We start from the raw sequence: 144,179 nt of genomic DNA, 5'->3' as shown, positions 1-144,179 counted from the left end.
GGTTATGAAAAGGTTAAATGGGATGGGTTAAAGGGGGAGAAAGATCTCTCTGATCTTTCTTCGAAAACTGGTTTCTCTTGGTCTAACAATCAAAAAGGCTCTTGTCTCACAGAGCTGCCAGATTGGATAAACTGTATGCCTCGGGGAGTTTGATTGATATGTTCCTAAAAACCAAAGTTACTACGGACCCCTCCCTAACCATCTCAGATCACATCCCTTTGATCTGCAACCTGTCCTTAGGCCAGGCCAAAGGTAGGGCTGGATGGCCCCATCTTGACCCCTCCCTCTTCCGTCTCCCTTGCATCCAACAGATGATCAAAGCCTCCATTGCTGATGCTTTCAATCAGTTCATTTCCCCATCCAAGGGATGGGAAAGTCTGGTGAATAAGGTTCATTCTATCTGCAAGGAGTATAAGCTGCAAGTTTCTACGATCCGTCTGAATCGTAGAGTTCAAATCAGGAACCAGATTCAAGACATTTATCTGTCTAAAAATGGTGTTGTTAACCACTCCTTGATTGAGCTAAAGAACCAGATCTGACTCGAGGAGTTGTTAGCGGCTAAGGCCACTAGATTGTGGTTCAGGGAGGTTTGGGCTGGGAAATTTGATACTCCTCACCCTAATATGTTTGCGCTCCTTAAAAGGAAAAAAGGTAGAGATCTCATCCCTATGGTTAAGAAGCCCAATGGTCACCTTGCTTTAGATGATGTGGAAAACTTGCAGGTTATTAAGGACCACTTTTTTAACTTGTTCTCCACAGCCCTCCCTCCCTCTCACGAAGTTTTTGCTGCTAGGGCCAAAATTGCCAGCATTAGGAGGAAGGTTGTTAACCCCGCTTTAGCCCTTAAGCTTGACTCCCCCTTCACTGAAAAGGAGGTCAAGGAGGCTATCTCTCATCTCAAAAAATGCAAATCTCCGGGGGAAGATGGGATTCCCAACGAATTCTTTCTTGTTTTCAAAGATGAACTGTCCCCTCACATCCTTGACATCTGGAGGGAAGCCATGAGGAAGGGAGGTTTAGCTGAAAAGACAAATATGGGAGTTATCAAGCTGATTCACAAAAAGGATGAGAAAGAAGATCTTGGTAATTGGAGACCCATAACATGTCTCTCGTCCCTTTACAAAGTTTTTGCTCATATCCTGACTAGCAGAATCAACCCCTATATGGATGAGTGGATCCTCAAGGAGCAAAAGGGCTTTATAAAGGGAAGGTATATTCTTGATGCTATCATTAGTTTTTGGGAGGGTATGGAGCATGCTGAAAACTCTGGTCAGAACTACATCTTCCTCAAAATAGACTTTGATAAAACCTATGATAGAATAGACTGGTCATTCCTCTTCCAATCCCTTCAAGATATTGGTCTCAATAGGAAATTCATAAAGTATGTCCAAACCTTGCTTGGAAATGCTTCTTCCAAGGTGGCCGTCAATGGGTCTCTCACTGGTGCCTTTCCTCTGAGGAAATCTATAAGGCAAGGCTGTCCCCTGTCCCCTCTTCTTTTTGCTATTGTGGCGGATTCTCTGGGATGGCTTGTTAACAAGGATATAACTGATAATAATATCAAGGGTATTGAGATCCCCAACAGGACTGATCCTTTATGTCTGCAGCTTTTTGCTGATGACACGAATGTGCTACTCCGGAACGATGTACAGACTGCTGCCCACTTTATGTCCTGCCTGGAGACCTTCTGCCTTGCCAGTGGCTCGCAGGTTAACCACTCCAAGACCAGCTTCAGAGTCTTTGAAGGGGTGCCCCCCCTCGATCCTGTCCGCTGGTTGTAAGAGTATCCAGGATGGTGTTGTGTTCAGGCTTGTAGGAATCCCCATGGGCTTTAACATCTCTTCCAAACAAAGGTGGGACTATGTGCTTGATAAACTCAAGAATCAGGTCAAGAAATGGAGTCACATCAACACAGGGGTGGCTTCAAGAGCCTTTGTCCTCAATCACTTCATTATCCCCTCTGTTGTTTACTTCCTGGCCTGCTGGAGACCCTCTGAGACCCAACTCCAATCCCTTAACTCGATCATGGGGAATTATTTGTTGGGGGGATCTCTGGAAAGTAAGAGGATCAGCAAAGTAGCTTTTCAGACATGTTGCTTGGAAAAAGAGCAAGGGGGTCTTGGCATCATCAACATTGGTTTGCTTGCTGAGAAGCTTGCAGCTAAATGGGTGCATAGAGCCATCTTGTCTAATGATGTCTGGGCAGACTTACTCAAAAGGGATATTAATAAATTTTGGCTCAAAGGTAAAAGATCTTGGAAGGGTTTCTCTCTCAATGATGTTTTGTTCTCAAAGGCCTATCTCTCCCCTATAGGTAGCAAACTGTGCTGTAGGATGTGGGAGTCTTGGATGAATTACAAAAAGCTCTTCTGCTTCCAAACCTTTACTAAGAGAGGTAGGTATGCCTATGCTGTTGACTCTATGTGGTTTGGGCATCTCGTATCTCCGATCTCCAATGAACAGGTCCAGACCAGTCTTTCTTGTTTCAAAGCTGGTATAAAGGTTTGGGGTGACTTATGTGACTCAACTGGCATATTAAACAGGGAACAACTCTGCAATAAATTCATCTTATCCCGTGGTGGAGTTGAGTTGGTCATTCAGAGGTGTAATGCTCTTAAGGTCTCCATTCCCCCGGGGCTGATTTGTGACTGTATTACCTTTTCTAAAGCCATCCGGTGGGGCGACTCCAGTAATCTTGTCAAGTTACCTAACACCTTTCATGCAAAGAATCTGATTCTTAAGCTCAATAAGAGATGGTCCTTGGCCTGGAACAAACATCAATGGGCCTTCCGATTTAAGCTTATTTGGGCCTTCGCTCATGAAAGGAAACACGCCATTTTGGCCTGGCTGGTCATGCACAAAGCGACCTGGACCCTTGAGAAGGCCCTGAAGTTTGGACATGGGAACGGCCTTTGTCCCCGCTGTAATACCAAGCTAGAAACTGTCCCCCATCTCTTCTTCTCTTGCCCAGACACTCGTCAATTCTTGGATGTTCTGAACAAGGCCTTTAAGAAAATTAGGAAAATCCCTTTGAGTTGGAAACAAATCCTCCTAGGAGAATGCCACTCTATGGACCCCTTAACGTGGCAGTCCGTCAGAATTTTGTTTCTTTGGCATGTATGGAAGCAACGTAATGAAGCGCTATATGAAATTAAAACTAATCACCACTTTTATCTTTTTCTTGACAGTGTACTCAAGCTTATCCATCAACTCCAACCGAGTGGTGTTTCCATGGAGGTGGACCGGTGGCAAGACCTACCTTGGAGGAAATGGAAGAGATTCCATGTCTCCTCGCATTGCCAATCAAAGGAAGTTATGTTACAAGGGCTCCATCTGGAATGTCAAAGAAGGCTGCAGAATTCCGAGTTCTACGTTCAGGCTTCAGAGAGCTTCTGTGGGGTTCTTTAAGCCCTCATGGCCTCAATTTTTTGCTCATGATATTCTACCATCCTCTCAGTCTAGCTCCATTGGGGCTGGCTGGCCACTGCCTAGTGCCTCAGTCTATGATTCAGGATTTGTCTGTCAAACTGGTGCATCAGAATTGTTACGCTCATTATGTTTCATCATCCTCTCTCACGGATTAGAAGAGGGACTGGCCGCCGAGAACTGATACATCAGGATTTTCTGCTGTAGTGTCTCTGTTGTTCCTTTTCTGAAGATCTTTACCTTTACTGGTGCTGGCTGGCCGAACAGTTCATGATATTATTTAGTTCAGTTTCTGTTTTTGTTTAAGGGTTTTTACCCTCTTTTGCTGAAGGTTTCATCAGGTCGTAGTGTCTCCCCATGGACCTTCCACATGGGATCTTGTAACCATATTTTTTTCTAATATATTCCACCGTTTTAACTAATTAAAATAATAATAATAATAAAAGGGGCCTTTTACTGACCCCTTATTTGTGCATGCAGGAGATTGTTCGCATAGTGTGGCCTCTTGTTTGCCTTGGAGATCGTTTCCCCTTAATGTGTTTTCAGCCTTATTCTTGATGATCTAACCCACACAAAATCTATTTATGCACACTTAATTCACTGATTATCATACACATATAGAGGGTTTTGCACATAAGGAGGTAGTGTTTGGTTTGGCTCATGCCCATATACCTATTGATGTAGTGGATCATGTCTTTCACATTTTGAGTGATGCTACCTGGGATGACAACATTGGTTCACTCTTATCCTCGCATGATGTTGACCTTGAGATATGTTCTTTTGGCTCCTATGGATGTCGACACGAGCTTATGTTCTTTGGAGCTAGGACATTTTCCTTTGGATGCATTCTTTGCCACTTGAGGAGCATAGTTTCTGGATATGTGGCTCGACATTCAGATGCACCTACGACATATCTTAGTCTTGGCTTACACGGTGGCTCTTTTATGCTAGGACCATTTGACATTCTGGCGAGGAGTTTCGAGCTTTTCAATGGATACCTTTCATGCTACATTTACACTGCGGTCGTGATGAGGATGGGCTTACGAGTTTTCCTTTCAACCCTGGAGCTACTATTTCTTTGGAGTCAAGCTTTAATTTTTATCCAGGAGCTACTACCATCTTAGCTTCGATAGTTCGAGGATGTATACGATACATGTCCTTTTGATCCTGGAGGATACTTGACTAGCTTTGTCATATCGATAGTGGTTCCTTATTCTTTCTACTTGCACTAGATAATCATGGGACCATTGCCTTGGATTTTGCATGCCTCGGATTTACTTTCGATCAAGGGGGTTGCATAGATACCCTCATCATTGATGGGAGCCCTTTATGCTTTCCATTTGACCCTAGGGGTCATATGATTCATATATTGGTCTTCCCCTACATCAACATGCAATCATGGATGTGATTTTTGACTTTTATACACAGCCACTTGTATATATCTTTTCTTTTGGAATGACCACCCTTCGATTTCGAGGATGAAATCATTGTAGGAGGGGATAGTTTATAATGAAGTAGATCTCATTATACATGCACATGGGGAATGGGGAATGGGGCCTAGGCACTTAGGCTTAGGGACATTTACATGTGTACTTTTGGGGGGCCGTAAGCTATAAATTAGGCATAGGGATCATGGAGATTGTACCCTTTTTGATCATTATACTTTCATGAGTACTCTTACTCTTTGGAGCTCTAAGCTTCCATGGTGAACTTCTCCCTCTTGAGAAGCTATGTGTGTACTCCATTATGAGTGCAATAGGTGCTATTCCCTATGATGAGTGGGACATGTGTGTACTCCATGCTAATGAGTGAAATCCCTAGATTCCCTTCATTTCAGTTTGCATCTTGCTTGGAGGAAGATGGAGAGAGTGTAACCATCATTTCTTGGTTTCCTTTCATGTGAAATGGTGAGATCACTCTTTGTGTGAGTGAGCCCTTAACCTGATCCTTGGGATTGTGTGTGGTGTTGGAAAGAGGGTTGTGTATAGTTATGTCTAAGATTTGATTCCTATGTTTGCTTTCCTATTAATTTGTTCATTTCATTGATTATGGTGTGAGAGGTAGTGTAGGTTTTCTCTAGTCCTCACTTTCTCTTCTCTCTCTAGAAGCTTGTGTGAGAGTCAAGAACATGGTTAGTTGAGTCCAAACCATGTAGGAGTATCATACACATGCAAATCATGTATGACAGGGATGGGCAAGTTTTTTGGGTGTCAACCCCCTAACGTTTGAAGTAAGGATTGTGAGTGTATGAAGGGTGCTCGAGGGGTGAACATAACCTTGGTTTGGGATAAGATCAAGAACGGTGGTGGGACACAATGTATTGTACCTTTACAATAGAAAATGAAAAGTTCTATATTTGTAAAAGGTCCAAAAGGCAGTCGAGTACCCTAAAAAGCGGGTTTTTTAATGTGAACATACACATATGAGCTTGGAATAGGTTGGCCTCTTATGTGAACATACACATATGAGCTTGGAATAGGTTGGCCTCTTATGTGAGGGTAAAGAACCCTATACCACACATAATAATAAAGTTAATTAATTGTGTAGGCCATGGAAATGTTGGTCGGGGGAACCTTGAAATTACATCTCAAAAGGGTTTTAATAGTGTGAACACAACCATATACTTTTGGAATGACTAGAACTTTGAATAGGAAATAGAAAATCATGTGTTGGACATAGGATCCCATCAATATATTGCTTTTTTCGGAGGGAGGGATGACAATTTCCACCTTATAGAGACTCGGGTAAAAGATTTATAGGTTTTTATTAACCAATGAACAAAAGAATGCTTTTCCTTGAAACCATAGTCCCTCTATGCTTGCAATTGAAAATTTACCTTTGGCTAGGCTTCTTTCACCTCTTCATCACTTTTAATTGTTTTAATCACTCTTAGCTCCATGGAAGGTTGATATGGACCCAAATGATTGGTTGCAACAATATTAAATACCAAGCATTGATCAAGATATAATACTGGGTCCAATTCGCCCCCACATAAGAGTGAGTCCATGCTTCCTCTTTGTTTACTTAAATATATTCCTTGAGGTAGGTTTTGGGGCTCAAAATAGTGTGCTTTACAAACATGTCAACTTCTTTAAGAATATCTTCCTTCAAATGTAGATTGCTTTAGAAATAGCTTGCTTGAGCGTGCAAGCTAAACTTTTCAAAAATAGGTGTGAATCTAAAACCGTATAAAACTGTACATATTGTGAAAAATTAAATGTGCACAATGGAGCTTTGACATGTCTCAAAGATTTGGTAATCTAGGGTTTGTTGATCTTGAAGAAATTAGGGCTTACAAGATTGATATTTGAAACTGTGTGCTCTCTAATCAAGATAATGCAAAAAAATCTTTCAAAATTGGTTACTAAAATCTTTGCAAACCCTAATTTCAAAATCAAGAAAATCAAGATCAAGAAGATAAAGAAATTAAACAGTAAAGTGGATTAGGGTTCTAAAAACAGTGATTAATACAAATTCAAAAATGATTAACACAAATTTCATTACTAATCTTGTCAAAACAAGAAATTAGATAATATAAAAATTGTGTAAAAATCAATTCCAAACACGTTTAACACTAATCATGATCAAGATAACGCATTTTTGAAAAATTTAATTCATAGTAATCCGAAATGATTATCATTAATCAAGATCAAGAAAATGCATTATAAAAATTAGACTAAGCATAATCTAAAAATGATATCACTAATCATTGGTTAAGCAAGGATCTAAGTCAAGAGCTCTAATACCAATGCAATGAAGGAAATGTAAGGATTGCACTCATTATCATGGAGTACACACATGTCCCACTCATTATAGGGAGTAGCACCTATTGCACTCATAATGTGGAGTACACACATAGCTTCTCAAGAGGGACAAGTTCACCATGGAAGCCTTTACATGTTTCTTACAAAAATCGACATGAAAAAAAAGACTTTTTTTTGCTTACTTTTTGAGATTATAATTGAAAATCTAACAATAAGTTTTTAAAAAAATGCCAAAATAGAGACACTATTTATCATTACCATCTTCAATCTAGAAAATATTTGATACAACTATAAAAAGAATCTATTCTCTAGATATATAGCTTATGGCATAGTTATGGTTCCTCATAATCATTGCTATCTATACCATCACCATCACTAGTTAATGTGCCTTTCCGTGAAAAGGTAGACGAGGCATCCTCTTCTTTACTATCAACAAATACATTTTTTTCTTCTATGTCATCTACCATATCAGCATGATTGAAGATGTGCTATAGAGTGCAACTATATAAAACAATCTATTTATATAAATATATCACAAAAGTGTTATCTTGATATAGCTATTATCTTAATTATAAAACCCTATTTTGGTTTTTGATGAGAGTAGTATTAAAATCCATTTTGAAGCTCTTGAGTATCACAATCTATTAAGTGATAATATATACTTTTTTTAGGAGAGTTTGTTACGTATAGAATAATTTTAAAATATCATGAATAAGCTTATATTTGAAAGTTGTTTAAATGTTTAAAAAAATGCACACTCATTTTTAAAGAAGATTTGTCCTTGATGTGAGAAAAAGAGGTTAAAATGGTAATTTTAGTTATTGAGTTTAGAAAACATTAAAAAGCTCACTTTTTTTAAGAAAAAAAGTTTATACTTTTCAAAATCAATTTTTTGTAAAATATCAAGCAAGGATTTGGGCTTGATCCTATTGGTTACTACACATGGTGAGGATCTTTTAGCTATAACATTTGGGGCCAAATTAATGCAAAATAACAACTTCTCAACTAAGAGTTGATGCTTTTCATCAACTTGATAAAAAACATAGAATTTTAAAAAAGTTGATGTTTTGCATCAAGTTGATCAAAACATTACCTTTCTATGCAAAACATCAATAGAAAGCTTATGAAAAACTTGTGCTTCTCTAGACATGATTACATTTGTTTGCATCTTGGAGTGAAACAAGAAAAACAAATTCCTAGAGTTTTTCTAGAATTTACATGCTCAACTTCATCTTGCTCCAACGGTGCCTCGAGGTCGCTGCCTGGAATTGGCCTCCCTTGTTCACTTCCCCCCCTGTTGTTATCACATGCTATTATCGAGGCCCGAACATCTCCTCTTGCAGACTTTCAAAATCTGCATCCGAAATATCATATTCGGGAGCATCTACTTCAATTGATTCTTGGGCTTGGATGAGGGATGATACATCATCTAAGCTACTACCATCATAGCGATCGACTTCATTAACAATAGGTGGAGCATCCTGTATGTTGAAGTCAATGAAGTCGTCTCTAGCATCTTGAAGAAGTGTACAATACAACTCATTTCCCCTCATATCTAGGAGCTCCAAGAGATCTTGCATTAGCAGGTACTCTTCACCCTCTATGATGATGGGTCTCTGGGATTCAAGGGGTGGGCCTTTAAATTATGTATGTTTAGGCTCTTGGATGCCTATGCGTGATAATTCTCTCAGGCTCTACTTGAGGATCAAGAGTCGTCTCTACTAGCTCTTAATCAAAGAATTTAAAGCATGGGAGGTCAATGGTGGCAGGGCCATCATCTTGACATTTCGCCTGAATATGTGTTAATAGAATGTAAAGTGCAAGAGCAATATCCCATTCAACCACATTGATTGGAATATCCTCTTCAAAGGAGGTAGAAATAGAGGTTGTAAGTAGGTTCATTTCCCATTCAACCATATTGATTGGAATATGCTCCTCGAAGGAGGTAGGAACAAAGGTTGTTAGGAGGTCCACGGAGACATGTATTAAGGCTCTCTTAAAGAGAATGTGGGGGAGATAGAGAGCTTGAATTCTTTGCAAGCAAACACACACACACACACACACACACACACACACAAGAGAGTGTAGGAAACAAGAGAGAGATGAATGGCTGAATTTCCTTCTATCTTTTTCTCTTATATACACACTACAATATAAAGCAAGCATAGATGCGCTGCATAGACACGCAAGTTATGGGGGCGTCTATACTAGCGTCTATGCCCGCGCCTATAAGGGTGTCTACTTCTTTGAAACTAGACGCTCTTATAGACGCATAAGTTACGTTTGCGTCTATGCTCGCGTCTATAAGCACGTCTCATTCCTTTGAAATTAGACGCTCTTATAGACGTGAGCATAGATGCGATTATAGATGCACTTATAGACGCAGTTTGCATCAATTTCCTATGCAGTTGCAATTGTGGACCTTGCAAAGAAAAACAAAATCTTCAATCCCCAAAAATATCATTTGCTGAACTATGTGCACAAGATTTTGATAATATGCATGATTTTTTGGTGCATTTACATACAAATGAATCTCTAGAAAGCATATTTGCAAGGAAAAATATGCATGATTTTTTGGTGCATTTACATACATGATGAATCTCTAGAAAGCATATTTGCAAGGAAAAATACGCTAAGGAAAGAGAAGAAATAGGTATAAACCAAGTAATGTGGTTAAAGGGATGGATACATGCAAAGGCTTAGGTATATCAAGTAATGCCATGAAAAACAATCCAAAGGACAATGATTCAATCCCCACATCTGTTTATCAAAGTAAAGCCTTAAAAAAAATCTTGAACCTCCCATGAAAAGTAGTCCAAAGGTGAATGATGAAGTAATGCCACGAAAAGCAACATATCACAATAAATCTATACATGTAATCTCAAAAAGGCATGAATCTATACCAAAAGGAAGACCAATATAGCCATAATAAAAGTACAATGAAAGAACTAGAGTTCAATCTCATCTTCAATGAGGTCAACCCTTGCTAAAGTATCTATCTCAATGTCCATGCCTATATCCAAATCTACAAAGAGATCCATCCCACTACTAAAATCATCACTATGAGAGGCAATATCATCATCTCCAATAGCACGATCATCATCTCTAATGGCACAATCATCATTGATGTTTTCCAAGCTATCTCCCTCCATAGTTGAGTTGACATGCTCCTCCATATGCCCAATGTGGGTGAATGTACTATAAATGGCTCTTGAACATGGTGAGATTGGGATTATATGCCTCATCTCTTATTATCAATTATTGGTTGATACACCACCTATTTAAGGACAAAGGTACATCATACAAAAAAATTACATCTCTACTATCTGTAAATGTATATATTGTAATTACCAATAATTATATGTACTTGTTCACAATGTTGTGTGGTATTAGTAGAGTCCCATCCTTTCCTTGTTGCCAAAACTGTGTAGAGTCAATGGTCACAAATCCACTTGCATGATGCTTGATTATTTCATTATTAAGACCTCTTTCCACCACATCCTTAAACCACTTGACATCCAAAATATATACAAAGAAGCTTCTAAAGTCAAGCTTAATGATATTTTGGATCAATCTACAATAATCATACATGGCTCCATTGGCTCCCTTAAAGCTTGCAATTACCCCACAATCTTGGGTGTTCCTCTTCTCATCAATCCTTTGTGTGCAAAAATGTTTACCCTGTGACCCACAAAGCGTTAAACATTGTGCACTATACCAAGACAAAAAAATTTATAAATACCTCAAAATAAAATTTTGCAAATTTAACATACTAAAATATGATTGAGAACACAAGTTTTTTTACCTTTTTAAAGCATCCTCGGGCATACTCCCGCTCCTCCAATGTGATATGCATGTTTTCATCTTGCACCACTCTCTCCATCTCCTCATGTAGCCAATCTACATCAAGATCCTTGGGAAGTGATTGTAGGTGCTCGAGGTATGGCACACTACGTCCATGGCACTTTTACGGAATGCCGACTTTCACTTTGTCTTGTTGCCTTTTCATCCTCATACTTTGCCACCCATCTTCTCATCACATCACTATTAAGCACACAAAAGGTATTAAGCTTACTATGCATCTCTGTATCCATCACTTTGGTCTTTCCCTTTCCGTGAAGAACATGAGAGGCCATCCTCAAGTCTTCTTTATTGCTCCATAGGCGAGGGAGAGAGGGATCCACTTCAGCAAGGTATTTTGAGATATAAACAAGTGATTCTTGTACCAACCAACCCTCAGCCATACTACCTTCTGGCTTTGCAATTTTGCCTTACAAAATCCTTCAAGGTCTTCATGAAACGCTCAAGAAAGAACATCCATCGAGCATGCTTAGTGCCACATATGGCAATCTAATCAATTAAATTAACCATAAGATGTAGTTGGCTTGCGAGAATTGATCGTGGTAATGTCTCCTCCACCAAACAAACCACCTCCACTACCATGACCCTTGCATAGTCAAGTGTACATGGATTGATTTCCTTTGAGCTCACATATCTACAATGCAAAACATGTATAGAAAATTGGCTATGAGGGTTTGGGGTACAAACCTCATAAGCTCCCCCATCTTATAAATCGTCTCTCGCACTTTGTGGGATATAAAATTGGAAATTCTTGTAGGAAGAATTAACTATAAACATTTATACACCATGATTAGATACATCATGATTAAACAAGTTAAATACAAACAACTTCAATGTTTCACTTACTTGAAGCATCTTGTGCCAATCGTGGGACTTCAAGCCATATAATTGCTCAACATCTCTCTTCTTTGTCTTTGTGAAGGCACCTTTTAACCACCTCATGCACCCCGTTAGAGTACATAATGTAGTAATGGCATCTTTCACCAGCTTCTCCTCCTCCTTTGTTAATATCCAAGGTGCTCAAGGTAGAATTGTCTTCCCATTTGGTCCCTCTTGTGGCCAAGCGCTTTGCATCCTCTCTATGCTTTGTAGATCCTCCCTTATAAGCAACGAGTCCTGTCTTTCTCTCAAGTTCTCCCAAATGTTAGAGGTGACATTCTTGAAGATGTGCATTGGATCAAGAAGATGGTTGATTTTGAGGCTCGTCCAATATGGTAGGCACGAAAGAGGATAAAGTACCTTATCAAATAACAACAAATATTAAGAGGATTATCTTTTCATCCAAAGCTTGTATTGGAATTCTATGTCAAAGATATATTACCTATTCATGCCGAGGGGAGGAGGACTTTCCACTCCATATTCCATAATACCTTCCAATCTCCCATGCTTAGTGGGGATGTGGAGAGACTCCCATCCAAGAACGAACAAATTTGGGATGATGATGAGGGAGAAATTGATGATGATTCTCATATATCAGTTTCTTCAAGCTCTCTAGCCTAGATGCCACCACCTAGATGCCACCAATGATGGACCACAAATAGGACATGCATGGTATCTAGATGTGGAGATACCTAAACAACATAGACATTCAAGCATGTCAAAAAATAATACAATGATAATAAAGAATCATCATGAATAGAAACCCATTTGACTCACCTAAATACTCGCCATAACCAGGAAAGTTGTGTATCGTCCACATCATGGCCTTCAAGAGAAAGTATCGTAGGCCGACATATGTCATGCACATGGATACCTCTCCATAGTATCTCAAGTTCATAAATCAAGGGCTCAAGATATATATCCATATTCTTTATCTTATGTTTCCCACGATTGAGAAGGGATAACATGACATGTCCTTTCTTTATTGCCATGGATGGAGGAATGTTGTAATTCACCACTACCACTAGCCATATACTATATGTGGTGCTCTTGATTCCAAAAGGATTAACACCATCCATACCCAATCCAAGTCTCAGATGTCTAGGCTCTTCCTTGAAGCTTGGCCACATTTCCTCGATGTGCTTCCATGTAGGAGTGTCTGTAGGAATTCTCATCTTTCCATCATTGGATCGATGAGAGGAATGCCGTGACATGAGCTTTGCAATAGATTTGCACTTGAACACGTGTTGGATGTTAGGAATGATGTAAAAATGTCGCAACACCGTACGCGGCACATGTAGACCTTTAAGGTCCTCTCGATATCTTGACTCCCCACCCAAAAATAGGACACTCTTGAGCCGCTGCATGTATCCCATGGAAGAGAACACAATCATTGATACATGCATGGATGCAAGTATAATCCAAGCCTCCAAGAGATGTCCCAAAGCGCCTTGATTGGTCTCGAGGTTGGCAATTTATTCTCCTTTGAAAGCATCTTCGGCAAAAGCCTATCGACAAAACAATCAAATACATTAACATAAAAAATAATTTCTTCTTATATATCTATAATGGAAGTAGACAATTTATAAAAGTAGAAAACTCACTTGAGAAGTGCATTCAAACTTGCATTGCTCCATCCATAGATTGTTTGCAAGTTGAGCAACTCGAGAGCAGTGTGTAGAATGGAATATATGCATCCCTCAAAAAGTGGGGTCAAAGCCGCATTATAAAGGTGACCATTTTCCATGGCTTTTTCATTCTCATTATGCTCATTAGCAAATAGAGCATATACCATATCTTCTAAAACCTCTTCCTCCACCATCTCATGAGGAAAGGGTGGTGGGCTTGTATCTCCATCATTCCAATCCTCCACCATCTCATGAGGAAAGGGTGGTGGGCTTGTATCTCCATCATTCCAATCCTCCACCACTTCTACGTTTTGTGAAGCCTCTACCATTTCTCTACGACGCTTGGCCTCTTGACGCCGCCTCTATGAGTTAACATAGAAGGGTGCGGCACATTATCCTACACACGAGTATTTCATTGAATACTAATTCTTAATTAAATTCTTACAATATAAGAAAAGTATACTTACCATTGACCCCGTCTATTTCCATTTTCCATACATTGAAATGTGATTCATCGTAATTCTACGTTGTTGATGCATACATCCTCGACAACGATCACACATACATTTTATTTTTTGTTGCAACCAACAATCTCAATTTTGAACACATGAAGGGACTCATCATCACTAGAAGAACTGATTGATGAAGACATCCTGCATATTCAAAAAAAGAATAAATAATTTTCATCTTTCTATGTGTGTTTAAAAACTTTTCTGTTTCGCATCTGTACAGGCATCTAAAAACGCATCTACAAGGGCGTCTAAAAATGCGTCTACTTTTCTATTTTGCAGATGCATCTAAAAATGCATCTACAAGGGCATCTATAAACGTGTCTACTTTTCTATTTTGCATCTATACACGCATCTAAAAACGCATCTACAAGGGCATCTATAAATGCGTCTACTTTGCAGAATAGACGTGTTTTTAGACGCACTTGTAGATGCATTTATAGATGCAAAAATAGATGCACACTATGGCAAAAAAGATTAAAAATTAAACCCGAGAATGTTTTGCCAGTAGTTTGACAAAACGCAGTTCTTCCAAAAAGCATCCCGCACTATTTCTAATCCTCTCTCACCCTCTCAAGCTTCTAACCCTCTCTCACCCTCTCAAGCCTCTGTCACCCTCTCAAGCTTCATCACTAGGCTGCAAATTTGCTTTACAAAGGACTGTGGAGTAAGAGTTTACCTTGGTACATACCTTAAGGTTGTGGTGAGTCTCTTTCTTTTCTTCTTCTTCTTGCTCCTTTTCTTCTTGTTCTTTTTGCTGATCTTGCTCTTACTTCTTGCTCTTGCTCTTGCTCTTGCTCTTGCTCTTACTCTTGAACCCTATTTTTCTTTTGTGCTTAAGCTAATCAATTGTTTATATAGCTCACTTTTTTTTGGAATATTTTATAGATTTTTACCTCAAAAATCACAAATAACCAAGGTAGGCCTCTTAGTTTGTTTATTATATTTTCTTAATATTTGATTAACTAATCTTTTGTATGTATGCATTACTAATCTTCTTAACATTTTCTTGGTTTGTATGTATGCATTACTAATCTTTTGCTCACCCTTTTGTTGGTTTTGTAGGTCCTCTAATCCTCTCTTTCAACATCACGAAAAAGAGGTAAGTGCTTTCATATCTTTTCTCTCTTTCCTCTATTATTGTTGCACCCTTGGGTACTGGGGTTTTTCTTTGTAGGTTTACCCACCATAAGGTTTATGCATAATGTTGGTGCATGCTTTATGCATAATGTTGGTGCATGCTTTATGCATAATGCCTTATGCTTAAGGCTTTGTGCTTAAGCGTTATGCTTTATGCATAATGCTCATGCATGCTTTATGCATAAGGCCTTATGGTTAAGCTTTATGCTTTATGCATAAGCCTTATGCCTTATGCATATGCTTTAAGCCTTATTCATATGTTTTAAGCCTTATGCTTTAAGCCCATACATAAGCCTTATGCATATGCTTTAAGTCCATGCAGAAGCCTTATGCTTTAAGCCCATGCATAAGCCTTATGCATATGCTTTAAGCCCATACATAATCCTTATGCATATGCTTTAAGCCTTATGCTTTATGTCCATGCATAAGCCTTGTGCATATGCTTTAAGCCTTATGCATATACTTTAAGCTTTATGATTCATGCTTTAAGCCTTATGCATATGCTTTAAGCTTTATGATTCATGCTTTAAGCCTTACGCTTTATGCTTTAAGCCTTATGCTTTAAGCCCATGCATAAGCCTTATGCATCAGTTTTATGCATAAGCCTTATGCTTTAAGTTTTATGCATAAGCTTAATGCTTTATGCTTAAGGCCTTATGCTTTATGCTTAAGGCCTTATGCTTAAGCTTTATGCCTTATGCAGAAGCCTTATGCAAAAGCCTTATGCTTTAAGCTTTATGCATATTCTTTAAGCGCCTTATGCTTTAAGCTTTATGCCTTATGCTTTAATCTTTATGCATAAGCTTTATGCTTTATGCTTAAGGCCTTATGCCTTATGCATAAGCTTATATTTTTTTAATATTTGATTACTAATCTTTTGTATGTATGCATTACTAATCTTCTTAATATTTTCTTGGTTTGTATGTATGCATTACTTATCTTTTGCTCATCCTTTTGTTGGTTTTGTAGGTCCTCTAATCCTCTCTTTCAACAACACGAAAAATAGGTAAGTGCTTTCATATCTTTCTTCTCTTTCCTGTATTATTATTACACCCTTGGGTGCTGGGGATTTGTTTTGTAGGTTTACCTATAAGCTTTATGCATAATGCTCATGCATAAGCTTTACGCTTTATGCTTAAGGCCTTATGCTTAAGCTTTATGCCTAATGCTTTAAGCTTTATGCATAAGCCTTATTCTAAGCTTTATGCTTTATTCTTAAGGCCTTATGCTTAAGCTTTATGCTTTATGCATAAGCCTTATGCATACGCTTTATGCTTTATTCTTAAGGCCTTATGCTTAAGCTTTATGCTTTATGCATAAGCCTTATGCATACTCTTTATGCCTTATGCATAAGCCTCATGTTAAGCTTTAAGGCCTCATGCAAAAGCTTTATGCATAAGGCCTCATGGATAGCTTTATGCATAAGGCCTCATGGATAGCTTTATGCATAAGCCTTATGTGCATAAAGCTTTATGCATAAGGCCTCATACATAAAACTATGCATAAGGCCTCATGCTTTATGCTTTATGCTTTATGCTTTATGCTTTATAATTTATGCATAAAGCCTCATGGTTAAGGTCTTATGCATAGTGATTTATGCATAAGGCCTTATGCAATACTTTATGCATAAGGCCTAATGCATAACACTTTATGCAAGGCTTGCATAACGACTTGCATAAGGCTTGCGTAATGGCTTGCATAAGGCTTGCATAATGCATAGTGCCGGGAATGAGATGATTCCCAACTTGCATAACGGCTTACATGTTTTCTTAATGAGATGATTCTCGAGCTCAATTGACTTAAAGAGCCGAGAAGTCTTCATTTCATAATATTTTTTAAATATTTTTGTTTGTTTATATAGATGTGGGCTGGGTCCTCGTCCTCTTGTCCCACAGACCCACAGGTTGAGGATCTCATCAAGTCTCAACAATGACGGTTTGCTAGGGAGGTAGAGGGCATCTTTGGCTAGACTCCCATCCCCGAGTAGTTGGCAACCTATGTAACAGGCACCCCTTTACCATCAGGTCCGCCGCCCATAGCCCACCAATAGAGTCCCTTACCATGCACTTTACCCTTGCTAGGCACTTCACCTGCCTTTACATTCACCCCTTATCTGTCATCCCCAGTTAGTGCTACAGCATCTCCTACACCTGCACCTTTAGGAGATGTGACACCTCACAGTCATCGTGGCTCTCATGAGAGTGGCAGCCGTCGTAGGGAGGCTAGTCGTGGAGATAGTTGGCGCGGTAGTACCTCACGCCGCACTAGCACTGAGAGTGGAGGTAGGGGAGATAGAGGATGCCTAAGGCAGTGCTTTGGGGGTGGGGATAGTTCTTTAGAGCCACCACCACATCATGGTGATATATCATATTATGATATCACAAATGTGGGCCGCATAGTTGATGACTCTCGTGGGGGAAGGAGGTGGTAAACTACTTGTGCCAAGTAGTTTTTGCACACTATAAAGACTGCTTTATACATTTTAAGCAGCAAGGGAAGAGCCTAGTGGATGATTGCATTAAAGCTATCCACCACAAGAAGTATCCTAATCCTCACAACCAAAGCTTTAACAGTAGATGGGTGCAACACAAAATCAAAGACATACATAAGAATAGGAGGTCTCTAGTAAGGAGACATGCAAAGGAGGAGAAAGCCTGAATAGACGCTGGTCAAACTAGACATAGCAAGCCATCTACTACTGCTCATAAGGGCGAGTGGAAAAAAGCCAAGAAGGAGGTCCTTGAAGGAGTAGTGAACCCGCAACAAAGAGAAGCGCGGCGAATACAAATGGAGCGATATGGATTGTCTCACTTCGGATCTAGAGATCGTGCATCATGGGAGGCCGAGGTTGTATGTATAGTGTAGCTTCATGTCTTTTCTTTGTATTCTCTCTATTTGAGTTGTGTTATAATGCTTATCTTGTGATGTAGCGTGACATTGTGGGTAAAGATCCTACCCTAAGTGTGGCCTCTTGTTTGCCTTGGAGATGGTTTCCCCTTAATGTGTTTTCAGCCTTATTCTTGATGATCTAAGCCACACAAAATCTATTTATGCACAATTAATTGACCGGGACGTTACAAACCAATTACCTTGGGCACTCTTGCACCACATCATTCGTGATGTACTCCCAACCTCTCTATCCAAGGTAAAAAATAATGAGTAATACCAATGGTCAAAGTAGAGATAGGTTAGAAAATCTTTCTAAGGTAGATTCTATAGGAAACCTTGTCAAATGTTTGAAAATTTTCACGATATATGTTCAATTTTAGTGTAAATTTGGTGAATTTTTCTCAAAAATTTAACCAAAAAATGCTTCCTTGGGCTAATATATTAAAAACGTCACCATTTTGTTGGTCTAAAATAGCGAATGACTTTTGAAAATTAGCTTTTGGGTAAAATTTCACTCCTAATTATTTTTTTCTATCAGTCTACATGTCATTTCCATTCAAGTATGCTGGTCTGATGGTCCTAAAAGAAAGGGGGACCCTAACCATACAAGCTAGCCTATCCACTTCCATGAACATTCGAGCATTTACAATCAACTCCACTTTCTCTCACCTTCTCACAAAAGAGGGGAATTAACCCTCTATGGTGAGATCTCTTATTTTGTATCTTTTTTTGTTTCACTATAATAGAATGAGGGTTTAGCAGTGAAAATAGTAACGCTTTTATAACTAAAAGGGTACGGGGATGTTGGGCATATGTCACTGCTAAACACACTATGACTTTTGTTGCAACAGGTTTGTTTTGCTGAGTAGTGAAAGTACTGCATAATTAAAAAAAGCTCGGGTAGACTGGGAAGTTTGCACATGACTCGCTAGTCTAATGTAGACATAGTAAAACTAACACAACTTCACATCATCATGGACAAGTGTAATGTAAAACTTGACAAATACAAAAAAAAAAGATAATTACAATTCATGGTTTTAGGAATGTCAAAATTCAATTACAATACTTAGCGGAATTACATAAGTGAATGGTTCCAAAAAACTCATATACAAGATAAAGCGTAATGAAAATCTATGGAGCTAGGGGCTATCTAGATCTCATGCTGTGTAATTATTATTGTTCCTTTCAGCTCCACTCTCTTCGCTTCTCACATTTGCATTGCTACCAGCATGGACATTTGCACTACCTTTTCTAGTTACACGATCCTAAAACACGATAAAATTAACACAAGTGAAAATCAGTTTTGTAAAAACAGAGGTTTAGGATTTAGGAATGTACTTACTTGCCATGCTTGCCAAGCACATAAGTTAGAATTAGTTATAATCTATTTTCCTCCTTCTTACATAGCACACACATTCTATTATTTAAGTTAGCTTGGTGGTGATGCCTCTGCTAGACCTTGCATGATGACCTTGATCACCATGCATACCTCGTCTATCATCTTCACACCCCCTTTAAAATTGCTTCCTTGGGCTAAATTTTGGGGACGAAATCAGGGCGTCGTGTTGCCATTAGCTATTACTAAGTATATTGGAAGCAACATCGAATTCGAGTGTTGCTCTAGAATGATGACCATTGGTTACTACAATAGGTTCATCTTGCTAGTCTTGGTAGTAAGAGAATCTACCCATCTCATCTTGATAGTTTGATTGTGGTAAGGTATAACGTGTAGGCCAACAAAGCACTGGGGGTGGTCCACTGCTTCAAGCCATAGACATACAAATAAATGAACATTTTAGAAAATTGTTATTTAAGATAACCTTTTTTAATTAAAATATAAGATACAATTGGATGCTAATATATACTTACAAATATTGTTGGGATATCGACTCCTCCTTCACATGTGTAACATTGCACCTCAAGCTGGAGCATAGGAAAATAAACAAACCCTATTCTTAAAATCCTAAACTTACAAACCCTATAACATGTAAAAGCATAAAAGAAGAAACATACAAGAAAGAGATCTGTTACCTTGTGAGGCTTATATGTGTTGAAAACTTACAAAATCAAACCAAAATAAGGAAAAAAATGTATCAATACCAAACCCTAATCTTAAAAGCCCTAAAACTTACAAACCCTATGAACATGTAAAAGCATGAAAGAAGAAACATATAAGAAATAGATTTTTTTTAAGGCTTGTATGTGTTGAAAATCTACAAAATTAAACCAAGTAAATAAAAAAAGTATAAAGAAAAATCAAGATCTCTTACCATATGAAGCTTTAATGGAGAGCTCTTAATTAGGGAAAAAAAAAAAAGAAAAGAAAAACTTAAAAAAGAGAGGAAAGAGAAAAAATACTCAAAAGATAACTTTCATGGAAAGCTTGTTTGCATAGAAGATAAATGAAAACAGTAGACATACCTTACTTGAGCTTGAGGAGGATAGGGTAGGAGAGGTAGAAGTGATAGACAAGGCATAAACGTGCAAAAAAAAACTCAGAGTACAAGTTTATTGTATTCAAAAGATAAAACTACACGACGGTAAAAAAAGTTGCATAAAGCGGGATATTTTTACAGTATAGCAGTGTTTTTTCACTGCTGGGGGCAGTGATATTTAGCTTCTAAAAGCGCTGCTTGGCAGCAAAAAAGCGGTGCGGAGTAGTGATAGATTGCTGTTCAGCTTCGTGAAAACCCTTGATATTTATCTTCCGAAAACATTACTAAAAAATACTGTTGTGCTCCCCACGTGTTCTAGTGTTTCTTTGTTTCTTGCAATGCACAATCACCTACACCAACACTAGCTTTACCATCCTAGTTCCACCTATCCTTATGCATCCCTAGATGGACACAAAACTTAGCCAAGCGCACCCACACACCAAAAGTAAGTTGTGCAACCAGATTGCATTCTTTGATACTAGTATCTCTTGGTTTTATAGGTTCTCACCAAAAACCCATTTGGTTCTTGCTAGTTTATGGTCCTTCATCGACCACCTTACCTTCTTCTTTGATATTACCTTTCATCACTAGTGAACTCTAAAGAGCCACACCCAAGAGCCAACCGGACGAGTAATGCTCGCGCTTTGTACACAATGTGTTTGGTGTTCTGTTCCTCCACTTACAACAAGTGGGGGGAATATGAAGAATCTTCGGTATTTCTTCATCGATTTAATCATGCTTCCACAAGCATCATCACATGCCAACAACACTTGCACCTATGTGTGAAGAAGATGTTATTGTTGGTAGCTTCTCCAACAACCATTCCATTCACCTTGCATGAATTAGATGCCCCTTTTGATCCAGGCAAACGTTATACTACATCATACATACATGTAAATATTATAGCATTCTCACTTTTAACTCCCTCACAAAACCATTGTTTGATTTTAGATGGGGGAGTGTTAAAGTATAGTTTAAACTACCATGCACATGTATCCACACATCCAACATGCCCTTGCATGTAACTCTTGTCCGTTTGTAACTTCCCAACAGCCCTAAGGCTCCACTTTTTGTAATCTAACATAATTGTACATATCCTAAGTTAATACAACCTTGGTATTACAACATCTTGATAGTTCGTCTTCTTTTTGCAAGCACTCTTTAGTTCCTCTAGCTAGTGGTCACTTTCTGCCGCAAAGTCTAACAATTCACTCAAGAAATTTCCGACCCCACTCAATGGGTAAACATTTTTGTTGCTAAAACCTCTTCCAACAAACCGATAGCAAAAATATGAAGAGCATGACAAGTATTATACGCCGTGAGTAATTGACATGATGACACTATTTATTAGTCGAGAAGGCAGGCGAAGCAAGAGCGATAAAATCACCGAAACAGCACAAGCTAGTCATGGAGGGATCAATGCAACCACAGAAGCTAGCGACAAAGAGACCAGAGCCTGCGGGAGAGACATCTTTGAAGTTGCCCGAGAGAAGGGTAAAACTACAATGTGATCTGATCTTCACAAAGGTCCTCACGTTGCCGCCCTTGCAGATTGTTTCACAGGTGCGTCTCGTTTGTAAGTCATGGGACGCTGAGGTGGGTGGATCACCATTCTTTTTCACTCGACGCCCACGAGTGATCAACAAGCCAAAAACGTTGGCAAAGAGATATTTGCCTACAGCACAACAGGCTGTTAGGCGTGCTTCTTAGCAACGTGGCATCCACCCCCAGCACGCAACCAGTTTTTGAAAAAGAATGGTGATCCACCCGCCTCAGCGTCCCATGACTTACTGAAACAATACCTTTGTGAAGATCAGATCACATTGTAGTTTTACCCTCCTCTCGCGCGACTTCAAAGACGTCTCTCCCGCAGGCTCTGGTCTCTTTGTCGCTAGCTTCTGCGTCTTCTGTGGTTGCATTGATCCCTCCATGACCAGCTTCTTCTGCTTCTGTGATTTTATTGTTCTGGCTTCGCCTGCCTTCTCGACTTTGAGGTAGAAAGTGAGCACTAGCTAGAGGAACTAAACAGTGCTTCCCAAAAGAAGACGAACGACACAACTATCAAGATTGTAGAAGGCTAAGGGTTGTTCGGAAGTTACAACCGGGCAGGAGGTGTCCGTTACAAACGGGCAGGAGGTGTCTGTCTGGTGACATGAGTTACATGCAGGTGCATGTTGGATGTTTGGATACATGTGCATGGTAATGTAAAGTATACTTTTAACACTCCCCGGTCTAAAACTTAACAATGGTTTTATGAGGGAGTTGAAAGTCAGAATGCTATAATCTTTACATATATGCGTGGTGCACTACAACGTTTGCCTGGATCAAAAGGGGCGTGTAATTCATGCAAGGTGAATGGAATGGTTGTGTGAGAAGCTACCAACAACTTCAGACGTAATTGCAAGTGTCATTGCATGTTGATGACGCTTGTGGAAGCAAGATCAAATTGATGAAGACATACCAAAGATTCTTGATATTCCCCCCACTTGTTGTAAGTGGAGGAACGGAACACCGAAGATATTGTGTACAAAGCGCGAGCATTGCTTGTCCGACCGGCTTTTGGGTGTGGCTCTTGAGAGTTCACTGCTGATGAAAGGTGATATCGAAGAAGAAGGCAAGGCGGCTAATGAAGGACCATAAACTAGCTAGAACCAAACGGGTTCTAGTGAGAACCCATAATTAAACCAAGAAATACTAGCATCAAAGAATGCAATCTGGTTGCACAACTTACTTTAGGTGTGTGGGTGCGGTTGGCTAAGAGTTGCGTGTCCATATGGGGATGCATAAGGCTAGGTGGAACTAGGATGGTGAAGCGAGTGTTGGTGCAGGTGATTGTGCATTGCAAGAAACAATTGCAAGAAACAAGGAAACCTAATAGAGAGGTAAACCAAAAAAAAAAAAAGGAAACAAAATAAGAGATCTCACCATAGAGGGTTAATTCCCCCCTTCTGCAAGAAAGTGAGAGCAAGTGGAGCTGATGCAAATTCTTGAATGTTGATGGAAGTGGATGGGCTAGCTTGTATGGTTAGGGTCCCCCTTACTTGGGACCATAATACCAGCATACTGGAATGGAAGTGACATGCAGATTGATAGAGAAAAGGAAAACATTAGGGGAGAAACTTGGCCCAAAGGCTAATTATCAAGGGTCTTTCAAATGTCATGGACAATTTTAGACCAACAAAATGGTGACCTTTTTAATATATTAGCCAGCGAGGTAAAGGGTCCCTAGGTGGTTGTCAGGAGGAGGAAGCCTCCTCAAGAGGTGAAGTTGTAGGTGACTGATTTTGCCATAGCTTCACTCTGCTATTACTAATAACTTTCAATTTTTTTCTAAAAAGAATAAGACATTGCAATACAATTATGATAGAAGATCTATTCTTAAACTTAAATTCAAATTATGGAATTAAATCATAATTTTAGTCATAATCATAAACTTAATTATGATTATTCTACTAGATTATGCTATTTCTATTTTTCCTCTTTTTCCAAAATGATAGGATTATCTCTTTCACATTTAGAATCACTTAAAGTAGTTTTTTAACTACTTATAAATAACTTAAAAGAATTTACTATTATTTTGTTATCATAAAAGCATAAAAATACCATTTTCTTATCCTCTAGATTTACAAGCTTAGAGTTTGGTTTTGAATTAAGAATTTATCAATCAGAAGTATTCTTTTTCTAAAGAATTAGCCATAGGAATGACTATTAATTTGGGAGAGAGAGATATACATAAAACGCATTCTAAATAAGCATAAAGAATAACTTTTTTCTTAATTACTCATTAAAATTTTTAGGGAAAGCTTGATTTGCATTTAAAACAATTAACTAGAAACTTCTCAAGCTTGAGAGGGGTTGAGAAGAGAAATCATTTGAGAATATTAACAAAAACCATAAAATTTCTTCTTACCTCAAGGTCTGGCTTGCTTCTTTTTCTAGAAGTGAAGCCCCCAACCAATCAATTGGTTTTGTAAGTTGAGAAGAAAGCTCCAAGAGTTGTTGAAGAGAGATAGAAGCTCCAAGCACTCCAAAAGTAGAGGATTTTTAAGGGATAATAAAAAATATCATTATTTTAATGTAATACTGGCATGGTATAGCTCACAGATTTTTTTTCAAAAGACTAAGGGTCTATTTATAGGTGAGGGAGGTCATTAACAAAGTCCAACTAGGTTCTAGAATTTTCTAGGTTCAGTTTGACTCAATTTGGACAAGATTTGGACCAGTTTGGCTCCCTTTTTTATTTGGTTTGATCCAGGAGAGAGGAGAGATAAAAATATCACAATGTTTTTGAATTAAAAACCCTTCCACATGTATGAAATAGGCACCTACCTCAAGAGTCCCCCTCTCCTTACCAAGGTGTCAAAAATGCATCATTATTCTAAAATATCTCATTTTTTTGGTAGTCTATCTCATAGTTTTAAACTAATAAACCTTGTACTCAGTCAACTCTTCATCTTATGTGAGCATTTACTCATTTCTCGGTATTTTCTTTTATTATTTTGGATTTATCTCATCCCAACACTTGGATTAATCCAATTGGCCCATTGGAACCTAATAGCGGATGGCACCACACACCATCCCACCCATGGTGGTGAAAATTTGCAAGTGGTCGGGTAGCAACCCCGTGGACCTGCTTGCAAAGTCTCACCACCATCGGACATTGGATGAAAATGGTGCCCCACCCAAACCTGCTATTTTCTGCATAGGGCCTTTGGGCACTATGTCCACAATAAACGGATGGCCACACACCGTCCAGCCCATCCGACATTCAATGGTTGTGAAACTTTGTGAGTGGGGGGTAGCAGCCCCATATACTCGCTCACAAAGTTTCACCACTATATCGGACATCGTATGTCAATGATACCCCACCCAAACTCGCTATTTTTGACATAGGGGACCCTTTGGTTGGGCACTGTGCAAAATAGCAGAGAGCAACACACCCTCCCGCCCATCCGACATTCGATGGTGATAGAACTTTGTGAGTGGTGGAGTAGCAGTCCCAGAGACTTGCTCGCAAATTTTAACCACCATCCCACGCCATATAATAATGATGCCCTACCCAAACCCGCTATTTTTTACATACGGGACTCTTTCGGCACTATGTCCAAAAATAGCGGATGGCAACACACCATCCCGCCCATCCGACGTCCGATGGTGATGAAACTTTGCGAGTGGTAGGGTAGCAGCCCTAGGGACCCTCTCGCAAAGTTTCACCACCATCAGACATCGGTTGATAATGATGCCCCATCCAAACCCGCTATATTTCACATCGGGGACCCCTTGGGTGCTATGTGAAAAATAGCGGATGGTAATACACACCGTCTCACCTATCTGGCATCTGATGGTGATGAAACTTTACAAGCTGTTGATAGAGTAGCAGCCCCATAGACCCGCTCATAAATTTTGACCACCATCGGACGCTTTATGATAATGATGCCCCACCCAAACCCACTATTTTTCACATAGGGGACCCTTTGGTTGGTGGGCACTATGTGAAAAATAGCGGATGGCAACACACCGCTCTGCCCATCGAGAATCCGATGGTGATGAAACTTTGCAAGTGGTGGGGTAGCAACCCCACGGACCCACTCGCAAAGTTTCACCACCATCGGACACCGTATGATGATAATGCCCTAAACAAACCCACTATTTTTCAAATAGGGGACCCTTTGGACACTATGTGAAAAATAGCAGATGGCAACACACCATCCCGTCCATCTGGCATCTGATGGTGGTGAATCTTTGCAAGTGGTGGGGTGGCGGTCCCATGGACCTGCTTACAAAGTCTCACCACCATCGAACATCAGATGAAAATGATGCCCCACCCAAACCCACTATTTTTCACATAGGGGACCCTTTGGGCACTATGTCCAAAATAAGCGGATGGCCACACACCGTTCGGCCCATACGGCATCCGATGGTTATGAAAATTTGCGAGTGGTGGGGTAGCAACTCCAAAGACCCACTCGTAAAGTTTTACCACCATCCAACGTCGTATAATAATGATGCCCCACCCAAACCCACTATTTGTCACATAGGGGACCCTTTGGTTGGGCACTATGTGTAAAATAACGGAGAGCAACACACCGTCCCACCCATCCAGCATCCGATGGTGATGAAACTTTGTGAGTAGTGGGGTAGTAATCCCACAAATCTGCTCGCAAAGTTTCACCACCATCGCATGCCGTATGATAATGATGCCCCACCCAAACCCGCTATTGTTTACATATGGAACCCTTTGGAGACTATGTCCAAAAATAGCGGATGGAAACACACCATCCTGCCCATCTGGCATCCGAAACTTTGTGAGTGGTAGGGTAGCAGCCCTAAGAACCTCTCATAAAGTTTCACCATAATGATGCCCCATCCAAACTCACTATTTTTCACATAGGGGACCCTTTGGGCACTACGTGAAAAATAGCGGATGGCAACACACCGTCTTGCCCATCCGGAGTCTGATGGTGATGCAACTTTGCAAGTGGTGGGGTAACAGGCCGATAGACCCACTCACAAAGTTTGACAACCATCGGATGCTGTATAATAATGATGTGCCACCCAAACCCGCTATTTTTCACATAGGGGACCCTTTGGTTGGGCTCTATGTGAAAAATAGTGGATAGCAACACACCGTCCTGCCCATCCGGCATCCGATGTGGTGATGAAACTTTGCAAGTGGAAGGGTAGCAATCCCACAGACTTGCTCGCAACATTTCACCACTTGGACGTCGTATGATAATGATGCCCCACCCAAACCTGCTATTTTTTTACCTAGGGGACCCTTTGGGCACTATGTGAAAAATAGTGGATGGCAACACAACATCCTAGCCCCAAGCGGCATCTGATGGTGGTGATACTTTACGAGTGGTGGGGTAGTAGCCCGATGGACGTGCTTGCAAAGTTTCATCACTATCGGACATCATATGATAATGATGCCACACCGAAACCCGCTATTTTTCACATAAGGGACCCTTTGGGCACTATGTCCAAAAATAGCGGATGGCAACAGACCGTCCCGCCCATCTGGCATCTGACGGGTGAAACTTTTCGAGTGGTGGGGTAGCAGCCCCATAGATTCTCTCGCAATGTTTCACCACTATCGAACACCGTATGATAATGATGCCCCACCCAAACCCGCTTTTTTTCACATAGGGGACCCTTTGGTTGTGGGCACTTTGTGAAAGATAGCGGATGGCAACACACCGTCCTGACCATCTGGTGTCCGATGGTGATGAAACTTTGCGAGTGGTGGAGTAGCAACCGTAGAGACCCACTTGCAAAGTTTCACCACCATCGAATGCTGTATGATGATGATGCCCCACCCAAACCTGCTACTTTTCTTGTAGGGGACCCTTTGGGCACTATGTGAAAAATAGCGGATGGCAACACACCATCCCGCCTACCCAACCGGCATTTGATGGTTGTGAAACTTTATAAGTGGTGGGGTGGCAGCCCCATGAACATGCTTGCAAAGTTTCACCACTATCGAACATCGAATGATAATGATACCCCACCCAAACCTACTATTTTTTACATAAGGGACCCTTTGGGCACTATAAGATTCTTCCCCAGCCTCTCAGGATGTCCAGTATCTTCCCATGTAATCAAATCCCTCTTCAGAAATATAAAAGATCTTGTTTCTACCAGTTTTGGCCTAGAGAGAGAAAATCTTCTAGAGAGTGGTAATTCAGTTTTTAAATATTTTTGGATGGAAAAATATCTCATCTTATTAAAATAAGTTCCCCTGAAACAGAAGTTCAAAAAGATTTTCAGAAGGTGCATTAGAAATTAAGTATAATCTGCTCAAGAGGCATTATCCTAGGGGTCAAGATTTTTTCGAAATTTTAAATTAAGGTTCCTATGGACCAATAAGATTCATCCAAATGTAGGGAGGAGATAAATGGAAAAATAAAAGAAAAATCCCCCAAAAATGAGTAAATACTCACATAAGATGAAGAGTTGACTACTAAGGACAAGGTTAATAGTTAAAAAAGAGAGATATTTAGAAGAAATGATGCATTTTTGACACCTCAGTATGGGGGAATTCCCCTCATGAAGGAGGCACCTATTTCTCATGTGTGGGAGAGTTTTAAACTCCCAAATAATGAGATATTTTTATCTCTCCTCTCTCCTGTTTCAACTAGATCCAAAAAGTGAGCTAAACTGACCTAAAAATGGTCAAAAATTGACCAAACTGATGTGGAAAATTCTAGAATCAGTTTGCTTGGTTAGAGGCTCACTTTTTCCTATAAATAGAAGCCTCCAACACCATATTAGTGAATTTGGGAATTTCCCAATTCCCATTTTTGAATACTTAAAAAAGGGGGACATGGATAACATGTTTGTAAGTTTCTCAAAACCCTATCATATGACCTATCGTTGGAAAGCGCTTGAAAAATGGAATCTAAAGAGCTATAAAGTGCTCATTTTGGATTAGTGGTGTTCAAGTTATGGTTAATCCAAACTTTTGACCACGTGTCCCAAACTTGTGGAAAATTCCCATATTCTCCAATATGGTGTTCTCCTCCTTTGTTGAAGCTTAATAGTGTTTTTTGCACTGTTACCCTGCTTCTCCCAAGAGCCAAAAACTATGAATTTACTCATAATTCATTAGTTTTTGACCTTCCCTTTTCTAAAGATTGGTGGCCACTCTTGTTTCAAATAAGAGTAGATCCCTCAAACCATCAAGCCAAAGGAAAGCTCTCAAATTATCCTTGTAAGTTGAAGATTCTTCTCTTTTCTATTTCATTTTATGGTTTTTTTTATGATTTTTGTCTTCTCTAAAATGATTATGATGTTATGCCTCATTGAAAAAAAGGCATTCCCCTCTTCTTTAGTAAATCCAACCATTCTTTATCCTAGATGAATGATTAATGGATAAAATCAAGTTTTTTATAACGTTTCTCTTTGATAAAGTAGAAAGTGTTTACATTAGAATGATTTAATTACTCTTGGTGAACTTCTAATTAATTTTAGAGAGTTAAAAATTGAAAAATGGTCAGCCATACAAAGGAGGTTATGGCAAGTTTTTTTCTAAAATTGTGAACAAAAAGTTTTACTTTTTTACTCAAAAAGAGTAATTCCCATCGTATATGTATTCTTAAAGTGTTATTTTTCATCCTAGGTATAAGAAAATGCATACTAAAAATATTTTATTCAAAAAGTATTACTTTCTTTAGAATTAAATTCTATGCATAGAAGGAAGCATATTGAAATTGTTATTTTGATTATAAAAGTGTTTTTTCATCATAAATGATTTGTATGCATAAACACATGCATAAAAGATATTTTTTTATATTAAAAGTATGATTTTTATCATAAATGATTTTTATGCATAAATGGATGCATAAAAGAAATTCTTTTCTATTAAAAGAGTGATTTTCATCATAAATGATTTGTATGCATAAACATATGCATAAAAGACTTTTTTTATATTAAAAGTGTGATTTTCATCATAAATGGATTTTATGCATAAATTAGATGCATAAGAGAAATTATTTTATTCTAAAAGTGTAGTTCCTACTAAATTGGATTTATGCATGGAAAGATGCATAAAGAATTTATTTTAATCCAAAAGTGTTATTCTCATCAATTTTGTCCTTCCCATCCGGCATCTGACGGTGGTCAAACTTTGCAAGTGGTGGGGTAGCAGCCCCATAGACCACTCGCAATGTTTCACCAGCATTCAGACACCATATGATAATGATGCAGCACCCAAACTCACTATTTTCCACATAGGGGACCCTTTGGTTGGCACTATGTGAAAGATAGTGGATGGCAACACACCGTCCCACCCATCCGGCGTTCGATGGTAATGAAACTTTTCAAGTGGTGGGATAGCAATGCCACAGACCCGCTTGCAAAGTTTCACCACCATCGAACGTCGTATGATAATGATGCCCCACCTAAACTCGCTATTTTTCACATAGGGGACCCTTTGGGCACTATGTGAAAAATAGCGAATGGCAACACACCATCCCGCCCAATTGGCATCTGATGGTAGTGAAACTTTGCAAGTGGTGGGGTAGAAGCCTTGGAGACCTGCTTGCAAAGTTTCACCACTATCAGACATCGGATAATAATGATGCCTCACCAAAACCCGCTATTTTTCACATAAGGGACCCTTTGGGCACTATGTCCAAAAATAGCGAATGGCAACACACTATCCCGCCCATCCTATGTCTGACGGTGGTGAAACTTTATGACACTGGTGGGGTAGCATCCCCCAATATACCCATAGGCAATGTTTCACCACCATCAGATACCGTACGATAATGATGCCCCACCCAAATCCACTATTTTTCAGATAGGGGACCCTTTGGTTGGGCACTATGTGAAAGATAGCGGATGGCAACACACCGTCCTACCTATCAAGCATCGGATGGTGATGAAATTTTGCGAGTGGTGGGGTAGCAGGCCCACGGACCCGCTTGCAAAGTTTCACCGCCATGAGCCGCCGTATGATAATGATGCCCCACCCAAAATTGCTATTTTTCACATAGGGGACCCTTTGGGCACTATGTGAAAAATAGCAGATGGCAACACACCATCCCGCCCATATGGAATTTGATGGTGGTGAAACTTTACAAGTGGTGGGGTAGCAGCCCCGTGGACCTGTTTTCAAAGTTTCACCACCATCAGACATCGTATGATAATGATGCCCCACCCAAACCCACTTTTTTTCACATAAGGCACTATGTGAAAAATATCAGATGGCAACACACCATCCCGCCCATCCGGCATCCGATGGTGGTGCAACTATGCAAGTGGTGGGATAGAAGCCCCGTGGACCTACTTGCAAAGTTTCACCACCATAAGATGATAATGATGCCCCATCCAAACCCGCTATTTTTCACATAGGGGGGAACCTTTGGGCACTATGTGAAAAATAGCGGATGGAAACACACCATCCCGCCCATCCGTCATCTGATGGTAGTGAAACTTTGGAACTGGTGGGGTAGAATCCTTGTGGACCCACTTGCAAAGTTTCATCACCATCGAACATCGTTTGATAATGATGCCTCATTCAAACCCGCTTTTTTTGCATAGGGGACCCTTTGGGCATGATGTCCACCCACCAACAATAGCGGGTGGCAACACACCATCCCACACATCTGATGGTTGGGGGTGTAACTTTGCAAGTGGTGGGGTAGCATCCCCACAAACCCTCTTGCAAAGTTTCACCACCATCGGACACCACTCGTCCTCACAAAGTTTCATCACTAAACCAGGAACAAAAGGACACAAAATATATGGGCACAACTGAAAAGCCAACTCATAATATATATGGGTAGAAGATACAAACTAAGAGAAAGATATTAAATCAAGTGCATTAGGTACAAAAACTAAGAGAGAGGAGGCTACAATATTAATCAATAGACTCTCTAGCTCTGAGGGTCTCCAAGATGCTCACATGCTCGTGCTAGGGTAAGGTCCATCGTGGGGGCTTGCCTTCTTGCTGTTAACTTGCCGAAGCATGAATTTCACAGAGCAAGAACTAGATGAGAATACATGATCGCCTCCTTGCCCCACTCATACTACACAAACGCAATGTGTCCTCGTGCATCTAACCTAGCACATAGTAGTGACCTACCACTATCATGTTGTGGGCATTAAATGTGTATTCATAATCATCAGTCACATCACACTCAAGGGTGCACTTGGACCTAGTGCACCTGAGAATGTAGTAGTTCACCTCCTCCTCATTTCCCTCCTAGGCAATAACTGTAAAAACATCACCCACTGTCAAAATATGTGTCAAATAATCATGATCTGTCCTCTTAGGTAGTTTGAGAGGATCAAAAGTGGTGGGGGGACCAACTCCTCTCTCTAGCCTCAACACCTGCTACAACCAAGGATCAGCCCACTCTCACATCTCACACACACGCTGAGTAGTCTCCATCGATGCATGGCCCGCAAAAGCATGAATGGCACCGTGTGAAGATGGTGGGATCATCATAGGATGTGCTCCTAATGGAGTGTAGCCTGTGTGTGCCTATAATTGTCGCACAATCTGAAGAAGCAAAATCAAGGACAATACTCAACACACCAAAAGAACCTTCCAACAATCCTAGCATCTCGCTAAGGGAAGGAAGAGGAAGCACTAGTGGTCAAATGCACAATGCACCAATCCACTACATGCTGTGCATCTCTAAAGTGCTCAGTGTCACGGTGGAGCTAGTGACGTCTGAGGGTGCATTTGACACATGCACCCACAACATTGTGCTCCCCCTTTCCATGCCCTGTCTCGAAGAAGCTCCAAATCACCTCGAACCCTGTCACGCAATGCCAATAATATAGAAAATAAAACTGATGAGCGCTCTTTAATTGTGCCCCACATCCATCAGACCATATCCATTGCCCTGTCCATGTGACTCCATGCTCTCTCAAAAAGTCATCATGACAATGGGAGCAATGCTGCACAAATTGGGCGCTGTGAGAGAGATCATCACTAATGTAAAAGTGATACTCTCTAATGAGGACTCACTCCTCTAGGATGCTCGATATGCCATCTACTCCCGCCTCTACATGCCGATAACTAATATGCACCATGATGGCCACCTAGTCAAACACACAAGAATATAATATAGAAAATAAAACTGACGAGCGCTCTTGAACTGTGCCCCACATCCATCAAACCATATCCACTGCCCTGTCCATGTGACTCCATGCTCTTTCAAAAAGTCATCATGACAATTGAAGCAATGGTGCACAAACTCAGTGCTGTGAGAGAGATCATCACTAATGTAAAAGTGATACTCTCTAATGATGACTCACTCCTCTAGGGTGCTCGATATGCCATCTACTGTCGCCTCTACATGCCAATAACTAATATGCACCATGATGGCCACCGTGATGGGTATTGTTAGATTCATAAACAACATTAATATAAAATATCTTGAAGAACTTAAATTTAAAATAAGGCAATGTCTCATGCAATACCTGCTCATAAATGTAGTACTCTACCTAGATCTCCTGTTGTGGAGCAAATGTGTAATTCTCTGTGAAGTCAACCAAAACTACTGTAGGCTAGCACAAAACTTACAATCCTACCACTTGGCACCGTGAGCATGATGTATGTAGGCATAGACTGAATCTTTAAATGTGCTCATGAACTCACCATGTGCCAAATGGTGCTCCACTAGTTGTAATCTACTAGACTTCCCATGTGTGACATACTCATACTGGCTCCATGTCACTACCTTAGCAACCAAGGAGTTCTCCTTGCACAAGTGAAGCATGGCCAAGCTGCCGCACGAGGTACAAGTCCCCATGACACAAGCCATAGGACGGTAGACGGCATCCTCCACCCCGCATGCATAATAGGGAGTGAAAAAAGTCCCTCGGGCTATAAGGCACCACCCCCCCGATGGCCAGACAAGCCACGAAACACATCATACAAAAGCTAAAATCCAACATGGTACCTACAAAGACATATGTCATGCTACCTTGATGAGCGCACAAACCAAGGCTTTCAAGCCTCAAAGGAACGCTGGCTGATGGTGATCTCAGGGTGTGCAGATTTGAACTCAAAGTACAACTCTATTTGTGTCATCTCAAGAAAGCAAGCCCCATGCTCTATGTACTCCCCACAATGAACCCTATGTTGCAATGCTTTCTTGTACTTTGGTGATGCACGACAATGCTCCTCCCAAAACCTCTCTATCATCACCCTCATCTCAGGGTCCAATAAACGACTACATTTAGGTGCACTGCCACTACTAGCCCATAGAACACCCTCAATCCCACTGTCCAAGCTCTGTCTCCTCACAAACTGTACATGAAGTGCTCGGCGATGAATCTGAAGTATGTGAGAAGAAGTATGTGAGAAGTGGCACGATGCGTACCTGGCAAGACACTGCTGGAAACAAATGCTGTAAGGGCACGTCTTTAGCCAATCCATCTGGATGCATCTTACGCTTCACTCTGCTATAGGACTGCCTCAAGCTCTATAGCACACCAGCACCGGCCCCCCTCGAATGTGGGCTGCAAATCGTGGAAGCAACGGTACATTGTGCCATGCGTGAGTGCCATAGCAACACATCTAGCACACTAGACTATGATGCCACATTGAGGTCAACAAAGTACTTGTCAAAGATAGCATTGGCACAGTTTTGTGCACCAAACCTAGAAAGGGATCTCCCATGAGAAGATGCCTCATGAGCAACACTGGAGGAGTGGCAAAACACATGATCAACAGTGTCATCGACATCACCAAAGTGAGGACTGCCTAGAGCGGTAGGAAGGGCACGTGCACCACATTGAGGAGAGGCATCAAGGTCATGGGCTACACTAGATGGAGGAGTGCCGAGCTCATAGGTGTCGCCCAAGGGAGATGATGCCAACTCATAGGCTGCACCCGAGGCTAGTAGAGGAGTAGAAATGTGAGATCCCATTGCCCCCTCTGCGCACCGGATTCCTGGATGGTACCAGAGTGGAAGTAGGTCCCTCATGTGTGGGGCAGGGTTTCTCACTCGGGGCCTCGCCCTCGAATGTCCGGGCATAAGACTAAGCTGGTGGTCATTCCGAAAACCGAAACCGGGAAAATTTCCCATGCTCGAAAAATGGGGACGATTCCACCATTTTGAATTTCTTAATGAATTTTTCTAACGAGGTCAAGATACTGAACTAACCTTCATCTGATTAAACTAGATAGAAGGAAAACTATTACAGACTTATCTTGAAGGAATTAACGCTTTTTTCCTAATTGAATCAAGCACAGTTGTTGATCTATTCATTGAGAAGTCTTCAGGTTATTATTTAACTATTCGAGTTCTAAGCGTATTCTTATTTATTATCAATTTTATTATTGAAACTCTACTGATTCCAGCCTAGCCCCATCCGGCCCATGGGTTGGCCACCGCCCAACCACCGGAATTGGTAGAACTAGACAAGTACTCACCCACCCATAATTGAATGCCTTTCTTAACTTTTGCTTTAGAATACAGATATACACACACTCCTCTTTAAACTAAAACAATCCATTGATAAACAATTATTGGTTACAGATGTCATAACTCAAAATTTTCGTTCAATCCTTGTTTCTCACAAAACAGTATCACTCTAGACTCTTTGTTGAGACTAGCAGGTCAGCCAAAGAGATCCAATAACAGATTACAATAATTTTCTCGTCATCATACATATATATATCTTCCACGACATACACCTGGGTATCCTAAGCACTGCGAGCCCATGCATCACCTGGTCAGAACCCTCCAGGATCCTCCTTAGGTGTCCTGGCACTTCACTCAGGGGACGGCTTCGTCGGCCCTCGCCCATCGTACCGAAAGCACACCATTTTTCACCATACCCAGGTTGGTCAAGACTTGGGCAGGTTTTTGCCGCGTGAGCCATCCTTTGAACACTCCCCCGCTAGCTGTTGCAACTGTACTTCCCTTAGAAAAACACATACCAATCCTCCCTCCCCAGCATTCTGGCGTAAGACAGTCCTTTAAGAAAATAGGGTTTCTATGCAAGTTTTCAGTTTTGATTACAATGGGTATATCTTAAATCCATATCCCAAGACTTTCTGATCGCAGGTCTGAATTCCAAACAGAATTCCTCAAATTATGTAACCTTGATCCTCAAATCAAAATCAAAGGGTCTCAACTTAGTTTCAGATTCGGTGGGTGATTTGAGTGAATTTTTCTGAACTGGTCACATCGTCTTTTCTTGAAACTGACGAAGGAGTTATGTCTTGGTCATAGTCTGATTCAGGATTTGAGTCTAGAAAGGTTCTCCTGAACTATCTTTCTCGAAGGGTAATATTTCAATTACTACTTTACTGAATTTCATTCATTGAGTATTCGCTTAACTGAATTCAAAACTAATCACGAATTCCTATGAGGAATAAATTAAACATTTATCTAAAATTCTAACTTCGATAGTTTTTCTGAGTTTTCTCATTACCATCCTAGAGAATATGAAATGGTAGAATTTTCTCTCACAGAGTATTTACTTATTCATTTACCAATATTCATGGGATTTAAACATAGGATTAAAGAAAACTCTTATTTTGATATAAAAATTCTGTATGCATCTATTTATGCATAAAATCCAACTTCTATGGAAATAACACTTTATATAAAAGAAGATCCTTTTATGCATCTATTTATGCATAAAAATCAATTTTGATGAAAGTAACACTTTTATAATAAGAGAAGATCCTTTTATGCATCTATTTATGCATAAAAATCAATTTTGATGAAATAACACTTTTATATAAAAGAAGATCCTTTTATGCATCTATTTATGCATAAAAATCAATTTTGATGAAAGTAACACTTTTATAATAAAAAAATTCTTTTATGCATCTATTTATGCATAAAAATCAATTTTGATCAAAGTAACACTTTAATAATTAAAAAAAATTCTTTTATGCATCTATTTATGCATAAAAATCAATTTTGATCAAAGTATTACTTTTATAATAAAAAAATTCTTTTATGCATAAAAATCAATTTTGATCAAAGTAACACTTTTAGAATTAAAAAAATTATTTTATGCATCTATTTATGCATAAAAATCAATTTTGATGAAAGTAACACTTTTATAATAAAAAAATTCTTTTATGCATCTATTTATGCATAAAAATCAATTTTGATGAAAGTAACACTTTTAGAATTTAAAAAAAATCTCTTATGCATCTATTTATGCATAAAAATCAACTTTGATGAAAGTAACACTTTTATAATAAAAAAATTCTTTTATGCATAAAAATCAATTTTGATGAAAGTAACACTTTTATAATTTAAAAAAAATCTTTTATGCATCTATTTATGCAAATCAATTTGATGAAAGTAACACTTTTAGAAATAAAAAAAATTCTCCAATATGCATCTTTCTATGCATAGAAATTAATTCTAATGGAAATAACACTTTTATAATAAAAATATTTCTAATATGCATTTTTCTATGCTTAGAATGAAAATAACACTTTTAGAATACACAAACGGTGGGGATTACTCTTTTTGCATAATAAAAGATAAAACTTTTATAATAAAAATATTTCTAATATGCATTTTTCTATGCTTAGAATGGAAATAACACTTTTAGAATACACAAACGGTGGGGATTACTCTTTTTGAATAATAAAAGATAAAAATTATTTCAAAAAAATTAAGAAAACTTTGCCATTACCTCCTTTATATAGCTGACCATTTTTTAATTTTTTCTATCCTCAAGTTACTTAAAAATTATCCCAAATGGTTTAAAGCATTCTAAACTAATCAAATTCCACTTTTAAAAGAGAAACAATATGAAAAGTTTAATTCTAACAATTTGATTACTTATCTAGGATAAAGAAAGGCTGAATTTAAGAATGAAGAGAGGGGGAAAGCCTTTCCAAGGCATAACATCATTTTTTCATTTTAAAGAAAACAAAAATTAGAAAACCATTAAAAGGAATAAAGAAAAAGTAGGATCTCTAGCTTACTTGAATTTCTGTGAGTTTTCCTTTGGCTTGATGGTTTGAGGGATCTACTCTTGTTTGCAACAAGAGTGGCCACTAATTCTTTTGAAGAGGGAAAGGTCAAAAACTAATGAATTATCAATAAATTCACTGTTTTTAGCTCTGGGGTGGAGTAGAGTAACAGTGCATAAAATACTATTAAGATTCTACAAAGGGGGAGGCTTATATTTATAGGAAAGAGTGAGCTTCTAACCAAGCAAACCGATTCTAGAATTTTCCAGATCAGTTTGGTCAATTTTTGACCATTTTTGGGTCAGTTTAGCTTACTTTTTGGAACTAGACTTGAATTAGGAGAGAGGAGAGATGAAATATCTCAATATTTGAGAATTAAAACTCCACCACACATGTGAAATAGGCACCTCCTTCATAAGGGGGAATCCCCACTCTTGAGGTGTCAAAAATTCATTTTTTTTGTATTTCCTTTGGTCCTTAGTCCACTCTTCATCTTATGTGAGTATTTACTCATTTTTGAGGGGATTTTCTTTATTTCTTTAATTTATCTCCTCCATACATTTGATGAATCTGATTGGCCCCTCAGAACCTTAATTTAAAATTTTTAAAAAATATGGACCCTTAGGATAAGGCCTTTTGAACAGATTATAATTTATTTCTAATGCACCTTCTGAAAATCTTTTTGAACTTCTGTTTTGGGAGAATTTATTTTAATAAGAAGAGATATTTTTCCATCCAAAAATATCTAAAATCTGAATAACCTTTCTCTAGAATATTTTCTCTCTCTAAGCCACCAAAATAGGTAGAAACAAGATCTTTTATTATTCTGAAGAGAGAATTGATTACAAGGGGAAGATACTGGACATCTTGAGGGGCTCGGGAGGAATCTTACACTCTCCCACTTGAAAAAATGCGAGATGTCCTCATCTCGCAAATTGGGGGTAATCCCACAACAGTTCAGCTTCTTTCTCCCAGCAGGTGGCATCTTCAAAAGGATAAAACTTCCATTTAACCAATAATTCTCTCAAAATTCTATTCTTGAGAACCTTTTCTCGAATATCAAGGATTTCTTCAGGTTGGAATTCCATCTACCCTTGAGTTGAAGAAGTTAAGATTTCATCATCAAGCACATGATTCAGGCTTGGTATATACTTTTTAAGAAGGCTGACATGAAATACATTATGTACTTTGGGATGAGGAGACAGAAGAAGCTCGTAGGCTAAGTCACCTACTTTCTTTGTAATTAGATATGGCCCACAATATCTGGCGGATAACTTCTTGTACTTCCCAAGAGATAGAGAACATCTTTTGGGGCGTACTCAAATGAAGATCATATCTGTTTCTTTGAATTTTCTGTCTGACCTCTTCTTATCTGCATACTGCTTTTGTCTATCCTGGTGGGCAGCTTTTATATCCTTGCAAATTGATCGCATCTGCTGCTCCATGTTGTCAAGCATCTGTCTGGACATCTCGACCCTAATCAATGGGTCGGACCAAGTTAATGGAGTTAAACAATCTTGTCCATATAGAGCTTTGAAAGGGCTCATCCCAATACTTCGGTGATATTAAGAAGCATTGTAGGTGAACTCGACTAGATGCAGATAACTTAGCCACTTCTTGGGTTCCCTGCCACCACAGCATGACCGAAGTATATCTTCAATTACTTGGTTTACCCTTTTTGATTGACCATCGGTCTCGGGGTGGTAAGCTGTGCTGAGATTCAAGAAAGTTCCTACTGCTTCAAAAAATGTAGTCCAGAATCTTGACGTGAACTTGGGATCTCAATCACTTACTATTCTCTTGGGTAGGCCATGCAATCTGAATATTTCCTTGAGGAACACTCTGGCCACATCCACTGTAGTAGTGTAGGTTTCTTTTACTGGAATCAGATGGGCAACTTTGGTTAGTCTATCAACTACCACGAAGATGGAGTTGTAACCTGATTGCACTGAAGGTAATCCAGTAATAAAATCTATACTGATACATTCCCACTTCATTTAGGGGATGTCCAATGGATGTAACTTCCCAGGCATTTTTACTCTCTCGACCTTGACTTTTTGACGGGTTAGACATTGATGTACATGATTAAGCACATCCTTTTTTAGAGGGGGATTTTTTTTTAGCTTTTTTTGCCGAGCTTTTTGGAGCGATGAACAAGTAGTCCGAGCTTTGCAAAGGACCAAGAACTTACTATGAGCTTTGTAAAGGACCAAGAACTTACTTACATATAAATAACAAGCTTTGAAAGATCAACAATATAAATTTCAGTCTTTTAAAGATCTAGTCCATAAAAATATTAATTACAAAGTCTTTTGATCCACATCATACTTATTGATATAATTACATATATACATATACCTATCTAAATTCATGCGCCTCATACATATACACATACAAAATATACATATACATACATACATGCAAGAGCTACCAACATACTAACATATATACATACATACCAACATACTAACATATATACATACATACCAACATACATACATATATACATACTTTCTTACTTACTTAAATATAAAAAACAATCCTTTAAAGATAAAAAATGTATATACCGATCTTTAGAGTTCCAAACCATGAAAATCTCGATTGCAAAGTCTTTTGATTCACATCATAGTTATTGATATAATTATATATATACATATATCTACCTAAATTCATACACCTCGTACATATACATATACATACATACATACAAGAGCTACCTACGCACTAACATATATACATACATACATACTTTCTTACTTACTTGAATATAAAACACAATCTTTTAAAGATCAAAATGTATATATTGATCTTTAAAGTTCCAAACCATGACAATCTCGATTGCAAAGTCTTTTGATCCATAAATTATAGCATTCTTCTACATGTCATCCCGACCTATCCTCTAATGAGAAATCTCCCAGACATGCTTTGGCTACCTCCATGTCATTCTCTATCCCCATATAATGCCTTTTTAACTCTTGGCATGCACGTCCCAAGCCTCCACATCCCGCAAAAACCTCCAAGACACCATCTCCTTCACTTGAGAAGGTCTCCACTAGCCACCTACAATGAAATGCAATCATAAACGTGCATCTAAGTATTTTGAAAAAGTAGCTATGAAAATGAACAGAATGAAAATTGTCTCACCTAAAGAACATAGGAGATCTTTCTACACCACCTCGAATGTAGCGCTCCAAGACCATCGTGCGTTGGAATGGATGCTTCTTATTCTTCTCAAAAATGAAATTTCGTTGAGCGTTGAATAACTTCTTTGAAAGATTTTACCCAGCCTCACGATCAATAATAGGGACATGGCAATTTACTCGATAGAATATACTAAGCGCCAATGTACCCACCTACCATAACGAGAAAACATTATGTTTGGATATCCATACCACATAACATGTATACATAAAGGGAAATATTTGAGAGATTATGACTTACCTGTTCTCCATTCTCATACAAATAACTTGATTCCACATGAACAGACATTGTTCAATGCATGACCAATCCAACTTTTAGGAAGTTGATCCATTAGACTCAAACACACAAACCAACCCTAATCAGCCCACAAACAAACCAACAAAACTGAGTGTGGCACGTATCAATGATGAAGAATCTTGACTCCATGAGGGACACCTATCCGTATCTACATCAACAACCTGTAAACCTATAGGAAAGTCAGCCCATACGAGGTGAGCCACTATATCTGAGGGAGCACCTCTATGAGATAGAGCCTTGGGAATCTTCATCAAGAATTCTTCCACACTACATAAAAAGATTTATGATGTTTGGTTTTGGTAAGTATAACTTGGAAAACTAATTATATGGTGAAATTATTCTTTTGACTTTTTTGAGCCCTCCGAAAGAGTGTGGACGTCTACCAGCAATATGTGTGAAGAACATCTCTCACCTACAAGTAAACAAGACAAAAAATGAGATGCATTTCGAAAGCACACACTTCTCAAAATAAATTTGCGATGGAAAGTACTCTTACTAGTCATGTCCATGATGTCACGTTGTCCTGACACCTCCCCCTCTTGAAGATGCTCTGGAGGGTCTCTCTCTTGATCTTCATTTGTGGGGTCTCCCTGTTGAACATCATGCATAATTTCTAGACGTCTCTTTGTTTGCCTCTCACATTGCACTTGAGACGATGTAGATGTATGCTCTTGGTGTGATTGTGGCACTTGTGACAGTGGTGTGGATGGTTTTGGGGCCACGCGCGAGGATCCAACTACTCGAGACTGGGTCAAGTTTGTTAGCTGTGGGGAAGGTATTCTAGAGTCTTCTTGAGTTGGGGGCTCTCTTTCAAGCTCAGATTGGTAATTCTTAAATTCTTCAAGAAATAGATCAAGATAATTTAGTAAAAAGGTAGAAATCCCCATACCTTTTTGTATATGTATATGTATGTAGGTTTATATGCATGTATATATATATGTATGTAGGTTTATATGCATGTATATATATATGTATGTATATGTGTATATGTATGTATATGTGTATATATGTATGTATATATATATATATATATATATATATATATATATATATATATGTATGTATGTATGTATGTATATGTGTGTGTGTGTGTGTGTGTGTGTGTGTATATATATATATATAAATATATATATATATATATATAACATTTATATGTATCTATGTATATGTATATGTATATATATATGTATATTTATATGTATATGTATGTAGGTATGTATCTATGTATATGTATGTGTATGTATATGTATGTAGGTATATGTATCTATTTATATGTATATGTATGTAGGTATGTATATATCAAAACTTAATAACATTTCTTTAAAATCTGATATGCCAAACCTTAAATGTAACATGAACTATGTATGTACGTATGTATGTATGTATGTATAAATTTGTAAAAAATTTGGACAGCATCTCCTTTGCATTTTCTAAAAAATCCCAAAATAAACTTCAAAAGTTAACAATGTTTTTTTAAAATCTAACATGCCAAATCTTAAATGTAACATGAACTTTGTATGATTTAGTATATAATTTATTGTATGTATTTAGGTATGTATTTAGGTAGGTATTTATGTATGCATATGTATATGTACATATATGTTTACATATGTATTTGTATATGTATATATATGTATGTATATGTATCTAATATGTATATGCATATGGATAGTTTATATATATTTATATGTATATATAGGTATGTATTTGTATAGGTAGAAAGGTTTACATATACATATACATTTACATTTACATTTACATGCATATAATTCAGTAGAAAGCAAAAAAGTACCTTTTTCTAGGAGCTCCTCACTTGGAGGCACATCATTTAGAGGATAGTCCAACCACCAAGGACATCTCTGCCCATTCTTTGATTGCTTCCGTCTCTTCGTCCATTAGACCTTGGCCAATGAGTAGCTAGACCCACCTACATATCCAAAATAAAACAAATAGCACTAAAATATATTTTTTAATGCGTATATGTATTTTCTGCAAAAATAGAATGGCATTAGAAGATATATACCTGTAGACAACCCTCTTTGTGGCATTCTCCACCTCAAGTTGCTTTTGGCCTTCCTTCACTTTTCCAATCTTTGCCCACACCTCATGCAAGACCCATGGTATGTGTTTCGATCGCTCCTCTTTCACCCATTACATAAATGGTGGGGTGTAGATAACATCATCATATACCAATAAACCCTCCAAAATAGAGTCCGCCTCCCCTATTAGCTCTTCCCAATACAACTCTTTCTTCATATGCAGCAATGTCTTTTTGTTATGCCCAAACATCTCCGAAATTACCTTGTCCTTCGTCCTCCCGATCATAAGCATTTGAAGGAATTTTGTCTTCCTATTTCAGCATCATACCAAAGCCATAAGAGATTAGATGTTAAGGTTAGTTTATGTTAAGGGAGGTTTATTGACATGTGACATACCTTTGAGTTGAAATTCGAGATATGGCAACTGTGTAGAGCTTTTCTTTGGTCAGAGCAACCAATCCCTTCTTAGGACTAATCATAGTTATATACGAGTTGAAAGAATGCATCACCGTTGGATGGGTTTGCAATTATGAGCATCTTGTACGCTCTATCTCGAAATGTTTGCTCTACAACACATCTGGCTTTCTCACATTTTGTCCCATATTCTTGCAAACCCATGGCATGTCTATCAATGCATGTATAGCTTGCTTCATCGCATTTTCTAGAGAAAACAAAATAAAGATACAAAATAAAGATATTACAATATATTACTTTTAATGTTGCATAAAATCACTCTATGGCATTCAAAAGAGCATACCTTCGTGCACTCGAGACATCCATGCCTTCACACGATGATTGCCATCCCAAAGAAGAAACTTCTTACCACCACTGAGATCCTCCCACTCAGTTCCTCTGATTTCATCCTCAAATTTGTCATGTTGTACCACCCAGTATGGTCCCCATTCTTGAAAGTCTATTTGTGTGACTGCGAAATACATAGAGCTTCCAGGATGTGTAAGTGAAACTAAAAAAGGAGGAGATGCTTTGACATAGCCATGGCAGTCAAAGGAATCACGAAACACCTCAAGTTGGCTAGAAATTGTATGGATGGCTTCATTTGGAATCAGCCTGCATAAAGGGACCAATGGGGTAGAGGAATTGCGTTGCACAAAAAACTTAGTGAATACATCACCAAGCAATCCCAATTCAATAGATTTTCCAAGAAGCCTTCTATGGGTCTCCCCTTGACCAGTACTAGACTAAGGCATCTCCGTGTGAGTTGGAGGAGGTGAGCTCATTGAGCCAATTTTGTTCTCCAACACAAGCGCTTCTTCCTCATGAACAAGAGATATGAGGCTGGTATAGAGATATAGCTACATGGGTACATAAATGCTAATTGGGCTGGTAGTGTTGTAGACAGGAGATCTACTAGTGGATTTATGTTCTCATTTGGGAGTGCTAAGCACTGGGAGTTGGAGCAGTAAGAAGCAGCCAACAATTGCCTTGTCAATTGTGCAAAGGCAAAGTACAAGGGTGCTGCTATGGTAGCTTGTGAGGTAGCTTGGCTTCAGAAGCTACTTGGTGGTATGGGTGAGCTCGTGGATAGGGAAGTCGTTATTTATTGTGACAACATGATTAGAATACAGATAGCTAGTAACCCAGTATACCATGCTAAAACAAAGCACATTGAGGATCACTATCACTTTGTGAGGTAGAAGGTTCTAGCAGGTGATGTAGATCTAGTATATGTCTGCATAGAGGATCAGATGGTTGCCATCTTCACAAAGGCATTGAGCATAGAGAATCTCCACAGATTTAGGAGCTTACTTGGAGTGCAGTGTGTGGAGTTGAGCTTGAGGGAGAGTTTTGAGAGATACTGAGCTCAACTAGTGCTATGGTGGACATTCATGACCCACCTGGGTGACAGCTTCCACACTTATGCTCTTAGCATGGTTGGTGAGATTATGGTTGTCACTTACAAGCGACCATAGGCACGTTCTGACAACGTGCTTTAAAATGTTACGGGCACATTTATAATCGTGTCTATAGACACACGTCTATGTGCGCGTCTATTTTGGCATCTATATACGCATCTATAATAATATAAATGTGCATATAGACACGTATATAGACTCCAAAATAGACGCCTTTATAGTCTCTATTATAAACACATATATAGACGCAGATATAGACGCACTTATAGATGTAGATATAGACGCACTTATAGACGCGTTGTGGAATTAAAAAAAATTCAAATGAGCTGCATGTGCAGATGTACAGCAACATTTTCTACACATGCAGCTGCATTTTCTACACAGGCAGCTCTCTGGTGGTTTAAGGTTTTGCTTACTTGTATATAGACGAATCAAGATTAGCAAAGATATCAACATAAAAACTTAAATTAAAGATAGATATGCACAAAACGATTTGTGAACACACTTGATTAAAGAAGATGAGAAATTTCATTTTATATCCAAAACTTTCTCCATACATGATCGTAGCCACATAAGGCTTGAATAAAAACATAGATATATAAAGAAGGTGAAAAATTTCATCTTATGTCCAAGAAATTGTCCATACATGATGGTAGCCACATGAGGCTTAAAAAAGAAACACAGTTGCATAGCCCAAAACTATACATGAAGAAAAACTACAAGGAAAACTACTCAGAGGAGTCATCACTCTCCGAGTCATCTTGTCCACATTGTGCCTACACAAAGTGAATATATATATAAATAAAAATAGAAAGTATTATAAAGGTTGAAACATTTTTTGTAAATAAAAATAAAAAGTATTACCTGCATTGGTGTTCTCCTTGCTCGGTTGTATCGTTCGTCGGAGATGATCCCTTCATCGTGAAGGTAATCCCATGTATCTCCTCTACTATGTGTGGCGGATGATGGTAGTCAGTCTCTACTAGGGTAGGATCTTTACCCACAATGTCATGCTACATCACAAGACAAGCATTATAACACAACTCAAATAGAGAGAATACAAAGAAAAGACATGAAGCTGCACTATACATACAACCTCGGCCTCCCATGATGCACGACCTCCAGATCCGAAGTGAGACAATCCATATCGCTCCATTTGTATTCGCCGCACTTCTCTTTGTTGCGGGTTCACTACTCCTTCAAGGACCTCCTTCTTGGCTTTCTTTCACTCGCCCTTATGAGCAGTAGTATCTGATGGCTTGCTGTGTCCAGTTTGACCAGCATCTATTCAGGCTTTCTCCTCCTTTGCATGTCTCCTTACTAGAGACCTCCTATTCTTATGTATGTCTTTGATTTTGTGTTGCACCCATCTACTATTAAAGCTTTGGTTGTGAGGATTAGGCTCGGGGGGGGTCACTCACAAAAAAATGTGAATATCACGTGCGCTCAACAGAAGCATAATTTTAATTTATGAAACTTACAGAAATATATTTACATAAGGGTATGATTTAAAATTTTTTCAAAAAAATTTACAGATTCATAAAGAAAAGGGAATATTATATAGATTGAAAAATTCACAAATAAGGGATTTAAAATATAGGCCTTGAACGCACGCGATAGGGATATTTTACATATAGTGACCCACTCGAGGGATTAGGATACTTCTTGTGGTGGATAGCTTTAATGCAATCATCCACTAGGCTCTTCCCTTGCTACTTAAAATGTATAAAGCAGTCTTTATAGTGTGCAAAAACTACTTGGCACAAGTAGTTTACCACCTCCTTCCCATGAGAGTCATCAACTATGCTGCCCACATTTGTGATATCATAATATGATATATCACCATGATGTGGTGGTGGCTCTAAAGAACTATCCCCACCCCCAAAGCACTGCCTTAGGCATTTTCTATCTCTACCTCCACTCTCAGTGCTAGTGCGGCGTGAGGTACTACCGCCACCTATCTCCACGACTACCCTCCATACGACAGCTGCCACTCTTATGAGAGCCATGATGACTGTGAGGTGTCACATCTCCTAAAGGTGCAGGTGTAGGAGATGCTGTAGCACTAACTAGGGATGATAGATAAGGGGTGAATGTAAAGGCAGGTGAAGTGCCTAGCAAGGGTAAAGTGCCTGGTAAGGGACTCTATTGGGCTGTGGGCGACGGACCTAATGGTAAAGGGGTGCCTGCTGCATAGGCTGCCAACTACTCGGGGATGGAAGTATAGCCAAAGATGCCCTCTACCTCCCTAGCAAACTGTCATTGTTGAGACTCGATGAGAGCCTCAACCTGTGGGTCTGTGGGACAAGAGGACGAGGACCCAGCCCACATCTATACAAACAAACAAAAATATTTAAAAAATATTATGAAATGAAGACTTCTCGGCTCTTTAAGTCAATTGAGCCCAGGAATCATCCCATTAAGAAAACATGTAAGCTGTTATGTAAGTTGGGAATCATCTCATTCCCGACACTATGCATTATGCAAGCCTTATGCAAGCCATTACGCAAGCCTTATGCAAGTCGTTACGCAAGCCTTGCATAAAGCGTTATGCATTAGGCCTTATGCATAAAGTATTGCATAAGGCGTTAAGCATGAGTCCTTATGCATAAAGCACTATGCATAAGACCTTAAGCATAAGGCCTTATGCATAAATTACTATGCATAAAGCATAAAGCATAAAGCATAAAGCATGAGGCCTTATGCATAGTTTTATGTATGAGGCCTTATGCATAAAGCTTTATGCACATAAGGCTTATGCATAAAGCTATGCATGAGGCCTTATGCATAAAGCTATACATGAGGCCTTATGCATAAAGCTTTTGCATGAGGCCTTAAAGCTTAACATGAGGCTTATGCATAAGGCATAAAGAGTATGCATAAGGCTTATGCATAAAGCATAAAGCTTAAGCATAAGGCCTTAAGAATAAAGCATAAAGCGTATGCATAAGGCTTATGCATAAAGCATAAAGCTTAAGCATAAGGCCTTCCATTTTTTTTCTAGTTTCCTTTCTACATTTTTCCCACAAATTGCATAGTACTCTCATGTATCTTGTTGCATGTTCTTTCAAAATAGCCAACATTTTAAGTTTATATTGATTTATATTGGGCCCATGGTAAAAAAATAAGACACTAATAAAATAGTATAAGTATAGATGGATTGGCAAATGTTTTTATATATGAACCTAAAACTTTAGCTAACTTGGGCGAATATTTAAAATTTTCTATCTTAAATGGTAGTATATAGTGTACTTTTGGTGAATTTGTCTCCATAACACACTAAAAACTAAAAACAGTTGGGCGATTTTTCTTTAAAAAGTTTGTGGTGAAATAGCTCGACAATATCAAAGACCTCTTGAAAATAGCCCTTGGGCTAAAAATAGCTCAACAATATCAAATACCTCTCGAAAATAGCCCTTAGGCTAAAAATAGCCTATAATGTTTTCCTTGAAATTTGGGACTTGCCACTAAAACAACTATAGGGGACACATTATGGGAGGAAGTCTTATAGAAGGAACCTCCTTGTATAGGGAGAGCCTCTTACTAGCCACCTACATGGATTATGGTTGAAGGCCATATGCAAAAAAAAAATATGGGATATATTAGGACTTATCCCATTAGCTTGACATTTACTTAAAATATAAGATCCCTCATTGCCTTTTTTGTTCAATTATTAGAAAATGATTTCTAAATAGGTGAAATTGTGCATTCTTGAGGAGAGAGAGAATTGCATGATCTAGGCATAAGCACATGTGTGTACACTCCAACAGCGTGAAAATGTGTAAAAATGAGTTGAAAGGTTGAGAGAAATTAAAGAGTAAAACAATAAATATAATAATGCCCAGCTTAAGTATTTACCTAAGGTACGTCGCTTAGAAAATTTAAAAATGACGAACACTGGTATATACCTATGAGCACATGCACACATGTGCTCATGTGTCAAAGAGCCTTGAACTCAAAAGAATTTGAGAAAAAAAAGTCCACAATTAAAACCAAGATATGGGATATACCCTAGGGTCATGTGCTTCATCAAAAAAATATTAGATGTCATACATTCAGATATATCGAGACCGACCAGGACTACAACAATTGCAGGTTGCAAGTATAATGTTACATTCATTGATGACCACACTAGGAAAGTGTATGTTTACTTCATGAAGGAAAAAAGTGAGGTGTTTGCTCACTTTCAGAGATGTAAAGCCTTGGTTGAGAAGGAAAAAGGCATGCAAATAAAATGCCTGAGATCAGATGATGGGGGAGAATATTTTTGCAATGAATTTAGCGATTTTCGAAGGAAGCAGGGAATCAAGAGACAGTTTACATGCAGGTACACTCCACAATAAAATGGTGTTGTAGAAAGAAAAAACAGCCACATTGCAGAAGTGACACATGCCTTGATGGGGCTGAAAAGAATATGCCACATTATTTCTAGGCAGAAGCAGTAGCAACTGTCGTGTGCATTATGAATAGGACACACACCCCAGCTCTTCATGGTATGATGTCTGAATAGAAGTTTACAGGCATAAGGCCGGATGTGTCTCACTTGAAAGTGTTTGGGTGTATTGCATATGTGCATTTTCCTGATGAATTGAGAACAAAGTTGGATCCAAAGGCAGAGAAATGCATCTTTATTGGTTATGATATGGAGCAAAAAAAGTTATAGATGTTATAACCCTACCACTGCTGAGATACGACTAAGAAAAGATGATGTCTTTGACAAACATGAGGATAGTGTGCATTTTATTAGTGATGTATCCATTAGCACACTTGATGATAGTGATACTCCGCATACGAGTCATAGAGAAAACTATGAGCATAGGCTTGAGTTACTAGTGTTAGATGCATCAAGCTATTCATTTAGGATTTGTATTTGTGGAGATATTGCTGATAGGACTATACTACTCCTAGTATTCACAGCATTCCTGGCACTATTGGTGTGGATAGAGTTCATATATTTGAGCAATTAGGGATAGTGCATGAGAGTAGTGATGATTTCATTGATGTAAGACATTGTAGTAGGATTATGCATGTTGACCATTTTCAAAGTAGATCATATGGCATAGATCTTGAGAGATTTGCATTTGATCTAGACATCTCCTTATATCCTATATTACTAGAGATAGATTTATCATGGGATTTAGGTCACATAGGGGCATCACTGATGGAGATAGACCATGTTTATGAGGATGACCTTGGAGACCTTGGGGATGCCATAGATGATGACTTAGGAGATGATACCATTAATATTTCATGTGAGGATACCTCTTTATTTTTTAGTGATGATGATTATGATGATGTTGATGATTATATTGATATCTTAGATTATCATACACACATAGAGGGTTTTGCACATAAGGAGGTACTGTATGGTTTGGCTCATGCCCATATACCTATTGATGTAGTGGATCATGTCTTTCACATTTTGAGTGATGCTACCTGGGATGACAACATTGGTTCACTCTTATCCTCGCATGATGCCGACCTTGAGATATGTTCTTTTGGCTCCTATGGATGTCGACACACGAGCTTATGTTCTTTGGAGCTAGGACATTTTCCTTTGGATGCATTCTTTGCCACTTGAGGAGCATAGTTTCTGGATATGTGGCTCGACATTCAGATGCACCTACGACATATCTTAGTCTTGGCCTACACGATGGCTCTTTTATGCTAGGACCATTTGACATTCTGGCCAGGAGTTTCGAGCTTTTCAGTGGATACCTTTCGTGCTAGATTTACACTGCGGTCGTGTGCGGTCGTGATGAGGATGGGCTTACGAGTTTTCCTTTCAACCCTGGAGCTACTATTTCTTTGGAGTCAAGCTTTAATTTTTATCCAGGAGAGCTACTACCATCTTAGCTTCGATAGTTCGGGGATGTATACGATACATGTCCTTTTGATCATGGAGGATACTTGACTAGCTTTGTCATATCGATAGTGGTTCCTTATTCTTTCTACTTGCACTAGATTATCATGGGACCATTGCCTTGGATTTTGCATGCCTCGTATTTCCTTTGGATCAAGGGGGTTGCATAGATACCCTCATCATTGATGGGAGCCCTTTATCCTTTCCATTTGACCCTAGGGGTCATATGATTCATATATGGGTCTTCCGCTACATCGACATGCAGTCATGGATGTGATTTTTGGCTTTTATACACACCTTCATGTATATATCTTTTCTTTTGGAATGACCACCCTTTGATTTCGAGGATGAAATCATTGTAGGAGGGGATGGTTTGTAATGAAGTAGATCTCATTGTACATGCACATGGGGAATGGGGAATGGGGCCTAGGCACTTAGGCTTAGGGACATTTACATGTGTACTTTTGGGGGGCCGTAAGCTATAAATTAGGCATAGGGATCATGGACATTGTACCCTTTTTGATCATTATACTTTCATGAGTACTCTTACTCTTTGGAGCTCTAAGCTTCCATGGTGAACTTCTCCCTCTTGAGAAGCTATGTGTGTACTCCATTATGAGTGCAATAGGTGCTATTCCCTATGATGAGTGGGACATGTGTGTACTCCATGCTAATGAGTGAAATCCTTAGATTCCCTTCATTTCAGTTTGCATCTTGCTTGGAGGAAGATGGAGAGAGTGTAATCATCATTTCTTGGTTTCCTTTCATGTGAAATGGTGAGATCACTCTTTGTGTGAGTGAGCCCTTAACCTGATCCTTGGGATTGTGTGTGGTGTTGGAAAGAGGGTTGTGTATAGTTATGTCTAAGATTTGATTCCTATGTTTGCTTTCCTATTAATTTGTTCATTTCATTGATTATGGTGTGAGAGGTAGTGTAGGTTTTCTCTAGTCCTCACTTTCTCTTCATTCCTCTCCGTAGAAGCTTGTGTGAGAGTCAAGAACATGGTCAGTTGAGTCCAAACCATGTAGGAGTATCATACACATGCAAATCATGTATGACAGGGATGGGCAAGTTTTTTACGTGTCAGCCCCCTAACGTTTGAAGTAAGGATTGTGAGTGTATGGAGGGTGCTCGAGGGGTGAACATAACCTTGGTTTGGGATAAGATCAAGAACGGTAGTGGGACACAATGTATTGTACCTTTACAATATAAAATGAAAAGTTCTATATTTGTAAAAGGTCCAAAAGGTAGTCTTCGAGTACCCTAAAAATCGGGTTTTTAATGTGAACATACACATATGAGCTTGGAATAGGTTGGCCTCTTATGTGAACATACACATATGAGCTTGGAATAGGTTGGCCTCTTATGTGAGGGTAAAGAACCCTATACCACACATAATAATAAAGTTAATTAATTGTGTAGGCCATAGAAATGTTGGTCGGGGGAACCTTGAAATTACATCTCAAAAGGGTTTTAATAGTGTGAACACAACCATATACTTTTGGAATGACTAGAACTTTGAATAGGAAATAGAAAATCATGTGTTGGACATAGGATCCCATCAATATATTGCTTTTTTCGGAGGGAGGGATGACAATTTCCACCTTATAGAGACTCGGGTAAAAGATTTATAGGTTTTTATTAACCAATGAACAAAAGAATGCTTTTCCTTGAAACCATAGTCCCTCTATGCTTGCAATTGAAAATTTACCTTTGGCCAGGCTTCTTTCACCTCTTCATCACTTTTAATTGTTTTAATCACTCTTAGCTCTGTGGAAGGTTGATATGGACCCAAATGATTGGTTGCAACAATATTAAATACCAAGCATTGATCAAGATATAATACTGGGTCCAATTCGCCCCCACATAAGAGTGAGTCCATGCTTCCTCTTTGTTTACTTAAATATATTCCTTGAGATAGGTTTTGGGGCTCAAAATAGTGTGCTTTACAAACATGTCAACTTCTTTAAGAATATCTTCCTTCAAATGTAGATTGCTTTAGAAATAGCTTGCTTGAGCGTGCAAGCTAAACTTTTCAAAAATAGATGTGAATCTAAAACCGTATAAAACTGTACATATTGTGAAAAATTAAATGTGCACAATGGAGCTTTGACATGTCTCAAAGATTTGGTAATCTAGGGTTTGTTGATCTTGAAGAAATTAGGGCTTACAAGATTGATATTTGAAACTGTACGCTCTCTAATCAAGATAATGCAAAAAAATCTTTCAAAATTGATTACAAAAATCTTTGCAAACCCTAATTTCAAAATCAAGAAAATTTTAAGAAAATCAAGATCAAGAAGATCAAGAAATTAAACAGTAAAGTGGATTAGGGTTCTAAAAACAGTGATTAATACAAATTCAAAAATGATTAACACAAATTTCATTATTACTAATCTTGTCAAAACAAGAAATTAGAAAATATAAAAACTATGTAAAAATAAATTCCAAACACGTTTAACACTAATCATGATCAAGATAACGCATTTTAAAAAATTGGATTAATAGTATAAAGTTCAAAATTTATTATCATAGTTTCTTATCTATTTTATGGGTTGTCACAAAATTCCAAAACTCATCCATCATTTCTTCCTAAAAGTTTAGCACTTTTATATGAACATCATTATACCTATTAATTGGTGCACAATTACTTCCACACATTTAATTTACATTAGTTCTAGCACTTATCTTTTTTTTTATAAAATCATAAATTTTGTTAAAGGTTTTGGGCAATTTAATGTGGGATCATCTTTAAACAGAAAGGAAGGAAATATGTAAATAGGTGCAAGTATGCCTTACATATTAAGAAGCTCAACACGACAACGCAGAATACCACTAACCCCAAAACCATCTACAATTACCACCTATCCAAAACGCATGTCTTTCCAGATAATTTACCATTTTTCACTTCCAACTTTCCACTTTTGTTTTTCATAAACCTATGGTTTTACCCCAACCAATTGGAGCTTAGTCCATTTAAATATTTATTCCATGTGCACCCCTAAGTCTAGCTAATATTAATTTAAATTCCCTTGAGTTTTTACCCCATTCATTAGACCTTACTCCATTTAAATAATTCTTCCATAGGCAACCCTTAGTCTAGCTAATTTTAATTTTTTTCCTTGAGGTGCTAGTAATATTTTTTTTGGCGAAGCACATGACCCTAGGGTATATCCCATATCTTGGTTTTAATTGTGGAATTTTTTTCTCAATTTTTTTTGAGTTCAGAGCTCTTTTACACATGAGCTCATGTGCGCATGTGCTCATAGGTATATACCAGTGTTGGTCATTTTTAATTTTTCTAAGCAGTGTACCTTAGGTAAATACTTAAGCTCGGCATTATTATATTTATTGTTTTACTCTTTAATTTCTCTCAAAATTCTAACTCATTTTTACACATTTTCCCACTATTAACGAGTGTACACACATGTGCTTATGCCTAGATCATGTGATTCTCTCTCTCCTCGAGAATTCACAATTTCACCGTTCTTACCATGGGCCCAATACAAATCAATATAAACTTAAAATGTTGGCTATTTTGAAAGAACATGCAACAAGATACATGAGAGTACTATGCAATTTGTGGGAAAAATGTAGAAAGAAAAAAATGGGATCGATGTGTTAGTATAGAAGATGAGATGTATTGGATTAACATTGGTTGTATCTAGGAATGCATAATTCACTTCACTTCCAAGGATTTGTGTTTATATGTACCTTCATGATGGTCACCTACAAAAACAATTAAACCTAAGACTCATAAATATGTCCACACATAAGTGCCCAATAATGTTACCCACTTCATGTGATCTTCACACACATTATATAAGTGCTTGTTCTTATTATCGGCCACTAAACTAGCCTACATGAATTCTCCACCATGTAGCAAACTTGGAGGATCTCACAAATTGGTGGAGATGTCTTTCACATGTACTCTAACACTCTAACTACTATCTAAGAGGACTAAGAGGACTAAGTGTACAAAAATGAAGGTGGTGGAGGTATAGTTTGCTATCTATGCTTCTTGAGAAAAAGCTCTAATAACTAATGCCAATCGTGCTATGTGAAAAACATGGGTTTGGTTTATTCTAGAGGTAGCTCAACTTTTGAGACTTCCACCACATATCATCAAAAAATGTCTTCTCTCCAAACCATCTTAAGAAGGAGCTACTCACAAATTAGATTTTCCTTATACACTCATTCCAATGAAGGTGGAGGTAAGTTTTCTACTATGTAGGCTTCTAGGGAATAAACTTTGAACAAAGGTAGTTGTTCTACACGTAGAGCTCAAAAAAGAGCTAGCTAAGATTTTGAAACAAAAAAGTGTCACTTCATTAAAATAAAATAAAATGAAACTGAGTGGATAAATATATCGAGAAAATGGTTGTTCCAAATTACCATTTCCTCCTCAGTCCATGTGAAGATTTCAAATTTTGAAACAGAAAAGTGTCACTTCATTAAAATAAAATAAAATGAAACTGAGTGGATAAGTATATCGAGAAAATGGTTGTTCCAGATTATCATTTCCTCCTCAGTCCATGTGAAGATTTCAATACAAATTCATGTAAAAGTAGGGTTTTAACTACCATTCACATGCATCCAGACATCAAACATGCATAGCATAGGGTTTTAACTACCATTCACACATGTATCCAGATGCATCCACACATCAAACATGCATAGCATAGACACATGCATCCAGATGCATCCACACATCAAACATGCATAGCATAGACACATGCATGTAACTAATGTCAGTGGGGAATGGACACTTCTTGTCCATTTGTAACTTTCGAATAACCCTCAGAATTTTATATTAAGGCTCAAATTCTTGTAATCTAACACAACCATACATATCTTCAATTAATACAATCTTGATAGTTGTGTTTTTCATCTTCTTTCTAGCTTTATTTAGCTCCTCTGTACATACAATAGTCATGGAAACCTTGCGTTACAAGCACTCTAGCTAGTGCTCACTTTCTACCCTAAAGTCCAACATGGTATCACACCTTCACATGGGTTCCATATTTGTTGTGCCCTATCTCTCCATGCTCATGGAAACCTTGCGTTACAAGCACTCTAGCTAGTGCTCACTTTCTACCCTAAAGTCCAACATGGTATCACACCTTCACATGGGTTCCATATTTGTTGTGCCCTATCTCTCCATGCTCATGATGGTTATATATTTCCTTTTTGTGTTGTTCTACATTATTTCCGAAACTCCATGGTTTCAAATTCTGCTCTGCAAGAATGCTTCTACCCATAATGGCCTCTTCTCTACAAATCGTGTATCTCTCTTTAAGAAGGGTTCTATCAATTTACACCTACCCTTTGTAGTGTGTGCTCCTCAAACTACCTCTCACAATGGCCATTGAGGGGGGTTTCGCTCTGGCAAAATGGGTCTCCTGACATACCTCGGGGCCCTCCAGTATCCTTGCCGCAACATCCCTTTTAAAAAAACGACCAATTTGCCACCTAATATGGGGCCTCCATCACTCTCTACCATATTGGTTGCACGTGTGTGTTACACAAGCCCCCTCAACTAATGGGGGCCTTTCCACTTATGAGCCAGGCCTTCACTTGGTTTAAGAGGAAGCTCTAGTCATGGCCAAGCCCTTACAACACTAATTTGTTTGGTAGGTGAATCCCATGAAGGCCACATTGTTTGCATTTGTGTGTTACACAAGCCCCCTCAACTAATAGGGGCCTTTCTACCCAAGCAAGGTATGGGCCAAGGCTTCACTTGGTTTAAGAGGGAGGTCTAGTCATGGCAAAGCTCTTACAACACCAATTTGTTTGGTTGGTGAAGCCAATGAAGGCCACTCTACACCTGCAAAGTCCATGCACGAAGGCCCTTACTAGAAAGAGATACACCTCTTCAATGAAGGGGACTAAATCTCTTGCTTTTACATGTACATGGATCTCCCCCTTAATGAACCTGGTCACGTGTATTCTTTTGTAGCATATGCCCCCTCAATCAAAGGTGGGCCCTTGCTTCTCACCTTTGAAATCAGCCTCTCAACTAAAGCAAGGTCCATGATCCATCATCCAACATCCAGAAGGTAGGCATCTCCTTGGCACATCCCATGCTTTTTCAACATGGTATCACACCTTCACATGGGTTCCATATTTGTTGTGCCCTATCTCTCCATGCTCATGATGGTTATATATTTCCTTTTTGTGTTGTTCTACATTATTTCCGAAACTCCATGGTTTCAAATTCTGCTCTGCAAGAATGCTTCTACCCATAATGGCCTCTTCTCTACAAATCGTGTATCTCTCTTTAAGAAGGGTTCTATCAATTTACACCTACCCTTTGTAGTGTGTGCTCCTCAAACTACCTCTCACAATGGCCATTGAGGGGGGTTTCGCTCTGGCAAAATGGGTCTCCTGACATACCTCGGGGCCCTCAAGTATCCTTGCCGCAACATCCCTTTTAAAAAAACTACCAATTTGCCACCTAATATGGGGCCTCCATCACTCTCTACCATATTGGTTGCACGTGTGTGTTACACAAGCCCCCTCAACTAATGGGGGCCTTTCCACCTATGAGCCAGGCCTTCACTTGGTTTAAGAGGAAGCTCTAGTCATGGCCAAGCCCTTACAACACTAATTTGTTTGGTAGGTGAATCCCATGAAGGCCACATTGTTTGCATTTGTGTGTTACACAAGCCCCCTCAACTAATAGGGGCCTTTCTACCCAAGCAAGGTATGGGCCAAGGCTTCACTTGGTTTAAGAGGGAGGTCTAGTCATGGCAAAGCTCTTACAACACCAATTTGTTTGGTTGGTGAAGCCAATGAAGGCCACTCTACACCTGCAAAGTCCACGCACGAAGGCCCTTACTAGAAAGAGATACACCTCTTAAATGAAGGGGACTAAATCTCTTGCTTTTACATGTACATGGATCTCCCCCTTAATGAACCTGGTCACGTGTATTCTTTTGTAGCATATGGCCCCTCAATCAAAGGTGGGCCCTTGCTTCTCACCTTTGAAATCAGCCTCTCAACTAAAGCAAGGTCCATGATCCATCATCCAACATCCAGAAGGTAGGCATCTCCTTGGCACATCCCATGCTTTTTCAACATGGTATCACACCTTCACATGGGTTCCATATTTGTTGTGCCCTATCTCTCCATGCTCATGATGGTTATATATTTCCTTTTTGTGTTGTTCTACATTATTTTCGAAACTCCATGGTTTCAAATTCTGCTCTGCAAGAATGCTTCTACCCATAATGGCCTCTTCTCTACAAATCGTGTATCTCTCTTTAAGAAGGGTTCTATCAATTTACACCTACCCTTTGTAGTGTGTGCTCCTCAAACTACCTCTCACAATGGCCATTGAGGGGGGGTTTCGCTCTGGCAAAATGGGTCTCCTGACATACCTCGGGGCCCTCGAGTATCCTTGCAGCAACATCCCTTTTAAAAAAACGACCAATTTGCCACCTAATATGGGGCCTCCATCACTCTCTACCATATTGGTTGCACGTGTGTGTTACACAAGCCCCCTCAACTAATGGGGGCCTTTCCACCTATGAGCCAGGCCTTCACTTGGTTTAAGAGGGAGCTCTAGTCATGGCCAAGCCCTTACAACACTAATTTGTTTGGTAGGTGAATCCCATGAAGGCCACATTGTTTGCATTTGTGTGTTACACAAGCCCCCTCAACTAATAGGGGCCTTTCTACCCAAGCAAGGTATGGGCCAGGGCTTCACTTGGTTCAAGAGGGAGGTCTAGTCATGGCAAAGCTCTTACAACACCAATTTGTTTGGTTGGTGAAGCCAATGAAGGCCACTCTACACCTGCAAAGTCCACGCACGAAGGCCCTTACTAGAAAGAGATACACCTCTTAAATGAAGGGGACTAAATCTCTTGCTTTTACATGTACATGGATCTCCCCCTTAATGAACCTGGTCACGTGTATTCTTTTGTAGCATATGCCCCCTCAATCAAAGGTGCGCCCTTGCTTCTCACCTTTGAAATCAGCCTCTCAACTAAAGCAAGGTCCATGATCCATCATCCAACATCCAGAAGGTAGGCATCTCCTTAGCACATCCCATGCTTTTTCAACAAGTACCACCGTGCCTTTTAGAACCGAGGCTCCCCCTCTTAAATGCACCGTGCCTTTTAGATCAGAGGCTCCCTCCGAATGCATTAACCACCTAGACTCTCCACATTATTCCCATAGCTATGAATTGGTGGCTTATTTATTACTCCATGGTGCATTGCATAAAACTCTATGCCACACTTGGTCTCTTTAATTTGGGCACTCTTTAAATCATTGGGGAATTTTAGCATCTCAAGAAGATGCCACCCTATTCAATGGGTCCCATTCCTTTTTTTGCATCCATGACATTTATGTGTGCTCTTAGTTGTGATGGTCCCATATTAGACCCCTATCTTGCTAGTACAACGTCAAACATCTAGTAGGCCTTTACATCTTTTACATCTCATCATGGTATCTCTACATCAAGCATAGAAGGGGCCTTTACTGACCCCTTATTTGTGCGTGAAGGAGATTGTTCGCATAGTGTGGTATCTCTACATCAAGCATAAAAGGGGCCTTTATTGACCCCTTATTTGTGCGTGAAGGAGATTGTTCGCATAGTGTGGCCTCTTGTTTGCCTTGGAGATCGTTTCCCCTTAATGTGTTTTCAGCCTTATTCTTGATGATCTAACCCACACAAAATCTATTTATGCACACTTAATTCACTGCTGGGACCTTGCAAACCAATTACCTTCGGCACTCTTGCACCACATCTTTCGTGATGTACCCCCAACCTCTCTATCCAAGGTAAAAAATAATGAGTAATTCCAATGGTCAAAGTAGAGATAGGTTAGAAAATCTTTAAAAGGTAGACTCTATAGGAAACTTTATCGAATGTTTGAAAATTTTCACGATATATGTTCACTTTTAGTGTAAATTTGGTGATTTTTTCTCTAAAATTTAACCAAAAAATGCTTCCTTGGGCTAATATATTTTAAAAACGTCACCATTTTGTTGGTCTAAAATAGCCAATGACTTCTGAAAGACCTTTGAAAATTAGCTTTTGGGTGAAATTTCACTCCTAATTGTTTTTTTTTTCTATCACTCTACATGTCATTTCCATTTGAGTATGCTGGTTTGATGGTCCTAAGAAAGGGGGACCCTAACCATACAAGCTAGCCCATCCACTTCCATGAACATTCAAGCATTTGCAATCAACTTCACTTGCTCTCACCTTCTCACAAAAGAGGGGAATTAACCCTCTATGGTGAGATCTCTTATTTTGTTTCTTTTTTTGGTTTCACTATAACAGAATGAGGGTTTAGCAGCAAAAATAGTAACACTTTTATATTACTAAAAGGGTACGGAGATGTTGGGAGTATGTTCCTGCTAAACACACTATGATTTTTGTTGCAACAGGTTCGCTGCTGTGAGTAGTGAAAGTACTGCATAATAAAAAAAAGCTAGGGTAGACTGGGGAGTTTGCACAGGACTCGCTAGTCTGCCCCTGCTCTTTTTTTTCTAATGTAGACATAGTAAAACTAACACAACTTCACATCATCATGGACAAGTGTAATGTAAAACTTGACAAATACAAAAAAAAAGACAATTACAATTCATGGTTTTAGGAATATCAAAATTCAATTACAATACTTAGCGGAATTACATAAGTGTATGATTCCAAAAAACTCATATACAAGATAAAGCGTAATGAAAATCTATGGAGCTAGGGGCTATCTAGATCTCATGCTGTGTAATTATTATTGTTCCTTTCAGCTCCACCCTCTTCGCTTCTCACATTTCCATTGCTACCAGTATGGACATTTTCACCACCTTTTCTAGTTACACGATCCTAAAACATGATAAAATTAACACAAGTGAAAATCAGTTTTGCAAAAACAAAGAGGTTTAGGGTTTAGGAAAGTACTTACTTGCCATGCTTGCCAAGCATATCCTCCGGTAATAACAATATATCCTTCATCTTGCACCCTATCAATTACAACTTGCAAATGCCATTGTAATGCAAAATCATATTCATCTTGCATAGGGGGCGGTCCACTGCTTCAAGCCATAGACATACAAATAAATGAACATTTTAGAAAGCTGTTATTTAAGATAACATTATTTAATTAAAATATAGGATACAATTTAATGCTAATATATACTTACAAATATTGTTGGGATATCGACTCCTCCTTTACGTCGTGTAACATTGCGCCTCAAGCTATTTGCCATTTATCCAAGAAAAAACATAAATACTCAAAACTCTTATGCATATGGCCTTATGCATATAGCCTTATGCATATGGCTAATGCATAAGGCTCATGCATATGGCATAATGCATAAAGCTACCGGCATGCATAGGTAGCTACCGGCATGCATAGGAAGGTACTGGCATGCATAGGTTGCTATCGGCATGTAGCGATCGGCATGCGTTGGTTGCTACCGGCATGCGTTGGCTGCTACCAGCATGTGTTGGAAGCTACAAGCATGCGTAGGAAGCTATACTAGCATGCATTGGTAGATATTGGCATGCATAGGTTGCTCCCGACATGCATAAGAAGGTACCGGCATGCATCGAAAGCTACCAACATGCATAGGTAGCTACCGACATGCCTAGGAAGGTACCGGCATGCAGAGGTAGCTACTGGCATGCATGAAGCATGGAGCATAGGAAAATAAACAAACCCTATTCTTAAAATCCTAAACTTACAAACCTTGTAACATGTAAAAGCATAATTGAAGAAACATACAAGAAAGAGATCTCTTACCTTGTGAGGCTTGTATGTGTTGAAAACCTATAAAATCAAACCAAAATAAGGAAAAAAATGTATTAGTAACAAACCCTAATCTTAAAAGCCCTAAAACTTATAAACCCTATAAACATGTAAAAGCATGAAAGAAGAAACATATAAGAAAGAGATCTCTTGTGAGGCTTATATGTGTTGAAAATCTAGAAAATTAAACCAAGTAAAGAAAAAAAAAGTATAAAGAAAAATCAAGATCTCTCACTATATGAAGCTTTAATGGTGGAGAACTCTTAATTAGGAAAAAGAAAGAAGGGAAAAAAAAGAAAAGAAAAACTTAAAAAAGAGAGAAAAGAGAAAAGAAATACTCAAAAGATAGCTTTCATGGAAAGCTTGTTTGCATAGAAGATAAATGAAAACAGTCGACATACCTTGCTTGAGCTTGAGGAGGATAGGGTAGGAGAGGTAGAAGTGATAGACAAGGCATAAACCTACAAAAAAAAAACTTAGAGTACGAATTTATTGTATTCAAAAGATAAAACTACATGGCGGGTAAAAGAAGCTGCATAAAGCGGTAAAAGAAGCTGCATAAAGCGGGATATTTTTACAGTATAGCAGCATTTTTTCATTGCTCGTTCGACAGTGATATTTAGCTACTAAAAGCGCTGCTTGGCAGCAAAAAAGCAGTGCTGCGGAGTAGTGATAGATTGCTATTCAGCATCGTGAAAACCCCCGATATTTACCTTACTAAAAAACATTGTTGTGCTCCCCACGTATTGTAGTGTTTCTTTGTTTCTTGCAATGCACAATCACCTACACCAACACTAGCTTTACCATCCTAGTTCCACCTATCCTTATGCATCCAATGTTGCCATCTCCTCATTCATGGAATCTTTCCATTTCTTATTTCCAAGTGCCTCCTCAAAACAAGTGCCTCCTCAAAACAAGTGGGCTCCAATTCCTATATTACTTAACCATGTAGGCATAATGATGGGTTGCATATCCATTATTTCTCAACCTGTCAACATGATACCTAACACTTGTAGACTTGCATACACCTAGATCACTTGTGCCAGGTGGTGTCCTCAAAAAAGCCCTCTTTCTCCTTACACCAGGAGTAACCATAGATGGAATGCCAATCTCCTCATCAAGGTTCTTCTTAGAGCCACTAGAGTCACCTTCCACATATGAGTGACTTGCTAAGAGATCAATCACAAAAGGTTGATCTACCTTTTCCTTCCATCTATGTGAAACATGTGTACTTGCATCTCTCCTCAACCTGCCTGACCATGGGGTAACATTGGATCCACTGCTAGAGGACTCTGTAGGTCCACTAAGTATGTGTGATTTCCTGCTCTACATGTGGTGCAGCATCAGCACTTCTTACATCTACATATTATGTTGCCTTCACTATTAGTGCATACCAACTACTCATTTCGTCAAAGATAACATCTCTTCGTACTCGCATCTCACAAGTGGTATGGTTATAACACCGATAACCTTTCTCCTCCATAGCATAACCAATAAAGATACATTTCTTTGCCTTTGGATCCAACTTTGTTCTCACTTCATCACACGAACATGCACATATGCAATACACCCACCCAAACACTTTCAAGTGAGACACATCCAGTCTTATGCCTGTAAACTTCTGATCAGGCGTCATACCATGAACAATTGCAGTGGGTGCCCTGTTTATAATGTACACAATAGTTGCTAGTAGTTCTGCCTAAAAATAATGTGGCATATTCTTTTCAACATCAAGGCACATGGCACTTCTACAATGTGCCTGTTTTTTATTTCTATAACACCATTCTATTGCGGAGTGTACCTGCATGTAAACTCTCTCTTGATTCCCTGCTTCCTCAGGGAATTTCTAAACCTCATTGGATAAATATTCTCCCCCACCATCTAATCTCAACATTTTATTTGCATACCTTTTTCCTTCTTCTTGACCAAGGCTTTAAATCTCTGAAAGTGAGCAAACACCTCACTTTTTTCCTTCATGAAGTAAACACACACTTTCCTAGTGTGGTCATCAATTAATGTAACATAATATCTCCAACTTGCAATTGTTATAGTCTTGGTTGGTCCCCATACATCTGAATGTATGACATCTAATGGCCTTGCAAACTGATATGCTAAAGTTTAAAATTTATTTATCATAGTTTCTTATGTATTTTATGGGTTGTCACAAAATTCCAAAACTCATCCATCATTTCTTCCTAAAAGTTTAGCACTTTTATATGAACATGATTGTACCGATATTAATTGGTGCACAATTACATCCACACTTTAATTTACAATAATTCTAGGACTTATCTTTTTTTATATATAAAAGCGTAAATCTTGTTTAGGGTTTTGGGCAATGTAATGTGGGATCATCTTTAAAACAGAAAGGAAGGAAGGGTGGTTGCAAGATCAGGGTGCCCAGTTTTGTCCACTCAGGCACCCTTTAAACAGTAAAAAAATAGGCATTTGTTTACCTTTAGTGGCTAATCTCTCCTAGTAAATGAAGGAATTTCGTTTCAAGTTCTTTTGTTGGAACATGATATTCAAAGTTGGAAATATAGTTGCATAATTTGATTAAGCATTAGATGGTCAAAAGTCCTCATTTTCTTAGGTACAAAGTCAATGTATACACCCTGTCCCAAATTTGAACTAATTCCATAAAATGCTAATATCTTTTACATATAAACTCATATGAGATTCCCACTTTGTACCTTAGATCTTCACATTATATGGAGCTTAACTTGATTTTTCAAGAAAATTTTAAGATATTTGTCTATTTTCTTTAAATATTTCAAGGTCTCTAAAGTGTTATAATATACGCCTGTTTTTGTACCCACAATAGCTACCACTTAAAATCCTCAATCTTGTAGATCAAAAGAGTGGGTAGATACTGAGACATTAGTAGAATGTGGTGGTTAGTAAAAATTGCAAATCCAATGGTTGGATTTTTAATGATCTCTTTTTCAAAATTCTTCCAAACTATCAGAAGGCCTGCAAATATTAATAATCTAATTAGTAAAATTACATTTTTGATGTGAATCATCTAAAACCTATAGGGACTAGTGTACTTGTAATGGTGCATCTATGGAAAAATAAATTGGATCACTCTAAGTATGGAAAGATCATTTGTTTATTATTTCATCATATTTTTGATTAATTAGACTAATTTATATTAATTTAAGTTATATTAGGTTAATTTAAGGGCAAGTGTATTTTTTATTATTTTCTTGATCTAATTTTAAGTACCTTGCCCCCCAAAATTTGCTCTCCAAGCTATGTCCCAGTTCTGCATAAACTGGACAAAACTGGATACCCTGATCTTGCAACAATCCGGAAATATGTAAATAGGTGCAAGTATGCCTTATATATTAAGAAGCTCGACACGGCCACGCAGAATACCACTAACCCCAAAACCATCTACAATTACCACCTTTCCAAAACGCATGTCTTTCCAGATCATTTACCATTTTTCACTTCCAACTTTCCACTTTTGTTTTTCATAAACCCATGGTTTTACCCCAACCAATTGGAGCTTAGTCTATTTAAATAATTATTCCATGTGCACCCCTAAGTCTAGCTAATATTAATTTAAATTCCCTTGAGTTTTTACCCCAACCATTGGACCTTACTCCATTTAAATAATTCTTCCATAGGCAACCCTTAGTCTAGCTAATTTCAATTTTTTTCCTTGAGGTGCTAGTAATATTTTTTTGGCGAAGCACATGACCCTAGGGTATATCCCATATCTTGGTTTTAAATGTGGACTTTTTCTCAAATTCTTTTGAGTTCACGGCTCTTTTACACATGAGCTCATGTGCGCATGTGCTCATGGGTATATACCAGTGTTGGTCATTTTTAATTTTTCTAAGCAGTGTACCGTAAAGATGAAGCGGTCCCTAAGTGAAGTGCCAGGACACCTAAGGAGGATCCTGGAGGGTTCTGACCTGGCGATGCACGGGCTCGCGGTGCTGCCTAGGACACCCATGCGTATGTCGTGGAAGATATTGTATGATGGACAAATGATTATTGTAATCTGTTTTATTGGATCTCATTGCTGACCAACTAGTCTCAAAACGGAGAGTCCAGAGTGATACTGTTTTTGTTTAGAAACAAGGTCTGGATGAAAATTTTGAGTTATGACATTTGTAACCAATAACTGTTTGTCAATGGATTGTTTTATAAGTTAAAGTTTTAAAGAGGAGTGTGTGCGTATCTGTATTCGAAAGCAAAAGTTAAGAAAGGCATTCAATTATGGGTGGGTGAGTAATTGTTTGGTTCTACCAATTCCAGTGATTGGGTGGTGGCTAACCCATGGGTCGGATGGGGTTAGGCTGGAATCAGTGGAGTTTTAATAATGAAATTGAATAATAGGAATGTGCTTAGAACTCGAGTAGTTAAATAATAACCTGAAGACTTTCTCAAATGAATAGATCAACAACTGTGCCTGATTTCAATTAGGAAAAAAGCGTTGATTTCTTCAAGTTAAGTCTATAATAGTTTTCCTTCTATCTGGTTTAGTTAGGTGAAGGATAGTTTAGTCAGGTGAAGGATAGTTTAGTCTCTTGACCCCGTTAGAGAATTCGTTAAGAAAATAAAAAAGGTGGAATCGTCCCCGTTTTTCGGGCAAGGGAATTCTTCCCGGTTTCGGTTTCGGAATGACCACCAGATTAGTCTCGTGTCCGGACATTTGAGGGCGAGGCCCTGAGTGGGAAACCCTTCCCCGCACAAGAGGAAGCTACTTCCGTTGCTAGCAACCGAGAATCCAGTGCGTGGAGGGGCAGTGGGGTCTCACAGGCTCTGGGTCGCCCAGGATACCCAAGCATGCATCGAGGAAGAAAATGAGTTGGAGTTGTTTTCTGAACACGAGCATGGATCTAGTTGATTGGCCTTGCTGGTCTTCAACGGATGAGTTCATGGCTCTTTTAAATGGATCTTGTTGGTTGATCTAGCTGATCTTCAACGGAGAGTCCATATGGATTTTATGATATTATACTCCTTTTGGTACTATGGGCTAGGATCTATCGAAAAGGCCCCCGAGTGAAGTACTAGGTGAGCCTAGAGGGACTGACCAGGTGGTGAGTGTTCTGGTTGCCGATGATGCCATAGGTACGCTAAGGAAGGAATGATTGGAATTTGGATTTATGATTGGAAAGTGGTAAAGTTGGAAATTGGACCTTGGAACTGGAATAATGAGGATTATGAAGGAAACGTTGTGGTTTTATTGCAAGGATCAGTGTATATGTAGCCCAAGTGAATGTAGACCATCACTATTCGTTAAATAAAAAGTAAATCCATGAGTAGTGGTTTCCTTTTTAATCACATGAAGATGCTCTGATGAAGATGTTATGATCATCCATTCCTCATTTGCCACAAATTTAGTTGCAAGTAGAAACTACCAGTACTTTGCTAAATATATTCCATTTGGGAATCCTTTGGCCCATCACACAATAGTGCGGTTGGAAGGATGTCAGAAAGTCTGGCCACATCAACATAGCCACTTCATCACTACTTGTGCTCTGCAACAACAAGAAGTCTTGAGGGCTATTTAAAATCAAGAAGTTTGAAACTTTATGAAGCACCTTCTTGTAAATATAAAATCACATATACATGTAATGAAGAATTGAATGTTTTATACATTGCATGATGGTGTTAACATAGAGCTACTAACCTATAGCCATCTATTGTTGCAATGGCATCGGTAACCTTTAGTATGTTTACTTTTATGATGCAATGGTACACAAATCTTGACACAAGAATCTCCATCTAGGTATTTGTGGAATCAATTTCTCAATAAAATAAATTAAACCATTCAACCTAAAGTAATTGCATCAAATTCAACATAAACTAAGGTTGAAAAATAGCACATAAAATACTCATCAAAATACTTAGCTTCTATACGACAAAATCAATAGGTGCAATCTTTCCCCCTCATATGTGTCCACACATGCATATTTACAAATTTTTTTTCCAATAATAAGCCATAGCCTCTAAAAATACAAAAAGTTTGCTTTTCTTCGCGCACGGCATTGTCTCTTTACCCAAAATGGAGAGCTCTATCCTTATTAAATTACTTGGGGCTAGGGGAAAGCTTTCAAGCTTTACAAAATATCAAAAGTAAATATTATCCAAGTCTATGTATTAACCCAAAGATTATGGAAATAAATAAATATATATCTCTAAGAAATATGTTAATCACCTTTTTTAAGATATAGCTTTACGTTTTTTATTTTCTTTCTTAACATATTGCTCTTGAGTTTTTGCAACAATAGAGTGTCATACCTCACTCAAAATGTGAGTAAAGTCTACAATAATTTGATTAGGAGATTTAATTTTATGGAAAAGTCTCACAGTTGGAATAGACAAAGCTTTGCCATACATAATCTCAAAAGATGCATAGCCAGTAGTAGAGCTGAATGAGAGGTATTATTGTAAGCAAACTGGAGAAGATGAATATACTTTTCCCATGAACTAGGTTGTTGGGAAACATAGGCTCTACGTAGATCCAAGATCATGTTGTTTTAGTAGCTTCATCTTATCCATTTGTTTCTAGATGGAAAGATGTGGAAAATTCTTAGTGTCTAAGTTGGAGAAAAGAGTAATCCAAAAAACTACTACAGAATCTGGAGTCTTTATCTGAAATAATAAATTTTAACAAACAATGATACAACCCATGAAGGTTGTGTTCTATTCCTCATCCATTAGGTGAATGTGTAGCGTTCCCTCTTGGAGGTGTGGAAGTCTATAACAACCCTTCGTTCACGCGGCCAAAAAAAAAAAATTTTGTATTTAACTTTCCGTAAAGTCCTGTCCTGTAGCTTCTGCGCATCCAGCTGCACCCTCTGTGCTGCCAACACCTCAAAGGCTGCCTTTACCCGTCATCACCACCCTTGCCTTCTAGCCATTGCAGCGCCTTCCTTGAAGAAGTCTCCCTCTCTGTTCACAAGGCGGCCACACTCTGTCCTCGCTGACCACCGGCGACCCCACGGACCACCTCCTTTGCCTTCATTTGCGCCAGTTAGCTGCGCATCACCCACTTGAAAGGCGGCCTCTGCTCTCCGCGCGTCTGCTAGCCTCACGACCACCCTCACCAGCTCTCTTACCTTCGCTCCTCTGGCTGCCAACAATACCCGCCCCGGCGCTTCCACACGCGACTGCAGGAGCCACCACGAATATCACAAGGCGACGGCATCTTTATCTTCTTCGCCAGCTTCCAGATTTCTTCCTTCACGTGCTGGCCAACCTTCTTGAGACCCGCTAGCAGCAGCGCTGGCATCTAGGCAAACAGCCAAGTAGCGGGCCACGTTAATATCATTATTTTTTATTTTCCCTAAGGCCTAGAAGATGGCCTCCTCAATGCTTTCACACCATGTTCAAGGCAACCTTGGCCCTTTTCACCTTTTAACTGCTCATGCTTCCATACACCTTTTAAATGCAGCTTCCAATGCCCACTTATTTAAAGGGACGCGTACACAATTCAAACAACCGAGCAGCTGATACCACCTCTAGCTGACCACGTTCCGGACAGGCCTGCACAAGCTCAAAACAAATCCATCAACCCTGTACACCTGCCAACGCATTCCCAAACAAATCCTTCACACACGCCATGCATCCATATATACACAAGCCCAAAATACCTCTCAGAAAAACGCCTGACAGACACCATCATTTTTGGTGATTTTGATCTGTCTCGCAGAACATTAGATTATTTATGATATGCATTGGGATTTGATGGATGAATATTGCAAATATGAATTAGATGGATATTGTTTTGTAAGTATGTGTTTTTTAAGTTCATGAAAAATGGATGGATGTATATCATGTTGAATTGAAATACATTACTAGTCCAACATGTGTCTAGAAAGCATATCTTGCTTCAAACAAAGTGTTTTTATTATTGTGCGTAGTTGAAATGGACCCCATTGTAGTGGTCAGTGTGGTATGCAACTATAAACAATGTGTGCTTATATGTAAGTAAGTGTTATTTCCCTTGGGAAAGTATGATACTATCCTAGGAATGGATTGGATTGCACATAAGAAAGCCTAAATTCTTTGTTGTGAGAAGATAGTTTACCTTGTAGGAGATGATGGGGCAAGGACTATTGCTCATGTGGGTAGAAAAGAGACATACAAAGGTCTCTAAGAAGGGTGCTAGGTGTACGCAATTGACATGTAAGGAGTAAAGGATTGAGATGTGCAAAACAATGAAGATAATCCTTTGTTATATAAATTTTTAATTTTAATCCTTCATGACCTTATTAAATTTCCTATGCATGGATGTAATAGAATTGTCAATTATCTTTAACAGAGGGTACATAGTGTAAATGCAATAATATAGAATTCTAGAGAAATGCTTTCTCTCTAGGCCAAAACAGGTAGAAACAAGATCTTTTATTATTCTGAAAAGGGGATTGATTACAGGGGAAAAAACTAGACATCTTGAGGGGCTGGGCAGGAATCTTACGTTCTCTCCCACTTGAAAAATGCAAGATGTCCTCATCTCACAAACTAGGGGTAATCCCACATCAGTTCGGCTTCTTTCTCCCAGGTGGTGTCTTCAAAAGGATAGAACTTCCATTTGACTAATAATTCTCTCAGAATTCTGTTCCTGAGAACCTTCTCTCGAACATCAAAGGATTTCTTCCGGTTGGAGTTTCATCAGCCCTTGGGTTGAAGAAGTTAAGAGTTCATCATTAAGTACATGATTCGGGCTCGATACATACTTTTTAAGTAGACTGACATGCAATACATTATGTACTTTGAGATGAGGTTTGAAAGTAGCTCCAGGTCGTGGACATCATAATTTCTCTCATGCGTTCTGAGTTTTTCGGATTCATAGGCCACTGCATGACCTTCCTGCATGAGTGCACCTCCCAGGGCAAAACCACTGGCATCAGTTACTACCTCAAAGGGTAGAGAGAAATCTGGCAACTTCAGAACGGGTTTGGTTATACTACCAAGGCGGTCTTCAACTTATCAAAAGCACTCTGACACCTAGCAGACCATTGGAATGGGGTATTCTTCTTGAGAAGATTAGTCAAGGGGGAAGCTATGAGAGCATACTTAGGTATAAAAATTCTATACCAACCAGTTAATCCCAAGAATCATCTGACTTCTTTCACTGTCTTTCGTCAGGCCAATGTATGACTACTTGGACTTTTGCAGAATCTGGAGAAATTCCATCTTTGGATACCAGAAAGCCCAAGTATTCAACATGGTCGGCAGAGAAAGTGCATTTGCTCTTTTTTGCAAAGAGTTGGTGCTTCCTTAGAATCTCAAGAACTTTTCGAACGTGAGCTTCATGGTCAGCTGCATTCTTTGAGTATATCAGAATATCATCAAAGAAAACAAGAACAAAGTCATCCAAGTATTCTCTGAGAATATCTTGCATTAGGCGATTGAATGTGGTTGGGGCATTTGTCAATCAAAACGGCATGAAATGTTTACGACTTGTTGAGAAGTCAAAGTCTTCTTACAAGGGAAGATATAGGCTTGCTTATTCAAATGATCCACTATAGTCCAAATCATATTGTCTCATGACCGGATGTAGTAGGCAAACCCATAATGAAATCCATAGATATTTTTTCCCAAGTGTCATCAGGGATTGGTAGAGGTGTGAGAAGTCCTTGGTATATTTTATAACTTTTAATTTTTTGGCAAATAGAACAATTAGTCACAAACTTTGATACAACTTGTTAATATAAGGCCAAAATAATTCTTTAGACACTAATTGCAAGGTAACAGAAACTCCTCTATGACCCATGTATGGTTGTTAATGCATTTTCTCCAAAACAAACTATCTAAAGAGCTGTGTGACATATCATGACATGAGTAATCACCAATAGAATTCCAATGATTATCTCTAAGCTTATCTAAACTTTAGAGAATTTAGGGTATTGCTCATAAGACTCTCTCATAGGACTCAAAAGTTCACTTTCAATCACAGAGATGTGGACATTGGGACGTCTACTTAAATCTATCTGGCAAAATGTTTTTCTTTCCTAGTTTGATATTAGATCATGGGTTGGAAGCTCTAGATAAATGAAGCCCATTTGATATGTTCATCAAAACTCAACGGTTGGGTCAACAAATGTCGAGTGCTCTATTGGTCAATTTTGATTTAGAAATTCAGATCCCATTAAGTAATGGTACCATTGAAGTCTCGGAGCATGTACAACAACAACAAGTAATTCCTTTTCATATGTACTATAATTTTTCTCTTCTTACAACTCTCGTAGGCAATGGAGTGACCATCTTGCATGAGAACACCGCACCGAATTTTTTTATTTCCTAGTTTGATATTAGATCATGGGTTGGAAACTCTAGATAAATGAAGCCCATCTGATATGTCCGTCAAAACTCAAGAGCTAGGTCAACAAATGTCGAATCCTCTATTGGTCAGTTTTGATTAGAAATTCAGATCCTATTATGTAATGTTACCATTGAAGTCTCAAAGCATGTACAAAAACAGTAGGTAAATCCTTTTCATATATACTATACTTTTTCTCTACTTACAACTCTCGTAGGCAATGGGGTGACCATCCTGCATGAGAACATAGCACTAAAACCTTTGCCCACTTATATCAATATAACCACCACAAAGAATGGTCAATAAATATCTAGAAGTCTAAGTAGTGGTGCATGAATTAAAGCCTTCTTGAGCTCAAAAAATGGATGGTCTTATCTACTAGTCTAATTAAAGTATTTGGCTTTCTTAAAACGTTCTGTTGGATGTGCAACATATGTAAAGTTTCTAATGAACTTCCCATAGTAGCTACACAAACCAAGAAAAGATTGAAGTTTGTGAATATCACATGGTTTTGGGCCAAGTAACAATGTTTTCCATCTTTTTAGGGTCCACATGAATACCATCAATAGATATTAATGGGCATTAAGAATTTGGTAATGTCTTTAGACTAAAGGTTCACTCACGTGTCTAGATTCATGCCTCTAGACTCACCTCTATAGACTCACATATGCAGGCTCACATATCCAAGTTCATATATGTGGGTTCATGTGTCTAGGTTCACGTCTCTAGATTCAATTCTATAATCTCACATGTGTTTAGGCGAGATAAGGAATGAGAACTTGTACACTAATGCAATAGTGTGACAACAACGAGAGACGGTGATGAAATTGGCTACCCGAGAGACGATGTGGAGCTCTTGAAGTGGTGTGCTCAAGCTCAGCCCATTTGAAACATCCCCACGACAGTTGTAGCTTACTAAGATAAGCTCTTATAAATGTGTTTCTAGGAGAGGCCGAAGTGAGCAATAACACGAGTTTTCCTTGGAATTTGTAGCTAGTATAGATTGCATGTTGGGAAAATCATTCAAGAACATCAGTAGATATGTTCGTGTACGCGTCTTTAAGGTTATAATAATTGGTCCATATAATGTTAGGCATTCGTACCTCTAGACTCATGTCTCTAGGCTTACATCTGTATGCTCACATGTACAAAATCATGTCTCACGTGTCTAGGCTCACATCTCACATGTACAAGCTACTCAAGGCTCACATATCCAGGGCTCATGTGTGCAAGCTCAAAGCTCATATGTCCAAGCTTAGGGCTCACATGTCCACGCTCATGGCCCAAACTCAAGGCTGACATGTCTAGGCTCACGTATCCAGGCTCAGGGGTCATATGTCTAGACTCGCATCTATAGACTCACATGTCCAAAACCATGTCTTTTTTTGTGCTAGATTCTGGGTTCACATTCCCAATCTGAGAGCTTGGTTTGCCTAGTTTTTTATGATTTTTAAGATTTTTTGAACTTGATGGATGTGATTAATGATCCTAATCCTAGTTAATGATTATTATATAAGTATTTAAGTGTTTTTTGATGGATTTGCATGCTTTTAATCTACCAATTCAACAATGCAAAAAAACTTATGAAATTATATAAAATGCATAAACACAATTGACAATCCCAACTCTAATCCACCGTAATAAAGCTCAATGCTCATTTTTTGGAGTGGATTTAACTCTTAATCACAAATATTAAGCTATTCCTTGGCTCAAAGCAATGAAATCCATGCCTGTTGAGATCCAATTTTATGCAAACCACCAATAAACTAGGTTTTTGTCCTTCCAATAGATGAAACTAGAATACCCTAATGTAAATAATCTTCAAATAAAACACAAAAACTAAACATATCCAATGACTCTAAAACTGTATGTTTTTTGGAGTGTGACCACCTTGTTGACACCGACCAATATTGGTGGGTAATCCCAATAGCTTGAAATGGATAGATGGATGCAACTACACCCTAGCCTAGTCCCTAGCATCAATGCCATTCCAGCATTGAGAAACTCACACACACAGTGCTCTGATACATGCATATGTCATTAGTTCTTGCCTCAAAGCCGCAAGTTGTAACTTCCCTAAGTGGGTGCACTAGCTTGTCCACCGTGTCCTCTCTCTATTGTCACACCGAAATGCTCCTTTACTGTGAAAGGGGTGAAGAGAGAGTTCTCTATGCCTAGATAGAGGTAAAAAGAGTTCTCTCACAAAAGGCGAGGAATGAAAAAGAGACGCTAATGCAATGAGACAATCTATATAAAAAAACCTATTCAAGCAAGCATCCATCTAACATGCATGAATCCAATATAATACAAGCAAATAAGAAGAGGAGAGAGGAGAGCTCACATGTAAACTATTGAAAGGAAATTATTGTGTCTTGCTTATTGTCAAAAATGACGTATGTGACTAGTTTTCACACTAGACCAGCCAAACTTAAAAATGGTCTGGCCTCTATTATTAGTCCTAAGCAACTACGTACACAAAGTCTATAGACTTTCCCTATTTGACATTTAGGGCATGGTAAGGCTACTTATATGTTCCAGCACCATCTTACAAAAGATGAGTGCCCGTTTGAGTGAGTAAGATGGCAAAGCGCCTTGCGTTAGGTCAGGCGAGTGAAACTATGTTAACTTATAGAGCGGTTATTAACACCTGTCTAGGTTCATGCCTTTAAACTCATGTTTATAGATTCACATCTTCAGGTTCACACCTCTAGACTCGTGTTTTTATAGGCTCATGTGTCCAAGATAATATGTTTAGCTAGATTCACGTCATCTACAAGCTCACGTATCCAAGCTTATGTATTCTGGTTCATGTCTACAAGCTCATGTGTTTAGGTTCACATCTGCGGATTAACGTATTTTTTATATACCTAGGCTCGCTTACTTTTCTTTTATGAAATAAGCCTACTTGGGTAACGAGGAACTTTTAAGAATTATGCCTATGATAGGATTGGTATGCAATAATTGGATAATAATTATACTTCAATTCCCCAATAATTATAAAGGACAAGAATTTTCTCTTAGAATCCTACTTGGGTAATGACGAACTTTTAAGAATTATGTCTATGATAGGATTGGTATGCAATGATTGGATAATAATTTTACTTCAATTCCCCAATAATTCTAAAGAACAAGAGTTTTCTCTTAGAATCCTCAAAATACATGGGTAAGTATGTTCTTTTACGAGTCTTTAAGACAGTAATAATTGATCAGTACAAAGGTATGCTTACCTCTAGACTTGCATCTCCAAGCTCACATCTGTTACAAGCTCATGTGTCCAACTTCATGACTCATGTGTAAGCTCATGTCTCACCTATCACGACTCAGCTCACGGCTCATATATCCAAGCTTACATTTGTAGCATGTCTAGATTCGTGTCTTTTTACGTGAGACTGTGGGCTCACGTCCCCAACCCAAGAGAGCCAATTTGGCCTAGTTTTTTGAATTTCTTGATCTTAATGAGGGTTGATTAATGATCCTAATCTTAATAATTGATCGTTATGCAAGAAATTAAGTGCTTTTTATGGTTTTTTGTTGAATTTGCATGCTTCTAAGCTACCAATTTAACAATGCATGAACAAAATTAATTGTCTCACTCTAATCTACGTCTAATAGAGCTTAATGCTCATGTTTTCAAAGTGGATTCCATTCCTAATCATAATTGTTAAGCTATTCCTTAGCTCAATGAAATGAAATCTGAGTTTTTGGGCTCTAAAATCATGCAAACCACCAAGAAATCAAGGTTCTTCCCTTCCAAGAGATAAAACCAGAATGCCCTACTGTAATTAAACTTCAAATCAAACTAGAATATCCTAATGCATTTACAGTTCAAAGAAAATTTAAAAAACAATTACTAGATACATTCAATAACTCCAAAACCGTATGTTTTTTGAAGCGTGATCTCCTAATCAATACCGGGAAGTATTGGGTAAATCCCAATAGCTTGAAATGGACGGATAAACGGATCTAAGTCCTAAGCTAGTCATCGCTATAAACGACACGAAATATATTCAAGTCAAGAGCTTACCTTAGCCTTGCCGAAACAAGTGTCGTTAGACCTCACCTTAGAGCCACACTTGCACCTTCCCTACGTAGCCATGCTAGCTCGTCTATTAACGTCATCACTCCATCGTCACATCAGAATGCATAGGGTGGAGAGAGCTCTCTTAAGGGTTCTAATAAAAGATAAGGAAAATACAACATAAGTACTAAAGTACTATGTACATGCGATCAATAATGTGAACATGCGAAGTGGAGTGGGTAGGTGTGGACTAGTCGGTGTAGTCCCGTTGTAGAATCTACCCGCGTGCAGTGATGTAAATGTCGTGAATGGTCATGTAGGCACCTCGTGAGAGTGTCCTTCATGATGGTTCTCTCACAAAAGGAGAGGAAAGAAAAAGCTAATGGAAGAGGGAAACCTACAAGCAAATAATTATCTAGCACCATGCGTGAATCCAATAGCATACAAGCAAGCAAGAGTAGAGAAGAGAAGAGCTCACAAGTATTCTATTGCAAGGGAATTATTGTGTATTACTTATTGTCAAAAATGACATATACACGTGACTAGTTTTCTCACTAGGCCGATCAAACTTGAAAATGTTCCGACCTCTTTTACTGAAATGCACATGCAAGCATGTCTAGAAAGCTAACTGATTAAAAAAACACTAAGGTGTCCAACGAGAGCAACCCAGCCAGTGTTAGCTCAACTGCTCCACCATGGTGAGTGACTAATAGAATGATTTTACACACCAAAATTTTTGGTGAGTCAAATGTATCCTGCTAAAGTATGTGTCAATGTCATAAGATTTTCGAAGGTAACAAGATCAAGGCTATCACATGCCTCCTCTCCACTGCTACTGTATGCTGTACCACACAGGAGAAGAGGGACTACGTCACACTCAACTTGAACCACAAAAGCTGTCTACTTCTCTTCCTTCTCTCCCAAATCAGCTCCCTTGGGTGTTTTATGCTTGAACTGTATTTTTCTGCAAAAAGTGATCAAGTAGTAGTTACCATAAGTGTCATTTGAAAGCCAACTATTTTAGACTTGATATGAGGCAACTCACGTTCAAGTGGAAGGATTGTTGTTTCAGCTTCATTTAATGCAGACACGGCATCCATTGCTAGTTCTCTCCATTCCTCGGCACAAGAATAAGAGATCCCCATGCCGACACTCAGCCCACGTAAAATGTGTATTGTTCTCAGGACAAAGAACATCTCTTTTGGAAAGTTCTGCAATGCCAAAACTTTACGTTAAATTCATGCAACATGACTGTTAGGATCAAGAATTTGTCTTTTACCCCGTCATATTGAGTAGGATATGTCAGGTATATCACCTGTATGTTCAAAAGGTGAGTTGGAAACAATCAATTAAGCCAAGCGGATAATAAAGCATGATTAAAGACCTGGAGTCTCACAGGTATAACACATTCTTCTAGTGCCCAAGGTATAGGTTTGGTTACACCGCCTCTGCAAGCTTTGCAAAGCCCGCATCAGGGCAAAGAAATGCATTCACTCTTGCCAAGGTAGCTCTCACATACAACAAAGGATAGTTCTGAAAACTTAACTGGACAATTGGATATCATCACCTTTCAAGCTTTCAAGAATCCTAGCATGAGGCGTTCCACTTGGATTTGGAAGGACACTAGGTTCCACAATACTGGAGCCTGTCTGTCACGCTACTTTAAGAGTGTTGCACCACTTAATAAAAGAAAGAGAACAAGCTCTCAGATAGTGCACATTCAAACACAAGATTTCGTGGGCGAAATGACAAAAAAGCTCATATGGGAGCTGATATGTTCATGTATATCCAACCGAAGCCAAGGCAGGTATGTTAACACTTATTAATGGCATAGTTGCAGGAAAAGACCATTCCGGCCCTATGGAACGGGGAAACACCATTTTTCATTCTCTACTATTCCTGTTTCCTTTCAACTGTTCCCGTTCTTATTTTCTCATGATTATGTATATATTTGAACATCATGCGTTCCTACCGTCCCATTCCCCGTCTGTACTACAATCACGTTCCTCATTCTATGCAACCATGATCAATGGACTAGGGGTTAACCAAATGTTCCTAAAAGGAGAGCTGAGCTCAGGAGTGCCTCCGGCTAGACTGCTTCCCTCTCTTCCCCTTGCACGCTTGAGTGCACCCCCTTCCCCCCACCAGCACACACTTTCTCCCTGCCCTTACCACTGCGTTTCAGTCAGGACTCACGCGACGCATGGAGACTATTCCATGAGCATTCACCATCACCAGCCATTACCTCCACAGAGATTTGGGGTGAGTATGCAGCATCCCTGTACACAGCACCAGGACAGTTGCCCCTGCCAGACCCATCGGAGCCATGCCCAAAGACATGTGCTTTCTTTACTGCTGAGATGGTAAGGAAAGCTATTGACAGGATGAGGACTGGGAGAGCATATGATCATGATGGTTTGGTAGCAGAGCACTTTATTCATGCCAGAGCTATGCTTGCAGAGCTTATTGCTATGATGTTTAACCGAGCCATGTGTGAGGGTTTTCCTGAGACTTGGAATATGTCCACGATTGTGCCTATCTTCAAGTCAGGGGATCCCGTGCTTCCTGGGAATTATCGTACCATCATGATTGGTCACACATTGGCTAGATTATATGCATCTATTCTTGAGCAGGAGTTGAGTAGATGGGCAGAGAGAGAGGGCATACGTGCATCAGGGCAAGCAGGGTTCAGGAGAGGTTTCTCCACTCTTGATCATATCTTGACACTCAGAGCTATTATTGAGGAGGGCAGATTATATGGCAAGAGGATTTATTGTTGCTTTGTGGATTTCCGCAAAGCTTTTGACACAGTACCGAGAGCCAGACTGATGCACAGACTACAGGAGATGGGAGTGCCCACAGAGCTGATTTGGGGAATCATGGCTTTATACAGGAGAGTTGTGGGGCAGGTACGTACTACTCAGGGTATATCTGAGATGGTTCACTCCACTATTGGGGTGAAACAGGGCTGTCCCCTTTCTCCCACCTTATTTGGGATGTATGTGGATGAGGTTCCGGACTATGTAGAGCAAGAGGGTGACAGAGGAGCACAGCTAGCAGGGACATGGATTCCGCTGTTATTGTATGCTGATGATATTGTGCTGATCTCAGATGCTCTAGAGGGGATGCAGCGTCATTTGGATGCATTGCACACGTTTGCACAGGACAGTGGATTGTCTGTTAACCTTGGTAAAACGAAGGTGATGGTGTTTAACACCACAGCACAGTGGGTTAGGAGGTCAATACCCACCTTTACATATGGTCAGGAGACAGTGGAGTATACAGATGCATATACTTACCTTGGTGTGGTTTTTAGTGGCCCACTATTTTCCTTGAGGAGAGCAGCGGAGACCAGATTGACCAGAGCTTATGCAGCATTGGGGAGACTAGAGAGGATGTGTTCGCAGGTTCAGTTTCAGGAACCTCGAACAAAGCTCTGGCTCTTTGACACTTTGGTCACTTCAGCCATGCTGTATGGAGTGGAGATATGGGGACCCTCAGTGGATCACCAGAGCCGAGCTGTAGCACTGATGGATGGAGACGTATGGAGAGGCCCTTGGTTTCTATGATTTCCCAGATGATTAGGGCCAAGGCCTCCGTACCACATGATATCATCTGTGCAGAGATGGCTGCCCCCCCATTGGTAGTAGAGGCACTCACTCGATCAGTCTCCTTTATACATAGCACTTGGGCTCTCCCTAGAGACAGATATGCTCGCTTAGCCCTGGAGTCTTCACGACAGTTGGCATCACAGGGAGACGGATCATGTTGGTATGCACAGATGATAGCTTGGTTCCAACTGCATGGCTTTAGTATGGACAGGCTACCTCCATTTCGGTACTCCCTCGATGCACCCTCCCTCTCTCTCACACGGGCAGAGATTACCAGACTTATCAGGCAGGACTTGATTCAGCTGGACACTAGGAGGACATGGATACAGCCGACACACGAGCTTGGTACGAAGATGGCTTTCTATAGAGATCATCTTCTCCAGCTCACGCAGGATGGGTTTGTGATTAGACCCAGCTACATGGATACTCATCTTTCTCATGGGGTACGGTGTGCTATTGGTCAGATGCGCACATCCTCACACCCGCTAGAGATTGAGACTGGAAGATTCAGAGGAGTACCAGCTGAGGCCAGGATTTGTCAGCTGTGCCAAATGGAGCCAGAGACAGAGTTACATTACATATGTCACTGTCCAGTATATTATGAGATACGAGGCCGTTTTCACTGCCTGTTTAGAGAGGGTTTCGGACCACTTTCTAGAGTCATGAGATACCAGGATCAGAGATGCCTCGGATTATTCTTGCTGGAGCTTCGTAGACATAGAGAGGGTCTCTTGAGAGGGAGGGGATCAGAGAGGGAGAGACACCTACAGAGGCAGATTACAGACTTCTTTCAACCAGAGATTGAGCAGTCAGGCCAGCAGGCATTGCAGATAGCCCCAGAGTATAGCCGCACCAGAGGTACACTGATTGATCAGGCTATAGAGCTGGGGCGGTCCAGGTGCCCCAAGATGAGAGGCCCATTTCGACACCGGCGGAAACTACAACAGAGGATCAGGTCCATACTAGCACGGCATGGGAGACGTCCAGTCAGAGTACTCACCATGGAGGACATTAAGGATATTCGCCATCGACCGATGAGAGACATCTTTGGATAGTGATGTGTATGATGCTTACCTTTGTTGCTAGAGTTTTCCTCCCAGATGTTATCCATTAGGAGCTCCTAGTACCATACTTTTCCTCATAGTTGTTTCAGTTTAGTTGTTTTTAGCTTTTCTTACACAGACATTGTATCAGATCCACCAATTGTTGTAACCTTTTTGGTCTCATAGGTCATTTTGGCCTTCTGAAGAGGTTAATATATCATTTGATTTCATTACTCTGTGTGTGTGTGTGTGTGTGTGTGTGTGTGTGTGTGTGTGTGTGCAGGCAAGTGGGCTATCTACAAAGATGGTAGGGTCATTATCACTGAGCACCGTCCCAAATAGGGACGCGGGGTCTATGAGACCAAACATCTGAGGTTGGCAATATAGAACTGCAATGGCATGTTGTGGTCGAATCCAAGAGGCTTGAGCGAGATTCTCACAAGCAAGGATGTCATTTTTTATACGGAGACTCATCAAAGCCCTAAGAGGGGTTTACCATACATATATGAGTGGGAGTCTGCTTTTCGAGGCGAGACCCGCACATCAAGAGGAGTACGTGGCTCTGGAGGGGTAGTTGTCCTTTTTAGATCCCATCTTCGACAGATTCTTAGCATCGCTCGGAAGGACGAGGATGCATGGAATCTTTGGGTGCAGCTACAGCTTAGCAGTGACAGAGTCATCCACATTGCTATATGTTATTTTGCACCACACCACTCCCCTTACGCCGCACAGCATGGCCAGTCATCGTACTTACCATTATATGGGGATATTATGGAGCTCTCACATCTGGGGGAAGTCCTCTTGCTTAGGGATTTCAATGCCAGGACGGGAAGTCAACAGGTCCCACTACTCGATCTGGACGACCCTATCAGACTACAAGAGCTGGACATCACTGACACAGAGCTACAGAGATCATCACAAGACCATGAGGAGGTCACGGTGTATGGGAGATATTTCTTAGAGCTGGGAGCTGCACATGGTCTCGTTATCTATAACGTGATGTCTCGATGGCCCTCCTCCGACACCCTCACCTCCTTCCCTCACTCAGGAGATACTAGCACAGTGGACTACCTTATGGGATCTCCAGCTTTGGCACACCTTGTCCCCGACTTCTCCATCTCCTCACCCCCTTTTGAGGCTGCCCATGCCTACCTCTGTTTCACTCTTACTTGCACACCACCCGCCCCTCCGCCACCACCCCCCATCTCACATTACACTTAGGTCCTTCTTGATCATAAGCTTGACCTTGTTTACTCCAACCACATCTACCGCCAACTCCAGGATGTGGAACCTATTGTCCCCCTATCCACCCTCACATCATAGCTCACCACCATACTCCACACATCCGCCACCACTTCTTTCATCTGCACATGACGGTCTACCGCCAAGCCACCTTGCAGTTCCATGCCCCAGAACTGTTGGTATGATGACGAATGTCCGGCCACATGCTCTCGTCTTAAGCATGAGGTATGGATTGGGCAAATCACGAAGCGCCAAGCACAACGGATTTCTCAACGGCTCACCCAATGCAAGAAACGGGAGTTCTACGCTCGGTAAGAGGATGAGTTATACCGAGTTTTCTTAGGGCCGAACTGCAAAGAGGCCTAGAGGAAACTCCGAGAACATCGCCCTCCCACACCTATCACCTGCCCGGACACATGGCACTCCTATGCACGCTCCCTCTATCATATCCCCCATCAGCCACCCCTACCCCCACCATCAGATCCCCGTCCCACCACCTCCACCTTCTTCACAAAGGGCATGGTCCTCAAAGCCATTCGTAGACTATGCAATGGGTGAGCCCAGGATCATGAGGGACTCACTGCCAAGTACATCTCGCATGCCGACGACACCTTGGCGCCCCTATTAGCTTACATGTTCAGTAGAGCCCTTTGTGAAGGATTTCCACCCTCTTGGTCCACCAACACCATCACCCCCATCCTCAAAGCCAGAGATCCACTTGATCCTAATAATTATAGGACAATCATGATTGGCCACACATTGGCCAAACTCTATGGATCAGTGTTAGCGGAGCTCAGTTCATTTGCACAGAGCCAAGGATGCAGAGCCTCAGGACAGGCTGGCTTTCGAAGGAGCTACTCTACCCTTGACCACATCTTCACCCTCCGTGCCATCATCGAGGAGGGTAGAACACGACATCAGAGGATTTATTGCTATTTTGTGGATTTCCGCAAAGCTTTTGATACTGTACCCCGAGCCCACCTTCTACACCATCTACAAGAGATAGGAGTCCCACCTTCTACACCATCTACAAGAGATAGGAGTCCCATCTGACATGGTTTGGAGCATCATCACCCTCTATGAGTCCATCACCGGACGAGTGAGAGCCCCAAGAGGTACATCATGGGAGATTTCCAGGACTATTGGGGTGAAACAAGGCTGCCCTCTATCACCCACTCTTTTCAGCCTCTACATTGATGAGATCTCGACTTCATTGACAGATTAGGCAGGGCTAGTCCCACACTGGCAGGCATATTGATTCCCATACTACTTTATGTAGATGACATCGTCCTCCTCTTAGACTCAGACGAGGGGCTTCAAAGATGGTTGGATGCCTTACAAGACTTCTCCACTCGGTAAAACCAAGGTAATGGTCTTCAATACCTCTCGCTCCTTCACATCCAGATTGAGCTTCACATATAGAGGGGATCCTGTGGAGATTGTCTCATCCTATGTCTACCTTGGTGTCAATTTCAGTGGCCCAAGCTTCACCGTGCTTCCCGCAACACATGCCAGAGTGACACGGGGTTATGCAACCTTGAGCTCACTTGAGTGGCAGTGCTTCCAAGCACATTTCCAAGAGCCCAAGACGAAGGGTTGGCTTTTTGACACCCTCGTCACACCAGCCTAGATGTATGGAGCAGCCTTTTGGGGGCCAGATTTACCCAATGAAGATTAGCAACAAGTTGAGAGGCCCCAGGTCATGATGTTCTCCCGTATGATCCACAGCAAACCATCAATCCCACACCAGATTATCCAAGCATAGTTTGCTGCAGCCCCGATCATAGTGGATGCACTCTTCTAGACAACCACATACCTCCATCGCATCAGTCACATGGATCCCCACAGGTACCCAAGGCTTGCCCTAGAGTCCTCAAGACAGCTAGCATTTGAAGGCCACTCTCGAGTATGGTATGCACTAGATTCCACTTGGTTCTCAGTCTATGGGCTCCACATGGACCTCCTACCCCTCTTCAGTACAATTTGGACTCCCCTTTTCTCCGGCTCTCTCACGAGGATACCAACCGGGTTATCCGGTTAGATCTTCTCAGCCTCTACACCCATTGCACATGGATCACACCTTTGGAGCTCCCCACGAAGATGCACTCCTACAGAGATCACTTCCTCACACTCAATGAGGATGGATTCATCCAGCAGCCGGGCTACTTGAGTGTTCACATGTCCCATGCCATGCGGATTGCGATTGGCCAGATACGGGTTTCATCCCACCGCCTCAGAGTGGAGACAGGTAGAGCTAAGCGCATCTTTAGAGCCGAGATGCTCATACGAAGACCCAGAGAGTAGAGGATCTGCCGATTATGCCACACAAGTTGAGACGGAGGAGTATTACATATGTCGCTGCCCAGTATACTATGAGATCTGCGTGAGGTTTCACTGTCTATTTCGTGAGGGATTTGAGCTCCGTAGACACAGGGACACCTTCTTTAGAAAGCTTCGGGCCCAGCCACCCCGCCCCCTCCCTCACCAGCCAGCCATCACCAGTTTCTTCCGGACCCAGGAGGTAGAGGGCACCGATATAGTGGATCTTGTGGACCCTACACGAGCTGCTCCTAACCTACCTCGCCCGAGAGGATTTACCTCAAACTGTGCCTCCGCACTCCAGGGTGCCCAATGCCCCTGCCCCCCTCACCCACCCCCTCCCCCCACCAACAGCCCTCCCCCGTCGGCCATGATCACCTCATCAGCTCCAGATCTAGGACATGCTCCACCACCATCGAGCTACCTTTCCGCATGACATAGCTGAGGGAGACCTCTCGGCCATATTCATTAGCCCCACGCTTGATATTTTGGAGAGTGGTATACCATCAACTCGGAGTTGATGCTGCTCTCATGTTTCTATGTTGTAAGTATTCCATGATGAGTTTCCATGGACAATTTTGTATCACCCCAATGAGATAGCTATGTTTATGTTTTATTTTCCATTCCATGATGAGATATGCCATGGACACTATTGTATCACTTTGGTCTCATAGGCCCATTGGGTCTTTAGTTGACGCTTAATACATCCACATTGGAATCCACTGCCCACAACAGTTCCTCTACTACGACATCAGAGCCCACCACCCGTACCCACGCTCCAGCTCCACGCCCAAGAGGAGTTCTTAGTGAGAGAGCTCGATCCATTCTGCGAGCCAGACGTCCCCGACCCAAAGCATCAGGACCCTCCACCACACAGAGACAGATTCGTGAGGTTCTCCGTCGACATGTCACGCTCCCATCACAGAGGCCTGACATTCACTCCACCATTGGATCGGTTCTGGCCGAGGCGGGTATCGTCATTAGCTAATCACAGCATATCTCACTCTACACGGGATCATCTGCTGCTGATCATATGTACAGTCAGATGTTTTCATTTTACTTTTTCCTTCAGTTTTCCATGGCTCAATATATCCATGGTACCATTGTATTACTTTTGGTCTCATAGGCCCTTGGGGTCTTCCGTAGACGTTAATATAACTTTCTTTCTCTCTCTCTCTCTCATAGGTCGAGTTCGGCCTCTAGTAGACGTTAATACAGCTTTCTTTCTTTCTTTCTTTCTCTCCTTGTATAGGAGTAAAGCTGGAAAGTTCAGTTTTGCAAATGCATAAGCGAACATGACACGTGGGAGGACCTCTTTGGTGGGAGGATTATGGAGCAGCAACTCCAAGTCTTCAACGTCTTGCCATCCGCATTCTTAGTAAGAATGCAAGTTTCTCTCCTATTGAGCAACTATGGAGTGTCTTTAGCCATGTTGCCTCGAAGAAGAGGAACCGCCTTCTAACAACTAGAACAAATGATTTGGTGTATGTGGCAGCCAACTTGCACCTTTTGGCTCAATGTGCAAGTGGTAATCTTGACAATGAGAGCTTCATATCCATGAAGGGAGATTCGGATTCACATTCCGATGAGCTTCCGGCTTCACCAGCTCACAATGCAGCCACGAATGAGAGTTCGGATGATATTCTAAGCTCTATTTGACATTCTCCTTTTTAGAGTGCCTTGATAGCTCTTTGTATTCATTTCCTTAGTTATCCAAGCCCTCTGTTGTACCCTTGTTCTCTTCATGAGAAATCTATGAACATGGCTAGCTGCTGCTACTTTTGAAAATTGTTCTCTTTGAAGGTTTTCCTAGTTTGTACGCTATAAATTTATTGCATTCTTTACTCTATTTGTCTATCTTGTAACTTGTTCCCAAGATAATTACTGTCTCATTCTTATCTAACTCTATCTCATGATGATGTGTCGTTTCCGTTCCCATTCCGAGCACAAATGAACCGGTTTCCCGTTCTGAAGTCCGCCTTCGTTCCCGTTCCCATTCCCGTTCCCGTTCCCCATTCCACGTGACTATGCCCACGAGCCCATCCAAACGGAATGGGTGAAGTATGGGTGTTCCATCCTCTCTGACCGATGTACCAATATAAAGAAGAAAGGCATCCTCAACATTCTAGTGTCTTGCCCTCTTGACACTTACTTCTTGCAGGCTGTGGATGCCGAAAAGGCAGGGAAGAAAACCTCGAGTGATTTCAACTATCGCCACATTTGACAAGCCATAATCCAGGTGAAATACAATTTTGAGTTTGAAGCTTTAGCCTTTGCCTTTTACTCAAGTTTCAACTTTCAAGTCTCATTTATTTTCCATATTCTCATTCAAATTTCATGCATCCATCATCCTTGTGGGTTAGCCCTGAAAATGTGGTTCAAGTGGTTACGGACAATGCGTCCACTCGCCGCAAGATGGGGTGTTTTCTTGAGGTGGAGTTCAAGTCCATAGTGTGGACTCCTTGTGCCTCTCATTGCCTTGACTTGCTTATGGAGGCAAGGCAGTGAGAGGCACTAGGCAAGTTAGAGTGGGTGAAGATTGTGGTGACACAAACCAATCATATTGTCACTTTTTTCGGTCAGCAGGTAAAGGCCCTCGCTACCTTCCGCCATCACACACTTGGACATGAAGAAGCCCTCCTCAACACGCTTTGCCTGCATGTGGCTTCTTCTAGAGTGCCTTTATGATATGATGCCTAAGCTCCAAGTAACAGTGGTTTCGACGGAGTGGCGAGAATGAATACAAGTGAGATACCTTTGCGTATCGATGAGGCAAGAGCCATTCAATGGCTATGCTTGTGAGAGGACTTATGGTGCCAGGTCATAGTCATTGCGATTACTCCCTTGTATAGGGTTTTACACATGACAAACATAGAGGGGGCTACTATGGGACTCCTTAGTCACTTTATGAGAGAGGCCATTGCCGAGATTCATCGCACCACAGTCCTAGATGAGCTTGATCCAGAGTATATGCTAAGAAGGTAAATAAGAATAATTCAATAAACTAATATAGAATGATAAATCTAAATACTTATTCTTTCTTTTTTCTCATATAATATATTCTTTCTTTATTTCAAAATTCAGTGATCTCCTTGAGGCTATACCTAGATGAATCCAAGAACATGCCCAAATTCATCTTATAAGAAAGTGCAATTTATAACCTCATGGTAGTCATCCACAAGACAATAAACCATGAACTCCATCATGCATAGTATGAACTAGATACTACGACATCCCCACTAACGTCATCCCCTTGAGGCTATTCCTCGACACGATGCTATCTTGGCACTCGTGGAGAAGAGATGGAAGTAGATGAAGAGGCCTATCCATGGCCTTGCTGCTTTGTTGCATCTTGCCTACAAAACACTATCACTTTTCACAAATCACGAGTTGCTTTCAACTAGGAATGCTTTCTTACCGAAAGCATTACCAGATGGACAATTTCAGTTCTTACAGGAGCTCATCAACTATAACGATCGGAGGGGCCTTGCATTCGCTAATGAGGTATGTTGGAGGGATTCTATGGTGAAGCCTCTCTTTTGGTGGGAGTCATTTGCGTACCAACAGCCTCACCTACAAAGAGTAGCTTTGAGGATTCTAGCACAGGTAACCACTAAGTTAGGAGCTCTATCCCCGTAGCAATTAGAGTTGAGGATGCTTCCATTGCGGAGTCTTCGTCGGCAATTATGATATCAGGCAACCAATTATGATGATGAGAGCAATGTTCTTACAATGGGGATTTTGGTGGGAGCTCTAAGATATCCTCCTCTAGTGAGGATATATCCAATCTCCTTTTGAGAATTTCACACCCCTTCTATCTTTATTGGCATGTGGAGTATAGGCCTCCTGCGCTTTAGCTAGCCTATGTTTGACTGATTCCAAGATTTCCTTGTAAGACTCCGTGAATCTGTTCGCTTCAGAGACTGAAGACGAGGTTCAAGTCAATAGACTGGAATGGTTTTCCAAACACTGCTTGCGTGTTATGCTTACCTGGAGAAAGAATAGGCAGTGGTTGAAGCAATCTTGCTTTCTTCCCATGAGACGCTTTCACTTTCTGTCAAATAGGACAACATTGCACATAGGTGAACATGTTCTACCTCATCTTTGGCCAATCGTGTGCTTCATATCATCTAGTCCCGTTTCAACAAGGTCTAGTCTAGTGGTCTGAATCAATTATCATAGTCATTGCTCAAAGCATCGGCCATTGGATTGGCCTTTCCTGAAAGGTACTCAATCATGCCACCAAATTGCTAGAAAATTTGGCTCCAACAGAGTTGACGGTCACTCCATTGTGCACTTGGCGTTGTTTGAATCCACTACAATGCTTGACGCCGGTTAGGTGCGAACCTCAAGGTTTCACCCATAAAGGAAATGCTTCCAATGTCTCAGGACCTAAATCACTATGAAAAGTTCTTGTTATAGATTGAGTAATTCTTTTTTGCAGGTAGCAGCTTACGAGACATGTAAGCTACTGGATGGCCATTCTACTGTAAAACAGCTCCAAACACGATGTTACTCACATTGGTGATTATCTGGCACAGCTCATCCCACGAAGCCAGTGCTAGACAAGGAGCCTCTGACAAGGCCACCTTGAGGTTCTTGAATGCCTCCAAAGCTCGTGGAGTCATTCAGATCTGTTGCCTTCTAGTCTTGACACACCCTTAAGCAGATCTGTAAGTTCCATTGAGAGATCAAAGAACTTGTCGATGTGGGTGGAATATGCCTGGCATATGCCCACAAACAATCGAATATCATAAGCTATCTCCAGTATCTCCCAATTGACTATCTCTGCCACTTTGGCTGGGTCAAGTCGGATGTCCTCGGCACTGATAATGTATCTAAGGTAGTGAACCTCGAATAGATAAAACTCCGACTTTTTCTCATTGACGTAGAGTTCGTTGCTTTCCAGCAACTTCAAAACCTTCTCCACATCAATGTCATGCTACTCCATCGTAGCTGAAAATACAAGTATGTCATCCAAAAATATGAACTCATAGTCCCTGAATCTCCACATCATCGTGCGGTTAAATGCAGTTAAATGCGGTTGAATGTGGTTGGGGCATTCGTCAAGTCAAAAGACATGACCACAAACTCATAATGGGTCCATTCTGTATAGAAGGTTGTCTTGGGGATGTACCTCTCAATAATCCGAACCTGCTGGTACCCACTTTTCAAATCTTATTTTGAGAATACCTTGGCAATTATTCAATCTCTCTAAAATGTAATCAATCCGAGGCATAGATAACTTGCTTTTTATTGTCGGCTTATTGAGTGCACGATAATCAACACACAATTGGGAAGAACCATCCTTTTTCATGACAAACAAGACCACGGCAGCAAATGGTGACACACTAGAGCATATGAAGCCAGCCTGCAACAACTCTTGGAGTTGGTAGTCCAACTCCGTTTCCATTGCCTTGGACAGGCGGTATGGAAACTTGCTCAGGGGATCCGAGCCTGGGAGGAGATCAATACTAACTTGTTCAGAGATTCTAACTCTTAGGACAACTGAAATATGCTGTAACTTGTGGATTTATTGTAACTTTCAAGGGCCCTAATCAATTACAAACTTGTAGATAAACGTCAACGAATTCAAGTTGATGGTGGGCACTCTTAAAAGTGTCCACAAGGAGCGTAATGCAGAGGAGGAGACCATATATGCGGAGCTTTACAAAGAGCTAGAGGAGACTAATAGACAAGTCTCTCATACTCGTTCGTGGCCACCGAGCTAGAGATGGAGTACAAGTTTGGCCCATTCTTACTTTTGGCTCCTGAGGCTTTGATTGCCCAATTGCTACTTGTGTCAAACGTGGCTCCACAAGTTTGTGATCCTCCAATCTAGACGGGGGAGAGCTGGCCACACAGTCTAGGCAGTCTGGATAAAAATCACTGCACATTGTGTGCCTTTTTGTATTTCTCGTTTAGCCTGCATGTGGCTTATGCGAGGAAAGTTCGGGATCCTTGGCTCACACTTAATGATTACTCGGGCTTTGGACACATTTTGGGTAATCCGAAAAGTGTGACTAACCCAATCAATGTCTGGCTGGAACTTATGAAACCACTCAATTCCCAAAATAATGTCTACTCCTACAAGAGGGGCATCCATAAAATCTCGCAGAAATTCTATGCCCTGAATAACTAGTTTAGCACCTTGAGCTTCAAACTTGATGCTCGCGTCATGCTTGTGCTAAAACCCTCTATCTTCTTGTCTACCAAAGTCAACCGTCATGCCTATGCTAAATGCCGCTACCTTCTTGTCTACCGAAGTCAACAGGAACTGGGCTCGCCGAGCGGCCTGTTCCGTGACCACATCCTCCGTGCTGCCACTATCAAACAAGACACTAACTCTCTTGCCACCTATGTAGCCAAATGTCTTGAGCAATTCATTTCACTCAAACTCCTGGTCCAGGTCGCCCTTGTGCTTACCTTCGAGCTCTCGGCTAATGATTGCACCAATCGAAGAACCATGGTCCGAAGAACGACCGTTGGGATCTGTGTGGGAGCAGGGCTCACCCACGAAAGCCGTGGAGGCTCGGGTGGTAGTCTGAGAAGTCGTAGTCTTCTTTGGACAATCCTTAGAAGTGTATCATTTGTATGACAAAAGAAACACCTACCCTCCTTATATCGGGCTGTTTCTTCTAGATTGAGCTTACCACCAGTCTTGCCTGTCTAAGCTTTCTAGTCTGGAGTAAGCTTGGGCGCATTAGTCAAGTTCTTGGAGCGAAAGGCTCCCGTGCTCTATCTTGGGGAAGACACCGTCTGGTTCTGGCCTTGTCTCCCCGAGGCGGGCGCCTTGGGAGTGGAAGGCTGGGAAGTCTTGGGCTTTTCTCCATTGTACTTCATCTCAGCACCTTATGCAAGCGAGAGTGCCTCCTCGAAGGTGGGTGGCCAAAACATACGCACTTCCCCCCGCTTAAGATCTAAGATGAATTCATCCCAGACATAAGCTACCATACCAAATCTGGTGTAAGCATGAGCCCACTGAGTCCACCATGGGATGGCCTCATCCTCTAAATACCAACTAGCCAAGAACACTATCAATATCATTCTTCTTAACAACAACAAAATAGGGAGAGAGAGAGAAAGAAAGAAAGAAAGAAAAGAAAGAAAACTATATTAACGTCCTTTAGAGGCCACATCTGACCTATAGGACGGAGAAGAGAGAGAGAGAGAGAGAGAGAGAGGAGTAGACGGAGAAGAAGGGGCTGGAGTACGGGTTCTTTCTTCCAGGATCTATGCCTTTTGCTCTTCCTACTTGGTGTTCTAGTTGCGAATGCTCGCATCATGGTCTGGAACATTGCTCACATCATAGTCTGAAACATCTCCTGCACATTCATGTCTGCAATCCCCGAAGGATTGCTTGGTGCTCCTTGTTCCGGATTTCTTTGTTCTCTCTTTGTCGAAGTTCATCATAGTGGGAATAGTCACATTCTTTCCGGACCGCAACAAAACCATCCACTATGCATGTGGGAGACTTTCCGGATGCTTCCGGAGGCTAAAAACCAACTGTCACACCAAAAGGGGTGCTCCTCCACAGTCTAGAAACCAACCACACAAGCGAAAGAAATTTCTAGTTTTTTGGTTGAACCTTCACATTTGAAGAAGAAGGCTCTAATACCAATGTAACATGCGGAAGTTTAATGAATAGAATCGGTTCTTCAATGGACAGAAGTCAGCAATCTTTCGCGACAAAGATAACGCACAAGATAGATAGATATGTGTAGAAAAAGAGAGAGAAAGAAAGAAAGAAAGAAAGTTATATTAACGTCTTCAAAAGGTCAAAGTGACCTATGAGAACAAAGTTACAACCATGTGACATCTGATACACTGTCTGGAAAAGAAAAGAAAAAACTGAAGGTAAGTATCTAGCCCTACAATACATCAGTAGGGAGCATCCGGAAGCAGCAACTAGGGAGAGTGGGAAGCTAATGCTACTAGTCAAAATGGGGTACATGAGTACATGGATACATGAATACATGAATACATGAATATGGGGGAGTACAAAAGTGATAGTGAGTACAACAGTATATGGCTGGAGTGGTAATCATCCTAGGAGCTCTAGAATGGGTCTCTGCCGGATGGCCTAGATATCTAGCATAGTGAGATGCCTGGTCGAACGAGCCCGATGCCTCGCAATGATGCTCTGAATCCTCCGGTGTAGGCACCGTCTCCGATGTGAGGATCCGCGAATCCTCGGGCGTCTGGATCTGCCCAACTGGATAGCTCTCTCAACTAGAGTCCCACGGGGTGCCTGCTACTACTGGGCTGTCGGCTGTGTGTCGGATGTCCTCCCGGGTAGTCCCTCTAAAGAAGTCAGTAATCTGTCTCTGTGTGGACTCCCTGCCAGTCGGGCACCAGCTCCTGATAATGGACTCTCAATGGTAGCGCCCTCGAATCTTATAATATGCTGTGCAGCGAGACAGATGTAGTGCTCCTCCGTCTCTGGCTCTATCCAACAAATCTGACAAATCCTGTCCCCTAGAGGTATGCCTCTAAATCTGCCTATCTCTATCTCTAACTGATGTGAAGAGGTGCGGATCTGCCCAATGGCGCACCTCAATCCATGAGACAGATGGGTATCCATGTAGCTCAGTCTAAGTATAAAGCCATCCTCAGTGGTGCGGAGAAGATGGTCTCTATAGAAAGCCATCTTCATCCCCAACTCCTATGAGGGCTCTAGCCATGTCCTCCTAGTGTCCAACTGAATGAGGTCCTGTCTGATGACTCTACTAATCTAAGAATGTGTCAAGGTGAGAGAGGGTGCCTCCAGAGAGTACTGGAAGGGTGGAAGTCTGTCTAAACTGAAGCCATGGAGCTCAAACCAGGATGCTATCTACGCATACCAACATGAAGTGTCTCCCTCCATGGCTAGTTGATGAGAGGACTCTAAAGCAAGTCGTGCATACCGGTGTCGGGGAAGCTCCCAGGTGCTATGAATGAAGGACAACACTGATCTGGCAAGAGCCTCGACTACAATCGATGGTGCTCCCATCTTGGCTCTGATAATCTCATGGGGTACCGAGGCCTTAGCCTGAATCATCTTGGAGATCATGGACACAAGTGGTCTCTCCATCGATCTCCATCCATCGTATGTGCATCCTGATCGACTATGACAATCTAGGCTAGGCCCCCAGATCTGTACTCCATATAGCATCACCGATGTGACCAGCGTGTCAAAAAGCCACAGCTTAGTGCATGGCTCCTGAAACTGTACTTGTGAGCACATCCTCTCTAGACCTCCTAGTGCTGCATATCCTCTAGTCAGTCTGGCCTCTGCTGCCCCCCTCATGGAAAATGTGGGCCCAGTGAACACCACTCCAAGATATGTGTATGAGTCAACATACTCCACTGTCTCCTGCCCATATGTGAAAATAGGCGCTAATCTCCAGACCCACTGAGCTGTAGTATTAAACACCATAACCTTGGTCTTACCACGGTTAACTGAGAGCCCACTGTCCTGTGCATAAGCATGTAAAGCATCCAAGTGCCTCTACATACCCTCTGGTGAATCTGTTGTAAGCACAATATCATCAGCATATAAGAGCAGAGGTATCCAAGTGCCAACCAACTGGGCTCCTCTGTCACCTCGTGTCCCAATATAATCAGAGATCTCATCAATGTATAGTCCAAATAGAGTCGGAGAGAGCGGGCAGCCCTGTTTCACCCCTATAGTGGAGTGTACTGGCTGGGAGAGACCCTCTGAAGTCCGCACCTGCCCAACTACTGTCTCATAAAGTGCCATAATACCCCAAATGAGCTCACATGGAACCCCCAAGTCTTGCAGCTCTGCGCATCAGTCTAGCTCTGGGCACTGTGTCAAAGGCCTTGCGGAAATCCACAAAGCCACAGTAGATCCTCCTCTCATGTGCTCTGCCCTCCTCAATGATAACCCTGAGGATAAAGATATGATCCAAAGTAGAGAATCTCCTCTTGAAACCGGCCTGTCCCTGAGCTCGGACCCCTTGTCTCTCTGCCCATCTGCTCAACTCTTGCTCAAGAATAGAGGCATATAGCTTGGCTAGCGAGTGACCAATCATAATGGTGCGGTAGTTAGTCGGCAGGCTCGGATCTCCAGACTTTGAGTACCGGCACAATCGTGGAAGTACTCCAAGTCCCAGAAAACCCCTCACACATGGCTCTATTAAACATGAGAGCTAGCAAGTCTGCAATCATATATCTAGCATGTATGAAATGCTCGGATACAATGCCCTCATGATCCTGTGCCCTCCCTGTATGCAATCTGTTGATGGCCCTCCTCACCATCTCTGCTGTGAAGAAGGTAGAAGTGGGTGGACAGGGCTCTGGAGGGTTCGGTAGTGGTGGCTGCTCTGGTACTGTGTAGAGGGAGGCTGCATACTCGCCCCATGTATCTGGAGAGGTAATGGCCGGAGGCGGGGGGTGCTCTCTAAGCAATCTCGAGGCCTCCCCAGAATCTTGACTCAAAAACAGCTGATACATGTCTCTCTCCAGCCGAGCTAAGAATGCTCTCTTATTCCACCGAATGAGGCATCGGAAGATGATGCGTGACTGTCTATATGTAGTAACACCTGTGGCCTGTAGCCGGGCTCTGAGCTCCCTACAGTCATCATCATACCAACTATTCTAGGGCATGCTCCCAGGACGTGGTGTACTGTGGGCTGCGTGTGTGGGAAGGCCGTCGCTGCAGCTGTATGTAAAGCCTCTGTTAGGATCTGTGTGAGCTCTGCTAATGGCCTCTGTGGATCCTCTGCACTCAACAAGCTGTAGATCTCTGCAGTGTATACTCCATCAGTCTCTCTACAGAAGGTATATCTCAGGTGATAGGAGGACTGCCCAACCTGGCGGGTACTGTAGTGGAAATCCACCGTAAAGGAGAGAAGTGCATGATCCATTGTAACTCCGATGGGCCTGGGGCCAATCGCAAAATCCTAGATACTCAGGATGAAGGCTTGCGAGGCTAAAACATAATCCACTGTGCTGGCCCCATGTCTGTGTGGAAAGCAAGTAAAGCCACTGGCAAGTTGATACCTCTCTAGGCCATTGAAAACGGCCAGCCCATGTGCAGTCCACATCTCCAAGAGGTATCTCCCATACTCAGTACACTCCACCTCATCCTGTGATCTCCGGGTCAAACACATCTCCTCCACATCTATCTCTCTCAACATCTCCTCCGAAGTGTCAAAGAAGGAGGTCTAGTACTGAGCCGTTCGAGCATTAAAGTCCCCAAGTATGATAGCATCTCCCTCCCTGGAGAACTCCCATATGTCCTCATCTAGATTCATATATGAAGATTGCCCCTTGGGCGCCGCATAATGAGATGTGCTGGGTGGAAAGTAACATATAGCAATGTATAGGGGTCTACCCTCATCTGCCCTAACTCTGACCCACATGTACCTCACACTCTCATCACGGCGCATAACATGGATGAGTGGCTGAAGCTCCTCTGTAAAAAGAACTGCAACTCCTCCAGATCCGCGACCACCATGCTTCGAACGGGCCTCCTATCTACAAGTCGTCTCCCATCTGTATCCCGCCACTCTCGGTAATGTGCTGCCTGGGGCCTGATGTGTCTCTGAGTACAAGACCATGTACGGGACTTGTACACGTGAGCAAGACCATGTACCGTACTTGCACACCTAAGCAAGACCATGTACGGGACTTGTACACCTAAGCTTGGACACTTACAGTGGAACCAGATTCCACTCCATGTCCTGCACTTGCTGTACAGATATGTCCATGTGGCATCCAAGTGCGGGATGCACGTGACAAGGCCAATGCTTCATTTGCCGATAGATGGGACATCTTGCTAGACTTGTCCTCACCGTCAATCCAAGAGGGCTCCTCCAGTGGTGTCAACCCCCCCCCCCCCCCCCCCCCCCCCTCACCGTCAATCCAAGAGGGCCCCTCCAATGGTGTCAACCCCCCCCACCCCCCCCCCAATTCCCAGTTTGGATCCTCATCAAGGGGGAGGGGTGATATCGACCCCCAGGCGTCAAAGCACCAGGGCCCGGCCTTGGAGGATCCCGCTGGTAGGCGGAACCACCATCGGACTTCCAGAACAAAGTGGCGTTGCCAAACGCGCCAATCTGGCAAGCCACAGGAGGATACGGTTTTGTCAAAGAACCGTATCCTCACGGGCACTTATTTCAGCAACCCCCCAACAATTACCCCCCCCCCCCCCCCCACCTTGCCAGAGCGCTCCTGCCACCTGCTAGCCGCACTCGACCCCAAGAAGAGGCAGCTCACTAGTTTGGTTCACCCGTTTCACAAAGCCAATAGCAATGACCATCACATGGAGGGCAAGATTAGTGCCCATCTAGCATAGCTTCACCCTAGGACAGATACTCTGTCCAAACCCACGCTCAAGACTCTTCAAGTGGAGGGCAATTCCGAGAGTTCCACCTCCCATCGATCTTAGTTATGCGGGTTGTCTCATGGGAAGACCGCAATGCTTCTAGAGGCGTGGGGTCCTTAGAGAGGAGCTTGACAGTGCTGTAGTTGGTGGGGCCATCAATATTCTCCTCCTACAGGAGCATCATCTTTCCGAAGGGCATACCTGCCGCTATGGGAAGATCTTGCAAGGCAAGAGTCACACCTTTTGGTCCCATGCTTTTGGCCCCTTTGGGACCCAGGGTGGGGTATACATTTTTGTCAGCCCGAGCAACTATTACCTATAGTGGTCAACTCACACACCATTGTCAATGGGAGAGCTCAGTGGGTAACCATCAAGATTGGAGAGGACAGAGTGGGCTTTCTGAACATATATGCGCCGAATGCCACAGTAGACAGAGCCACTTTCTAGAGTACAATTCGCCAACCCCTCCCACAAGCGGATTTCTGGTGCATGGGTGGTGATTTCAACATGTTAGAGTCGGAAAAGGACAAACTTGGAGGAGACATTGCTACAATTTCAGGCACAAAGTACTCGGCTTGGGAGGAGTTGATACTGGCTTTGAGGGGCCAAGACCCTAGGCATTTACCGAAGTTTGAACACAGCCCCGAGAGTTTGTGCTTCTCAATATCCAACAGGAGGAGTACACGCCCTAACCTGTCCACATTAGAGCGGTTTTATGTAGATGAGCAGGCCTGTGGACATGGTGGCATGATTGGTATTCTGGCAAAAACTACTTTCTTCGATCATGCACCCATCACTTTATCCCTGGAGGACCCCTAGAGGCAAGACAAACGTTTGAGCACCTGGATCCCAAACAGACCCATTCAAGACAACGAGTTATGCAACAGGATAGACGAGATCTGGGAGAGTCTCGATTTTCACTCTAGTTCAGCCACCACACGAGCCTTGGACAGAAGTCTTCGAGAGATCAGCACTTTATCACAGGAGGCAACGCAAAGGAGATTGGCTCGCTTCCGAGGGCAAGAGAGAAGCATCCGTCGGAGCCTAGCCTCCTTGTAGCGGCTTCAAGAGAGTACCCCAAATAGTCAGTGGATTGAGGACCAGTTAGGTGCAACCCATTCAGAGCTTAGTTCCATCGAGGAGCGGAGGGTGGAGTACAGATACCATGCAAAAGCCTCCTTTTGGACCCAGGCAAGAGACAAGGTCACCAGAGATTTCTTTGAGATAGCAAGCCCACACAAAAGGAGGGATGGTATTCACAGGTTGTGAGGCCATGATGGATCCATAGTTCCGGACCCCTCCCATGTTTAATCCATTGCCACGTATTTCTTCAGGTCCGGCGGCATACAAGAGAGGTGGTTTCTCCCACTCTCCATACTTTCTTGTTGACACCCTTTATTGCAGAGGATCTTCCGGAGGCTCTAACGGCACTCCCTAGGGGCAAGGCTTCAAGTTTCCTTATTTCTCTGATACCACTAGAATCTCATGAAAGGTGGCTTCAAAGCTACCTTCAATGAGATTATGATCATAGGAGCCATGCTGGAGAGGTTGTCAGAGGGATAAATCCATTTGACTCCCAAGGACAGTGGTGAGACAAAATGGGGATTCGGCAAAGCAAGCCCATCACCCTTCTAGGAATCACCTGCAAAATTCTAGCCAAGGCCATCAACCGGCAACTGCAACCTCTATTCTCGATTTGATCCATGGCACACAGATAAGTTTTGTCAAGTGAAATAAAGATGCATCTGGATTAGCCTAGATTAGCCCTGGATTATCCTAATTGCATAGATTAGCCTTGGATTAAGGAAAGCTAAGAAGATTAGCACTAAGCAATATGAAAAGTAAGTGTAATGAGTATCACAAGATGTCAAAAAGGTCCAATACTCCTAGAGCACATGCCTTTTATAGTCCCAAGGCCCATGTGTCCTAATCCCACATGCAAATGACCCTAAGTCCATGTGTCTAGGCCCATCCCATGTGCATGTGCATCCTAAGAACACTTTGTTACAAACCATCTCCTCCTAACATGATTTCGTCCTCGAAATCAAAGGGTGGTCGTGCCCAAGAAAAGACATATACAAGTGGCTATGTACAAAAGCCAAAAATCACATCCATGATTGAATGTCGATGTAACGGAAGACCCATACATGAATCATATGACCCCTAGGGTCAAATGGAAAGGATGAAGGGCTCCCGTCGATGATGAGGGTATCTATGCAATCACCTAGATCGAAAGGAAATCCGAGAGAGGCAAAATCCAAGGCAGTGGTCACACGATAATCTGGTGCAAGAGGAGAGGATAAGGAACCACTATTGATAACGAACCTAGTCAAGTATCCTCCAGGATCAAAAGGACATGTATGGTACACATCCTGAACCATCGAAGCTGAGATGGTAGTAGCTCCTCGATTAAAAAGAAAGCTCGACTCCAAAGAAATAGTAGCTTCAGGGTCGAAAAGAAAACTCGTAAGCCCATCCTCACGACCGCAATGTAAATCTGGCACGAAAGGTATCCACCGAAAAAGATTGAAACTCCTGGCCAGAATGTCAAATGGTCTTGGCATAAAAGGGCCGTCATGTAGGCCAAGACTGAGATATGTCATAGATACATCTGAATGTCAAGCCACATATCCAAAAACTATGCTCCTCAAGTGGCAAAGAATACATCCAAAGGAAAATGTCCCAACTCCAAAGAACATTGGCTCATGTCGACATTCGTAGGAGCCAAAAGAACGTATCTCAAGGTCGGCATCATGCAAGGGAAAGAGTGAATCAATGCTGCCATCCCATGTAGCATCACTCAAAATGTCAAAAACATGATCCACTACATCCATAGTTGTCACGGTATAAAAATACGATACCGTACGATACGATACGGGATGGGAATTTTTGGTACGATATAAAATTTTGGGATACTGTGCAATAAAATACGATTTTTTTTTAACACTTACAAACTATGAAGCTTTAAGCTTGAATGTGAGGAAAGGTTAGTCTTTAGTGCTTGAGGAACCAGAACATGGAGATGTATCTCTCCCAGTTGAATCTCCCAATTGTCTCCAAAAAAGAATCTACATGGGTAATGCGATACCAAAGGTCTCCCAATGTAGCATTTATGACTAAGGGACCGTCCTTACACAAATACGGGCAGTGCATCTAGGTGATAGATTTAGGGACTCAGTTGTAGATCAAAATGGTCCTGCCCAAATCTTCTCCCTCGTACATAACTTGAGGATCTGACTGTCTAGCCTACCTATACCAGGGATCTCCAAGTGATGTAGCAAGATTCTCTCATCCTACCAATCAAGTGTACACTACCAGTCTACCTTGTCAGATTTTTTAGATCTCTCAGCAACCCCATATGGAATATTGAGTGGACACGAAAGTTGCGAAGTATTGCGGGCATTTGGGATCTTCGTTGAGTAGGATTTCTATTTTGTTTTAGCATTTGGAATTTTTTTCTCAAGGCGGGGGGAGGAGGGATTTCGTACCGTACCGGTACGAGAAACAACCCTGACTACGTCAATAGGCATATGGACATGGGCCAAACCATGCACTACCTCCTCATGTACAAAATCCTCTATATGTGTATCATGATCTAAGATATCAATATAATCATCAGCATCATCATAATCATCACTAAAAAATGAAGAGGTATCCTCACATGAAAGATAAATGGTATCATCTCCTAAATCATCATCTATGACATCTCCAAGGCCTCCAAGGTCATCCTCATAAACATGTTCTATCTCCATCAATGATGCCCCTATGTGACTTATATCCTATGATAAATCTATCTCCAACAATATAGGATCCAAGGAGATGTCTAGATCAAATAAAAAGCTCTCTAGATCCATATGCATAATCCTCTCTCCTATGAAGCCTCACCTCAACAAAATCATCACTATGCTCATATGCAATGCTTGACTGCCTAAGTATATGCACTAAACCCCAGTAAATGCTGCCATGTATGCTATGAGAGCTAGAAGTAGAGATAGAATCATAGATATCTCCATGAATAGAGGATCTAAAAGAGTAACCTGACTCATCTAGCACTAGAAACTTAGGTCTATGCTCCTCATGCACTATCGTATGCTCATCAACATGTGAAGTATCATCATCTCAAATCTCACACACTGCAATGGATGCATCACTAGTCAAGAGCTGATCCCCATGATAGTCTAATGTATCACTATCTCCTAATGCATCACTATAATCCGCTGGAAGGTAGGTAAACATAGACGTATCATCAATCACAATGCTCGAAATGCTCGCTGACATCCCTCCCATCAAGATCATGCCCACATGATCTGACTCACGCATCACTCTCACTATCACTATCACATACATCATCATCATGTACATATGTGCCAGTGGCAACATGTGCACGTGTATCACTATCATCATGTGTATGTATGTGCGATACATCACTATCATCATGTGTATGTGAGCACAATATATCAAATTAGGTATGTGGGTGTGATACATCATCATCATTACCTGTGCTGATATCTATGGAGTATACATCCTCAAGAACATAATCACGACTACTCAAGAATGTAGAACACTCAAATAAGCGCCCATAGGAGTCATACCAACTGAGAAAAACTAATCCATCTCCCTCCAAGAAATATCTCAATGACCAACAGTCAAAGGATCACTAAATGTGCCAATCTCTCTCATCCCATAGATGACGAATATATATAGACAATAAACTTTGCAACTCCATCCTCCATCTATGGCCTAAATGAACTATCTCCTCATCATTTGAAATAGATGATGAAGGATCCAAGGGTCAAAGTCTGGATGTCCCAAATGTATGCACAAAGTCAGCAAAAGTGATGTATAATCTGATCATGTCACGTAACCCATGGAACTGCGTACAAAGAATCCCAACTAAGAATCCAGCATCACACATGTCCCCAATCATGAAGAGTCACAAGATGATGTCGTCGCCGAAGGAAACAAGAACCATGCCGAGTAGCAGAGGTAATAGTAGTAAAACATGGCTACGTGTGAACACTACCTAATGCTTGAAGCGTGTGAACAAGGGCTACAATGCACAATGAACTCACACCGTGTGTGAATGCGCCCAAACTAAGCACCAATGTGTGTGAAAAGAACACTATGCACCCAAATGTGTGAATAACGCCCACAATATGCTAATGTGCGTGAACACGGCCCATAAAGGCCCAAGCATTATGAACACCTCACACAAATGTACTTGTGTGTGAAAAAGACTCACAATGCGTAAAAGCATGTGAACAAACCCAAAAAAAAACCATGTAAAAAACGTCCCACAAAAATGTTAAATGTATAAAACCTAAATGGGTATAGTAGTAATGGTGTAAGAGAGTGTGAATGGACCACCTAGGTGTGAGAAAGTGTGAGTGCCTGGACAAATAATGTGAATGTGGAGTGCCCAACCCTAAAGTTGGGTAAAAAGGGAAAAAAAAAAAGACAAACGTATTGCTTCTTCATTCTCACATTGGCGGCCAATGGAGTCTCTCTCTTCCTCTGCACACACTGAGAGTTCAACAGCTCAAGGATGGTGTGTTTGTTTGTCTCTCTTTTTTAAAAAAAATCTACGCTCTTTTTTTATTTAAAAAATACTATGCTGGCGCGCTGCTCTGTAGCCCTGAGCAAAGTGACAGCCATCATACTACGCTAAGCACTGAGCTAATAGCGCCGCGAAATGCCAGAGCTGAGTCTAATTTGCGCAGAATGATGCTGCTTGAGTTTGAACTGCACAGAGCCTCAATGAGGCAATGAAATACTGCAGACTTTTTTTCCCATCGTCAAAGAAACTGCCTAATGATGCGTTATGTTTCCCATCGTAGAAGAAATCCCGCCTATCAAACACTGTTGAGATGCCTGCTGAAGAGCCCACTGTGCAGTGCCTGCTGACGAACGAGCTACTGGTTATGCACATTTACTTGCAAGCCGTCTATGATGATTTTGCCTATTGCTGTTGGCTGTCTGTTTTGCTACCATCTCATAGACGATTTTGCTGGCTGGCCATCACGATTTTGCAAGTTGCTTATCTGTTTTGCTACTAGCTCATGGACGGTTTTGATGGCTGCTGCCTCAAGCTGCAAACGATTGCTGCTATCACTGGAACACCTGAATAAAACTCAAGCTGTCGGTTCACGCTGATGCTTGCAGAGCCTCCTTTGCGATGATTGAATGCTTATTGCAAAGCCTCCTTGTTTTTAACTACAACTGAGACTCTATAACAGTGTGCTGTTGTCAAAACAGTGTGCTATCAACTGTGAGTTGCAAGTTGCAATAATGACAGCGTTGCTTTCAATCATGACGCCATCTGATGTCTTCTGTTGTAGTAAAAGAACTGATTTTCTTTGCCATGTGTTTGTTATAGAAGCTTACGACTGCTGTGATAGAGCTGTTGACCAGCCCTTCCGCGTGTCGATCAGCCCTTCCTGCTGTCCTCTCCCAATGATAGGGGTGTCGACCAGCCCTTCTCTACTACTAGCCACACTTCTAACCCCTCCCTGCCTACTGGCCAAGCTCAACTCCCTTCTGAGTTGTTTGTCAGCATTGATACTCCAGATCTGCAATGCTCTACAATTTTGCAATGCTCTTAGTTTCTTAGATCAATGGTAATATTCTTCTTTTCTTCAATAGATCTACAGCTTGCAATTATTGCAAGTGTGTCCCAATCTGAGACCATCAAGAAGCTTTCTATCCTAAAACCATAAGCGTCAATGATGGTCTGCTATGCTTCATTGTCTCAAGGTGTAACTCTCTTCTCAAGGCATTTCCACATTGTTGTGAGCATTGTGTATGCTAATAAATCTCTGCACTTTGTAAGCTGGGTCTACACTTTCTTCAAAGTCACTGGTATATCCAGAGCACAATTGTTTGCCTTTGATCATCAGTCTTTTGCAAGCATACTTGGAAAACCAACGTCTGAGGGCTGCTATAGCTCAATGAAGAAATTGCATGAGCTTGCTGCTATTGTCAAGAGCTGCTTTGTTATTTGTGATGTTGTTAGGCTTTGCTTACTATTGTCAAGACCCTTGGCCAGCTAGGTTAGAAGACCCGTTGGTAGTCTCTTCCAACAGCCAACACAACCACAAAGTCCTTTAGTGTACGGAGCACATTGGCTATGGTCAGAGACTGGGTGCAACTCCCAGTGGGGCTTTATGAGTATCAACAAACAGTTGCAGCAAATTTTCACTCAATAGTGCATGCATACAACATTTCATGCCTTGCATACATCATCTTTGATATGCATACATCATCTTTCTATAAATCAACCTCAAGCCATGGATGTCTTACTTGCATCAATATTCACTTGCATACATCGAGATTTTCATCAAACTGTTTAATCTGTCAAGAATCTTGCTATCTTGCAAGATTTGCACTTCGTTGCACTCTCTTGCACTCCAACATACCAAGATTCACTTCTGTCTCCACTTCTTGTGCATTTATGGATTAAAAAAGGTTGATATTGAAGTTTTCTTGCACAAAATGGAAAAATCTTGTACAGATTTCAAGAAAATCAATTTTAGGACAAGATTAGGATTTAGACAAACTCATTGCACCATTCTTGCTCCATATTTTGAAAGAAATTGAGTTTCTGCACTTCTTGAAAATCTGTACTAGCTACACATAAAATCTTGCAATCTGCACCAAGATTCTGCAAGATAATGCAAGAAAATCCCTCAATATTGGTTACTAAAATCTCTACAAATTCTAATTTCGAGAATCAAGAAAATCAAGATCAACAAGATCAAGAAGTTCATGACATCAAATAATAAAGTGGATTAGGATTCTAAAAACAATGATTAATACAAATTCAAAATGATTAACACAAATTTCATTACTAATCTTGTCAAGACAAGAAATTAACAAATCTGAAAACTGTGTAAAAATCAATTTCAAAAATAATTAATATTAATCATGATGAAGATAATGCATTCTAAAAAACTAGATTAACAATAATCTAAAAATGATTATCACTAATCACAATCTAAGCAAGGATCTAAGCCAAGAGCTCTAATACCAATGAAAGAAAGGTGCATCTGGATTAGCCTAGATTAGCCTTGGATTATTCTAATTACTTAGATTAGCCTTGGATTAAGGAATAAGAAGATTAGCACTAAGCAATATGGAAAGTAAGTGTAATGAGTATCACAAGATATCAAAAAGGTCTAATACTCCTAAAGCATATACCTTTTATAGTCCCAAGGTCCATGTGCCCTAATCCCACATGTAAATGACTCTAAGTCCATGTGCCTAGGCCCATCCCATGTGCATGTGCATCCTAAGAATATTTTGTTACACTAGGATTAGAGCATACTGGACAACATCTTCACTTTCTCAGAGGCGACCGCTTCGGCCAAGTTGAGGCAACACGATCTTATTCTTCTCCTTTTGGATTTTGAGCAAGCCTATGATAGGGTAGACTGGGGGATGATGTGCTGGATGGGATCGCCTGAGGAGTGGATCTAAGGTGTTTTTGGGCTCTACTCGGCTTCACACAGCCAAGTTCTCATTCAGGGCGCTAGGGGTGACAGATTTCCGCTTTCTCGCTCTGTCTGGCAATTATCTATTTTTGTTTGTTGTCGCCTTGTACGGCCAACACACAACTGAAAGAGAGAGGTGCTGCTGTACGGCCAACGCTGAAGAGAGAAAAAGGGAGGGAGATGCTGCCGGCCCGAAGATATGCGCTTCCTTGTCAAAAACAGCCCCAAGCCTTGCTTTAATAGAATCGACTAGCTCAATAATAGCTGTGCTTTTCCTTTTTGCCCGAAATAGCTGGACTTGCCCAAAAATATCAACTTTATGCTTTTCCCAAGCTTGTTGGCCAAGTTTGCTCCAGGCGCCTTCTTTTCTCCACATAAACATGCCCAAAATAATAATAAGTCCAGCCTATCTTTAATGATGTGTGAACACACTGACTTATAAACATTATAAGTCACTTTAGTGATAAGAATCCCATGGTGCTCATGCTGCATAGCCATCTTTCAGGCCAAACTTTGCCAGTAAATGCTCCAGCTTTCTTATGTGGAAAATCCCCGTTCACACCTTGGTTCCGCTCAGTGTGTGAAACACTAGTCAAGACTGGTGAAGGGACCAAATGGCGAAGGCATATCTATATTTTTATTCTTTGGACAGCCTCCCACATGATGCTTCTCAACATTTTCATCTTTCCAAAGTTGATAGTCATATCATCCAAGATGTCTCCACTCAATGGCCTCTCAATGGAAGATTTCTTGCCCCAGGTGGGAAGTACCCAATTTTCCCACACCGATCACTAAACAGATCACATCCCAAAATCACACATGATTTTTTTAGTTCCTGCCAACTTTTGGATTTCCAATAAGAGACATTTAAATCTGTTGATGCTCTAGTTAAGCACATTAGAAAGGTGCTAGCATCGAATGTATTTGCAATTCCCACAAAGAGGGGAGCTCTACGTAGTCATTGCACTTGATCTTCAAGGTTGTAAAAACTTTGAAGCATCCATTTATCCATTATACTTGGTGAGATCCAGTGATTATGGAGGTTGACCTATCAAGGGATATGGGTCATGTGGGGAACCATTGATGGAGACAAACCATGTCCATGATGATGACTTCAGATATTGAGAGAGGACGACATGGTCAATGACTTGATGGATGATACTAGTTATTTCTCATGGTCAATGACTGTGAGAGAGAGACATAACCAATGACTTGATGGATGATACTACTTACTTCTCATGTGTGGATACCTTGTTAGCATTCAGTGATGGTGATCTTGTTGATCATACTTTTACTTTGGACAATTACACACATATGGAAGGTCTTTCATTGAGGATATGTTACATGGTATGGATCATGCTCATATATATGATGATGCAGTGGACCATGTCTTGGATGGTTCGAGTGATGATACATGGGACGATGGCATTGATTCACATTTGTTCTTGCATTATGCCCATTATGAGTTATGTGCATTTGGCTCCCATGAATGTCGACGTGATCCTTTGTTCTTTGGAGCCCAAACATTTGTCTTTGGATACATTATATGCCACTTGGGATGTATGGTACTTGACTATGTGACATGCACATCTTGGTTTGGGCTTGCAGGTGATTCTTTTGTTCCAGGACCACTCAACATTCTGGTCATGAGTTATGGATCCATTTGGTGGATACATTGGATGTCGGATTCATACTATAGTCGTGAGGATGGGTTTGCAAGCTTTCCCTTCAACCCAAGAGCTATTACTACATTGAATTCAGGAGTCCGTGATGTATACCATGGTTATCCATTTGACCCGGGAGGATATATAGCTAGCCTTATCATCGACGATGGTTCTCTACATTTTCCATTTGATCCACGTCGTCATGGAGCCATTGTCTGGGAGCTTTCATCGCTTGGATTTCCCTTTATCCCAGTGGTTGCATGGTTAGCCTCATCGCCGACGGTACTTCACCATCCTTTCCATTTGATCTTGGGGGTCATGTGACTTTGGCTCGATTCACATTTTGGCACTTGGGTTTTCTATTTGACCCTAGCATCGATACCTAGTTGTGGGTCGATTTTTGGCTTTTGTATATGTTGTTTGTGCACGACTACCTTTCGATTTTGATGACGAAATCATTGTAGGAAGGGATGGTTTGTAATGAAGTGATTTAGATGTACATGCACATGGGGGGATGGGGGGGGGCTTAGGGTCATTTATACATGGGACACATGGGCCTTGGGACTTTAAAAGGCACATGTCTTGTGTATTTGGTACTTTTATGACTCTTGGATCTATTATACATTTTAACTTTCTTGGAGCTATTACCTTCTTGTCCAAGCTTTCATGGCTTTCTTCATGAACCTATGGCTAATCTAGGCATTGAAGAGAAAACTCTGTGGACTCCAACGATTGAGTCTAGTTGTGAGGACTCCAACCTATGAGTTCTATTCTTCCACTAGCTCTCTTTCTTGCATTGGTAACAAAGCTTTGCCTAGATCCCTTTCTTGCAAATACAAGCTAATTTGGCCATATTAGTAAGAATACACGCTGGCCATATTAGTGATAAAAAGATATCTTCAAGCAACAGCTCTTCTATGAAAAACTGTTTGTGTAAAATACACTTCTCACCCACGATAACTTAGCAAGAAATCGGAAACAATCATCAACACTACAAACCATGGTTTTGCAACACTATAAACCATGGTTTTGTTTCACAGAAAATTTGAGTCGGAAACAATCATCAACACGACAAACCATGGTTTTGTTTCATAGAAAACTTACCTTCACAGGAAATTTCCTCAACACATCATCTTTATTGAAAGGGTTTGCTTTCGTGAGACCAGGCGGTAGCTTTGTATCAAACATCGTCGATGCCATGATCTTAAAAGAGGCTGGATCATCTTCTACCTTCTTACAAACCACCACTCCTAGCTTTCTGCAAAACGCCTAACGATTGCATATAAGTAAGTAAAAAATTAAATAATATTTAAGGAGAATCACCTAATGATGATTTTTTTTAAATGTTTTTTAATGAATATAAATGAAAGGATAGAGACTCGCACATTCCTTAGAAACTTACTCTAAGCAGCGACCAATCTCAAAAGGCTCACCACCATTCAATGCCAGTACAAACTTTGCATAATCAAGTCTTAGGCTATTTGGAAGATCTTTCACTTGACCATAGTCCAGCAGTGCAACCTATAAACAAAAAAAAAAACCCCAAAAAAAAAAATTGGGGTGTGCTTTATGGCAAGAAAAAATGGGATTTGTAAATAATGTGTGCGTGTTTAATGGGTTAAAAAAAAGCCTTGCCTTTCCCTTGTTGGTAATCAAGATATTTCCTGGATGAGGATCCGCCTGGAAAAATCCATCCTTTAGAATCATCTGTCCATATGCTGCAGTCAAATCCTTCAGGATTTTCCTGCAAAAATCATGGAAGGAGCATACGTTTGATGTGTACACCAAATATTGTTAGCTAACTGATATACTTAGTGTATATACCCTACACAACATGGGCATAGCTGAAGAAAGCTGATGGTGGCATAGTTATATGAAGGGTATCCTATGCATCCTCATTGAAAGGAACACAGCCTCGGAACTTATAGCCAGCATAGCTGCATAGAATATTTGGAAGGCACAGGTGACTGCTCTACCTGTTTAGCTCTAGAATAATCTAGAAAAACGTGCTTAGTTGCTTCATTTATTGCCTTAAACTTGTTGGTTGTACCCTTTTGCTATAAGTCTTGCCTTGTGTTTGCTAACATGGTACAACATTCTTATCAGCCAAAATTCACTCGCCTCTCAAGCTACAGGATGGCCTCAACCTGGCTCCTCTTTAAGTAGCTCAAGTCTCTCTCAAAAAGCTTCAAATCATCAACTCCATCATGACATCCCCACTCAAAAAAGCTATCACATGCCCTCACGAGCATGTGCCATGTATAGCAACTATGAGCTCCTTGCTTACCTTCCTATGTAAGAATGGGCCCTCTCACATGTGCTACTACCATGCAAGGCATTACCATAATACTTGCAAACCACACATTTGGTCCTGGAAGTCCCATATCAATAGATTAAAATGTTGCCTTTCCAAATCCTGCATCAAAATAGTTAGCAGCAAGAAACAAATGAGTTCCTGGTCATGCTGCTATAAGTTGAGCTGCTTATCACAAAGGTCCTAATTGGCATATACCTCGACCCAGAGCAATTTGGGTTCATCACTGCAGAAAATGCCCGGAAATAAATTGAGAGTCTAAATCTGGGCCATCTCACATGTTTAGAGGGCTAACATCAATATGGCCCACATCAATTTGGGTTCATCACTGCAGAAAATGCCCGAAAATAAATTGAGTGTCTAAATCTGGGCCATCTCACATGTTTAGAGGGCTCACATCAATATGGCCCAATGTCACGCCTCATGAGGTAGCTCACAATTGCTTCCCTTATTGATGGACACTTGACATCGATCAAATACTCAAGGGTCCAGTGATGCCTTGTGATGGCAGATGTGCACACAATGAAAAACCACATGTTACACTCGCGAATGCAGCAGAAAGCAAGTTAACCGGGACATATGATTGATTTAGTTCAAGGCAGATAGACAGGCCAGGGACCCCTCATCTATTAAAATAACGGATCTGTGTCTATCTATCTAGAGAGTTTTGAAAGGCTTAAGAGTAAACCTTTGTGCAAGTCTTGCAACTGGTCCACCAGGATCAATGCCTCTTTTGGCCATCTCCTCACCTAATCGCAAAAGCGGCAACCCTTCAACAAACTCCATTGTCAGAACCTGTCTGGAAAACCCAGACAAAGCTATAAATATTAGGCCCTGATCAACTTCCATATCAACAATAAACAGGAGATAAGACTGCTGTGGCCTGATGGGCAAATCTAAAGAGCACATAAATGGAAACATGACACCAGCATTGCGAAAGCAGAAAGACTTTCTCCCAAACAAAATGCACGTCACAATCATCATCAAACCTTGTAACTAATCCTGGGATAGATCTTGGAACAAGAACTGGAGGTTTTCCATGATTGGCAACGGACAAAGAATCAGCTATTCTGTCCATGGACCTTGCCTCTCTCAGAAAATCGAACTCAAGCCCAACCTGCAGTCAGCCAATGAGAAGCCAGGTCCACTATGAGCATTAATTTCATGGCTAGAAGCATTCTTTCCTCTTGAATCCAGCCTCAACAGAAAAGATTGGGCCAGGATAGAGAGGTTACAGATTATCATTTCAAAAATGCCACTGGTATCACATGAACTTTTACACAACTTCAACCCATTTGGTCCCTGGCCATAGAGCACCTTTCACACATTGCACTTCCTTGCAGATAGCAGGTGCCAGGATAATATGACCACAAAAAAAAGCATTCTTTGTTGTTATCTGAATGTATGCGTCATTTCAGCTGGTCCCTTCTGTACAAAGCATACATAGTTTTAGAAACATTGCAAAGAGCAGGCAGCGGCTCCCTTGGTTGGCCCTGTCTTTTGTCCACATTTGTCTTTTGCAAGCTGTTGGTACGTCAAAGCATCAAGATGGATGACAAAACATGGCCTCTCGATTGACACATTACCACCGTTCAGTACCAAGGGCAGCCACATGTAGACAGGAACTCCATAAGAGTTATCACAAACATCTGGCAGATATACACCATTAGGACATGGAAACAGCTAGAGACCCTGTTGGATATTAGGGTTTAATCACAAGGGTTAACAAGGGCATTAACAAGAGGGAACGAGATAAACTGAAAGATTATGCATACTCATAACATTATAATGATGGTCCTTTTATAGGAGAGACCCCCTTTACAAGGTGTATACATATGCTGCCACCACATCTGCCACATGTCAAACCTATGATGCCAAGTGTCCCTAATAGGTGTCACCTACATACATCATTGCTTACATAAGAACCTCTTAGGAGGTTGTTCCCACACACTAGTGGCTGTTCACACACACCGGAACCACTATATATAAACCTAGAACACTAAGTATTAGGTGCCCAGTGTATACATATGCTGCCATCACATCTACCACATGTCAAACCTATGATGCCAAGTGTCCCTAAGAGGTGTCAACCACATACATCATTGCTTACATAAGATCCTCTTAGGAGGTTGTTCCCACACACAAAAGAACCCACACACTAGTGGCTGTTCACACACACTGGAACCGCTTTATATAAACCTAGAATACTAAGTTATTAGGTGCCAGTTTATACAACCACCTAGCACCTGTTTAACCCACATTCATCACTATTAATATTTAACATTCCCCCCCAATAGTGATAATGTGGCTAGAAAGCCCACTCATCATAAGCTATGTTTGCTTCTTCCTTTGGTTGTTGCTTCTTGTTGTTGGAGGTACAGGTAGCAGAGTTTGCCAATTCTTCATCAGCTTTCAACTTGGCAAGTCTCTTCCAGCACCCTTCAATGTAGTGCCCCGGCTTTTGGCAGCTTTATTTTTCTTGGTGTCACCCTATGATGAGTCCACTTTGCCTTGTCACCCTACGACAAATCCACTTTGTCTTTGCCACTAGAGTATAAGGGTTGGTCCCCTCTATTGGCATCACCTTTGGATCTGTTCTTCCTTGTCTACAATTCATGTAGTAGTAGTCCAACGAGCTCCTCAAAGGTGAAAGGATTGCCTCATCCTTTCATAGAGAGATTGAGAGAAGTGCAAAAATTCTGATAGGACTCAGGTAAGGAATTGAGAATAGTGGTGTGACCAATTTTCTGTTATCAACTACCTCATTAATATTCAACAATTGTTCCTTAAGGTCCGTTACCTTGGTAAGGTGATCCGATATGGAATCCCCCTCGTTAATCGTCAGATTTTCCAACTCCCGCATCAAGACACCACCCAGTGAAACCGGCTTTCAGAAACTTTACGGGCGGTGAGCACACTTAATCACACTTAAAACTCTTTATGACCTGGAATAATAAACTTGGAAGAAGAAGAAAAAGAATAAGTGGAGCTAGAGTGCTCCTGCACAAAAGACCAATTAGCCCCAAAGCGTGGCGCCCCCCCAGGTATTTATTTATCACTCGAAGTCGGCGTAGCCCTTGTACAATTCCGAAGAAGATGCCTCCTTGCTTCACGTGGAGGAGATCTCCTTGAAACTTTCACCCAATTTGTGTTGTGGGATACAAGAGCCTTGGCCCCCTTTTTATACAAGTTTAGGGGTGAAAAGCATAGCTTTTTCCCCTAAGAAAAAAAACTACTACAAGTGCTTTTCAAAAAAAGACTCTTCGAATAGCTTCTCTTTCTTCTTTTTTTTTAATTTTAAAAAAAATACACATGGCAAATAGAGTTTTCAAAAATCCACGCTGCTTTTTCTCTTGCGTTTTTGGCTGCCCGTCGCCTCTCACACGTTCTCCTACCCGGCGCTTTTCCATGCGCTGAGTGCGCCTGCTCGCCTTGCGCTGAGTCCTGCTGGACTGCTAGCCAGGCCTGCCCCTGACACGTGGCAGCGCCTATGCCATGTCATCACCTGCAGCCAGCCGTGTCAGCGCTTGTGCCAGCCACGTCAGCTTCCTATGCCTACAACCAGCCACATCAGTTGTCTGTGCCACGAGTACCACGTAAGCTGCCTACATCAGTCACCTGTGCCACGTGGCAATGCCATGTCAGCTGTTGCGTTGGCTGCTGATGACTGGTTGTACTTGTAGGGCTGACCCATAGATTGCCTTGAGAGGGAAACTGCTACACCTGCAAGAGAAGGACCCAAAATGCATGCACATGAACAAACATATGAGCATGCACACACATGTACACACACACACCAAACATGTATCTGCATCCACACACGTGTACAATCTTACACATGCACATACAGAAAAAAACATGATCAGTGAATGCTAAACATGTTTAAACATAATCACAATGCTTAAGAAAAGAGGTAAAATACTCAGTCCTGTAACATAACCCACCCCCCTCTTAAAACAAAGCAATCGTCCTCGATTGTTCATTCAAAGGATCTGCCAAACTAAAACAGAACCTAAGAGACCCATAAGAAAGCTATGTCCTACCAACTGAAACAGAACATCTGAATAACATAAATCAAGAGCATCCACCTCGTGAATAGTCATGTCCCCCTGGATGCTTTACCTGCTCCGCTCATGGCCATCCCACAGGACCCATGATCAGCAGTACATCATGAACATGAGTAAACACTCATGCATAAAGGCAAGTATCTATATATATGCATATCAAATGAAAGTCTAGAATAGACGTCCCCATTCTCTCAAAAAGATCCGTATATCCATGAATCAAACCATGTGACTAGTACACATATATCATAGAAATCTCATAGGCAAATATACTGTCAGTTCAGTATCTCGGGTCTGCTGATAAGAACACCAAGCGACTTCTAGATCTCATCCAAGTGAACTCTGTGACACGGAAGCGGAGTCACCCCCCTCTTGAGTAACAGGTAGTACTCCAGAATACACAGCTGAACTTGTTGAAGCACTTTCTAAGGTAGGCTCCAAACCAAAAGTCTCAAGGTAAAGTTTTAGTATCCTCGGTGAATCTGCCAAGTCACCCTCCTCCATCCACTTCGAGTCCATAGGTGAATAGTTCACAAACTTTACCAGATATTGACGTGAAACTTTTCCTTTGACTTTTCTTTCTTTATGTGCCAAAATCTGTTCCAGTTGAAGAATCTCATCTAGTTCTTCGACTTCTGGTTGTGGCTCTCACGATCTGCCTCGAAGATCTTATCTTTTGTATGCAGGATCAGAGGTAATTTCTTCCCGCCTTCCACAATCTCGAAAGGTGCCTTACCTGTCAAAGTGTGAATGGTGTTATTATAAGCAAACTCCACCAAAGGAAGATACTTTTCCCACTACTCATTATGATCCGAAACATAACACTTTAAAAGATCCAATACAACGGAGTTGGCAATTTCCGATTGCCCATCTGTTTATGGATGAAAAGACGATGAGAATTTCAACGAAGTCTTCATGTTCTCGAACAATGCTCTCCAAAATAAACTCGTCATTCGAGGATCTCAGTCACTAACAATAGATGTGGGCATCCCATGGTACTTGAAGATATTTGTCAAAAATATCCTCACCATTTGCTCTGCATTAATCTTCTTCCTGACTGGAATGAAATGGGCCTGCTTGCTGAAACGATCCACGATAGTCCAGATGCCATCATTCCCACTCTTTGTCCTAGGAAGATCAAAGATAAAATCCATAGCAATACTCTCCCACGGTCTATCTGGAATAGGCAAAGGATGAAGTAACCCAGGTGTCTTTTGACGGTCATACTTCACTTTCTGACAAATAATGCAACCACAAGCAAAAGCATCAGCATCTCTACGCATACTAGGCCAATAAAAGAATGCCTCCAAATCTTTCACTGTAGCCTCAATACCACGATGGCCTACATAAGGCGGAGCATGGCATTCTGTCATAACCTTCTGCCTCAACTGAGATGTGACACAATTTGTCATGCATCATCAAAAATCCTTCCTTGAGAGAATAATGATCAACTTGCTCTCCTTCAATCAAACAATCAAAAATCCGCTCAAAATCTGTGTCATGAGCATACTGTTCTCGCATATCATCAAGTTCATGATAAAAGACAATAGAGACGGTGGCCACATGTGATTTCCTAGACAAGGCATCCGCAACCACATTCTTTTTGCCATCCACATGAACAATCTGAAAGTGAAACATGGACAAAAAGTTTGCCCATCTCATATGCTTCTCTGAGAGCTTCGTTTGAGTAAGGAAGTATCGTAGAGTCTGGTGATCACTTTGAACAATGAAATCAGCCCCAAGAAGGTAATGCTTCCAAGTAGAAAGAGCATGAATCACCGCACCTTCTCATATACTTGTAGATTCCTTTCTGCTGGTGACAAAGTTCTACTCTCATAAGCAATAACATGTCCATCCTGCATAAGAACAGCTCCAATGCTATTTCCACATGCATCACACTGTACCACAAAAGGTTTATGTAGATCTGGTAGAACCAAAACTAGACTAGTAGTTGGCTCTGTTCTTGATGGTAATCTTATTCAGTGCCCTGTAATCAATGCACATCCGCCAAGAACCATCTTTCTTTTGTACCAAAAGCACTGGTGAACAATAGGGCGAAGAGCTCGGATGAATCAACCCTTTGTCCAACAGATCACGCACTTGGCTCATAATCTCTTCTTGTTGGGCTGCACTAACCCTGTAAGGTGGCTTATTCGGTAGTGAACTTCCAGGAATCAAATCAATCCCATGATCCTCAGGCCTAGCAGGCAGCAACTCCCCTGGCAAAGCCTCTAAAAAACAATCTTGAAAACTTGTGAGAAAATCCATTCTTTCCTTGTCCAACTCAGATAGGTTAGAATTTGTGGTTGAAAAACAATCTTGAAAACTTGTGAGAAAATCCATTCTTTCCGTGTCCAACTCAGACAGGTTGGAATCTGTGTAATCCTGATTCTCTTTAACAAACACTAAGTAAACAGAAAGATGTTTCTTTATTAAACGAGCAATGGCCGAGGCCGATACAACAGGAATAGATTCTCCTTTAAGCTTTACATCAAGAGTGTGTTCCTTCTCCTTGTGAGTGAGTGAGTGATTTTCCTATTGAAAGTATCCACCACCGCTTTAACTTTATGGCACCAAGGCATACCCAACAAAACATCACAACCCTCCAACAGCATAATGTAGAAATCATCCTCTCTGTCTGTGTAAGTCTGCACACTGAGACGCAGTTTCCCAATGATCGGTGTAACCTCAACCGAATGTCCAAGACAAGCCAAAGTAGCCTCATGCAACACACCCGTCTCCTCTGGTTTGATGCCCAACTTTGCCGCAAGCTCGGGAGTGATGAAGTTTGCACGAGCCCCAGGATCGAAAAAGATCAAAACCTCCTGATCTCAAAGTCTTCCCCATGCTCTGCACAACTCTGAAGATGCATCCCCTTGCTTCAACCCTATAATGTATGTACATATGTACGTACGTATGTATCTATTATGCATGGTTATATCTACGGATGCATGTACGTATGTATGCATCTATGTACGGTCTACCTATGTACCTATGTAGGTAGCAACTTATTATGTTCAATGTAGGTGCTCTCTCTCCCCCTCCCTCCCCCCCTCCCCCCCAACTCTCACACGCACATACATGTACACACACTAATGTACCTGAACTACCCTTAAGAGATCATTACACAAACTATCCTTATCATCAAGATGCTCTTAAGAACTATCCTCTAATGGACTGCAAGAAAGAAAAAAAGGTGGGTTGCATGCTACTTACAAGACCACAGGTACAACCATCAAAAACTTCCTATTGCGGGTAAGTTGCCGGCCATTGTCCATCTGCTCCCACCAAGTCAACTTGTTATACATGCCTTGATCTTCTGCAAAAGGAGTGACTTGATCAAATGATTGACTATATATATATATATATATATATACGGCCAGCCATTAGGGGCTGTTGGCCTACTGTGGACATAAACCCTTAAATAAATGCTGAATAAATGATGCGCTTTGCTGCCTGCTGGTCCTGCCACTCCATGATACCTAGCTGCCTGCTGCACAAGGCCTGCTACCAACCGATAGGTCACTGCTACCAGCCAACAGTCTCTTATGCTCTCCCATGATGATGGTAATGCTAATGTGATGTTGCTGATGATAATGATGATGATGTTGATGTGCTGCTACTGATAATGATGATGATAAAGATGATGTCCTATTGATGCTTAACCAGGGATTAAGACTGTTCATGCACAGGATCAGCCATGGCACGGACGTGCACGTGATAGTAACAATCTCCCACAGCTCTTTGGCTATCAAATGACTCTTCATCATGAAGCTCCACAGTGAATAGCTGGGACCGTCAAGACGGTCTTCAATTGTCATGAATCCACTAAAGCCAGAAAGGTCAAAAGCTGGTGCTCTTTGCGACATCCTCACAATACCGAATTTCCCAAAGCAGTATGAAGTGCAATGAACAAGAAAGCTCCCCCTTGGATGAGGACTTTTGTGCACTCAAACCCTACAGGAAACACAAGAGAAAACATGAGTGTGCCACATAGAACCGGGATATGACGAGATAAAAGATGAGATTGCCAAAGTACATGAAAAAATAGGATGTACACTTGAGTGAGCAAAACAAAGCTCCAAGATATGTGCACAAGAATTGGAATGCCTAAGGATACCTAATCCAAAAAGACATCTTTGAGAGAAAGCCCCAAAACAACAAACCAATACCTCAGAGTCTTGCCACTGATGAACAAGATCCGGGCAGCTAGCAAAGATGACGAAGCAGTGGCCGAGAAGCCCAGAGCATGGAGTGCAGAGGCAAGGACGGAAGAGTAAGCAACATCAAATCCTCCAAGCATTTTCGAGCATGTACACACACGCATAAGTCCCAACGGAAAGCCAAGTCCACACTATCACATAAGTGGCATTAATCCCCAACCTATGCAACTACCATGGACACCAGTCCAATGTATATACATGATGAGAAAGCACGGGTGGACCAGTTGAGTGGCCAAATGGTTCCAGTCGCAACAAGCGATGGATGTGTGATGTGTAACATGACTATGTGGAACGTGCTTAATGATGATTAATGCAAAGCAATAAAGATTAACGCTAATCACATGCTCATGACATAGAGAAGTAGAGAGAAGGAGAAGAGAGACTCTTTACCTGACCTACTCCTACTATATATTACTGAATGAATGAGTAATTACAATGATTGTCATAGATCCAATGTAGATCTAGACTATGAATACGATGAATAAACTTATGCTTATTGTTCTCCACTGTGCGTTAATGGAAAATGCTGATTTGGACATGTACTTGGCTGATCCAAACTGTTAGACTGCATGTCCTTGGTCTTGGCTCTGCAATCTCTGTCTTTGAATCATTATGAATGATCCATGACTTGCCTTTATATAGGAAAGTGGTAGCAAGTCGTAATCAAGTCGGTTTTCACTTTTCAGGCCATAAAAAGTCATCAAAAATGTCATGAAATGTGTTCATATTGTGTCCATAATATGTCCCAACCATTGGTGCATGTCCTGGGCACCTCCGGGCACCTATAGGGCCACCAAATTGACTCCAAACTGCCCATATACGACCTCTAACTTTTCCCTTAAGGTGGCTATAAGGAATAATCATGTCTATGTGGCACCGGATTAACGTGTGCACGTGACATGATGCCTGGTGTGTTCGCAGTACCACAGATAGATGGGAGTGCACAGGTGAATGTCCTAAGACTTTAGACTCTGAGGGAAGATCCCCTTCTTTGTAGTAGAAACTTTAATATTTGATGGTAACAAATATGCACAAGTTTGGAGTTTCATCTATGGTTTTTGTGACCACTGCTTTCTGGAGAAATTGAGTAAATAGAATGGTAACCTAGTGACCATGACCTAGTGAAAGGTGATCGCTTCGCTCAGTGAAGCAAATCAAATGCATGCACTTGTTCAAAAAAATCCCATAGAAATGTGTTGAGCAAAGGTGCATATGTGTTGTTTACAAGCTATGTGGACGCACTTGGCGCTATATTTTTCAGCTCTTAAAATGTTTGATTGTGGAATAGCAACAATGGGCAAGGTGCCTAGAAGTGGGGGATGGCATATACGATGTATTGTGAAAAGTCTACTTGTAATGTTGACACAAAGGATGGTGGTTTTCCACGTTTCAAGAGTCAAGGCATAGCAAAGAGAACAAATCCAGATTGATGGGTACACACATAGTTGTTTCCATACAGCATACAACCGCTTATACGGAATACCATACAGCACTAATCAAAATGCTATAGGTGGGCGTGCAAATATTGTGGCAAGCCTTATGTGAGCGGCCTCACTAGGCTTTGGGAGCACATTGCAAAGGTGGGGAACAAGTGGCACCATGCAAGGAAGTGCCTCAAAACATCGCCAATGAGATATTTAGAGCCATTAGGGGTGTCAACCGCCCAAGTAGGAACTCGAGCGCCAATGATGAGGTCATTTCCCCGCCACGGGATACTTCCTCCGCCTCCGCCTCTGCAAAGAGGCCAAGGTCCGACCAAGGCACGAGATAACCTACTTTAGTTGAAGCTACCAAGGATTCCATGGGTCCCCTATCACATCTTCGAGAGCGTCAACGTCAAGCGGAGATAAAGATTGCATGCACCGTTATTGAGTGCAATCTCTCCTTTAATGTGCTCAAGGTGGAGCAATGGAAGACAATGGTGAAAGCCATTGCAAATGTGGGCCCGACACACGATGGATGGACCTGCGTCTCATACCACGACATGCGCACGAAACGACTTGACGAAGAGAGGGAGAGAATTGATAATTCTCTAGCACCTATGCGTGCAAGTCTGAGTGTAGCATCCTCTCTGATGGGTGGAGTGATAGAAAGAAGAGGGGGATCATCAACATACTTGTGTCTTCCCCTCTAGGCACATGCTTTGTACGAGCAATGGATTTCGAGAATTAGGGGAGGAAGACAACGGGAAACTTCATATATCGCCATATCAAGCAAGCCATCATTGAGGTGAGAATCGTAAGGTGTGCCTTGTCTTTTTTCTCTTGAAAGTATGATTACGTTACTTATTTAAATGTTTTGGCATGTATGATGTAGGTTGGCCCAAAAAATGTGGTGCAAGTCGTCACTAACAATGCATCAAATTGTGGACACATGGGCAAGTTGGAGTGGATGAAGATGATCATGCGGCAAGCCACCTCCATTGTCACCTTTTTCACCTCAAAGATGAAGGTGCTTGCCATGTTCCGTGCATATAGCACCCTCGAGCTAAAGAAGCCTTCCACCACATGCTTCGCATACATGTGGCTTCTCTTCGAGAGGCTATATAATGAGAAGACACCCCTTTGTCAAACAGTGGTCAGCCCGGAGTGGATGGATTGGGATGAGAGAGAGACGAGTGACACAAAGGATATGCAAAAATTATGCTTGCATGAGTATTTTTGGGCCCAGGGGCAGAGCATTATCATTGCCATAACCCCCTTCTATAGGGTTTTACACATGACCAACATGGAGGGCGCTACCTTAGGCCTCTTGGTCCACTTCATGTGAGAGGCCACCACCGAGTTGCACGCTTGTTCTTCCCTAGATGAGGACAAGCACGAAGATCTTTTGCACATTGTGGATAGGAGATAGAGATGGATGCAACGACCTAGCCATGGTCTTGCTGCCTTGCTACATCCGGCCTATAAATCACCCGCCCTCTTCACCGACATTGAGTTGCTAGAGGACCGTGATGCCTTCTTGCCTAAGGCATTGCCAGAGGAGTTCCATAGGAAATTCCTGGAGGAGCTCATTAGCTACAACAACCAGAGGAGGGAGTTGCACTTGCATCACCGCATACTTGGAAAAGGAAGTATCTTGTGAAACCCCTTTTTTGGTGGGAGACATTTGGCTACACGCTCAGCTGCCTCCAAAAGGTGGCTTTGAGACTCTTGACTGAAGATTGCACTTCGGATGCATGTGAGAGGAATTGGAGCACCTACTCTCTCATACAAACGAAGCCCCGCAATCACTTGAGCACACGACAGTTAGAATGGCTAGTGTATTGCCACACTAGCTTGCGCATGCTACGCGCCATGCACAAGATGGACTCAGCTAGACAAGTATAAGTTATAACTAATGACCACTTAAAAGGTTAAAACTTAAGCTGTAAAATTCTAACTTTTTGCTTTTTGAGTTTTATTTGATAATAACTATGTATCAATGCACGTTATCGCTTATAGGTTAATGTGGACGAGTTCAAGCTTACAAGCGACTCTCTCAAGAGTGTTCCACAGAGAGGTAGATGAGGAGGAGGAGGAGAGATTGTATGCGGAGGGAGATTCATTGACGAGTCTATCATACTCGTTGTGGGCGTGCAACGACTAGGTTTAGTAGCAAAGAAGTGCAAGTAGGCACTCGCAAATGCACCCTTTGTCCCGACTCAAGTAACACAGTGGAAGCCTACACACAACAAGGTTCCGGTAGTTCTTCCTCCGGTCCTGCAAACGAGGACACTCCGATTGCCTTGTCACATGACATTAGAGAGCCCGAGTTTGATAATGAGGGCAACATCCTTAGCGAAGGTGAATTCCGTGAGCACTCCGATGGGCACTCTTCTGATGGAGATAATCCTAGCAAGAGCTCTAATTTTTATGGTGATCACTTCTCCATCTAGATTCTAGCCCCAACCCTCTAGCCTCTCTTTTTTGTAAACCACTTCTTGTACTTACTACTACTTGCACCTCACATTGTATAATTTAGTATATGTATCTTTTCAACTTTGTTTTCATGGAATTTTAGTTTGTGTCATGTGACAACTTGTCTTCTCTTTGAAATTGAAAATACCGAAGTTTGTAAGTATTTTTTTTAAAGACCGTATTTTATCGTATGATAAGAAAAAAAATTATATCATACCGTATTTTTCCATACGCTGTCGTATCGTAGAAACCGAATCATATCGTATAAACTAACTATGGGTACACATAAATGTCCACCCTCAATCGCAGGAGGAAAGATGTGACAACAAAAATTAATATCTTGAGCGTTCAACTTTTGTACATATTTTAGAAGTATTGTAATAGTAATAAAGGCGGAAACTTCTGGGGCCACAATGTTGTGGCAACATAAAGATCCACTTATCAATGTGCACATTATTATAAATACGACAAGCATGCCCTAAAATTATTGGTATGGTTATCTAGTGTAGTAATATGGAAATTAAAGTGAGCCTTGATGTCTACATGACTCACTTATGTATTTTATAATATCATTTACCATTAGATAGCGTATGGAAGGCATGTGGAAGCATGTGGAGGAGTGTATAATTGAGTGAAATCCTTCTAGAAATCCTAGGTGAACATGGAAGACTTTTCACATGTATATTTATAAGAGGTCAAGATGGAATAAGATCTAGTCACTAAGTCAAAGATCTTTCGATTAAAGAATGCAAAGAGATACATGTCAAAAGTAGCCAAGAAAGACAATGATTGTGACATCCAATCTCATATCACGGAGAGTTGAAGATTTCTATTATAACGGAGTTTAAAGTTACACCCATTTTACTAGAGGCACGAAAAACTATCAAAAACACCTTGAAAACAGCAATAAACAGAAATTTGTGAAATTTTACCTTTATGGCTACACCAAGACTAAACCACATAGGTAGATAGAGCTTGAGAAAAGCTTCACAAGCATATAAAAAGTTTTGACATTAGACAAAAGAATAGATAAGGCATGGAGGTCTAATCATAAAGCACAAAAGAAAATTGCTAAATTTGAAAAAAATAAAAGAGAAAAAACTAAGTGATAGGACTATGATGTAAGGATGGAGTAGCAAAAACACAAGAACGCATAAATAAGAAGGATTTACTCATTCAGTCTTTCTTTGTTGATGTAGAAAGAGAGAGAAGGCCTTTTTTTATAGATAAAAACTGATTCTCTCTACACTAGTTACCACTCCAATGGTTGAGTGGGGAGTTTAATTTTAAAGAAGGGAGAATGTTATGGGCTGACTTGGCCGTAACAGTTGGCAAAACTTGGCATGTATACCGAGGCTAGGCTTATACTTAGGGCGGCCTGAGGAGGGATGCACTTGGAAGACATGACTTATGGGCACTTCTTGGCGTGCGCCATGGGTTAATGTGAAAGTCTATATTTAGCTATAATTATTAATTAGTGTGCTTTCTTGTTTTATTGTTAATCCCAAGCCTATATGAAAGAGTTATTGGCTCATTAGTGCACATCTCTCATAGGGGGATCGAAACCCAATCAAGGCCTAGACCTTGAGTTCTAGCCACACCCCTCAACGCTACTGTCAAATCCCCTCGAATCCCCTCGTGATCGATCTTGGTTCGAGACTCGAATCCTGCAAACAAAAGAATAAACAAACAAGAGGGTGCAGGCCTGACTCACCTCCCAACCATGACAGCCGTGGGCAAGCCCACAGACTTGGCTGTCCCCACCGCGCCACGAGCTGAGCTAACTAGGATGACGTACCGACCAATCTCCTCCTCGCGACGTCCCATACCGCCACGAAGCTGCTCTCGCGGGCCTCGAGATCGCTGCCGGCCTCGGCTGCATAAAGTAGGTGCACGTCTGCACTAGATCCAGGCTCCAAGACCATAGAGCTCTCACAAACTCGCGAGATTCTCTATATCCCAATAACTAACCTTGGCCACCCTTTTATAGGCTCTTGGCCGGTCATCGGGCGTCCACACTTGGACGCCCGTCCGTCCATACTTGGGTGCCCGCCCGTTAGTTTATCCCTAACTCAGCTTGTCAATCAGCCTGCCTAGTTCCAAGCTTCCCCAAGCCTCGAAACTAGTCTTGCGTGCATGTAGCACACGGTAGATACACACTGTGCACATGACATACTCCCCTTCCTCTAAGAGCTCACTCCTGAGCTCACTAAAAAGCCAAGGTAATCTCTCTGAAGAGTAGTCAATGTCTCCCATGTAGCGTCCTCCTCAACACGATCCTTCCACTTGATCTTGTATTCCGTGATAAGCGTATTACGCAATCTTCTTTCACGAAATCCAAGAATCTTTTCAGGTTCGTGTGGAACAAATGTCATGTCCTCGACATCTATAATTTCTTGAGGAGTAACTAACTGATCTGCTCCACCCAGTACTTCCTGAAATCTACTGACATGAAATACAGGATGAACTTTCACATGAGAAGGCAAATCCAATTCATATGCAACTGAACCAATCCGTCGTGTAACACGAAATGGTCCACAGTATCTAGGGGATAATTTCGGAGATCTACCTGTCCGTAAAGTCTCGGAATCTTTCGGAACTTGCAAATACACCATCGTTCCTTCAGAGAACTCTCTGCGTGAACGATGTCTATTAGAATAAAACCTGTCTCGGTCTTGAGCACTTCTAATAGATTCCTTCGTAACTTGTAACATTTCTTGCATATCTTGCAAAAAATTACGTGCTGCATCATGCTGAAGTCCTGAGAATCCTACTGTAACAGGTGATCTAGGTTGAAAACCATACATAAGCATGAAAGGACTAAATCCTGTACTCATATGCTTAGTACTGTTATATGCAAATTCTAACATAGGAAGATAATCCTCCCATGAACTCTGTCTTTTGGATACATATGCTCGAAGCATATCCTCCAAAATCTGATTCACTCTTTCAGTCTGGCCATCAGATTGAGAATGATCTGAGGAACTCAAATTCAAAGTTGTTTCCAACTTCTCAAAAACAAGTTTCCAAAAATCACTGGTAAACTTAGAGTCCCTATCACTGACTATGTTCTGCGGTAACCCGTACAGTCTAAACAATTGCTCGATAAACTGCCGTGCTAACTGCGTAGCTGTAATAGTCTTCCGGGTCAGTAAAAATCTAGCCATTTTTGTCAAGCGATCTACCACAACCCAAATAGAATCGTGGCCTTGATGTGTTCTTGGCAATCCGGTAATAAAATCCATGGAAATACTTTCCCATTTATTACCTGGGATTTGCAAAGGATGCAACAACCCAGTCTGTCTAAAGCGTTCAGCTTTATTTGCCTGACAAATTTGACACTTGAGAACATAATCTTCTACATACCCTTTCATCTTTGGCCAATAAAAAGTGTATTTCACTAACGAAAGCGTCCTGTGTACCCCAGGGTGTCCAGCAGAAGGGGCGTCGTGACACTCCTTAAGAATCTTGGACCTAATGTCCGGGATATGTGGGACACAAATTTTGTCATTACGGAATAGTAAACCATTCCGAATCATCCACTGGCCTCCTGCAGCCTGAATGGTAGACTGCTCAGTCATCGAGTCTTGGTCAATCAATGAGCTCCCGTCTTGGATCTTCTACCAAAATGGACCAAAATAACTATCAGTCCTGCAAAGCCCTCTCAATGACTGAAATAAGTCAGTAGAAATCTCGGTGAACGACAAAGTATTCACCTCTCTAATTCGACTAAGCGCATCTGCAATACTATTCATGGACCCTTTCCGATAACGGATCTCAAAATCAAAATCTTGCATTAACTCCGTCCAACGAGCTTTCCTTCCTCTCAAATCATCCGCATCACACACATACTTGATTGACTGATGATCAGTCAATACCACAAACTTGGAGCCATATAAATAATGTCTCCAAACCTTGAGAGCATGAATCACAGCATAAAGCTCATTCTCAAGGGTTGGCCAACGAGATTGAGTGTCGTCTAGCTTTTTACTTTCAAAAGCAACCGGTCTACCATCTTGAAATAAAGCAGCCCCGATAGCATAGTCACTGGCATCAGTTTCAAGAACATAATGCCGACTAGGATCGGGTAATGCTAAGATAGGTGCTTCCTTGACTTTATCTTTCAAAAGTCTGAAGGCCATATCCAAATCGTTATTCCAAGTGATAGGCTGATTTAACTTATGTCCACGACCTTTCAATAAGTCGGCCATCAGTAGTGTGAGCTGAGAGTACTCCCGTACAGATTTCCGAAGAAAAACAACAAAACCGAGAAAAGAACGAAGTTGTTTCACTGTTCGCGGTATAGGCCAGTCCAGAACCTTCTGAACTCGGTCATAGTCAATGCTCAATCCATCTCGAGTGATCTTGTGTCCCAAGTAAATGATTTCTGTCATAAAGAATTCACATTTACTTATTTTAGCATATAGTCGATTCTGTCTTAAAATAGATAAGACAATCGTGAGGTGTCTGACATGATCCTCAAGAGTACGACTATATATCAAAATATCATCCAGGAACACCACCACAAATTTTTCCAAATGTTCACGAAAAAGATCGTTCATCATTTGCTGGAAAGTGGCTGGAGCATTGGTTAACCCAAAAGGTAATACGAGAAACTCGTAATGGCCATACCTAGTCCGAAAGGCGGTTCTTTCGTCGACATGCCTTTCATGAATACGTATCTGGTGATAGCCAGTACGTAAATCTATCTTCGTGAAATATTTCGCTCCTGCTAACCGGTCAATCGGGTCATCTGATCTAGGGAGAGGATAACGGTTCTTAATGGTCAGCTTGTTCAATCTCTTGTAGTTTATACACATTCTCCAGGTGTTGTCCTTCTTTCTCCTAAGCAACACAGGTGCACCCCAAGGTGATTTACTTGGACAGATCTGGCCCATCCTCAAATAATCTTCGAGTTATTTAGCCAACTCACCTTCCTTTGCTTGGCTCATCCTGTAAGGTGGAATACTAACAAGATGAGCACCACAGATCAAGTCGATACGATGATCTACTACCCGTTCAAGTGGTAAACCCGATGGCAGTTCCTTAGGAAATACGTCTTGAAACGAATCAAGTATCTTCTGTAATTCTTTGCTTTCAAACACACTTAATTCATTTACATCCATGGAAGGGATGAGAAAGGAAGAAAGTGGAATCAATACACAATGGAAAGCGATATACAAAGAAGAATCCATTATATTTCCAAAATCAATTGTATTTACAAGAGGTCCCTGAGAGGGATGAATACAATCACCTAAAATACTATACTGGGTGTCCCTATAATGAAAAGAAAAAATATGACTAGACCAATCTATCTGGACTTCAAGAGTTTTAAACCACTCAATCCCTAATAACAAGTCTACATTTTCTAGATGCATAACATAGCATTCCAGAGTGTCTTTGTAGTCCTGAATCTGGATTGGAAGCATCTCCACCTTGCGATCCCAAACTTGCCTTCCCGTAGGTAGACGTACCTCATAGGTATGGTCGCTGAGTGTCGTATCAAGACTCAATTTCTGCACAAGTTTGTGGTTAACAAAGTTGTGTGAACTGCCAGGGTCTAAAAGAATGTGAATTTTATGGCCATTCACTTCTCCATAAACTCGGAGAAGATCATGCAAGCCACATACTTTAGAATTGAACAGACAATCAGAACAAGTACTAGGGCGAGAAAGTACAGTTATTGACGTACCTGTCAAAGACAACTAGTTAGCTGTCTTTGGCTTGGGTCCTGCGTTTGTCTTGGTACCCTTTTGCTTTGGACACTCGTTACGCATGTGTCCTTTTTCTTCGCAGATAAAACAACGTCCTTCCTTCTTGAGCTTTAAAGCCCTAAGGAGTCGTTTCTTCTTCGCTAGTGTCGAACTGAAATTCTTCGAAGGTTGGTCCGAAGACTTTCCTTCTGTCGAGTTAGCCATAGGTGCGGAGAACTTTCTTGCTTGTTCCCCTGCTCGGTAACGGGTTTCGACTTGGAAGAGACCATTGTATCGTCATAGATACGAGCTGAATGAATGGCCTCGTCCAATGTTTTACATTTGTTATCTTTATAAACCCCTTAAGTGGGCTTCTTGCCACACATCTCTCAAGTTTTCAAGCTCGTATCTATGAATGAATGGCCTCGTCCAATGTTTTACATGTGTTATTTTTATTTTTACATGCCCTAAAAAAACGTATACTTTCCTTGTTTTTTTTTTTTCTCTCCTCGCGGATTAGCGCTGCCGGCATGCTGTCTGCAAGCGTCATCAACTGCCGTCGCCTGATGTGCTGCCGGCGTCTGCTTTCCTGCCGGCGCTTGCTCGCCCGTCGACGGCTGCTGACATCCGGCATATTCTCGCTATCCTGCGCCTGCAACAGTCCGTGTAGGCGTGGCCACAAGGCCACGTGGGCCTGGGCGCCTGCCGTGCGTGGCCTGGGCGCCGGCATGGCCTGGCCGGGGCACCTGCTCACTTGGCCTAGGCGCTGCCTGGGCTGGCTACGCAAGCCTGGCCGCCTGACTTGGCAGGCCTAGGCCGCCTGCCTACACAGCCTTGGGCGCCTTCCCATACTTGGCCGGGCCGCCTCCATAGACACCAAAAGCCAACGCCTGCCCAACGTGCAGATCTTCGCGACCAGCAGCTCTTCACGACCAGCAGTGCAGCGTTCACCTCGCACGCTCTCTCTCTCTCTCTCTCTCTCTCTCTCTCTCTCTCTCTCTCTCTCACTCGTTCAACCCAAAAAGTATCGTGCTTTTTCTGTTTTCTCTCCCTGCAGTTCATGCGACTGCACAACAAGTCTCTTCTCTTCTTTGCAACACAAACGACCCTACCATCTACCATCCCCATCAACATGGGTTTCTTTGATGAAGAAAAACTCATACTAAATCTGAAAACCACAGTATGCACAGAAAAACAGCAAGCTTTTTAACACATACCTTTCTTCGACCTCTTCTTCTCTACCTACCGACTTGCTCGTTCACGAGGTATGCTCTGATACCACTGTCAAATCCCCTCGGATCCCCTCGTGATCGATCTTGGTTCGAGACTCGAATCCTGCAAACAAACGAACAGACAAACAAGGGGGTGCACGCCTGACTCACCTCCCAACCATGACAGCCGTGGGCAAGCCCACAGACTTGGCTGTCCCCACCGAGCCACGAGCTGAGCTAACTAGGATGACGTACCGACCAATCTCCTCCTCGCGACGTCCCATACCGCCACGAAGCTGCCCTCGCGGGCCTCGAGATCGCTGCCGGCCTCAGCTGCATAAAGCAGGTGCACGTCTGCACTAGATCCAGGCTCCAAGACCATAGAGCTCTCACAAACTCGCGAGATTCTCTATATCCCAATAACTAACCTTGGCCACCCTTTTATAGGCTCTTGGCCGATCATCGGGCGTCCACACTTGGGCGCCCGCCCGTCCATACTTGGGTGCCCGCCCGTTAGTATATCCCTAACTCAACTCGTCAATCAGCCTGCCTAGTTCCAAGCTTCCCCAAGCCTCGAAACTAGTCTTACGTGCGTGTAGCACACGGTAGATACACACTGTGCACATGACAACTACGGTGGTATGGGACGCCATGGCTAGAGGAGGAGCAAGGTCATGGTGTTGGTCTAGCCTTATAGACCGGGGGTGCTCTATGGGAGCTATTGGGAGAAAGCAGCTAGGACCATCTTTTATGTGTTTGTTGGTGTGTTTGTATGCAGGGGATGCTCGGGGGATCAAGGGATAGTTTCACACACATGAAGCAGTTTGGCTAGAATCAAATAGATGGGGAATTTTTCCAGGAATATCCGACATTGTTGGCAGATTAATTGAAAGCAATGCAACTCTCGCCAACAAGCTAAGCAGGAGGAGATGTCACCTGCACCTGCTGTACTAGGGTGCTATGTCGATTTACATGTTCAAAGTACACCGCCAAGTTACCTTTTGGATGAGCATTTTGAGCATGTTGTGAGCGCTAATCCAGAAGGTCGCTAGTGTCCATCATGTCTAGGTCATAGGAGGTGTCTAGTCAGTACATGCAATTGGATTAATCTTTGTATAAAGTTTGAAACAGCTTATTAGGCCAAGAGCCAAAAGCTACACAAAGTCCAAAACATGTCTAGATCTCACAGGATATTTTGGCAAGACTGAATCCCAGTTTCCAGGGGCAACCCAGGCATGTGCATTTGCACATCAGGCTGGGCAGGGCAGATCTGAACAGCAGAAGGGGCAACATTTTCACACGTGGTAGGCACCAGAAGTCAGGCAGCAGGTCGGCCAGGTTGGGCAGACCAAAAGGCTGAATATCCCCTCCTTTCCCACATTTTTCCCAGTCGAAGATGTGTAGGGGTGGTGAGTTCATATAAACAGGAACCCAGGCCTCCTCATTCCCAATCTCTTAAGGATTCTAAGGCTTCAAAAGAGATTGGCACAGGAGCAATCCAGAACCACAAGGGACACAATCGTATGTACTCTCTCTCTCTCTCTCTCTCTCTCTCTCATTGAACTTAAACGCATCTTAAGCACATCTAACTCATCAATGATCTGCTGTGCATGTAACAAATTGTACAGGACTTGGTAATCTAAAAAGCATGCCTGTTCTTCAAGCTCGCATAATACTGATAGCATGTCAAATTTAACATCGAACCGCCGTACAAAAGCCGCAAAGGCTTTAAGATTACGTATGTCAGTCATCATCAGTTCCTCAACCCCAGGATGTTGCACCTGATTGCATGTTGAAAGAAAAAAAATCAATTCCTCTACACCAACATGTGCACCATCATCTATTCCAATATAATCCTCCCCACAGCCATCCACAACCCCCCCCTCCCCCCCCCCCCCCCCAAAAAAAGAAAAAAAAGTATTATCATGATCCTCATTTTAATGACCCGACAATCTCGCTCTTTTTTGCTGCTAAAACAATGTAGACTTCCTAGTAATCAAGCTAACAGGCCACACCTTTACAGCAACATAGTTTTTCGAACCCCTGATTCTGGCTTGGTGAACCTATCAAAATAAACACATGAATTAGCATGGGGTACAAAACCCATCCTATCATTACCTGTTGTACCAAAACAAAGCAGTGATCTATAGAGAAAATTCGCACCTGAGCCACAGATGCGGAACCAAGTGGCTCCTTGTGGAACTCTTCAAAAAGTACTTTGGTTGGGATCCCCAATTCCTGCTCTAAAACACATCTTATGGTAGAAAATGGCGTTGCTGGTGCAGTATCACAAAGGGTCACCAGCTTCCTCACCCAGGCATCTGGGGCTAAATCCGGTTTACCTATCAGTTGGGCCACCTGCATGCTAGAAAGGCTATGCTTAATTCTAACTTCCAAAAAGATTTGGGACAACCAACCTTCAAGATGAAATTAATAGACTAGAATGCACCTTCAAAAAGAAGCCTCCAAGTTCCAAACATAAAGAATATACTTTCTCAGCAGCCCATTCGTGCTGGACCTCCCAGGCTTTATCTTGTGCTTCCTTGCTTAGAAACCGGGTACGCATTTGGCAAAGCTGAAAAGTGATAAACTTCATGTCAGTAACTTGCAACTTCATGCCAAGCTCATACGTGCACTCTGCATTACAATAGCTTCATGTAGGTACTAGGTAGCTTGATTTTCAGGGCTCATCGTCCATGCTAAGTACTATGGATGCATATGCATGTCAACCTGTATATGCATGCCTAGAACCATCCATGCTGATATAAGTACTCTCCATTTATATGTATGCATGCATATGCATGTCAAAAGGTATATGCGTGCCTAGAACCATTCATGCTGATATAAGTATTCTCCATGTATATGTACATTATCCTAAGAAGAGAATACCCTCACAAGAACACACAACTGACAGAGCTGAAACACAATAGAAATTATCTATGTAAACTGGTGATAGTATGGCTGCATTCATCCATCAACACTGAAATTACTTACCCATGCACAAAACTGGAGGGATAAAAGGACAAGAAAAAAGCACTTATGTGGAGACCACCCATATAACCATACATAACATGCACGTGTGCACATATGAACAGGACACCCATATGTCCATCCATGGCATGCAGCCACATGTCCATGCAGGACATACACTGGTGCTCATATGAACAAGATACATGTATGTCCATACATGGCATGCAAGTGTACAAATACATCTGGACAAAGGTATGTGCTTATCGATGTGTGGTGTGCTTGTGATACAGAGAAAACAAATGACGAAAAACACCATCCAAACAGATTGACTAATGAAAGGCTTGAAACTAATTGTTGCATTGATTGTAAAAGGGTGTTGCCTTGTAGCTTGTGTACACCGAGACTGAGCGCCTCCAGAACTGCATGGTTCTGTCGAGTGGCTTTTGCTTTTTTAGCCATGTTTGATGAAGGGAGTGTAGATGGGCAGACCTCCTCTTCTCATCCAATACTGCCCCTGCCCATGTTTTCACGTGCTCTTCAAACAAGACAGCAGGGTGCAAACTCAAACCTATATTACTCTCCAACTCCTTTCTCTGTAGGAGGACCATGGATGCACATAACCGAATTTCTTTTGGAAAAGGTATCAACTCAATTATATATAGCTTCAAACCACTGGCCCAGCTGCTTTGCTATGAGAATGACAGCACATTGGCAGGGCTACTTCCGCACCATGCGATTCGAAGATGATCCTAGCAACATGGCAGATCTGGAGGGCCTGCTGCCGCAATACCATAGATCCCACAGAGCCGCTGTCTACTCCATCTCGGCTGACCACATTCCGAACCTTCTGTAGCTGATCTGTTGAGCATCTGAGGCAGTAGTAGCAACCTCGGAGCATCACCGAGGCCACTTCGGACTGTAGTTTATAAAAGCTCTATGCTGAGATGGAATTCAAAGTCAACCCATGGATGTGTAAAGCATGTTCAATTCAAGTGCAAATCAGAGGAGAGCCCAATTCCCTGCGGGTGTATGCAAGAAAAGAATATGAGCATTTCACATCGATGGATACGAAGTGCCTGCTTTTCTGGTCAGGTGAAGCAGGATATGTATGGAATGCTCGATTAGATCAATGACCAAGAGAGAGAAAACTATGCTGAAAACTGGGCTTGAATCGAGAAACGAAACCCAGCTATGGCGATAGCTGCTCAAATCTAAGCTTCGCCCAGATCACGATAATGTTGCTGTCGGACTGGTTACGGCGCCGCAAAATCTCTCTGGTAAGAACAACTTTAAAGAAACGCACGTTTTTCGTGTGTCATTACGAAAGTTTGACAGAAACAAATTCCTCCTGCATGGAGTAGTGTTGTGTACTTCAATTGAAAGGAAACTTCATTGCTTTTTTTTGTTTTTTCCCCCTTCAAAGGTGGCAAAGGCTGAAACTCTGGGTAAGGACCTCTTGGATATGGTGAACCACTCAGCAAAGCACCCTTGACAAACACATCCAACTGACCTGACCTCACTGATGACACTATCCATTGATTTCTCAAAAATAAAGTAATCCATTGCTCCATTTAAGTGTGAGTGGCATGTGCAATCATACAACAATCTTTTGGTTCCCTTACACTCCAAGCATACCTCATATCATCACATCAATTGAACTTGTGGAGTGGAATTTCCCTTCACTTTTGCAAGCTTGTATACCAAAAGCACATTGATGCCGAGACGGGCATGTAGCTCAGCTGGTAGAACCGTCGGGTTCCACAATGAGGACCCGGGTTCGATACCTAGGGGCTACACAACGAATGGCAACACACACGACACGCACAAATGCACCCTCCCAAAAAAAAAAACAAAGCACATTGATGAATAGCTTCCCACTCTTATACTCACTGGGGGCTAAGTAAAACCACTATGCTCATCAATCTATGCAAGGTAGATCCTCTAAAATGCTCATCCAACATATTTACGAAGTATGTATGCACAAGTACCTTTACTTACACAAATACACAAGTAGGGGTTATGGAAAATTATTCATCAATTTAATCATGTATCTTAAGCCACACTCACATGTATTCTTTTTGTTTTTTTTAGTTTACTTGGAGTTTCATCAATGTGCTTAAGCTACTCTCAATCTTTTGATCTCGTATATTATTTATGTTCAAGCCCTTGTAACCAAATTATTCTATAGATGAGTGTTGCTAGAAATTGTATTAAAGAAAGAATGCTATATTGGATGTGTGTGTGTGTGTGTACGCGCGCGTGCATGTGCGTGTGCATGTGTGTGAATGTGCATGTGTGTGCGAGCACATACGCATGTGCGTGCGTGTGCACGTGCACGTGCATGCGTGTGTGTGTGTGTGTGTGTGTGTGTGTGTGTGTGTGTGTGTGTGTGTGTGTGTGTGTGTGTGAGAGAGAGAGAGAGAGAACATAGCCAAAGCCCAAGTAAAACAAGGAGAAGATTCCTCAATAGGTGTATCTTAAATGTTTTTTTAGGAGAGTGAAAGGGGGCCTAGCACTAGCCATGCCTAAGCTTTCTTGAAAGCCTTTTTTTTGTAATAGAAGATATATTACCAAAAAATACTTTACAAATGGCTACATGGCCACCATGTGATGTACTAGCTTTCTCTCACTAATTACTCCGAACCACAGGTGTAGCTTTCCCTCACTAATTACTCCGAACCATAGGTGTAGCTCCCTCTCTTCTTGAAAGCCATGCTCTCTCTCTCTCTCTCTCTCTCTCTCTCTCTCTCTCTCATGCTTCACATTGTTGTGGAAGTCTAGGTTAGTAAAGGTAACAATGAGCATCCGAGGTGCCAAGTGATGTCCGACTTTAGTTCAGAAGAGGTGAGCTGCGAAAGGTGGTAAGGCACACTCACGATGATATTATTGTGTGACTTTGTAGAATGCCCGATCTCCATTGCAAAGTTCAAACCTTCGTGTGTGGAAATCCTCACATGTAGCCTTGTCGTGTGTTAAACTTGGCGCATGACTGAAAAGTATGTACTACGAAGCAAAAAGGCCGCCTATGTCATGTGTGGTTTGAGAGCTTCCTTTATCCACCCACATAAATAAATAATATATTGAGACAATGAATGGCAACTCCTTAAAGGAGACACTACTTGTTATTAAGGCACACCTTACCCGAGGAACTCTATTTGCAAGTATGAATTAGAAAATACATTATACCATATACAATCCAAATTATTTTCCAATACTTGGGTATTATTATAGACGCTATCATTTTCGAATGAAAATCCTATTAAAGGATACCAAATTGGCAACATTTGTAGATATATAAAAATTAAATAGGATTTTCCAAGATGTGGCAAACTAATTTTCCACATAAAATCTTAAAAAACCTATGTAGCATTATAATTGAGGTGGTGCCATATCCTAATCAATAAAGGGTGGGCTCGTGCACAATTATTTAGACCACATCTTGGGGCATTTTGTGGCAAAACATTTCTCTACATATTATGTTGAGGTGGTGCCATATCTTGATCAATAAAGAGTTGGTTCATCCACAATTGTTGAGACCACATCTTGGGCCATTTTGTGGCAAAATAATTCTCTACATATTATGTTGAGGTGGTGCCATGGCTTGATCAATAGAGGGTGGGTCACAATCGCATGATAAGTCCATTTTTTAGTAGTTGGGAGATGCTTAGGAAATGGACTTGTTACCCTATACCTCCATTCTTAGACTAGCTCACAACCAAACTTTAATAGTACTTACATCTTTACAAAACCCTCCAAACTTTAGTTACAAGCCCTCAAGGTACACATAATACACCTTTTCAAAACCCTCCACGATATTACTAATATGCATGGCTGACATAATTACAATCATGTGTAAACTAGAGTGGCTAGCGTCCCTTCCATTGAAAGCCTTAAGCTTCAAGGTCTAATCACCTATATAGTTTCCACCATAGTGTGCTACCTAGAAAAGCTTTGATAGTTCTCTAATCTTTGAATATACACATTAACTACCACAAACGAGAGAGAGAGAGAGAGAGAGAGAGAGAGAGGAGAGAGAGAGAGAGAGAGAGAGATGTGTTAGAGTGGACATCAGGTAGTAACACACACATAGATGGAGCAAGCAAGGAGACATAAATAGAAGCATAACACTTAAAGTAGATTAATGAGAATGAGTGAAGTACAAGTGAAGTGACATGATAATGTCACTTACACACACTCATAAAAGTGTGTGCATATGCTTGGGGGAAAAAACCTCCTAAAGAGGGAAAATGTTCCCCGGCCCATTATTAGCTACATCCACACATCACTACCATATAAATGGGCTATAGTGATGATGTGAACATGTACAGGGACCATATGGATGATCAATCCCTAAATGGCTACAAATCCCCCCTATAGTGATGATGTGAATATGTACATGGACCATGTGGCTGATCAATCCCCAAATGGTAATAAGCCCCAAGCTTTGTAAAAAGCTTTGAACTTCTCTCATGAGAGAGTCTTCTTGGCATATCCGCCACATTGTCGTGTGTAGAGACATAAACAAGGCTAATCTCTCATGCAATGAGCCTCTCCCTAGCATAATGATAAAGTACCTCAATGTGCTTTATGTGAGCATGAAACACTGGGTTCCTCCCAATGGTTGATGCACTTTAGTTGTCAGTGAAGATGGAGGTGGGGGATTATTATTCAACACCAAGATCTGGCTATCATCAGTGAAGATGGAGGTGGGGGATTATTGTCCAACACCAAGATCTGCCAAAAGGTGTTTGAGCCATACACACTCCACAATCATTATAAAAGTTTCCTATGCTTAGCTTCATAGCTCGAAGTGGTCTCAATGCTTCTTTCCGAGTAATCATATCCATGAATCACTAAGATAAAGCCACTAGTGGACACTCGCATGTCATAACATCCACCCTACTCAAAATCACTGAAAGCATACAACTGAATATCACCCCTTTTAACATAGAATAGGCCAAAGGACTAAGTGCCTTGCAAGTATTTGAATACTCACTACTAGCCTGCCGCCGCAATGCTTACTTTCTGGGATTGTGCATAAACTTGATCAACTGGGAGACCTCAAACTAAATGTCTAGCCTCGTATTATATAGATAGATAAGGCACTTGACAATATGATTAAATGATGTATCAAATGGTTCACCTACATCCTAGACACTAAGACTAGCATCTGTCTCTATTGGCGTAGCACTTATTAGGCTTACAATATTCAAGACTAAACCGTGTGAGAAGCTCCATATAGGCTTACAGTATTCAAGACCAAACCGTGTAAGAAGCCTGCATATATGTACTTTGACTACAACATCATAATACCATCATTATGCTACATAAACTGGAAGCCCAAATAATAATGCAACAAGCCCAAATCTGTCATCTCAAAGGACTCATGAAATTTAGCCTCGAAGACTAAAATCTTCTCCTCATTAGGGCCTATAAGGAGCATATCATCAACGTATAAAACACTGACAGTTACATGAGCAAATATGAGAAATAATGCTCCTTTTTTATAAGTGCTAAGGCTAAAGCAGTAATTGGCCAAATGGGATCATGGATAAAGGGTTTATAAAGAGAAATGTCCAATAAAGAGCTCTTGGGCATGGTCCAATGTGGAGGCCAAGGCATAAGTGAGTGTGAACATGAGGCATAGGTATATAAGATAATTATAAGCCCTAATTGTACTCATAATAACTTCTTAATCAATACTAATCATGTCTTTCTTTGCAAGCTTCTACAAAAACCTCCCCCTTGTCTTAGACTCAACGTAAATGATATCTACATGTCTCTAGACTCCATGATGTAAATGAGTCTCCTCTCCCTCCCTTCCTTGCATTGGTATCAGAGCCTTGCTTTGATTCTAGCAAAATTGAGTACTTTCTTCATGTCATGCAAAGTTTCTTGATTTTCTTAATTTTCTTTAAATTTATTCATAGTTTCTTGAAAAGTCTTGATTCAAGTATGGAAACATTTCAAGTTAAGATGCTAAGGCATGTAAAAACCCTAAATTAGGTGGCATTCATGGCCATAGGGATCTTGGAAACAAATCAAGCATCAAACATGTTAAAATTTGAGCCAAAATGAGTAAAATGGGCCAATTTCCATCATTTGGACATGGTGGAAATGGGTGTGGATTCATTTTGGCCAAGTGAATGTGAAAAAAAGAAAAAAATGGTGAAGGAGGCATGGAAACCTACCATCTCCTTGCTTTGATCTTATTAGGGTTTTTGACTAGCATTTGGAGGATCTTTGTCAAGCAATGTGGCCATGTGGTGATGAAGCAAGAAGTGGAAACTATAGGCAACGTGCTATTCATGAAGTAAGTAAGAAAATGATGTTCGTTTATAGAATCGAAGTAGGCCTACTGAATGGCCCTGGGAACAAACTTGAAGGTCGTCATTATTTGGCTTTTGTGCTCAATGCCTCATACATCAAGATTAAAGGTCTCCATGACTGCTCTTTTGTTTCTTAATACCTCAAAATTAGGCAGTTCTTGCTCTTGGACCAAGATAGGTTGAATTTTGGGGGTTAATACCAATTGATCCCATGTTAATTATCAGAAATCTTCTTCCAAGATTGCTTTAAAAACATGTTTATATAATATAATGATGCATGTCATGTTTGCCTTATATCATTTCTTGCCAAAATGCATAAGAGGTTGGGGTATTTCCTTTGAATTAAGGATTCTCTTCAATTTTCTACACATCTTAGGCATAGTCCAATGTGGAGTCCGAGACATAAGTGAGTGTGAACATGGGGCATAGGTATATAAGACAATTATAAGCCTTAACTATAAATAACTCATAATCACTTCTTGATCAATACTAATCATGTCTTGCTTTGCAAGCTTCTATGGAGACCTTCTCCCATGTCTTAGACTCCATGTAAATGATGTCTATATGTCTCTAGACTCCGTGTAAATGATATCTACACGTCTCTAGACTCCATGTAAATAAGTCTCCTCTCCCTCCCTTCCTTTCATTTTCTTGGAAAGTGCCACAAATGCATGTGTCTATGCATCCGTGCCATCCCACTTGGCTTTTTCCCTTATGCAACATGTGGATATATATGCCACAGTTTCATTTAAATTAGTGTCACCATCCAAAGTGCATGTACTATCTTATGCTAGTGAGATAGGGCGTGCCTCAATGCCAATGACAACATTCTAAAGCCCTTTTACAACCAATAGATGATGCATCATATATGACCACAATGGATAGTTAGTCCTATTACCCTCAGTGGGGCAAAAAGCATCCTAAATACATGACTACCTGCCATTTTAGCTTATAAATAATAGTCTCTGACACAAAATACAAAAATGGATGACAAAGTATAGAGTGTAGAAATGTTACTAGAGGACTATAGAAATTGATGATAATATTAACAATACTATTGAAGCTATTGATGATGAGCTTGACAACATAATGTCGATAATGATAATGGCACTGTCTACACACCAAATGTTACAACAATTGTAGTGTAGAAAAGCTAAAATTGAATAAAATCACTTCAAATTGACACTCCTTGAAGATGTTGCAAAACTTACAACATGCAAATGAGCCCCTAAATGTAGATGAAACGCTTCAAAACATGTAAGAAATTTCTTAACATAGTTAACACCTGCTGACTATAGGGGTATACCTTCTCCATCTAAGAGGATAGCTCAATCTGAGACAATCAAAAGAGCTGCTTGAGGAGCAGATGACAAGGGGATGGGGGCTAAGGGAACTAGCTATGATACTAATTATTGGAGTGGAGATCAGGGTAGCAACACACACACATAGATGCAACAAGCAAGGAGAGATAGATATAAGTATAACATTTAAAGTAGATTGATGAGAATGAGTGAAGTACAAGTGAAGTGACATGATCAGGTCACATACACACACTCATAAGGTGTGTACATATGCTCGGGGGGAGGGGGGGGGAGGGGGAAATCTCCTAGAGGGAAATGCAATAATGAAAATAAAGCTACTTTTATGGCATGACTCAATGTATTTTGAAAAGTGTGGCCTAGCATACATTACCTGCTTTTTATGTAATAATAAAAATAAAGCTACTTTTAGTGGCATTAGTGGCATGTCTCCTTGTGTACTTTATGGAATATGTTTGCTTCTTCGTCTCATAAGGCAAATATCAAAGGTTATTCATTTATGGAATGTGTTTGCTTCTTCAACATAAAGCAAACATTAAAGGTTATTCCATTTAAAAATCTATCAATTTGTAAGATAGATTTTAACAAGAGATTGCCTTCAACTTAATATTTGTGCAATAGCCAAAATTTGTAATTTTATGGTGGGGGCAGGTGGATTATAAATGTAACATTCACATTGCTATTAGTAAGGATCATATCAAATTTGTGTGTATACTGTGTATATAAGGTATACCACCTTTAAAGTATTGATTCTTATTCTTGCTTTCAAAGATTCAAGAGATAGTTTTTTAAGTTTCAACATTCCACTCTCTTATTGTACATTTCATATGTAATGAAGACACTTCTTTGGTTGTATTACATGCGCTCTCTTTATATTTTTTCCAAGTTTTTAGTTTTTATTTTCAAATGTCAATAGAAGTGTAGTCTTTAGAAATTTAATTATTTGTTGTGTTACTTTCCACAATATATACAGCATCATGTAAGAAGATTTATAAATACAAACTTCTCCTAAAAGTTTAAGATTCCAAGATCCTGAATATACTCTCATTTATGCAAATGCAACATATCACACAATATGTGTGTATCAATATTTAGAAATTATGTTATTTGTTGTGTTACTTTCCACAAGACATACATCATCACGTACGAATATTTATAAATGAAAACTTCTCATAAAAGTTAGAGATTCCAAGATTTTTAATACACTTTAAATGCAACGTATCACACAATATGTGTATCAATATTTTTCATACCCTGAGATGCTACATAATGCACATACTTTTTAACCATGTTGCACATGATCTTCAACTATGTTTTTTTTAAAATTAACATGACACTTATAAAGAATGCATTATTGGGCTCATGAAATTGTGCTTAATCAAGACTTCTATAGCAAATAAGTGCAACACATTCTAGATAATTATGTGCACAACTTTTGATGGTACCTAAAAAATGGTCCTTTATATGATCGATGTTGCTCAATGCTAACATACAAGAGGCATTATAAGGGAAAAATAGATAATAATAAAATAATATTATAATCATGACAAATAGATTCCATTTATGTTGCCTTTATATATTAAGAGGTTTAAAGAAGTATGTTATAAATAATACATTTTCTTTATGGCATTCACCTTGTAATGACAAATTTCAATTATGGCAATGACCTTGTATAAACTATAAATTTTTGTTATGCCATTGACCTTGTCATAACAAATTTCAATAATCATGCATTGAAGTGTAATGTTTACATTGACATTGTAATGATAAATTTACATTGACATTGTAATGACAAATTTTAATAATCATACATTGAAGTAGTTTAGTGCATGACACATCCCATGTATGAAAGAAAGAAAATAGTGAAACACATTTTCACTTTTAATATTTCTTACAAATTCTTATAAATGTTATAGTAACATTGTCTCTCTCTCTCTCTCTCTCTCTCTCTCTCTCTGTGTCAAAAAGGTCATAAAAGTTCATAAAGGGTGCAATAGTCCTAGGGATGGTGCCTTCTATAGTCCCAAGGCCTACATGCCCTAACACCACATGTGAGCCACAATAGCGGATGCTTCTACAAATGCAGATTTTGCAAATGTGTAGGATACAGAATGGGCGTTTAGCGTGTATTGCCAGTTTTACCCATCTGTACATGATGCATGTTTGTTGGCAGTTTCTGTTGACTCTGATGTATGGTATTTTGACAGTGGTGCTACAAAGCACATTACCTCGCATCATGATATGTTCACTTGTCTTGAGGCTGTCCCTAATGGGAATACTGTCACATGTGCCAATAATGCTTCTTACCCAGTGAGAAGGGCATTGGTAAAATAATGCATACTGCTACAAATGGCAGTGCTTTCACACTTTCAGATGCTTTGTATGTGCCAGGGATAAAGAAGAATCTATTGTCTATCTCTGCGCTTGCTAGACTTGGACTTGTAGTCAAATTTGTGGATGACAGATGTACTGTTCATGATTTGACTTCTGGTGATTTGACTTCTGGTGATACGATTATTGCATCTGGCACCTTGTTTCGTGGGCTGTATAGGCTCAATTCTTATGACAAGTGTGTGGAAGATTCAGCAAATGTAGTTTCTGATGAAAAGGCAGTTTCAGATGCAAAACTATGGCATGCTCGTTTTGGTCATCTGAACTTTGCTAGTTTGCTGCGTTTGCAGAAATTTGATATGGTTGCTTCATTGCCACCTCTTGAGGCACCATTAAAACATGTTTGTGAAGGCTGTATTTTGGGCAAAATGCAGCGTTCTGCGTTTCCAAAGGATGGTTCTCTACGGGCCACTCGCAAATTACAACTTGTACATAATGATGTATGTGGGCCTATGCAAACTCCGTCATTTGGTAAACACTTGTACTCCGTGACTTTCATTGATGATTACTCAAGGCATGCATGGGTATATCCACTGAAGGCAAAGTTCGAAGTGTTTTTGTGCTTCAATTTTTGCTTATGGTTGAAAATGTATCCAATTGCACCCTCCGTTCTGATCGAGGGGGGGATGTCTAAAGAGTTTGATGCATTTCTGGCTAGTGGTGGGATAAAACACCAATGTACAGTGCCGTATACCCCTCTGCAAAATGGTGTTGCTAAGAGGAAAAACAGGTCACTTATGGAGATGGCACGATGTATGGTCAAGAGCCAAGCTTTGCCACATGCATTTTGGCTTGAGGCTGTCATGTGTGATGCATATGTACTCAACAGGTGTCCCACTAAGGCCTTGCAATCTGTTACTCCATATGAAGCTTGGCATGGCAGGAAACCTTCTATTGGTCACTTGCATGTCTTTGGTTGCTTGGCCTATGCTTTAGTGCCTGCCTGTGCAACAACGTAGAAAATTGGATGATAAGGCTGTCAAATGCATTTTTGTTGGTTACAGTGCTGAGAGCAAGGGTTACAGATTGTATCATCCGCATTCAAAGCGTATCTTGATTAGTCGAGATGTTGTTTTTGTGGAAGATGCTGTGCAGCCTTTGTTACCATGTACCAAAGAGACAGGTGTGAGCTCACGGGATGTATTTGATACGTTGTTGCCTCTGTTTACAGGTGGAAATATTCCTAATGAGGTAAATATTCAGCCTATGCAGATTTCAAACGACATTATAGATCAGCCTATTTCTGATGCAGATTTACAGGATGTAATTTATGAGGATAGGGCTGAAAATGAGCAGGCTAGAGGTATGCCTAAATGGCTAGTGCAAACCTTGCGTGATAGTAAAATTGATGCACCTATTTCTAGTCGTACTCGTTCAGGTTTTCAGCATGCCTCTTATGCATCAGATTGTTATGCTTTGGCTGTGTCTAGTATGTGTGAAGAGGAAGAACCTCTTTCATTTGATAAGGCACAAAAATCAAAAAATTGGTTGGCTGCAATGCAAAGTGAATATGATGCTATAATTAAGAATGGTACATGGTCTTTGTGTGATTTGCCTATTGGTAAAAAGGTCATTGGATGTAAGTGGGTTTTTAAGTTGAAACAAAAGCCAGATGGCAGTGTTGATCGCTATAAGGCTAGACTTGTTGCAAAGGGTTATGCTCAAGAAAAGGGCATTGATTTTGATGAGACCTTTGCTCCCACTTATCGTATGACTACCATTCGTAGCATTTGTGCATTGGTAGCTCATAATGGTTGGAATGTACATCAGTTGGACATAAAGAGACTGCGTTCTTGAATGGAGATTTGCATGAGGAGGTGTATGTATCGAGCCTCGTGGTTTTGTTCAAAGAGGGCAAGAAAACAAAGTGTGTAGGTTGAAAAAGGCTTTGTATGGTTTAAAGCAAGCTCCACGAGCTTGCTATGAAAAGATACATGCATATTTGACTGCACATGGTTTTCAGAATAGTCCAACAGAAAGCACTTTGTATGTTAAACATGTGGATGATGTACATCTAATCATTGCTCTCTATGTCGATGACATGCTGCTCACAGGACCAAATGAGAGTCATATTGCTAATTTTAAGGCTGATTTGAATGCCTCTTTTGAGATGTCAGATTTGGGGCATTTGCATCATTATTTGGGGATACAATTTAAGCAATGTGATGGAGGTATTGCTTTGTGTCAGACAAAGTATATTGAGACATTATTGCGGAGATTTGGCCTTGAAGACTGCAAGCCTATTTCTACTCCAATGGAGACAGGTTTGAAGTTGAGTCTTCATGATGCTGGAGATCACTTTGATGTCACACTCTATCTGGTTGCCTCATTTATGTATGATGTATGCATTACGAGGCCGGACATTCAGTTTGCAGTCTCACAGGTGAGCAGGTTTATGCATAGCCCAGGGTCTCAGCATTGGAAGAAGGCAGTTAAACGCATCTTTCACTACTTGAGTGGCACCATACATCTTGGGTTGTTTTATCCCAAGGGAGGATCGTTGTCGCCAGATTTACATGCCTTTTCGGACTCAGATTGGGCTGGTTGCTATGACACAAGAGTGTCCACAAGTGGTTTTTGTTTCATGCTCGGTAGCTCATGCATATCTTGGTTGAGCAAGAAGCAACCTACTATGGCCACTTCTAGTTGTGAAGCTGAGTACAGGGCAGCTTTCACAGCTAACGGTTAAGTGTGTGTGGCTCAGACGGCTTATGGTGGGGCTGACTTGGGTGTTGGACAGGAGTCTGCCACCTCTATCTACACTGACAGTCAG

The 144,179-nt window shown here is 41.0% G+C and overlaps 2 protein-coding genes across 2 annotated transcripts in view; one reads left to right on the top strand and one right to left on the bottom strand.

Moving 5' to 3' along the window:
• The window catches only part of LOC147618818 (uncharacterized), a 5,536-nt gene extending 1,703 nt beyond the window's left edge, over window positions 1-3,833 (top strand). Inside the window, exon 2 of the mRNA XM_086774489.1 lies at window positions 3,189-3,833. Coding sequence (XP_086630615.1) covers window positions 3,189-3,584 — 396 coding nt within the window. The 3' untranslated portion in view covers window positions 3,585-3,833. The remainder of the gene's footprint in view (window positions 1-3,188) is intronic.
• Window positions 3,834-76,778: 72,945 nt separating this feature from the next.
• LOC147618817 (uncharacterized) lies at window positions 76,779-132,891 on the bottom strand. The gene is made up of 12 exons (XM_086773890.1): window positions 131,748-132,891; window positions 130,847-130,972; window positions 130,561-130,755; window positions 130,413-130,460; window positions 130,050-130,178; window positions 110,297-110,424; window positions 109,996-110,106; window positions 108,629-108,737; window positions 108,396-108,514; window positions 108,098-108,251; window positions 77,337-77,502; window positions 76,779-77,255 (listed from the first exon to the last, which is right to left on the bottom strand). Exons 1-12 carry the CDS (start codon window positions 131,973-131,975, stop codon window positions 77,158-77,160), a joined length of 1,611 nt encoding a protein of 536 aa, XP_086630016.1. The 5' UTR covers window positions 131,976-132,891; the 3' UTR covers window positions 76,779-77,157.
• Window positions 132,892-144,179: the final 11,288 nt, after the last annotated feature.

The sequence above is a fragment of the Cibotium barometz genome, chromosome 34 (genome assembly GCF_041138505.1).
Source record: "Cibotium barometz isolate CiBa-2024 chromosome 34, ASM4113850v1, whole genome shotgun sequence".
NCBI lineage: Eukaryota > Viridiplantae > Streptophyta > Polypodiopsida > Cyatheales > Cibotiaceae > Cibotium > Cibotium barometz.
This window is presented reverse-complemented; position numbering and strand designations above follow the sequence as displayed.

Coding starts and splice junctions, on each gene's coding strand:
- LOC147618817 (XM_086773890.1), bottom strand. CDS start 131,975: ATGGTCCTCCTACAGAGAAAGGAGTTGGAGAGTAATATAGGTTTGAGT. Junction 110,425..130,049: donor TATGCGAGCTTGAAGAACAG/GCATGCTTTTTA, acceptor GGCTGACTGCAG/GTTGGGCTTGAGTTCGATTT. Junction 108,738..109,995: donor GTTGCAAGACTTGCACAAAG/GTTTACTCTTAA, acceptor TGATTTTTGCAG/GAAAATCCTGAAGGATTTGA.